This window comes from Podarcis vaucheri (genome assembly GCF_965113315.1).
Source record: "Podarcis vaucheri genome assembly, chromosome: 6".
Lineage (NCBI taxonomy): Eukaryota > Metazoa > Chordata > Lepidosauria > Squamata > Lacertidae > Podarcis > Podarcis vaucheri.
This window is the reverse complement of record NC_138764.1, coordinates 105,034,062-105,158,897: the sequence shown is the minus strand read 5'-3', so window position 1 is coordinate 105,158,897 and position 124,836 is coordinate 105,034,062. Positions and strand designations below refer to the sequence as shown.

The 124,836-nt window shown below is 47.0% G+C and overlaps 3 protein-coding genes across 3 annotated transcripts; 1 reads left to right on the top strand and 2 right to left on the bottom strand.

The window, feature by feature from the left end:
- Positions 1-3,192: 3,192 nt before the first annotated feature.
- On the bottom strand, positions 3,193-14,997 carry MAPRE1 (microtubule associated protein RP/EB family member 1). Its single transcript, XM_082226481.1, has 7 exons — positions 14,864-14,997; positions 12,389-12,512; positions 8,879-9,024; positions 6,409-6,616; positions 5,393-5,511; positions 4,337-4,489; positions 3,193-3,372 (listed from the first exon to the last, which is right to left on the bottom strand). Exons 2-7 carry the CDS (start codon positions 12,507-12,509, stop codon positions 3,316-3,318), a joined length of 804 nt encoding a protein of 267 aa, XP_082082607.1. The 5' UTR covers positions 12,510-12,512; positions 14,864-14,997; the 3' UTR covers positions 3,193-3,315.
- Positions 14,998-20,971: 5,974 nt separating this feature from the next.
- On the bottom strand, positions 20,972-72,368 carry DNMT3B (DNA methyltransferase 3 beta). Its single transcript, XM_082225968.1, has 21 exons — positions 72,199-72,368; positions 51,278-51,422; positions 49,039-49,121; positions 46,440-46,592; positions 44,064-44,210; positions 41,389-41,547; positions 40,618-40,725; positions 39,187-39,328; positions 38,070-38,216; positions 37,166-37,210; positions 35,787-35,866; positions 33,928-34,040; positions 32,731-32,914; positions 31,894-31,978; positions 30,643-30,788; positions 28,966-29,056; positions 28,719-28,867; positions 27,494-27,579; positions 25,525-25,594; positions 24,239-24,357; positions 20,972-22,313 (listed from the first exon to the last, which is right to left on the bottom strand). The coding sequence occupies exons 2-21, from the start codon at positions 51,414-51,416 to the stop codon at positions 22,172-22,174; spliced, it is 2,388 nt and encodes a 795-aa protein (XP_082082094.1). The 5' UTR covers positions 51,417-51,422; positions 72,199-72,368; the 3' UTR covers positions 20,972-22,171.
- An 8,161-nt stretch (positions 72,369-80,529) lies between these two features.
- COMMD7 (COMM domain containing 7) lies at positions 80,530-95,952 on the top strand. The gene is made up of 9 exons (XM_082226484.1): positions 80,530-80,805; positions 86,955-87,008; positions 90,635-90,737; positions 92,397-92,453; positions 92,543-92,580; positions 93,652-93,742; positions 93,879-93,928; positions 94,671-94,719; positions 95,436-95,952. The coding sequence occupies exons 1-9, from the start codon at positions 80,545-80,547 to the stop codon at positions 95,510-95,512; spliced, it is 780 nt and encodes a 259-aa protein (XP_082082610.1). The 5' UTR covers positions 80,530-80,544; the 3' UTR covers positions 95,513-95,952.
- Positions 95,953-124,836: the final 28,884 nt, after the last annotated feature.

Below are 124,836 nucleotides of genomic sequence, written 5' to 3'. Positions count from 1 at the left end.
TCAAGAAAAAAAAGGCTATGCATGTTCCACTGTGGTCTAGGAGGCTTACTCTCAAGAAAGTGTGTTCCAATTCAATAGTACTATGTCCATTTGAAAGCTGGGAAAAGGGAACTGGCTAACCCCGTTAGTTTAGGGAGATTACATTTAATCACTGTGTATCATGGCAGCAAGTGAGTACCTTTTGAGCCAATTCTCAAGTCTCTGGCATTAGGAAGGGCCATGACCTGGCTGTTAGCTTTCTGCCACTGGAAACAGGATGGGCATCTCGTGGCCAAATTCTCTCCATTCCTGGAGTGGAAACATTTACAACCTACTTCAGTGTTGTATAGGCGACGATCTGTAAACTGCTTTGAACACTGCAAGTTTCAAACAAATCTTTACCCAGCCAGAGAAATCACGATTCTGTGAAGACAATATTTTAATTGAAATGCTTGTAGTTTTATTTTAGTCTTGGAACAGTTACAGTAAGAATTGTCATTGCAAGTAAGAAGGTTGACAAGACTGAACAACAAGAGTTAAGAAAAGATATCCTGCAAGCCCACTTGCAAGACCAGACGTACGCTGTGGGGTACAGAGAGGTCCATGTCTTAGTTTTTGGTTGTTCTATTTAGTCTGCCTTCCACATATCTTCAAAAAAGGCCAAGATTAAGGCAGGCTTGCTTGCATTTTTATTTTTCCCCAAATGAAAGGATCCTTTCAGCAGGAGAGGACTTTGCATCAGGTACTGTACCAGAAGAGCAGATTTACTATCATTTTGGGAGGAGAGGTTGTGGCAGTTCTTGGTCCAGATGACACAACGAAGACTTCTTACATATTATACGCAACTCATTAAAATCTCAACACTTCTCTGGCCAAAAAGTGGGAGTTCTACACGTGAAGCTGCTACACGCCAGATTAGGTATCTTATTCTGGTGAAGACACAGCAAACATCAACTGTACGATGCCATAAAGGCGTCATCTCTAGGACAGCAGCTGAGATTGTCACAGTTCACCAGGTAAACTGACCCACCCGCCTCTCTCCCTCCACCCCCCTTCAGCAAAGACAACCCTGTGGCACAAACACAGCCAAAATAATGATGTTGTCCTTGTGATAGGTATGAACTAGGCGGAGCCTCCTACTATCAGAGCATCAATACCTTGCAGACAATACATTTTCCTTCACGTGTGCAGGAAGCCAAACAGCAAAAAGATTTGGTGTGTCATTTTAAAAAACCCCAGCTAACTTCAGTGGATCATTACGTATCATTTGCAAAGAGCTGTTACTCTTATAGTAGTCTTCAGAACCAGAGAAGGTATCTTGGGCAGTTATAAATGAAGAGTTGTCTCGTGGAACAAGCAGCCTCCATTGCCCATCTGTGCAGGCACTCAAAAAGTTTAACATGTGATAAGACATCACAGCAAGCAACGGCCTCTACATGAGGCTGCTTGTCAAAGACACTGGCAACACACAGACAGAACTATCTACATGAGTAATAAGGTAACCCGGTGTTTCGTGGGCAGCAAGCCGCCACAGAGCAAGCACACAGAGTCACAGCAACTTTTGTTGAACAACCCTATTGCTAGCAAGGGATATCGGGAGGAACACGCTGAAGCTCATCCTCAAGACGTTCTTTCACAAAACTGGTACAAATTGTGTCCACAGGGTTGCAGTGTGGTGCCCTTAGTAGCAATCTGATGCTGGGCAACTTCCAAGCAAAGAAACTGGGATCTCTGGGGGCCCAGAACAGAACCAGACCCACAAGAACATGACACTCCAGCAGACAGTTGCATTCTTGAAATAACAGAACTTTATTTAGAAACTGTTTAAAAGTAGAAAAAACCCTGTCAAGAGGAGTCTGGGTGGAATATGGTTTAGGGCACAAAGTATCTAGAAGGCCACAAGAGAAATAGCACCTCTGATGTTTTAAATAATGGCTTGCTTTTTTTGGCATTTGATGAATTTGGGTCTTCCTCTGAATTTCCATAGGGATTCATGCACTACACAACAGTTACCATAAAATGCTTTGCTTTCTACACACATTTAGAACACATAACCACTGGAAGCAAATGAACAAGAGCACACCAAGCCCAGAGGCTCAGTCTTAGCTGTGGCTGTGGGCAAGATCTCAAGAGGGCACTCCCCAAAGAGCAGCAATCGACAGGGGGGTAGGTGGGCGGGATTTGCGCCACATAAGAGGGACAGGGTCAAGCATGAAATACTGTAATCGAGACTCATCTGAGCGCTGTATTTAATGCACACCAATCAGTGTTCTTTGCCAGCCGTCAGGAGCACCGGCAAAGGCTTAAACGTTGGGAGGCTAACTCAAGGAGGGGACACACAAACAGAGAGACAGTCTGGAGATCAAGACTGGCCTCAGTGCAGCACTGCAAAACAAAACTACCCAAATCAATACAGTTTAGTCAGCAGGCTTGGAAGAGGAGGAGGAGGAAGGGGGCGCAGAGAGGAATAGGACCCACAAAATTCAATGGACCAGAGACACAAAAGCAGGTGGTGGGTGAGGGAGGGGGCTGGATGCAGGCTGCGAATTAGGTGAAGAGTTTTAAAAGGGATAGCCTTTTTGGTTTGGAAGACACCACATGCCATTGGCCACAGTACAGCAAAACCGAGAGGCCTTCAAGCACATCCGTATCTTACGCATTCTAGTCTTGCAACAGGCTACATACAGTAAAGTATTTCCCCCTTACGACAGTCAGTGATCAGGAGGGCAGCTCTGAATAGATATTGGGCTGTTCTAATTACCCCTTACAGAGCCCTTACTGACTTGAGGCGCCAAGCAAGTCCTTCCAAAACAAGAAAGCCAGATGCTCAAACCCCAATATAGAACACACAAAATCTCTCATCACATTACTTCAATTTGGCATCTGGAAGCACATTTTAAGCCCCCTTAAGGCATCTCTTTAATTGCAGAACACATTTCATATTTGCTCAACCTTCCTGCGAAAAAGTCAACCCTGAAATTGCTCCACTACATACTCCCCACAGCCCACAAAAAGAAAAGAAAAACAGTACAGCAAACTCTCCACAAATCAGTGCCTTACCAGCAACCAAGCAACTCTGCAAACTCCAAATATTCAACCCCTTGCTTCCAAATTACACCAACTAGATGTTAATACTGCTCTGCTACAAAAGTGAGAAAAGAGCTCTCAAATTAAACCCATTGGAGGGGGGGAAGTATTAAAACTTACGCAAAGTGCACTTCAAGAGGTACTTTTTACTTATGAAAAGAATAAAATGGAGTATTTTAAGCACATGATTGGGGAAAGCTGATTTCTGAATTCTGCTATTGCTGCTCTGCTGGTACAGTCGGTGGACCACTAATACTCCTCTTGCTCCTCTGGTGGCGCTCCTTCATCTGGTATGACAAAACCTTCCTGAAAGGGAAAACAGAGATGCAGAGACCACTGCATTAATCAGCAAGGAACAGGGGGCAAAGGCAGGATGCCACCTTCCCTTAGAACAGGGGTTGCCAACCTTTCTAAACCAGTGGGCACACTGAGATTTTTTAAGTGCACTGTGGGCACCAGTCACAAAATGGCTGCCATGGTGCAACATAAAATTAGAGAGAGTACTGTGCTGGTAGGTCTTTCCTCAAAACTGCATACTCAAAGAGGTTTAACCTACTGAATTTCTGCCTGCCACCCAGTTGCTAATGGCACAAGAGTCCTATTTTCCCCCAGTGCCAACCCTAAAACAGAGCCTAGCCTGGGCAGACGTGTATACCATTGTGCTGCAAACTGACAACACAGTGAATCCTTAATGAGTGGCCGGCTTTTGGTTCTACACAGGAAGAGACTTACATAAGCTTCCCTGCAAAGTCTGCGCATTTTGCATTTGCCACTTTGCCTTTTTTGTAAAGTGGGTGAGAAGGGCACCTTTTCTGTTGTGGCGCCCACTCCATGAAACCATCACCTTTCTGAATTATGCTGTGCGCTCATGTGAATAGTATTTTAGCACCTGCTGAAAGCTCATTTATTTCCAAGTCATTGCTAACAATTAAGAACAGTCTGTCTGTTTGGGTTTTAGTATCTACATGGTTATTGTTTAGGTGTTGGTGTTGTAATTTTTGTACTGTGCTGTATACCACTTTGTGGTTTTTAAAAGGAAAGTGGTATATTATTATTTTAAAATAATAGTTAAATAACCCCCACTGAAACCAGTGAAAGCTGTACAAGAATACTTCTGAGTGGTTGAGGAGCTGAACTTCTCTCAGTGGGGTTTGCACAGGAGGGATCCTCCTAACTAAACTGTGTCCCAAACGCTGCTGTAGGAGCAAACATAGGCATAATCTGAAATGTCTAAGCCAGAAATTGGGGGAAGCATTCACCAGATACTTACATCCGTGGCATAAAGAATCTCCACAATCCTTTGAAGAACAGGGTCACTCTCTCCTTCATTCTCCTGACAGATCAGCTCAATGTTCCTCAGTTTTCCAAAGTAGAAGTCTCTTTCCTTCTCCAAATCTTCCACAGTCATCTTTAATACATTGATCTGCCAAAGAACAATTCACAGTGCTTCTTACAGAGAAAATGCTTGTGCCCAAGAAGGAACAAAGGGGAGGGCTTGCACATTTAAGGCTGCAATCTTAAATCTAATTAAACTCAATAGGGCTTGTTACCAAGTAGATGTGTATAGAATTGCATTGAAATGTTGCTCTACCAATAAAATGCAAGCAATTTTTGTGGGTGGGTAACTGTAAGAGACAACTTTGTATGTTTTGAGGTTTTAAGCAACACTGTACTCCTCTCAAGTTAGATGAACCAATGGTGTGCAATGTAATGGGTGGGCACTTTAAGCAGCAGTTTTCAGCACAACTCTTATGGTAAGAATGGCGTGGAAACAACTTCACCAAGGTCCAGTCCCAAAGCAACATCTGTAAGGCGGCCAGGGCAGTCACCATATCATGTGGTTCTACTTACCAAGACAAATTTGGGCAACATAACCACTGCCAACAACTCTCTTCTGCTACACATTTGGAGTCTGTAGCTCATGAATGTAGATTATGGGTGGAATTCAATGTCACGCTAAGGCATTTTTGCTTGTCAGGTAGAACAACCTTACTTCTCCCCCCATGTGCTATTCTGGGGGGGGGGGTCCTGATCCTCCCAAGAAGATTTGGGGAGCGCATGGGGGTGGAGGCAAAGGGGAGTACTGTTGCACTAGCAGTACTTGTGCTGGCTTCTAGGAGTGCAACCACTTAGCTGAATCTGGCCCGATGTCTAACAATACTGTTCACATCTCCATTACAAAGACGTGATCAGCACAGAAAACTCCAAAGTATCTCTCCCACAATCATGTTACTTTGTGATAATACACTGCAGTGCATTTGAGAGTCAAGACCACCCATGCCGTGAGCCTCTGCTGATCGGTGCAGCCTACTTGCTGGAAGCCCACCTGCTGGATCAGTTCAGCCGACTCTTCTTCCCCAATTCCTCCAGGAGCCTTTTTAACCATCGCAGGTCCAGTTTTATTAGCCACTGTTGTTCTCTGTGCAACCATGGGCCTCGCTGGAGCTGCAACACAGAAGGGTATTAGCTGCAGTTCCAAAATGCCCATTCCACACACCTGTGCTCCACATAACATTAGCCAACTAAAGTGAGACAGCACCCAAAGTGTACCATCCTGTGTGCAGGAAAGCACCTTAACCCTACAGCCTCAAAGAATGCCACCTCCCTGTGAAGTGCTTAGTACCGAACACAGGCTTTACAACCGCTTTCTGTAAGGAAGCAGGGCGCTCTACTCTTGCTGCCTTCAGTTCTTGAGTTCCCACAAAACTGTGATCTACAAAAGGAAAGCATTTCTAGCTGTTATACGCTGAACTGAATCACACAGTATACCACCAGATTAGGAGCACCTGGTCACAGGTAAGACACAAGGCAATCCCCTTCCTGCTGGAGAGGAGCAGGATTAAAGGGCAGTCTCAAGCAGAGGGTGTTTGTTTCCTGTCTGGAGACCGGCACACCCTTGTGAAATATAGGAAGCGACAAGTTTCAACAACAGCCTGGATTTCAACAATGACTCGCAGGCATACATTAAAAGGGCTGTGCAAGCGCCAGAGTGTGAACACATCTTCACACAAGCACAGCCCTGCACCACCTCTCAGTGCTAAGCATATCTCCAGATGTGAACCTGGATGGCACGTGGGCACTCATGCTATGTATTCATACTGGCACAAGAGGCATGAAGAGACAGAGCACACAACAGTGAGTCTCTGCCTCCAACAGAGACTTCCTCTCCAGGCTGCCTCCCAATCCTCAGGTTCCTTGCTAGCAGCCTCTGGGCAAAAGCAGCCACAGAATCTGGATCCCGCAAGCCCCTCACCCAACACACAACGCGAAAGCATCCGATTATGAGAGCCCTGAACCACAAAGCTAGCCTGGTCAGACAGATCTGTCAACAGCTTGCCTTACCTGTGCCAGTAGAGCTAAGATTCTTTTTGGGTTTGTTGAGCAGGGGTACGACAAGAGCAGGGGCTGGTGCTGTCTCCTGGCCTTGCCGAGCTGCCACAGGGTCATAGTCTTTCCCATCGTAGTTTGCATCAAAGAATTTTTTGAACCACTGAACAAATTCAAAATTATCCTGGAATTTTCCTTTCACTAATTTGTCCACAGGAATTATCTGAGGGAAGAGAGGAGTATATTTAGTCCAATGAGAAAAACAAAACACTCAAGATGTTTCTGAGATGAGTGGACAGAACTTGCCAGCTCCAGTTCATGAGATTCCTCCAGAAACTTGAGCCAGGAGAGAATAGGTAGGCCCAAGTTTTTCTGCACAGAGGTCATATTCCAACAAACTCTGGAGTGCATGCAGAACACCAAATAATGTTACAACAAGGAAAGCCTGTTTTTATAATATTCTCTCCCATTCAGAGTTTAAAAATTGTGATGCAACAACTGTGTCTGGTGTTCTTTTGGCCCTGTCAGCCTCTTACCTGCAGTCTTCAATACACACTGTACATGTTTGAATATGCTATTCTGCCATTTTTCTGCTTTAAAGTCAGGTGCAATTGGTAATTTTAAAGTGATAATTTAAAATACAGTGGTACCTCGGGTTACAGACGCTTAAGGTTATGCGTTTTTGGGTTGCGCACCGCGCCGAACCCGGAAGTACCAGAATGGGTTACTTCTGGGTTTTGGTAATCACGCTTTGCGCATGCGCAGAAGCACCAAATCGCGGCCCACACGTGCACAGACGTGGCGCTGCAGGTTGCGAACGTGCCTCCTGCACGGATCACGTTCGCAACCCGAGGTTCCACTGTAATGCAATTTTAAATTATGATTAAACTCAATCTGCTTTGCTCTCCACCACCGTCAGCCAGTCTCTCTGCACTCTCCTCCACCTCTTATTCTTTCCCCACCACAGAGGTCTCTGCACCTCTTCCCTGTCTAGCCCCAAGTGAATCCAACTGCGGCTGAAAGCAGCACAACAGGGTAAAGAACCAAATTCAATCACCATACGACATCACGTAGCGGACAGGTGGGCAAGGCTGGCCCCAAACGGCCTGGTGGGTCTAATTAGGCCTGTGGGCCAGATGTTCCCCATAGCTACTTTTCCGCATGTATACTGGTATAGTTTATGTGTATGTCTGGAAAAACACAGTACAATGTTAACACAGATTTTTACAGAGTGAGGTAGGAACGGGGATTTGGAATTTTCTCCTGAGGCCACAAATCATTTCAAAGTTGGTTGGTGCACAGCCTTCCATGTTCTGCATAACTGATACAAAAGGAAAAGTGCCAGAAACGTTTAGAAAATTGAACCATTTAGCCTTTGGTAGTGGGCTGAGTCAAGGTGGGCTGAGATGGTGCAAACTATCCACAGCCCTCATGGGGAAGCCAGCAGTCTTCCATTGCTATTTTCATCAGTATAAAAGGGGCCTACTTGGCATATCACACATGCCCTAACGAAAGCTCAACAGCTGATTTTTTTCCCCCTAAGGAAAAGCAGCTTAGAGGAAGGTACTTCACCCCCCGACATTTCTCTGCTACAAAGTGCTCTTTCCCCCCACCAATTTCCTCCAGTGGGGCAACAAAATGCATCTGTTCTTACACACAGTTTTGGAAGCCGTGTGTGTGTGCTGGGTTGGTGGAGGGAAGCATATTTTACAACCAAAAAATAGGCAGAAGCCAAAGAGCCTCCTTTCCCTCCACCACCTTCCCCCTCTCTGGCATGAATGTTTGCTTCCTGCAAGTAGCCTCAAAGGCTGGTTCCCACTGGGGGAAAGCAACCGCTTCCAGGCAAGTCACACGGGGATCTTTCGCTTAAATCTACCCCATGACAAGGACACCTTCAAGACAAGAGGAGGCATTTTGCTGTTGCAGGCTGACAAGTGTTTTTGCACTTGTCTGGCAAGTTGCAAAAAGGGAGAGTTTAGATATTCTGCCCTTCTATAGAAGACTATGAATTATTAGTCCATGCACAGTAGTCCAGGGAAATGTAATTCTGCCGCTTCTTGGAATTTTCCATTAATTCGGTGCTCTTATAGTTTTAATTCAACAATAACTATTGTATTTATAGATCTTTTTTGTACAAATCAAGGAAATAGCTTTAAAAGACAAGAACTGCAACTGAGAACAAGATATGGTTAGTTGAAAGCAGATGGGATTCAGCATTATTTGAAGAAATGCACCCAGCTTAGGCTGACCAATACTGTGAGGTGACAGAATCCCTGATTTATCAACTTTTAATGAGAAACTGAGCAAGTGAACACTGCCTGATGAGTGGCAGATGCCAAGAATAAGTAGAAAAGACCCGCAATTTAGGACAAAAGCAACACCAAGACTGTAAAAGAAAAGGAATAATTTAAGCCAGCATCCTGAAAACTGCATTTTTCCATAAAGGTGATTCGAAGCAAGTGCATTCCAAGACAAAAGAGCTTACTTTGTCAACACCCATTCGTTTAAAACCTGCTTGTAGGACCTTGTAGTTTTGGATGTATTCATGTTCCAACTTTGCCTGGAATTTTACTTTCTTCAGTGTTACAGAACCAGGGAACAGCATATCCATAAACTGACAATAAGCAGCACCTGAAAGGATAAATAAAAACAGGCACACTTGTGAAGAATTGAACTCAAGCAAGTGGAATGTGACGAAGACAAGAAGTAATAGAAATGCTAGCATATTCACAACAGTAGCAATCGCCCTCCTGCAACCACATTTCAACAAGCCTGTGGGAGTGCAGTATGACCAGACATCCACTACAGCTGTCTCTGGGATTGCAAACCCTTAGAGCAGTCACTAACAAAGTTTTGCAAGAAAATCCATTCTTCCATCTCCCACCCAATTCAACAAATAAGACAGGGGAGATCATGAGTTCTACCGCCTTTACAGTTCCTGGTTAGCAAAACCAGACCACTGAAAAGTCACTAGTCAACACACTGCATGGCATTATGGACAAACACTTCCAAGCTGTGACAATAAATTTGTCTCTTTGCTTGCTTTAGCAAGAGGCACCTTTCCTCAACCCATGCTACTGCCAGAATGACAACCACCCTTCGTTCAGGGATAGATATACCCTATTACATGGATAGGCAAACTAAGGCCCAGGGGCCGGATCCGGCTCAGTCGCCTTCTAAATCCGGCCTGCAGACGGTCTGAGAATCAGCGTGTTTTTACATGAGTAGAATGTGTGCTTTTATTTAAAATGAATCTCTGGGTTATTTGTGGGGCATAGGAATTTGTTCATTTCCCCAAAAAAATATAGTCCAGCCCCCCACAAGGTCTGAAGGACAGTGGACCGGCCCCTGCTGAAAAAGTTTGCTGGCCCCTGCCCTATTATCATTAGCATTTAGCTGCTCCCCACAAACTGGGACATGTCCATGCAACAGCCCTTATTCAACAAATGCTAAGTAAAGGCGGTGCTATAAGCCTGCAATATTGCTACTGAACAGCTACCTCATTGCTGAGAACCTGTTACTGTGGAATATGCAGGCGCCAACATTTCCACTTCTCCCAACACCTTAACACTTAAATCAAGCCCATGATCAAAGTCAGTCACAGATTCTAAGAGAACAGATATCACAATAGAAAAAGCAGACATCTTCTGCAGGAAGATAGCATGGAACTTTAGGATCCCGGACTGCAACATTCCCTGTACCTAAACACAGTGGGCACATTCCACATAGAATATTACCTACACAAGGAAATTTATTTATAAGCGGCTTGAATGAAAAAGAATTCTCCAAGTTGTGCACAGATAAAATGATAGACAAAGCATAGCTGCCCTTCCACATTCTCATAAGGATGTCAGCCTTCCCAAAAGGAAAATACTTCAGGAGTTGAAAACAAATTCAATGGAATCACAACATGAGGTAATTGTTATGCATGACTGTTATGTTACACTTACTCATGGCTTCTGAAAAAATCACTTCACTTGCTGCATTTTTTGTTGTTGTGTTAACAAAGCTCCACAGGTGGTACAATGAGGAAATTACTGTGACTGACCAGTTTGCTTCAGACAGTACAGGAGAATGGTAGTTAAAGCAGACTGCAAATAACCATTAAGGACAACATCTCTCAAAGTCTAGTTCTCCTCAAGCATAACAAAGGTGTTTCCGATCACCCTGATGAATCTAGAAGATTTTATTGTGATTACTCAATGACTGTTAACCTTCAAGAATGAGAATTCCTCAGTTCCCATTTCCTTACATCTTGATCCTATTGCTTCCTCAATCACTTCTGTTCTGTGGCAGCCATCAAGTTGACTACTCCAAAATTAACACAACACTTTATTTTTCCACTTTGTCAAAGCAGAATTTTTATCTTAGTGCCAATTCTTCTTCACTCTGAGCTCATCATCAGTACCCCCTCAACAGCACACATGTAGCCATGGATGAGGGCAGCACTGCTCCCCACTGCAGGTAATAAATGTTATGTATTAACCCTCTCAGTACATTTGCCCGGCCATGTATTCACTTATCCCATTCTTTACACCCTCCTTTTCCATCAATCAATTTTTCACAATGACCATCACTGCCTGCACAGTGTAGTTCCTAATTCAGATGTGACTTGAAAGCCCTCCCAAATCTTCAACGATTACTGTGTCTGCACTAAGATATGCCTCATTCTCCCTTTGCTTTTCCTACTTGGACTGTACATTACAAGTCCACAAACTCAGTTTAACATTAAAAACAAAAACAAAACAAACAAGCAGCATTACAGCTTTGCAACACAGAAGCTCTGCTACCATCGCTATGGTTTCATCTCCTTTGAGGTTTATCCACAGTACAGAGGTCTTGTGCAAGCATTGCTAACACCGGCCAACCTTCCATAGGGATTAATATAGGATTTGCAAAAACAGAACCTAGTTTTATCCTCTGCAAAACTTAGAAATTCCCTTAAACAGAGGTGGCCCACGTTGAAATTCAGGCGTGGAGCCCAGATGGATTCAGATTGTTCCACTGGCTACATCTCTGCTAGAGATGGATGATATATCAATATTTTGTCTCTTACTGGTATGAACTCCAGAACACGATAAAGGTTTAGAAATTTTTCACCCTGTAATATATAGAGAATGCACTGCCCTGCTGACCCGGCAGGCAGGAAACGGCACTTTACTGCAAAGTAAATGGCCATTTCCTGCCTGCCCACAATATCAAGGCATAAGCCCTTGCCTCCTCTCAGCTGGCATTGCAGAGTAAAGGGCTTTATGCCTGCACAATCTGCAAGGCCATGGCTTTGCTCTTTAGTTATGCAGGTTCAAGGCACACACCTCATGTCTTTAAGGCACACACTTAAAGAGTAGACTCAGCACCAAATCAGGCTAAGCCCAGAAATCAGGCTAAGCAGGATATCAAGGTCTCTACTCTGCCTGGTGTGTGCCTTAAAGCCCCGTAGATCTTGGGCTCCTGCTTCTGTTCAGGAAATGATGCATCACTTTTGCAGTAAAGACTTTACACATTTGGAAACTAAGGTGCAGACAATGCTGAAAGTCAAGGCACGACTGACAGGTATGAGGAACCTTTGGGCTTCCAGATACTACTGAAAGTCCATCTCCCATCATTCCCAGCCACTGACCACGCTTGCTAGGCTTGAAGAGAGTTGTAGTTCAGCAACACCTGGAAGGCTATATAGCATCTACCACAAAAACCCTTCCATGCCACAAGCAAGGGATAAGAAGCTGAATGTACCTGTAGAAATGCATACATATTAAAAGCAGATGGTTCAAACAAGCATGCCACACCCTACACAGAAAGGCACAAAAACATTTGTACTCACTTGGCTGTGGAAATTTATTCTGAACTCAATATGAGAAGCAGTTAAGACAAGGCAAGCAAAGCAAAAACCTATCAAGACAGCCTTCTAGCACCCACCACTGATTTTTCAAAGGGAAATAGTAATGCTTTGGAAACCTCACGCAGCAAGTTCCTCCGCTCTCAGCACTTTTCTTACCTGAGCAAAGCTGCTCTATCTTTGTCAAGTTCAATTGTAAGGACTCATTGATCCAGGCGAGCATGTCATGTCGACTCAAGTTATCGCTTGTCACCGAAGTGGAATACACATTAACGGCCATTTTCTGCAAGGGGAAATAACCAAGAAGGGATTTCGTTTATACACAGGCTAGTGAACCAGCACCTGCACATCTCATGCTCCAAGGAAGCCTTTTCCAGACATCAAGAGCACAGTCACATCTGTTGGATATAGGCCACCTCCTTAGTAAAACGTTTACTGGAGACAGTCTGGTTATTTATCAGAAATCTACTGTCTGAGTAATGTGATGAGACTATATTTATACATAGCTGGATGCAAATGCTGTACTCACACTCAGGCACAGCAAGTAAACTTACTTTATTGTACCAGGAAATATACTGCAATAGGCATAATGATCCACTGCAGGGAAGAGTACTGTAACCCATTCAATTTAACAACTGGCTCAGAAACATTCTCTTTTACCAATAATGCTTATTCTCTTTCCACAAAATAGATAAAAGAGTAGAGATGAGATTTAAGAAGAACTCAGAGATGAATGAATAGGTAAATGAAGAGGCAGAAAGAGATTAGGAAAGGCTGAACGGATGCACTGGGTCTTCAAGGAAGATGAGGTGCTTCATTTTAGGCAAATGCATGTCACAGGAAAGTTTAGTGGTAGATTCTGAAACCTGGAGGAAGAGGAGGAGATGGCAAAATGCAGCACATTGGTGCATTTTTATGCCCAATATGAAGTCTGAAGCAGCTGTTTCAAGAGAGGGCATGAACTGTTTGTTCACATTTCACCCAAAATTAAATGGCAAGGTGTTTTTACACTAATGAAATTTAACTGGTTCAGAAACACATAGCAAAGCAGATATCCTCCTAATACAGTGGAACCTCAGGTTAAGTACCGGTACTTAATTCGTTCCGGAGGTCTGTTCTTAACCTGAAACTGTTCTTAACCTGAAGCACCACTTTAGCTAATGGGGCCTCCCGCTGCCGCCGGAGAATGATTTCTGTTCTCATCCTGAAGCAAAGTTCTTAACCCGAGGTACTATTTCTGGGTTAGCGGAGTCTGTAACCTGAAGCGTATGTAACCCAAGGTACCACTGTACTGGCAATGAACTCTAAGGGCCTAGCCAGTCAGTTTGGTTTAGCAGGCCATATAATGAGGCTGCATTCACTACAATGGCAAGGGATTACAATGGTACCTCTGGTTGCAAACGGCATCCGTTCCGGAGGCCCGTTTGCAACATGAAAAGAGCGCAAGCCACAGCGGCTCATCTGCGCACACGCGGGTTGCGATTCGCCGCTTCTGCGTATGCTTGTGACATCACTTTGTGCGTCTGCGCATGCGCAAGTGGTGAAACCCAGAAGTAACCCTTTCCAGTGCTTCCGGGTCGCCGCGGGACGTAACCTGAAAGAACGTAACAGGAAGCAAACGTAACATGAGGTATGACTGTATATGGAAGCATCAGTCTTGCTATCTTAACACAGATGCGTATCTATTTTATGAACAGGAGAGCAGCCCCAACCTAAGGATCGTGTTCCACACAGGCTTGGGCGAGCTCTGCTTTCCAGATAAAAAATGTGACATTGCTGCTTCAGGAGGCATCCTGGAGGGGAAAGTTTCCCAGAAACACCTCCAGGAGTCTCTGCAGGCGCACCCGTGCTACGGTTCCCTTTTCCTTCTCACAGGGGAAGTGGCCAGACACCCCCGGCCCCTTCCCAGGCATGCGAATTGCCCGTGAAACTCGAGTTCCCCATGAGTGGGAGGGAACAAGCCTTGAACGGGGGCCAAAAATGAGTAGCTATGTGCTCTTCTCAGGAGCAGAGAAGCTTGGAGGAGCAAACTAGGCCAAGGCTGAGCGAGGGACCCTTGCAAGGAGGGGTAGAGAGTGGGGGCTCTGCTGGGAAAGTGCCCCCCGACATTTCCGCAACTGACTCTCAAGTGCGGGGAACCCAGAGGTCCTCTAGATGGGGCAGGACCTACACCTGCCCCATCATCATCATCGTGGCGATGGGAGCCGGCGAGCCCAAGCCCTCCGGGGGGGGGCAACATGCCGGCGGAGCGAGGCCGCCCCCAAGTCAGCCTCCCGCCTGCCCTTGTCCCCGGGGCGGGTCCCATTCTGGGGTTCCCCCCCCCCGCCACCCACCGGGAGGCGGGCGGAGACAGAGACCGAAAAGAAGCGCTGCCCCATTTGCATAAAAACCGCACTCATCTGCATATGCAAATAGCACGCGGAAGGTTCTACTCCCCACCCCACCCCCAGCCAGGCGAGGCCTTTCGGTCGCGGCCGGAGCTAGGAGGGCGGGGCCCGGCCCGCCTCAGACTCGCCTCGCCAGGCCCAGCCGGCCGCCGCCGCCCTCCCTTTCTCCTCAGCCGCCACCAACGGAAGGACGGACGGGCGGACGGACCTCCGTCTCCTTCGCCGCCGCGCCCTCAGAGCCCGTTACCTCAGTCGCTCGCCGTTCAAACCGGCCCCGCCCGCCTCGCCCGGGATATAGCGTCACGCGGCTACGCCGGCGGGCTGACGTCACTTCGGGGGAGAGCGGAGGAAAGAGGAAGGAGAGGCGCGTTCGGCCGCGGGGAGGGGCTTCCAGAGAGGAAGAGGCGGGGTCGGTTTCCGCGCCCGCCCTCCGTTGCTGAGAGACGGCGTTTCTTGCTTGAAAGACAGAGCGGCTGGCCAATTGGCGCGGCGGTGAGGAAAAGCGCGTGACGGCTCCGCCTCCTTTCACAAAGCAACGAGCTTCAGGGTCGTAGGTTCGAGTCCCGCGTTCGGCTTAAAATTCCTGCGTTACAGGGGGTTGGACTAGATGACCCTCGGGTTCCCTTAGATTCTATAAATCTAAGATTTGCTGTTTCCCTCAGAGGGCCACGCCCCCTTTGTACCCAATTCCCTTCAGAGACTTTATCACGGCTGGTCTTTGTAACGCGTATCAGGGAGACGTCAGGCCTGCGCGTGTGAACGCTCCCGGCCTGCGCGTACGGAGAGGCGCTTCAAGAAAGCGCCCGCGGCTTCCTCAGCCGTCGACACTTAACCGCGCCCCCCTCACGCAGCAGGGACTACATATCCCAGCGGGCCCCGAGGGGCGCTCATATATCTCGGTTAGGCGAGTCCGTCTTTCCGGCCGTGCATGCTGGGTAATGTAGTCCATCTGGGGAAAGCGATCCCATGTTGCACGTGTGATGACGCACCGGCGGCCGGAAGTAGTTCCCGAGGGATGCTGGGTAGTGTAGTCCATCACGCCATTCATCTCTATGGAAACCATACATACCACCAGCACGCTTCGGGCAATGGAAATAGGGACGTCCTTTTCCATCATCATCATAAAAAAAAAAAATATTTATATGCCACCAATTAAAGATTAAAAATAAGATGGAAGGCAGGATAGCTGTTGGTCTCCTTGGCTCAGGGGTCAGATAACTCCATTCCCTCCAACATTTCTCCAATGGAAACAGGGGATTCTTAAGGAAAAGCAGGACATTCTGGGATCAATTCAGAAATCAGGCTGGCCTCTGTAAATCCGAGACTATCCATGGGAAATAGGGACACTTGGAGGGTCTGCAGTGGATAATGCTGTGGTTTTTTGATTTAAAAAGAAGATAAAAATGAGAGTGAGTCCTTCGGCGAGCCCTTCCCTCTTCCCTCCAGCTCCCACCCACTGAAGGTGTAATAGTTGGTTGCCTTGCAGGAGGAAGGAGAGAGAGGTTTGTGGCACCCTCAATCTCTATTGGCACAAGCCAGAATTCGCCACATGCTCTTTGCTGGGGCCAGTGTGGTGTAGTGGTTAAGAGCGGTAGTCTCGTAATCTGGGGAACCGGGTTCGCGTCTCCGCTCCTCCACCTGCAGCTGCTGGGTGACCTTGGGCCAGTCACACTTCTCTGAAGTCTCTCAGCCCCACTCACCTCACAGAGGGTTTGTTGTGGGGGAGGAAGGGAAAGGAGAATGTTAGCCGCTTTGAGACTCCTTCGGGTAGTGATAAAGCGGGATATCAAATCCAAACTCTTCTTCTTCTTCTTCTTGTAGTGCCAACATCTGGAGGTTACCAGATGTCATGGTTTGCATTTTTGAGTGCAGAAAGTATTGGTGGGTCCCCAGATGTTGTTAGACTACAACTCCCATCAACCTTGAGCTCTGGTCTTGCTAGCTAGGAGTGATGGGAGTTGTAGTTTCAACATCTGGGGACCCACAGGTTGAGAAAGGCTGGTTTAAGGTGTAGAGATCTTTTCTATACTATTTGATTCAAGAAGGTTCTAGGACTTTCTGTGTGTGACACAAGCTACAAGCTGGAAGTTTCTAGCTGAAAAGCAAGTTTCCATTCTTCCTGTAAACAAGCAGAAGGTTCCTGATGTTTGGGTTATTTCTTTAGAGAGGCTGAACAGCTGGCTTAAACCAGTCCTGTTAATCTCTCTTAAGGTCATGCTCACTCTATATTTTCTTAGTTCTGTATTTCATTCATGTGCGGTAATCTGTACATAGTATGTTTACAACAACAACAAATCCGTTTATTGTGAGGACCATGCCTGTACACAAACATCAACACAACAATAGTTAAAAATATTAAAATTCATTACATAGAATATTTAAGGACTACGTTTTAGTCTTATTGTAAATTTAAATTCAGTTCTTATTGCAACTGGTTTTTCCTTAACATGCTATGCCAATCCTGGAAGAGTTGGATTCGTGAGCTGCTATGCTCATTTTGCCTTCAGTAAATAATTATAGGATGAAGCTAATTGTTTCGGAGTTATTTTTTTTGGAACCCTGCATTGTGTTTACTCTGCTAACTAATGTTGATGTTTGCTTTGGATAGTTATGGAGCAAAACCATGTCACCAGATTGGCTAAGGATGGCACACACTACCATGGGTTGATGCCACGTGCATACAAACTTAAGGAAATTTTAATGCTTCTCCTTACCTGCCAGCTAAGAAGTGAATTTTGTTTAAGTTTTGTTAAATAGTTACATCTTTTCATGCACTGACTTCCCACCCACACATCCAGAGTATTTGTTCAGACCCTTTTCTACTGAGTTATATATCAAGCTCTTATATAGGAGAAAGAATAAGGAAATCGTAAGGCTTCTCCTTATCCACCACCTAATAAGTGAATTTTGAATTCACAGAAGCTTCTGCCAGAACAAATGTGTGTTTAAGTCTTTTAAAGCGCTGCAAATTGCTTTTTAGGAGTGTTGTGGAGATTGCAACTAAATAGGGAACACTAAGCCATTTGTTCACCTGAAAATGTGGTACAGTGGTACCTCGGGATGCAAACAGGATCCGTTCCGGACCCCCGTTCACATCCCAAACGGAATGCAAGACGCGACGACGCGTCTGCGTGCACCATGTTTCCCCGCTTCCTCACATGCACGTGATGTCATTTTGAGCATCTGCGCATGCGCGAGCGGCAAAACCCGGAAGTAACGTGCTCCGTTACTTCCGGGTTGCCGCGGAGCGCAAATTGAATGCGCTCATCCCGAAGCACATTCAACTCGAGGTATGACTGTATTAATATTAAGCGTTATTATATTGTGCCAATCTTTGTTACTAATCACTCAGTCATATTTTTGAAAACGAGCAAGGTGCTTTGCAATCTTACTTTTGACAACTTGCTCTTGGTTTCATTTTACAGATGGGGCAACTGCACATGCGACACAGTCATGGCTGGATTTGAGAGCAATTCAAGAAACTGAATTCGGCTATGGGAAGCCCACCAGCATGACAGAATTCTTCCCACTTCCGATTCCCAGCAACATCCCTCCTTCTTCCTACAGATTTCTCCAGGCAATATGGTCCTTAGCATGAAATAACAGAGACCGGATCTGCAGTCAGTGGCGTAGCGTGGGGGGTGCCAGGGGGGCCGGCCGCACCGGGCGCAACATGGGCGGGGGGCGCGCTCGCACTAACAGCTCTCTGCCCCTACTAAAATCCATGGGTTAGGGAGCCCGCGCTCGCTCGGCTTGGCGAGGAGGTCGCGGAAGGGGGAGAGCGAAGCCTTCTGCCGCGGGCAAAAAAAGGAGAGGAAGCCGGGCGGGCGGGCGGGCTGGCTGGCTGGCTGGCGGGGGTCTGGCTGCGCCTGCTGCTGCCGTTGCCGCTGCTGCCGGGCTTTGACAGCTTGGCGAAGCGGAGGGAGAGGAGCTTTATAGTAATTGCGGCTCTCTCTCCACTGGCCGCCTGGGTAGTGAGCCCAGCCGAGCAGGGAGTCTGGCGAGGGGGGGGGAAAGAGACTTTCCCACCTCGCCTGGTCAAAAAGGAGGGCGGAGTCTCCTCAGGGCGCCCTCAGGCAGGGCAGGGCAAGGCAAGCAGAGCGAGGAGGAGAGAGAGGGGAAGGGGGGGAAGCAGCCAGGAAACGCTGCGGTGTGGAGGAGGAATCAATTAAGGAGAGAAAGCGAAAAGCCTTGGAGAAAGGGGAAAAAGGAAAGAAAAGAGGCAGCTCCAGGAGAGCGCGGGGGAAAGAGAAGCCTCGCTGCTCCTGCTTGGGAGAGTAAATTACTGTACTTGCCTTGCCCCGGGTTAGGGGGCGCAAATTACTTGCCTTGCCCCGGGTGCTGATAACCCATGCTACGCCGCTGTCTGCAGTTCATTTCCCTTCTTTTCAACATTCTCATGGAATGCCAAACTCTTGTGGCTGGACCAACTTTAATCCTATTGCCAACAAAGATGCAAACTTGTGAGCATTCCCAATATCCCCCCCCCAGCCCCCCACTCCTCCAGGGTGAGAAGTAAACCACTCCCAATTAAGACACACCATTAAATAAAGAGAGAACGAACAAGTGGGTGCTCAGTTATAGAACACTGACTTTAATTAAACAATGGAAAATGTTCGAGGTAAACTCTTTAGTAACCAATTGTTTTCATTTCCAGTAAAACAAAACAAAAACAAAACACACAAACACAGAAAAACACAAAAGCACCCAATTTCCCCCTTGCAAAGGCTCAGATGTTCACTTTGGTACTGAGCTTCTACTTCACAAAGCTCATAAAAATGAAAACAATAGAAACAAACAAAAAGAGAAAAACAATGTTTTTTTTAAAAAAACGATAGTATAAAAAAACAGTTTTGGCATCAAAAATTCTAAAAATATAGCACCAACGAGAGATAGGAAAACCTTATAAAACATTGTCACAAGAACATGCCTGAAATGCATCTTTAAAAAGAGGCAAAAATGCAGTAAAATAGTGGATTTTGCCCAGGAACAGACATCATAGTTATTGCTACTTTTTGTGCAAGTTTCACAAGTAGACAGTCGCCTCAGTTTCTTTTTCTACCTTGCTTCCTACAACTTGTCCTCCTCTGACGGAGGGTCTTTCAAGTCTTACTGTTTTTAGCAAAGAAGCCTAACTTGTTGAAATGGCAGATCTGCTATTGTGGTCTGGAAAACAAAATAATAAAATAAAATAAAGGACAAGAAGGCACATATGGTTAACTCCCTTTCTTGAGTTACATACATTTCCATTTCCATTCCAGCTGTTTGGTTTTCATGGACAAAGCTTGGGGTCAGAGGAACCCGTGTACTTTCTGATCAGTGGCTCACTTGCTACCTGTTTATCTTAAGATCCATTCATGTGGCAGGAAAATCAGTGGAATTCCAGCACATGGGAGGGTCATGGTTTCAAGTCCAGGTATTCCAAATAAACCAGACCTGGTACCCCCTCCTGTAATGTGTCTTCTGAGGCATCTCTGCTCAAGATTACTGGCGTTCATTCTCAAGCAGAAAGTAGAGGCTCCAGCTTAGTGTAGGACCAATTCACTACTCCAGTGTTGGCAGTTTCTTCAGCGGTGGCACAGATGAGAGAGATGATACCTGGGTCAAGCAAAAAGGAGAGGAGGAGGAGGAAAGCTTCCTTCTCTGGTTTGAATTGGCTTCCCTGAGCTGTTCCTTCCTGAAGGACCGAGGCAGTGAAAGAGAACTTCCAGCCAACAGCCCAATTTGATGCAATGCCTGCTGGAGATAAATCTGGGCAAAGCTGACATTGCTGCAGCTATGCTGGGAAGCAGAGGAGGGCATCTCTGCCATACTTAGTATGTTCCCCGAGCAACATGTTTTTGGCTGTTGTTCAGTGGGGGAGCTTGGAGCACAGCTTGGACCTGGACCTTAAAATACTGATGGCGTGTGGGGAACAATCGTGAACAATCTGCGACGTGTCCACTAGGAAGGTCTCCTGCTCACAAGCCAATGGAACGAATGCGAGGAGTGTGTGCCCACGGTCGACCCCTTCTGCTTGCTCTCATTCCTATCAGTGGAGCTTTCTTTTCCCCCTGAATGATTCTTGGCCAACCTGCTACCATTCTGCTTGACATCAAGTCAAGTGCTGTGGCAACCTCCATAGCAGTCTTCCCCAACCTAGAAGCCACCAGGTTAGGGAAGACTGCTCGAGGAGTTGTGGGCTAGAAAAGCACGTCCCCACAGCTGCCTGATCCGAAAAAGGTCTCCTTTCTTTGGCAAGTGGCACAGAACCAGGAGGCACGTGAAAGGATCTCTCCAGCGCCATCCTCCATGGGAAAGAACCCATTGAGTTGCATCCATTGTATCCACTGTATCATTGATACAGTGTATGTATTGATGGGTGGAAAGAGAGACGATCTACAAAAACAAGTTGCCCCGGCAGACGGATGTCATTTCCTTTCCATAACAAAGCCAGTGGTACAAGGTAATGCCAACTGAGGGGTGGGGGAACAAAGCTAACATTCATGAGGAAAATAGCAGCATCAATAAGTTTCAGACCTGATGTCCCTCTGTATGAAGTCCTGTTGGGGACATTGCAAACAAAGATCAACGTGTCCTACAGGTTTTGAGTCCACAGCAGCATAGGCATTTGTAGAATCTTTTGGAGGGTAGGGGCCAAATTTGACGCTCTTATTCCCCTTTGCTCAACCCCAAAGGCCAAGAGATCTTCTCTGTCCCCCAGGTGAAACAAGAATTTGTGAGGAAGCTCAGAGAAGCTCTTGCAAGGGGCTCTGGGTCACTTCAATGGGTCTGTGCAAGAAAAATCCAGGTGGACTGTATGTTAACAGCATATTTTTAAAAGATAGATTAGTAGTTTAAAAGTATACCTGGATGCATTTGGCAGAGTTGGTTGTTTGGTTTTCTTTTCCTCTAGCTACTATAATTATCCCACACTTGTGTTTCAGCTAAATTCCTCTTGAGGAATTTCCACCATTCACACATAACGCTGAAAAAAGCAGCAGCCAAGTGTCTCGCTTTTTAAAAAAGTTTTGTTCTATATATTTATATATATTTTAGAAGTTTAAAAAGAAGGATAAAAAGGAGAAGAGTCTCCTCGTCTTATCCTGATTGTTCCAGTGTACAAAAAGCAGCAAGGCAGGATTGTTGCTGCAATTTTGGTTTCTTCGTGATTGTCCCTGGAGAGATTCTGTCGCTCATGCTTTTAAAAATTATTTTTCAAGTTTGTGGGGTTTTCGTACAGCCCGTCAGAAAACTGCCTCTCAGTCGGACAGCGACTGACATTGATCTTAGGGAGGAAATGCTTGGCTAATGCTGCAGTCGTGTCCCTCCATGGACACAACAGTGTTTTGCACGGTGAGTAAACAGAGGTCTTTTGACCTTTTAGAAATGTCAGTATTGATGGAAAGGAACATTCCCATCCTTCCAGTCTCCATGGTGGCGCTTGCAGATGGTGGTGAAGGGGAGATGCTGCGCTGTGGGTCGCACTTGCAGGAGGGTACCGTTCCAAGCTCCTTGCCGCCCTGCTCTCCCAAGGCTGCTTGCTCCAAGGAGACCTGGGCACCCCACCTGCTCCCTAGTCACAGGCAAAATAATCCTTGAGTGGAGCAAACAGGTGGCGGATGACCGGGACACTCCATGCCCTGCCAAGCAGCTTCTGGCGAGTTCCACGCCCCATGTTGGACAAGTCGGTGTAATGGTGGGGGAAGCCAAAGATCCTGTGGTAGCAGCAAAGAGAGTGGTTAGTTTACTTTCTCTGATTTGCCTTAACAAAAGGAAGCCCCAAAGCAACGTACAGTGGTACCTCGGGTTACATATGCTTCAGGTTACATACACTTCAGGTTACAGACTCCACTAACCCAGAAATAGTACCTCGGGTTAAGAACGTTGCTTCAGGATAAGAACAGAAATTGTGCAGCGGCGGCGCGGCAGCAGCGGGAGGCCCCATTAGCTAAAGTGGTGTTTCAGGTTAAGAACAGTTTCAGGTTAAGAACGGACCTCCGGAACAAATTAAGTTCTTAACCTGAGGTACCACTGTACAGTGTAAACCTATAATAAAATTACATAAGCAATATGAAACCTAGCAACAAGACTATCGTATGCCGGGGAAACAAGACCTCTCTGCCTATTGCAGAAATGCCGTTGAGGGTGGTGCCCAGATAGCAGGGCTGGCCCAAGACACTTCGGCACTGCAAAATGGCATCCACCAGCCCCATGAGGGAAGAAGAGGTGTGCAAAGATGTACACCTGGAACAAGACGGGAATAAAGATTTACACTGGGAAGAATGGTGGGAGGAAACTGGTAGAGTCTCCTAATATTCACCAAGATGTCACTTTCCAGGTGCCACGGGTCAGATCCTGCCTCCAAGGATTGTGCCGCAAGTGCTGCTGTGGTGGTAGCAGCATGCAACACAGTCCTTGGAGGCCGGAATTGCTGCCCCATGGATACTGCCGCCCAAGGTGGTTGCCACATCTTGCCTCTTGGGTGGGCTGGCCCTGCAAGAGGGCCTCCCCAAAGAGAGCGCTCCACAGACAGGGAGCAATCGCGGAGAAGGCCCTTTTTCTCCTCAACGCCCTTTGGATGTGACGTGCAGAGAAGGGTCTCTGCGTATGGTGTGGATTCCGGGGTCTGGGCAGGTTCACATGAGGAAATGTATTGTGGTCTCAAGCCATTAAAGCCATTAGAGAGGAAACCAGAGCCTTGAATTGCTGAAAACTTTTCCATTCTGCCAGGCCTATGCAGAATGGCTGGGGCAACCCAGCCAGATGGGCGTGATATTATTATTATTATTATTATTATTATTATTATTATTAGTCAGGCAAGTTTGAATACACCCATACCCCACACCAGTCCACTGATGTTTCTTTTTAATTCTTTTGGTTATAACTTGCTTTTAACATTTATGATTTTACTGTATGGTTTTATGTAATTTTAAACTACTGTGATTATGATGCCAAGGCATAGATAAATATTATTCTCAAATGAATTAAATTGTTTTGCCTCATTTTCCCCCCTGTGGTGTAATGAATTTACATTTGTGTTTCCAAAGGTAAGTCACTTGGAGACCTAGTTAGGTAACATGCAACTGATAAGTCTAATAATGAATAACAACAGGAACAAATCATAACAATTGAAAAGAGTGGTAGAAGTAACAACTCCATGACAAATAATCTTTAACATGCACCCCTTTGCAGGAAAACAAATACAGTGGTGCCTTGCAAGACGAAAAGAATCCGTCTAGTGGTTTTTTCATCTTGCGAAGCAAGCCCATTGACGGATTAGCGCTATTAGAGGCTTTTAGCGGCTTATCTGCTGATCGGATCAGCTGATAAGCGGCTTAGAAAAAGGGGGCGGAAAGGGAAAAAACCCCTCAGGAACTCGCAAGACATTTTCATCTTGCGAAGCAAGCCCATAGGAGATTCGTTTTGCGAAGCACCTCCAAAACGGAAAACTCTTTCGTCTAGCGGGTTTTCCGTCTTGCGAGGCATTCGTCTTGTGGGGCACCACTGTATTTGCTCCTCTTGAAGAGAGGAGCCCCAACTGCTCTGAAGAAAAGCATTTCCTGGGCAGCCCCTGCCTCTTTCCTTTCATCTCTCCCTCCCTCCCCCCCCCTTGCCATGCCTCCCCCCCCTTCTATCCCACCTTTCCAATTCAGTGCACCACAAATTGTCGTCCTTGCCATTCATCCGCACTGGGAAAGTCTGGGCTTTCCCCTGTCTGATGGAATTAGACTTTGTGGTGATGGTCTGGACCTTTTTCAACTGAAAGATAAGAAAAGCAAACATTTTAAAAACACACACACACAAATGACCACCCTAAAGGACCCCTGACCATTAGGTGCAGTCGTGGCCGACTCTGGGGTTGCGGTGCTCATCTCGCTTTACTGGCCGAGGGAGCCAGCATACAGCTTCCGGATCATGTGGCCAGCATGACTAAGCCGCTTCTGGTGAACCAGAGCAGTGCACGGAAATGCCGTTTACCTTCCCGCCGGAGCGTTACCTATTTATCTACTTGCACTTTGGCGTGCTTTCGAACTGCTAGGTTGTCAGGAGCATGGACCGAGCAACGGGAGCTCACCCCGTCGCGGGGATTCGGACTGCCGACCTTCTGATCGGCAAGTCCAAGGCTCAGTGGTTTAACCCACAGCGCCACCCGAATCCCTACAAATGACCACACACACCCCAAAAATACAAGCGCTCAGTGTGAAGGTTTCCAGAAAGTGGTAGTATTAATGCCGTTCAGCAGAGGAAGGGAGCGAGGCTGGCTCTGTCCAGTGATTTTAGGCTTCTCATCCATCAGCCAGAAATGCGCTCAGATGTCACTGGTATGCCTTCAAGTGGCGGGGGGGGGGGAGGTATTTTGCCCAGAAGGCAGCTAAAAATATCCAGATGAAAAGCAGCCGCTGGGAGGTCACTGCCGGGCCCTCAGGAATGCGAAAGAGGGTCTTTGCATCTCTTCCTCAGAGGGGACAATGTCCCCTTAGTGGCGCATCCGCCCCCTCCAACTGAGAGATCCGTTTTGGGCTTCATTTTGTCATGTCTGTGGAATGTCTGGGTTCCTTGCTCACAAGTAGAGAAGGGGAGAGACAGAAGGGAGAGTGTCTCGCCGTTTCGTTCGGCATAAAGAGCCTCACATGGGTGGGTAGTGGGGGGAGGGCAGCAGGAAAGAGGAGCACCCCAGGGTCCACTAGAGATATAATACAGGCAATGTGGGAGGTGATTTGCAGGACGAGAGACCCAGGGGGCATTCCATAGCCCAGCCCTTTGCCAACCTGGACCTTCCAGCTGTTGTTGGCCAACAACATCTGGAGGTCACTGGGTTGGCAAAGGTTGTCGTTACCTTTCTTCCCCCCTGGATCTTTCATAAGAATGGAGGGGGGCGAATAAGAATGGAGGAACTACTTGAAATAGGGAAAGTACCAAAAGTACCTTGGCTGTTCTGCCATACTCCAAGCAGTCCTGAAGTTCAAGTTTATCCGTCGTCGAAGCTACCAGGGGCCTAAGAAAAGACAAAGCGGATTACTCTCTAAGCCACGGCCCCATTGTCCTCCAAGCTCATCATTTTAGAGCAATGTGGGGGAACTTTGGCCCTCTATGTGTTGCTGAGCGCATGTTGTGGTTGTTCTAATGTTTGGAAAGGTTCAGGAGAGGGCTTCCGAAATGATCAAGGGCATGGAGCGAATCAACCACAAAGGTTGCAGCATTTGGGACTTTTTAGTTTACAGAAAAGGCAAGTAAGAGGCAACAGGGCAGAATTTATAAAATGACGCATAGCATACGGGATTTCCCAAACTTGGGTCTTTGACTGTTTTTTGGACTACAGTTCCCATCATCCCTGACCACTGGTCCTGCTAGCTAGGGATGATGGGAGTTGTAGTCCAAAAACAGCTGAAGACCCAGGTTTGGGGAGCCTGGGAGAGGGATGTTTTTCTCCCTCATCACACTGGAGTTTGTGGACATCCGATGAAGCTGAGCGATGGAATATTTGGGACAGAGAAAACGAAGTCCTTCTGCACTGGCTCCCAGTGGAGTTTTGGGTCAGGTTCAAGGTGCTGGTTTTGACCTTTAAAGCTCTTTGTGGCTTAGGGCCCTCGTATTTGCGGGACTGCCTCTCCTGGTCTGCCCCTGCAGAGGACCTTAAGGTCCATAATCATAGTTTAGAGGTCCTGGCCCCTAAGGAAGTCAGACTATCCTCCACCAGGGCCAGGGGCTTCTCAGTGATGGCTCCAACCTGGTGGAATGCTCTGTCCCAGGAGACCAGGGCCCTGCAGGATTTAACCTCCTTCCGCAGGGCCTGTAAAACAGAGCTATTCTGCCAGGCTTTCAATTTGAATTTAGCCTGATCTTTCATTCCCCTTCCTTCCTTCCCTCCCCCTCCCCTTTTTATGAAGATTACCTGCTCTGGGATCCCACATCTAATTCTCGCCTGGTCTCCTCGGTGGCCCAAATAGGACTAATTTAGCCAGCTAGCCCTGGTGATCATCTAATGTTTATTGGATGGATTTCCCCCCTAAATTGATTTTTGAATTCTGAATTTATTGCTATTCACGTTTTATACTTTTACACGTTTCAGTGTATCTGAAGAAGTGTGCATGCACACGAAAGCTCATACCAAGAACTAACTTAGTTGGTCTTTAAGGTGCTACTGGAAGGAATTTTTTTATTTTCACGTTTTATGCTGTATTTTATGCTGTTTTTTGTTGCATCAATTAAGTGTTTTGAATTTGTTGTTAGCCGCCCTGAGCCCGGTTTTTGAACCGGGAAGGGCGGGGTATAAATAAAAAATATTATTATTATTATTATTATTATTATTATTATTATTATTATTATTATTATTATTCAGTGCAAGACTTAAACTATGGAGCTCCCTCCCACAAGGGGCAGTGATCGCCACCAAATTAAATGGCTTTCAAAGGCTCGGCAGAGCCTAAAATGAATATATTCTTGACTTACGGACTGTTTAGATTTTGTGCAACTTAAGTATTGAATTTTGTATATGTTTATTTGTATGTATGTATAATATGTATAATTACTAATAAAAACTTATCTGCAAAAAAAACCAAACAAATTAAATGGCTTTCAATGAGGATTGGACAAATTCAAGGAGGAGGAGAGGGCTATTGGCGGCTACTAGCCAGGCTGGCGATGTTCTGCTCCCACAGTCAGAGGCACTAATGCTTCTGAATCCGTGTTGCTGGAAATGACAGGAGGAAAGAGTTGCTCTTGTGTTCAAATCCTGCTTGTGTGCTTCCCTTGGGGGCAACTGGCTGGCCACTATGAGAACAGAGTCCTGGGCCAGATGGGTCCCCTTTGGCCAAGGATTGCAGCTTGACTTTGCTGCCTCTTTGGAAGGGATTGCAGGTCCACGGCGTGGCCCTTAGAGGTGCTTCTACATTACCTGTTCATCCCAGGAAGATTCCCCCAGAAGTATCGGGCCCGGTGTGCAGCCGAGACTTTGACGGCATCAATCATAACAGGGTTACACTGAAGACAAAAAGGGACAACAGTTAGGGACGAAGCGGCAGAAGGACTAAATTCACAATTCCTTTGACAGCAGGATTAGATGCAGCCTGGGGAAAAGAAGCAACTCCAAAAGTCAGAAAGATGAATTACAGGCTGCCTCATGCGCTGCCATGTTTAGGATAGTAGTAGCAGCGATGACAACAATAGTACTAATTCCAGTACTATGCTGTGAATGGCCTGTGATCTTCGGATGAAGGGCGAGATGAGCGCCGCAACCCCGGAGTCGGCCACGACTGGACCTAATGGTCAGGGTCCCTTTACCTTTATAGACGGAAAAAATACAGTAGATGGGTTCCTAGAATCGGTTGTACGCCAATTGTGAACACTCCGCTGCACGGTCATCAGAGCAAGGCCCCGCAAAGAGGCTGATCAAGGTCCTTAAGTGCAGGGGCACCAATTATGAAAAGGGAAATGGAAAAGAGGTGGACAGTACAACAAAGATCATTTAAAGGGATTTGGATGAAACACGGGCACAGGAAGGCCTTACACAACAGGGCATCCCGCTAATGGGCATTCACTTAACACCCCAAAAGCCTTGTTCTACCTTCTAAGGTAAAGGTAAAGGGACCCCTGACCATTAGGGCCAGTCGTGACCAACTCTGGGGTTGCGGCACTCATCTCGCTTTCCTGGCCGAGGGAGCTGGCACACAGCTTCCAGGTCATGTGGCCAGCATGACTGAGCTGCTTCTGGCGAACCAGAGCAGCGCACGGAAACGCCGTTTCCCTTCCCACTGGAGCAGTACCTATTTATCTACTTGCAACTTTGATGTGCTTTCGAACTGCTAGGTTGGCAGGAGCAGGGACCGAGCAATGGGAGCTCACTCCGTCGCGGGGATTCGAACCGGTGACCTTCTGATCGGCAAGTCCTAGGCTCTGTGGTTTAACCCACAGCGCCACGCGCGTCCCGGTTCTACCTTCTAGTCTGCCCCTATTAGAACCCACCATGCGAAAGCAGGATCCATGCCTTCAATTAAATAATTGCAAGCACATTTTGCAGAGGTCAAGGGCATTCTCAGTCATCCTCTAATTTTTTTCTTTTGATTTTTGTTTTTCACAAGCTTCTTGCCCTTGAGGAAAAAACTGAACCCCCGGGGCTTTACCTCCAAGAAACGAGAGATGTCCCTCTTGTCGTTGATGCGCATGGCCACGACGTTCTCAAACAGCCAAAAGAAGGGGCGCTCCTCCCCGGCTTTGGGGCGCGTGTAATTGAGAAGGTGGTAGAACTCAAAGAAGAGTCGCCCGGTCCCCTCTGCAAGGAGGAAGACGGGTGGGTCAAAGGAATGTAGGACATTAAAAATGAGTTGAGGAGCCAAGCTGAGAGTCCCCATCCTTGCAAGGGCTGCTTACCATAGAGGCCCTTCCTGGCAGGGTTCACGATGGAGAGGTCGTTGCAGGGGCTTCCGCCAATCACCAGGTCAAAAGGGCCCCATTCGTCAATCTGCAACGGGCAAGCAGAGCAATGGGTTTGGCAGGGTCAAGTGCAAAGTCATGTTGCCTGTCCGGTTTGTAAATCCCAGGCTTCTGGGGCTTCACAAAATCAGTGCCGGATTTACGTATAAGCTAAACAATCTATAGCTTAGGGCCCCACTCTCTTGGGGGCCCCCAAAAAAATTAAAGGGGGGGGGGAACTGGGTGTGCATTTCCAAAATATAAGATAGAAAACAAATAAAATAAAACCTACATACAGCAACAGTGTTTTGGGTTGTGTAGGCTCCTATGATGTAAGTAACGGGCCCCCAATCATTTTATGTTCGAGCTTAATAATTATTTCACTTTTAATATACTTCTTCTTAATTGTATTTCAGTTCAACAATTACTTTGATGTACAAATGGCTCTAGATACCTACTAGGTCCATAAATCACCATATAGCATATATTCAACACGAAAAAACAGTGACAATTTGTTGTTGACAAAGGACAGCTGGACATATAAAGGGCCCGATTACCTTCAGGAGCTGAGGGCCTCATCAAACCTAAACCTGGCCCTGCACAAAATGACCACATCGCAGAAGACCCCAGAAGAGTCAGGCAGCTGGATCAGGCCCAAAGGAGCCCAGCATCCTCTTCTCACCGTGGTTATTTATAATAAAATAAACATCTTTTAAACCACAACCAAGCACTATATCAATTCTTTTCAATAAATAAATGTATTATCTGAGGCTTTTCTTTGTGTGTCTCATCCACGTGAGGTCATAGCTGTCAACTTTTCCCTTTTCTTGCGAGGAATCCTATTCGGAATAAGGGAATTTCCCTTAAAAAAGGGAAAACATTGACAGCTGTGCCTGAGGTCCAGATGGTGGCAGTACAGGAACAGACCTTTTCTGAAGGGGCTCTCCATTTGTGAGATGCTCTCCCCAATTAGGTTTGCTTGGCCCCTTGGTAACACATCTTTAGGTGCCAGGCAAAAGCATTCGTCTTCTCCAAAACCTTTGGCTAATTAAAAAAAGATGACCTTTTAAAGTGGAGTCGGGAGGTATTTGTCTTCCCCCCCCCCCTTGTGCTATTATTATACAGTGGTGCCCCGCAAGACGAATGCCTCGCAAGACAGAAAACCCGCTAGACGAAAGGGTTTTCCGTTTTTGAGCTGCTTCGCAAGACGATTTTCCCTATGGGCTTGCTTTGCAAGACGAAAACGTCTTGCGAGTGTTCCGGTTTTTCCCCGCTCCCCCCTTTTTTCTAAGCCGCTAATAGCCTTTTAGCCGCTAATCCGCTAAGCCTTTAATAGTCGCTAAGCCTTTAATAGCCGCTAAACCGCTAATAGCGCTAATCCGCTAATAGGGTTGCTTCGCAAGACGAAAAAAACCGCTAGATGAAGAGACTCGCGGAACGGATTAATTTCGTCTTGCGAGGCACCACTGTATTATGTACTTGATGTTTTATGTTGTAGACCACCATATGGTCTCTTTATGAAAGGCAGTATATAAATTTAATAAATAATAACAAACATTTTGACCCGGCTTCCAATACAACCAGCCAGCCGCCTCAGCCAAGAAGCCTCAACTAGACCACAGGGAATCTCCTTACATTTTTCTTGGTTATGTTCCTGACGTCATGCACGTATTTGATGTTCCCTTCGTGCCGCACAGTTCCCACAGCTATGGACTCCTCGCAGATCTCAGAGGCGACGTACTTCTCCACCTGGATGCCAAGATCCCGCAAGACGAGGTAGCCTAAAGAGTCAAAGCACCACGGGTGAGGAGATGGGAGAGGTGGCCCTTGAGATCTCTCGTGATTCCCTGGCAAACAGCTCCAACTGTGGGAGCCAAGATGCGCAGGGTGTCCACATCCCGACAGAAACAAGAGACTCTCAGGAGCTGCAGTGTTGATGCGCATGCTCTGGCTGCTACTGTGGCATGGAGAATGACAATTTCCCGGTGCACGTTTTGTTCACACACACACACAAGTCATGCATACGCAACATCGTTTGATGAGGAACAACACTGCCAGCAAAAGATCGGTGGTGGGACCAAAACAAATCACGAATGTCATGGGACAGCCTGGAAGATGCAGAACAGGGGAAGGAAGGTGGACAGAGATAGACATGGGGTCAAATGAACCAGACTGGCCTTAAGGAAGGAGGGCACAGGCTTGACCACCACTGTGGGATGAGCTGTCCTTTAGCGGTGATGAAGGCTGTTCTCGTCCATCCTCACTATGACCTAGCAAGGCAGAGCGGCATTTTTTCTCAAGGGTTATCAACGAACATTTTTCACAGTGCCATTACTATGCTACAGCTTGTGCCCAGCGCAGGACCACCAGGGCGTTCTCTGCGCAAGGGGACCAGGGGCGGAGATACACTCGTGGTTTTTAACCTTAAGGAATGGTTTTGATAACTATGGCTGGATCTCCACTGATCTAAAAAAACCGCTAAGAAAAAGGAGTTGTAAAGCTCTCAATGCAATTTTCCATTGACTGATGTACAGCGCCCCAGTGTCACACTTTTATAACGCATTTATAACGTTATAAGGCACCAGTATAGATTAGTCCTGCATGGACACATGACGTCCTACTTTTAACACTCATAATGCGTTATTAAACCAGCAATAGGGAAACAAAATAGTGAGATTGGCAAAGTAAATGATGGATCTGCCCATCAGCTAAACGACCTACTCACTGCCCTAGCAAACCTGTGATTTGAACCCAGCTTCTAGCATATTGGTGTGTGGCCCTTTGGACGTTTTGTTGTGTGGCTGGGGCAACCCAGTCAGATGGGCAGGGGGCAAGAAATAATTCTGTGATTCTCAGACATCAGAGTTTGTTGAGGGGATCTCTCACCTGTTGCAATTCCATCAAAGAGAGACAGCACTCTGATTGGCCTCCTGTTTGCTGCTGGGATGGCAGGGTAGATTTTTGGTGGCTCCTGTGAGAAGAGAAGGGGGGGAGAGAGATTAGAAATGGCACCGCCAGCCGCCAGGTGCCCATCTCTCCCACTGGCTTAAGTTCATTGCAAATATAGGAAGCCTCTTCTAAGGTTGCCACATGCAAGAAGTGTGAATCCTAGCCATTAAGAAAATCAAATGCACAAGTTTCACGTCAACAACTGGACCTAAGAACGTGGCGTAACAATAGCCTGCAGGATCAGGCCCCAGGCCTATCTAGTCCGGCATCCTGTTCTCAGGATAGAATTTTATTATTACGGTCACAGACTAGTTCCGGGTCACTTACAATATCAGGAAAATCATAAAATGCAACAGGAATACACTGAATTGCAAATGGGTATAACGGAGACAATTCAGATATAGCGGCGGTTAAAAATATATATTAAATCTTGATCACTAAAATGTAACCTATAATTATCATTTAAATCTTTAATCGTTTTGGTAGTACAGCTTGTTCCCTAAGTTTTATGGCACTCGCACAGAATTTGGCCACCCTTAGTGTGATGTCTGGATCCTCGTCCTCTACCAGGAGTTTTAGACATTGAAATTCAGACCCATTTGGAGATTTTTGTATAACAGGAGTGCATCCTGTTCTCACAGGCAGCAGCCAGATGTTTCGATGGGAAGCCAAAAAGCAGGATCCAAACATCAGAGCATCTCTCCAATTCCATAATTCTCCTTTAGGGCAGGTGGGCTACGCTGCCCCCCTTTAACCACACCCCTGTTTCCTTACGTATTCAAGCCCCTTCTCGTCTGTGAAGAACTCCTTCAGGCGGGTGTTCCAGTCGCCCCTCCTCTGAAGCATCCCGTGGCGCTCTTGCGGCTGGCACATGTAGCAGCTCCAGGGGTCCTCCTTCCTGGCTGCGTCGGCCGCCCCGCGACCCACTAGCAGGTTCAGGCAGTCCACACAGAAGCACCTGCACGAAACAAGAGAAGAGGAAGGGGGGGCTGTCCGTAAGGCTGGGCAGCTCCTCTGTTCCTCCACGGCCAGGAGGTAGAAATTCTGCAAAATGCATTATCAGTAAAGCTGGTATTATTATGCAAGAGTGCGGCCTGACCACAAAAGTGGAAGGAACCAATTAAAGGAGAACCTAACGGCCGAATGCTACAAAGAAAAACAACTCCAGATAAAGCACAAGGAGGGTTCTGCATGTACAGCAAAAAAGGGGGTATCTGAGGCATTTTCTTCCATATAGTGTGCATTAGTAGTAGTAGTAATAATAATAATAATAATAATTTATTATTTGTACCCCGCCCTTCTGGCTGGGTTTCCCCAGCCACTTTGGGTGGCTTCCAACAAAGATTAAAAATACATTAAAATGTCACACAGTAAAAACTTCCCTGAACAGGGCTGCCTTCAGATGTCTTCTGAATGTAAGATAGTTGTTTATCTCTTTGACATCTGATCGGAGGGTGCCACTACTGAGAAGGACCTCTGCCTGGTTCCCTGTAGCTTTGCTTCTCAGCACTGGACCTCAGCGTCCCGGCAGAACGATGCGGGTGGAGTAAAGGTAAAGAACCCCTGGACAGTTAAGTCCAGTCAAAGGCGACTATGGGATGCAGCACTCATCTCATTTTCAAGCCAAGGGAGCCGGCGTTTGTCCGCAGACAGCTTTTTCCAGGTCATGTGGCCAGCAGGACTAAACCGTATCTGGCACAACAGAACACCATGACAGAAACCAGAGAGCACGGAAACATTGTTTACCTTCCCGCTGGAGCAGTACCTATTTATCTACTTGCACTGGTGTGCTTTCAAACTGCTAGGTTGGCAGGAGCTGGGACCGAGCAATGGGAGCTCACCCCGTCACGGGGATTTGAACCGCCGACCTTCTGATCAGCAATACAATCGCAGCTAGCTCAGGGGTTTGGTTCCAAGGGTTCTGTCATGGATGCTGTAGTTTAGATTCTTGAGACAGGTGAGGTCTCTCACCTGAAGCAGTTGGCATTGTCGCAGAGAAGCAGCTCGTTCCCCGCGCAACAAATGCTGCAGTAAGCCTGGTACCCGTCTTCATCGTACATGTAGAAAAATTCTAGGAACTGAACCTGCAAGTAAAAGAGATCCGTGGCAGATTTGAACAGTTTCCGATTTCCTGGGTGTCCCTAGCCCCAAACTAAGTATCAGAAGCCGCAGAGAAGGCCAGCCACCCCCAGCCTGGCCCCGTCCACATTTTTCGGACTACAGCTGAGGCTGATGGGAACTGTAGTCCGAACCATCTGGAAGGGGCAAGGCTGGGGACATCTGCAGTATTTTTTTATTTAGCAAAATTTACATCCTGCTTGGTTGTACAAAAAAACTCAAAGCGGCTTAACAAAAAGAATAAAAGGATAGTGAAAACAATTAAAACAATGGCAGATTTTTTTTAAAAAAAGTTAATATTTCAATTGGACCAATCACATATTAAAAAATATTTATTCGGCGGTTGGGACATACCAAATTTAAGTAGCTATTGTGAAGCAAGCCAACTCAGCCATCCAGAGAATGCAGTAGTCAACACTGGAGAATACAGTGGTGCCCCGCAAGACGAAATTAATTCGTTCCGCAAGTTTTGTCGTCTAGCGAATTTTTCGTCTTGCGAATCACGAAATTCCATAGGAATGCATTGAAATTCAATTAATGCGTTCCTATGGTCAAAAAAAGTCCAAACAAAGCCAAATTTGGTACAACAACAGTTTATTAACTGCTCTTTAAAGTCACACATACTGTAAAGAGCAGTTCAAAAATTGAAGGGAAAATAAATTAACTTTATAAACAAAACATGTCTTTGTTTTTAGACAAAGGAAACAAAGTCGCGAGACGTTTTCGTCTTGCGAAGCAAGCCCATAGGGAAATTCGTCTTGCGAGGCAAATCGAAAACAGAAAAACCTTTCGTCTAGCGAGTTTTTTGTCTTGCGAGGCATTCGTCTTGCGAGGTACCACTGTATAGAAATTGATGGTGATCCTATAAAGGGTATTAGCTTTAATGAAAAATAAGCTTTGATTATTGAGTTAAGTTTACAAATCCCAATGCAGTGGTACCGTGGTTCTCAAACTTAATCCATTCCTGAAGTCCGTTTGACTCCTGAAACCATTCAAAAACCAAGGCATGCACTCAAGCGGAAACTGCATTGGACGTACGGCTTCTGAAAAGTGTTCACAAACCGGAACACTTACTTCCGGGTGTGTGGCGTTCGGGAACCAATTTGTTCAGAAGCCAAGCCGTTTGACAGCCAAGGTACCACTGTTCACACGCATGATTTAGAATATGGTAAAAAAAAAACGGGCAAAAGTTTTAGCTCCAGGACTGTCACCTATAATTCCAATACAGCATCGTCCCCTATTTCAAAATAAAAACAGATTATATAATGTGAATGTTGCAAGGACACCATTTATATTGAAAGATTGTTACAGGAAAGGACAATAAAAATGAAAATCCATTTAGAGAACAATCACATTTCATGGCTATTAGGGTATCAGTGGAGATCAGCTCTTACAAATACACAAATTAAGAACGAAGCGAGATGGAAACTAACAGAAATCCCCTCGACTGTGGTGGACTCCCCTTCATTGGGAGTTTTTAAGCAGAGGTCAGGCGGCCATCTGTCATGGATGCTGTAGTTGAGATTCCTGCATTTCTCTATGACTTCTTACAGATGTGGAGCAGTGCCAGTTCCGCAAATTGAAGCGGCTTCCGTGGGGTAAGGCGATCTCGCAGGTAAACTGGTCCCGTGTTGTTAAGTAGAGCAATGGCCCTGCATGAAACGGTTTGGAGGAACACTCCCTCCCCCAAAAAAAATCACCTGGACGCTCACCTGGCAAGTCTCACAGAGGCCGCCTTCGAACAGGGGGTGGGTGGTCACCGGATTCTTCTTCCCACATGACAAGCAGCTGTCTGTTCAACGAGAGAAGGACAGGTCAGTAGAGTTTTAATAAGCACTCCTTAGGGTGCATCCGACATAAGACAAAATGGTCTCAGCGTTCAGTCTGGAGAGATTCTACCAATGAGCTAGAGAGGCCAATGGTCTCACGCGGCATTGATTGATTGATTTCTATACTGCTTAATATGTTAAAAATATCTCTCAGTGGAGTGCAGAGAACTGTAGCAACAGCAGTCCTTCTGACTCCATAGTTCTATGATTCTAAATAAAATATTACAAAATACAGTTACGTATAACAACATGGCATTGATACAAAGTTAATAACATATATCAATCAATTATGTCACCCGGCATCCAAACAAACTCCTCTCACCCACAAAAGTCTCACAATGGGAAGATTTCCTGGAACAGGAGGAAATCTCCCTAAGCATCTCAGACTCTAAATTTGTTTTTCATGTAGGGTTGCCATACGCCTGGAATTTCCCTGACATAACCAGAACACGGCTGTGGGTAACAGTGCCCAGACCGAAATCACTAAAAATGCCCGGGAAAAGCCCAAGTTGGAAGTCTAGATGTTGGGCGAATTTGCTTAAAAGTAGCTCGAAATCAAATAGCTCAACAACTTTGTGTCCAGATCTTTGCTTTTTGAAATACAGTAGACACGCAGCTTGCGAGCGTGATCCGTGTGGGATGCACGTTCGCAACCCGCAGTGCTGCATCTGCGCATGTACAGGTTGCCATTTGGAGCTTATGCGCATGTACAAAGCGTGATTTAGTGCTTCTGCACATGTGCAACCGCCGTAACCCAGAAATAACCCATTCCAGTACCTCTGGGTTTCAGCGGGTCCGTGACCTGAAAAAACGCAACCTGAAGTGTCTGTAACCCGAGGTATGACTGTAAGGCAACCCTATTTTCATGAAGATGCTCTTTACCAGGGGTCCCCAAACCAAGCTCTGCGGGCCGGATGAGGCCCGGGGGACTTGTTTATCCAGCCAACAACGCCCAACGCCCGCTCTTACTGGCGCTGCGCTGCGCAGCTGCCCACATCCGGGTCAGAGGAGTACCGGAAATAGCATGCGCGCATGAACAAGTGTTATTTGTGCATGCGCAAGCGTTATTTCTGGTGCACATCTGGGTTGGAGGAGGCCCGTGCACATGTGCACAAGCTATTTCCAGTGCTCCTCTGACCCGAAAACGCGCCGGAAATACCGTGTGCGCATGCGTATGGGCACACGCTCCCCTGCCCGTCACACGATCGGCGCTGGAGACACGGGCCCAAGGCGTGGTAAGTTTGCTGACCCCTGCCGTTTACCTTCCAAGCTCTTCTTGTTGTGCCTGACTTCAGAAGCCATCGACTCTGGAAAGAAAGCGGCAACGACAAGTTAGCGAGTGAAGTGCCTCCCCCCAGAGGGGCCAGGACATAAACCCACAGGCGGCAAACTGTGACTTCTTGGAAAAGTTTCAGAGTTGTACGAAGAACCGGCTTTCTATGTTCTATAGGATTAAATGGCACATACGCACTCCATATCCCTGCCTACTGACATCAGGCAGAAACCTACATGGTACTATTTCAACACCTACTAAAACTTTGTTTAGACACTCTGACCCAGATATGCAGAACACTGACATCTGCTCTAATCTGCTTCCAGCTTATCACTTATTGTAATTATGATCTGAATGCTGTATTTACTCTTGTTTTATTCCTTTCGTAAACCACTATGAGTTCGTTTGTTTCTCTGCAATCAAGTGATATATAAAATTTATTAAATACCGTATTTTTCGCTCTATAAGACGCACCAGACCACAAGACGCACCTAGTTTTTGGAGGAGGAAAACAAGAAAAAAAATATTCTGAATTTCAGAAGCCAGAACAGCAAGAGGGATCGCTGCGCAGTGAAAGCAGGAATCCCTCTTGCTGTTCTGGCTTCTGGGATAGCTGCACAGCCTGCATTCACTCCATAAGACGCACACACGTTTCCCCTTACTTTCTAGGAGGGGAAAAGTGAGTCTTATAGAGCAAAAAATACAGTAATTCTTTTTTATAGAAAAAAAGCTCCCTGCACATAGAACACTAGCCTGTCAGGGATTTTAGCCTTGTATACTTTTATTATGTGCAGTAAGGGTTGTTGTTGTTGTTTCATTAAAATTGTACCTCTGCAGGTGCCTCTCCCCCCCTCCCTCCACACACCCCAACCCCAATCCGGCCCCAATCCTACCTCTGCTCTGGTTCTCCTCCGCCTGCTCCTTGTTGCTCCCATTGCAGACATTGGTCTTGAGCCGCTTGGCTGGGGGGGCAGGTTCAGGGGACGGCAGTTCGGGAGCGGCAGATTCTTCAGAGCTTTTCTGGCTGAGGAGACTGCTGTCTGCAGAGAAAGAACAGCTGGTTTTAGTTGGGACGGACACCTTCTTTGGCAGGCAGAAAGGGGAAAGGGGAATGGTTTGCGGGCAGGTTGGGGGTCCTGGATTGTGGGGTTCGCCATCCCCACAAGGAGCCACAGAGGCCTTCTCCAAAGATTGCATCCTGCACAGGGGAAGCTAGTAGGAATGTCCAGCACAAGCAAACCTATGCTGAAGACAAGACGGTCAGGTTCCCTGTTAAATATTCAAGCTGTGAACCCCATAATTCTGCACTGTGGACAAATCAGGAGAATTTGCGCGTAGGCAGCAGGCCACAATGTGATAAGAATTTTAAGGTCTTAGATATATAATAAATGTACCAACCAAGCATGTACATAGATCAGCACAGGAAGACCGACCTGAAACCATTTTTTATTCCCAAACTGTCCCAAAATGACCAAATGTTTTCTCTGCAAGGTCAAAGGAAAATGGAAAAGCCTCCCTATTGTCTTTCCCTTCACAAATCCTGTCTTAAGGGTATGTCTGTGTTTGAATAGGGTGAACCTGTGACCTGACTCAGGAACTAAGTATTTATCATTACAAAAGACTGGCCAGGCTCCCCAGGCAATCCAATCAAGTGACCATTAAACAGGTAACCTGGCAGACAGGAGGTAAACAAAGCACTCAGGTTTCTGCTGTAGACCACCCTTTCTGTGATGTAGGTATGATGTATCTGGAGGTGGCGAGTGAGGACCCTGTTGCAACAGATCAATAAAGATCAGGCTTACTAGCTTCTTTGCTTCTCAATATTCTCCGGTTGGCCTCTGTTATTTTCTCCTACCAATAGGGAACCCACGTAAGGACTCTATATGGGCTCTTGGACACCCCATAAGGGAAAAGGGGCAGATGTATAACAGCTCTCCGAGGGACCGGGCTCCCACTGCCCTCCTTGCTGGGTTTCCTCGCCCAAGCCCCCCCCCCCGGCCAGCTCCTTACCTGAGGTCTTGGGGGGCTTCAGTCCTTTCCCTCCGGTGGGCTTGAAGCCATTCATGGCCCACTCGACCATGGGCTTCAGCTTGTCTTCGAGAGAATCCCCTGGAGCACTCGAGAACGACTTGCCTGCTCGGCTGCTTGCCACCTGCCAGGAGGAAGAGGAGAAGGCCTTACGAAGGTGTCGCAGAGCAGGTGGGCATCCTGGATTGTGCTGCCTAAATTCCTGCCCCTGGCTGCTTCACGGCAGAGCGGGATGTGCAAGGCTCCTTGCAGCTCCTACCTAATATAGGTTAGGACCTATAAAGTCCCATATGCCCTGGGCCCAGGCTACCCAAAAATGTTGGTCGGCATCCGTCTGTCTCGGGAGACAATGGAGTGTACCTCCGGGAGTGCCAGCAATACTGAAGTGGCCTCTTCAGGGCACAAGCCTGGCCAGTGTGTGTGGAAGTTCTGGGCTGTTCCTGTTAGGATACTGATGTTCCGTTCCACCTAAACAGATGTGTGGAGCTGTGCTATATCACATACAGTGGTACCTCAGGTTAAGTACTTAATTTGTTCCAGAGGTCCATTCTTAACCTGAAACTGTTCCACTTTAGCTAATGGGGCCTCCTGCCGCCGGAGCACAATTTCTGTTCTCATCCAGAAGCAAAGTTCTTAACCTGAAGCACTATTTCTGGGTTAGCGGAGTCTGTAACCTGAAGCGTATGTAACCCGAGGTACCACTGTATCTGTTTACATTCCAGCACAGCTTGCTGGGAACTTCCGTTTGTGTATAGCTTTTGCTTTATGCTTCTTGCCTGGACATGAAAGGGAGAAGACATGTTTTCCCCCCCTTTGTCCTCTTGTATGCTGAATAAACTGGTTGTAAATACGCTGTAAAGGTAAAGGGACCCCTGACCATTAGGTCCAGTTGTGGCCGACTCTGGGGCTGCGGCGCTCATCTCGCTTTATTGGCCGAGGGAGCCGGCGTACAGCTTCCAGGTCATGTGGCCAGCATAACTAAGCCGCTTCTGACGAACCAGAGCAGCGCATGGAAATGCTGTTTACCTTCCCGCCAGAGCGGTACTTATTATTCAAAAAGTGAGCTCCTATTCACGTGGAAGAAGCCTAAAAGGCCATTAACTGTTAATAACTCATTCTCTTATTGCCCCCCTTAAAAATCAAATTGACCCGCTGTGGGGCGCGTGCCCCACGTTGGGAACCACAGTTCTAGTCCCACCCTAGGCAATTCAGGAATCACAGCTACACCACAGACCTTCAGGATGCTTTTACCCTCATCCTTAGAAGACGGACGGGAGGTCCATTGAAGAAAGGTGGAGACCAGCACCCTCCCGCTTTTTCCTTGAGAAGGTGTATTGTAAGGTTATTCCTGCGGCTCCCTCCTCGCGCCAGGCCCCGTTAGCCAGGCTCCCCGTCTCTCTGCCTGCCCCTTACCTCCAAGACGTGAAGGATGGCTTGCCGGTACGAAACCAACTTGTGGAACGTGGTGGAGTTGAAATGCTCCTGGAACGCCAACAGCCCCACCAGCTTGTCTACCGAGACCTGCGGTGGAAACGGCAAAGCTCAGCCACGGGAACAAGAGGGCTTCCCCCGCGATCAGGACAGGGCCACGGGGCTGCTTTGAGGAACATCACCCACCCACCGCCCCCTGCAAAACTCCTCAAGAGGAGGGAGAGGGGATGCTGGGCTGGGAGGCAGTTACAGGGCCTTTTCAGTGGTGGCTCCGACCTGGTGGAATGCTCTGTCCCAGGCGCTGCAGGATTTAACCTCCTTCTGTCAGGCCTGTAAGACAGAGCTATTCCGCCTGGCCTTTAATTTGATCTTTTATTCCCCTTCCTTCCCTCCCCCTCCCCTTTTTATGAAGATCACCCGCTCTGAGACCCCACAGCTAATTCTCCCCTGGCCTCCTCGCTGGCCCAAGTAGGATCAATTTAGCCAGCTAGCCCTGGGGATTATCTAACTGATTTTTGAATTTTATTGTTATTAATGTTTTTATACCGTATTTTATGCTGCTTTTATAAAAGTGTTTTAAATTGGTTGTTAGCTGCCCTGAGCCACGCGTATATATACTGGATGAGTGCAGGTGATTTTCCTGGTGCCCACTGAAAGCAATTCCTTTGTGTATTCTTCATTTTACCTCGGGGACGAGATACCAATGCCCCCCCCCAGCATCCATCGGCAGCCCTCCCCCTCCTTTCCCCTCACCTCCGAAAACTTTCCATCGCCAAACCACTGAACCCAACGTATCCCGGGGGCCGCCTTGCGGTTGAATGTGGCCCTCCATGAGACGACGATAGCGGGCCACCAAGCAAAGCCCCTGATCTTCCCCCAGACGAGCTCACCGATTTGAAAACCCTTGCTGTCCTGGAAAAAAACAAATAAGATTGAAGGTAAGCAAGTGGAAAGAAATGGGGTGCTAACGGGGAGTTTTCAGGAAGCCCCCGTGGCCTGTCAGAGGCTCTTGAATCAGTGGCTCCATGAAGCCCCCAGGGTCACCAACAGTAATAATAATAATAATAATAATAATAATAATAATAATAATAATAATAATAATATAGTTTATTATTTGTACCCTGCCCATCTGGCTGGGCTTCCCCAGCCACTGTGGGGGGCTTCCAATAAAGATTAAAAATACATTAAAATGTCACACGTTCAAAACTTCCCTGAACAGGCTGCCTTCAGATGTCTTCTAAATGTCAGGTAGTTGTTTATCTCTTTGACATCTGGTGGGAGGGTGTTCCACAGGGCGGGTGCCACCACCGAGAAGGCCCTCTGCCTGGTTCCCTGTAACTTGGCTTCTCGCATGGAGGGAACTGCCAGAAGGCCCTCAGAGCTGGACCTCAGTGTCCAGGCTGAGCGATGGTGGTAGAAACGCTCCTTCAGGTCTACTGGGCTGAGGCCATTTAGGGCTTTCAAGGTCAGCACCAACACTTTGAATTGTGCTCAGAAACGTACTGGGAGCCAATGTAGGTCTTTCAGGACTGGTGTTATGTGGTCTCGGCGGCCACTCCCAGTCACCAGTCTGCCATATTCTGGATTACTTGTAGTTTCCGAGTCACCTTCACAGGTAGCCCCACATAGAGCGCATGGCAGTAGTCCAAGTGGGAGATAACTAGAGCATGCACCACTCTGGTGAGACAGTCCGCGGACAGGTAGGGTCTCAGCCTGCGTACCAAACCATATTTGAAACCATTTATCCAACAAAACGCTCTTCTTTTTGAAATCCGGCTGCTGTACATTTAACCTGCTGTCCTATAGTCGTTTTGCTTTGCTGTCGCCGTCTTTTGAATCCGTTACCCACCCCTGAGAGCACTTGGGCAACAGCGGGGGTCTCCAGCGCAGTTTGCACAGCCGCCGTTGTGCCCACCGGCGACTCCACTGGTGGGATTCAATAAATCCACAAGGCTCCATGGACATTTTGCTCTCCCTGCTCAGTTTCTGCTCCCACTTAGTCACCCGCTTCAACAGGCCCAAACGTCTATCTCAGTTTTCAGACATGGCAGCCATTTTGTGCGATGACACATCCCCCATGGCAGCCATTTTATGACTGGCGCCCAATGCGCTCTCTCAAGATCCCAGGTGCGCCCCTTGGCCCCCAAAAGTTTGTAGACACCTGAGCTAGAGACTGGGATCAAAATCCATTTGATAATAAAAGCAAACTAAAAAATATATAGTATAGGGTGGTATATAAATTCAATCGATCAATAAAATTAATTTTTCGCTCTATAACACGCACCCGACCGTAACACGCACGTAGTTTTTAGAGGAGGAAAATTCGTAGGCATGCCACCCGTAGGCATTCCCTCCATAACACGCACAGACATTTCCCCTTACTTTCTAGGAGGAAAAAAGTGAGTGTTATGGTGCAAAAAATACGGTAATTATTTAAAAAATAGTCACATAAGCGAAATCCATCTGCAATGCTTTGCCCCAAAACAAGGGCTGGGAGACCCCCCAAAATAGGTCATGGTGGTTAGAGTTCCAGGCGAGAACCAAGGAGAGACCAGGGTTCGAATCCCCACTCAGCAAACGTGAAGCTCACAGTGTGATTTGGGGGGCCAGTCGCTCCCTCTCAGCCTAGCCACCCCACAGGGTTGTTGTGGGGGTTGAGCGGGAAAGCAACGTAAACCGCTTTCATCTCCATGGAGGAAAAAAGTGGGACATCTCCAATTCTATGATTTTGTTGTTGTTGTTTAGTTGTTTAGTCGTGTCCGACTCTTCGTGACCCCCTGGACCAGAGCACGCCAGGCACTCCTGTCTTCCACTGCCTCCCGCAGTTTGGCCAAACTCATGCTGGTAGCTTCGAGAACACTGTCCCACCATCTCGTCCTCTGTCGTCCCCTTCTCCTTGTGCCCTCCATCTTCCCCAACATAAAGGTCTTTTCCAGGGAGTCTTCTCTTCTCATGAGGTGACCAAAGTATTGGAGCCTCAGCTTCAGGATCTGTCCTTCCAGTGAGCACTCAGGGCTGATTTCCTTCAGAATGGAGAGGTTTGATCTTCTTGCAGTCCATGGAACTCTCAAGAGTCTCCTCCAGCACCAGAATTCAAAAGCATCCATTCTTTGGCGACCAGCCTTCTTTATGGTCCAGCTCTCACTTCCATACATCACTACTGGGAAAACCATAGCTTGAACTATACAGACCTTTGTTGGCAAGGTGATCAATTCTATGATTAATGCAATGCATAAATGAAAATAAGGATGCAGGTGGGGTTTTAGTCATTATGCTGTAATCTCTTCCCCCAAATAATCCATGTGTGCTGCTCCAGAATGCAACCCCTTCTTCTGACCACGCTGGGTTTCAGAGCTGCCCACCCCCTTGCTAAGCTTCAGCCAGGTAGCCACGACAGCCCCCTCCCCACCAGGCAAAAGCGACCCCACCTGGTATTCCTCTGCATCTCTCGGGGTCCCTGTCAAGAGGCAGCCATTTGGTACCCCAGTATTGCTGCCGCCGCCGCTCTGGCCAGACTGCACAAAGTTCTCCTCTGAGTAGTCCACTTGGGCAGATGCAGAGATTCTCCTGGAAAACTGGTAGAGAGGAAGAAAAGAGATGAGCTCCTTGAGAAAAGAGATGGATGAGGCCACGGGATTTCTGCCAGGCTCGTTTGCAATGAGGCACCGGAGACACATGTGCAAAAAGGCCTGCCCCCCCCAAAAAAAAAACTGGTAAGAACCATTTAAGGAGGTACCAGGTGGCTAGATGCTAAGGGGGAAAACAACTCTGGGTGAGGTACAAGGAGGGTTCTAATATGTGAAGTAAAGAAAAAATGGGTTAAGTAAGTGTTCCTAAGGACTGTGGTTTTATGAGAGTGTGGGGTGCTGGGGTGATTGGATAGAGGATGAACCCCCAGATGACGTCTATCTGGCCATATAGTGTGGGTCCTAATGTAAGGTTACCAGCCGTCCCCGTTTCCCAGGGACAGTCCCCAGATTTGTATTATAAATCAGTCCCTGTACAAAATCTATTGAAGTTGAAAAGTGTCCCTGGATTCATTGAAAAAATCTGGTAACCTTATCCTAATGGAAATGCTCTCGCAAACACCTTGGACTCTGTCCAATAATGAGTTATACAGTGGTACCTCAGGTTACATACGCTTCAGGTTACATACGCTTCAGGTTACAGACTCTGCTAACCCAGAAATATTACCTCGGGTTAAGAACTTTGCGGCGCGGCGGCAGCGGGAGGCCCCATTAGCTAAAGTGGTGCTTCAGGTTAAGAACAGTTTTAGGTTAAGAACGGACCTCCGGAACGAATTAAGTACTTAACCTGAGGTACCACTGTATCTGCCCATGCGATGCCCACCTGGTGGAAACTCTAGCTCACATGGCCCTTAAATGTAAAATGTAGGATGATGTCCACCAACAATTTCTAGACCATCTATGTACTCCAACATGGAAACCAGAGACGGAAGTTATGAGCTTCTTATTACAGGGGAGAGTCCAGGAGCTCACCAAGACAGTAGCTAAGTTCCTCTATTTGATTTTTTGTCGCTGAAGCATGCCACAGGATCCTGCCCTTGCTGGAAACCTACAGAGATGAGGCGGATTGCTCGCCTCTTCTGCCCTTTGTCGGGTGACTGTGTCGTTCGGGTGGCGACAACATTGCACTGGCCTATCTATTCTGAATGTATTCTGAATGCTCTTATGTGATGCCAATAAAGGTTACTTGACTTGACTTGAGTAATGAGTTATGAAACAAAGCCTGAGTAATGGGGAATTTTGTGTGAGCCTCTGCCTTGAACCCCCAATTTCCCCTTGCAATGTTCACGAGGTGGGGAGCATCACAAAGAAATGCATCACCTGTGCATATTATGGTCCAGAAAGCATGGCTGAAAGCTACCTGATGTCTCCAACCCACCCTCTTCCTTGCTCATGAGGACTAGTGTAATGAGTTTGTGATAGACACATACCAGCCGGGTTGGAAGAGGATGGGCTGGTCTGACTTCTCCCAATTTGGGATTGTCCGTTAGTTAATGAATTTTGGAAACAGTTATAGAAATATCAGGAATTGTGGGTAGGAAGGTGGGAATATCTAAATTAATGGTTCTTAATGGTTCTGAGTAGCACCGAGTTAAAAACAAAAGAGGAATGTAAAAGGGTAAAATTGATGGTAATTGCAGCCAGACAAGTTATAGCCAGTAATTGGAAAAATGCAGAAGTGCTAAGGGTGAACCAATGGAGGAAAAAACCTGAATATTATAATTTTAGAATATCTAACTGTGAAGATACACAGAATGAAGGGGTTTAAGGTCAGTCAGAAAGAGGAGGATTGGTTTGAGAAGATATTGAATTATTTGGGTGGCTTTGAACAATTTGGGGCAATTAAAATGTTAAAAGTCAAATAAACCTTGTGGACGGAGGAGTATTAGCATATATAAAATTGTACATATGGTTGATTGAATATGTCATTATTGATTATGTATACCCAATGTATCAGTCGCCTGGGGGGTTTCACTGTGTTTTGGTTGTTGGTAAAAAAATAAAAATTTTAAACACAAAAAAAAGACTTCTCCCAATTTGGCGGTTCAAAGGACCTCCAGCCCAGCTTTGATTCCCCCATGTGCTAAATCAGGGGGTGAAATCTGGGGTGCAACAGCAGATGAGGAGGGCTGGCAAAGGGGTCATTTTCCAGATCACAAGTTGACCAACTCGACTACCTACCTGGAAAGGGCCAGTCGACAGGCTACAATATCCTTAGACCACCACAGACAGACAGACAGACAGACAGACAGACAGAAATTGCAACCCAAACCTCACCCTGATTTTGTGTCGCTCCTTGAAGCTCTCCACGCTCTCCACGTCGTCTTTCACATTCTTCTCCTGCACAACGGGTCCGGCCTGGAAGACGATGCGAGGAGGGGGTTTCTGCCGCAAACTGTTCTCCCAGCCAGCGGATCCGCGCCTCCGCACCTGGGAATCGAAAAGGATTGGTGCCGCTCACTGCCTGGCTTTGTCAGGGGCAGGAGGGACAGAGGAAGGTGACAGCCTGCCCTCGTTTCATTGGGGAAGGGGTGACGTGATCCTGCCATCAAAGCTGGCACAGCGATGGAAATTCAGGGGTAGAGCGATGGCCACCAATTGAGACAGCGTGAAAAGAGGATTCGACAGATTCGTGGAAGGCAAAGCTTTCAAGGGCTATTAGCCGCAATGTCTATGTTTAGCCTCCATATCAGCATGCCTTTGAAGCGGCTGGAAATCGAAAGCAGGGAGAGTATTGCTACCCCACTCAGGCCCATGTCAACTTTTCCCTTTCCTTGTGAGGAATCCTATTCAGAATAAGGGAATTTCCCTTTAAAAGGGGGGAAAGTTGACAGCTAAGCTCAGGCCTTGCATTGAGTCACCTGGCTGGTTATGGCTGCCCCCGACAGTTTATACCACTGGTTCCCAAAGGGGACGTGGGGATAAGCTGGGGGGTGCTAAGAGGCAAGGGGGCAGCAGGGGGGCATTGGAGGTGTCCATGACTATCACGCTTTGATAGTCAAGGGGTCAGACTAGATGATCCTCATGGTCCCTTCCAGTTGTAATCTACTCCAACTATCTAGATCTCTTTTACATTCTTTCCAAATTCTGCTGTAATTGTCCTCCACCAAATTTATATTTTTAGTTGAAACCCAAATACCCAAATATTTAACCTTTTTTGATATTTTTATCCCAGATTCCGCCTCAATTTTATTTTTTGATTGTTCGTCTAGGTTCTTTACCAACATTTTTGTTTTTGTTTTATTTAATCTAAACCCCGATAGCTTCCCAAATTCCTCCATTAGTCCCATAATTGTATTTATTGTTTCTAGAGGTTCTTCTATTGATATTACTAGGTCGTCAGCATAAGCTTTGACTTTATATTCTTTTTTGCCTATCTTAATCCCTCTTATTTCTGGTGTTCCTCTAATCTTATTCAATATGACTTCCAGGACCATAATAAATAACAAAGGTGATAATGGGCATCCCTGTCTTGTACCTTTTGTAATCGTGAATGAGTCTGTTAAACTACTATTGATGATAAGTTTCGCCCTTTGGTTTGAATAGATCGCTCTAATGCCTTCTAGGAATGGCCCTCTTATTCCTACCCTTTCCATACATTTAATGAGAAATTGCCAAGATACATTATCGAAGGCCTTTTCGGCATCTATAAAGATTAAGGCGGCAGGGATATCAATTTTAAGGTCCAGATATTCGATTATATTAACTACATGTCTTACATTATCTTTTGTTTGTCTACCGGGCAGGAATCCGGCTTGGTCTTTATGGATCGCTCTGTTAAGATATTTCTTTAATCTATATGCCATTATTCCTGCAAAAATCTTATAATCCATGTTAAGCAAAGAAATTGGTCTGTAGTTTTTTATATTAAGTGTATCTGAATCTGCTTTGGGTATTAATGTGATATACGCCTCTCCCCACGAGTCGGGTATTTCCCCTCCTTGGAGGATGTTGTTAATTACGTCGCAGAGTACCGGAATTAGATGTTCCTCTAAAGTTCTGTAATATTTTTGAGAAAGGCCATCTGGGCCGGGGGCCTTCCCGGGTTTCATCTTCTTAATTGCATCTCTAACCTCATCTATAGTTACCGGCTCATTTAGAACTGTCTTTTCTTCGTCTGATAACTGCGCCCCTTCGTTCCTATCCAAATACCTCCCTATCTCAACTGTATCCTCATCCTCTTTCTTCTTGTACAGGGTTTCGTAATATTGAAGGAACTTTCCCTTGATCTCACTGGGGTCCTCTATTAGTTGGTCTTCGAATTTAATTTTGTTAATCACCTTTTGTGCACTTAATTGTTACTGCATTTAATTTTATTATCATATGTGGTGGGAATGTAGAGAAATTTTAAAAAAAATGGGGAATGATATATAATGAATTGAAGAAAATGTTTAAAAAGACATTTGTAAAAAAAATCCAGAAGCATTTTTGTTAGGGATTGTAGGACAAGACCTGCCAAGGGAAACAAAGAATTTATTTATGTATGCGACAACAGCGGCAAGAATCTTGATAGTAAAAGGATGGAAGAATGAGGAAACCCCGACAAAAGAACAGTGGCTAGAGAAATTGATGAACTATGTAGAGTTGGCTAAATTGACATACAAACTGCATGATAAGGACAACTGTGACTTCAAAGAAGAATGGGAACTTTTTACAAATTACTTAATTTTATGGTGCTACTGTTTTTGTTATACTGGGTTGTGCAATCCGCTGTTCTGAGTTATTACACTTTTTATAAGGGAGGGTGGGGGGAACAGGGGGTGAGTTTATGGAACCAAAAGACAGGTGACCCACAAACGTTTTGAGGGCCGCTGGTTTGTATTGCGAGCAACTGCTAAACGTGATGCAACATTCAGGGTTTGGAAAAAGATCTCACCTCCTCCTGGCCTTCTTTGGGGACCTCCTCATCCTGTTCCTTCCACTTCGCCTTGCGAGGCACTTTCTCTGCGTCATCGACATCTGCACAAGAGGAAACGGGGCCTCAACTCAGCTTCCGCCCATTTGGGCCAAGCCCCTAGGGAACCCCCCACCCCAGAACCTGCTCACCTAATACCGTGGTACCTCGAGTTAAATACTTAATTCGTTCCGGAGGTCCGTTCTTAACCTGAAACTGTTCTTAACCTGAAGCACCACTTTAGCTAATGGGGCCTCCCGATTTCTGTTCTCATCTTGTACTGAAGGGACAAGATACCCAAATCCTGTCTGAAATCACCCCAGGCTTCAATAATCACCCCAGGCCTCAAAGCTGCCCAAAACTCCTTTTGTCTTCTAAAAATCCAAAACAGCTTTTCTCTGCTTGTCTCTGCTTATTCTCACAAGATGCTGTGCATAGGCAAAATGTTACTTTTAAAGGCTCATTGCCAAGAATACTCAGGCCTGAGAAATGAATCTTATCTCATTGGGTTGCAACATCTTGGACCTGCTGAACCACCAGGGCTCCTCGACCCCTCGGCTCTCATTCCCCCTTTCCTGCCAAGAGTCCAATAGTCCCAAGACAGCTTTCTGTTCATGCTCAGAGGAACTCATGGGGCAGGACTACTGAGGGAGGAGAATCACAGAATCATAGAGTTGGAAGAGACCACAAGGGCCATCGAGTCCAACCCCCTGCCAAGCAGGAAACACCACCAGAGCACTCCTGACATATGGTTGTCAAGCCTCTGCTTAAAGACCTCCAAAGTAGGAGACTCCACCACACTCCTTGGCAGCAAATTCCACTGTCCAACAGCTCTTACTGTCAGGAAGTTCTTCCTAATGTTTAGGTGGAATCTTCTTTCTTGTAATTTGGATCCATTGCTCCATGTCCGCTCCTTTGGAGCAGCAGAAAACAACCTTTCTCCCTTCTGTATGTGACATCCTTTTCTATATTTGAACATGGCTATCATATCACCCCTTAACCTCCTCTTCTCCAGGCTAAACATGCCCAGCTCCCTTAGCCGTTCCTCATAAGGCATCGTTTCCAGGCCTTTGACCATTTTGGTTGCCCTCCTCTGGACACGTTCCAGTTTGTCAGTGTCCTTCTTGAACTGTGGTGCCCAGAACTGGACACAGTACTCCAGGTGAGGTCTGACCAGAGCAGAATACAGTGGCACTATTACTTCCCTTGAAAGGGGGAGGGAACTGGAAAGGGGTATATATGTTTGTGCACATGACTGTGAACTTCGTGCATGCTTTTTGTGAACTATCACACTTGCTCCTTCTACCAGTTCATGGATGGTAGAAATAAAAGCCTTTTCTCCGAAACTATTCCTTGAGTGTCTGTTGACTCCCACTTCCCTTTCCCGGGCGCAATATTTTTCCCACCCGAGGGCAAAGCCTCATAAGGCTACAGTACCACAGTACAACTGATAGAATTCTACAGGATGTGGCATGAGTGTGTGAAAACATTCAAGATCCAAGGATCCCAGGTTTGCACCTCCTGGTGCTGATGATGGGCTTAGGCATCACAACACCACCGCTGGCAACCCACTAGACCCCGAAAGCAGCTTCGGTGCCCTCTATTTTAGTGCCCTTCTGAGACGCAGGAGCTTCAGCCAAGACCCAACTGCTGCCCATCAGCTGGCACCAAGCCTGGCTCCACAGTCCCCTTGGGATATATACTGGGGTGGTCAGAGCTCCTCATAATAATAATATGATTTATACCTCACCCTCCCAAGACTGGGCTCAGGGCGGCTAACACCAAATATAAAAACAATTGATTGAAATACTGCTTAAAAAACAAGATTAAAATACAGTGGTGCCTCGCAAGACGAAAATAATTCGTTCCGCGAGTCTTTTCGTCTTGCGATGTTTTTCGTCTTGCGAAGCACGGTCCGTCGCAACTGCGCCTCTTCAAGCGGCTTTAAGAAAAAAGGGCAAGACGTTTTCGTCTTGCGAAGCAAGCCCATAGGGAGATTCGTCTAGTGAAGCAACGCAAAACCGAAAAACCCTTTCGTCTAGCGAGTTTTTCGTCTTGCGAGGCATTCGTCTTGTGGGGCACCACTGTACAAGATTAAAACATGAAAATGCAGCCTCATTTCAGGGGAAACTCGATCAGAAACTTTTTTGCACCTCCTCAGGCAAAGAGGTGCCAAACCACCAGCCTCGTGAGGGAACAGGAGGCAGATTTCCAAGGATACCTGAATTCTTCTGCTTCCTTTTGACTTTCAATGTAGTCTCAGCCTTGTCCTTGGCTGGGTCACCGCAGCTTCCATTGACCAAGACCAGGTTCTCCTCCTCGCTGTCCATCGTCCACTGGACCACCTTCTCCTTCTTCATGTTAACCTGCAGGATGGGAGGCACAGGTGCTTTAGTTGAGATACCTGCACTGCAGGGGGTTGGACTAGATGACCTGCGGGGGTCCCACACAACTCTGTGGCCACAGGAGCCTCAGACGGGGCTGCCAAACGCCTGGATTTGCCTGGAGATTACCAGCATTTCAAAGGCAGGGGGGATTTCCGAAATGTGGTGCTTTGCCCCTGGCAAAATAAACTAAGAGGTTATGTAGAATTGGTGAGACTATCACCAAGGCTATGAGGCGTTACAGAGGAAAAAATTGCCAGAGAGTGGAATATATACAGAGTCTATGTAAAAGAACATTGTCAGAATATCAGTCCGTTGGTAGGTCTTGATTAAGCTTCTGTCTGTAAGTAGAACAACTTGAAAAATCTTTAAGTACCGGTAAGTTAAATAATAGGTTGAAAACAAAGTTAAGTGCATATTTCAGGAATTTGACTCTGAACACAATGAGAAGATTGAGGTCATGTTAAACTGAATTTCAGAATGATATAAAAAAACAAGTATCAACCAAGGATTGAATGAATGTTTATTTTTATTTTGATAGCAACCTTTATGGATCATTTCTGTTGTACATTTTTCAAAGCCAACAAAACAGAAAAAATAAAATCTTGTTTCTTTGGCGATTTGGTAAAACACAAAACAAAACACACCACAATTGTTCAGTTTTCATTTTTATTTAGTTCCGGGCTAACCAACTCTTCCAAATGTGAGTCACCCAAACAATTGGGGGGTGGGTGAGGGAGACTGCAGACCCCTAGAGAAGAGGCACAGTCAATTTCCAGGGAAAGATAGTCCATTGGTTGCATTTAAATGCCGCAGGGTTAAGAACAAGCAACTGTGGAATAGCATTGCCTTGTGGAAAGATTCCCCAGTTTTAAAAAAATCACTTCAATTAAATTTGCATCCAGTTCTAAATATTTCAGCATCTGGGCATGAGGAGAGTAGAATCCCTTTCTAGACAAAGGAATAAGGAATAAGAAAACACAGACTGGCTTTTCTCAATCTTCCTCTACTGAGGCTTCTCTGCTTAATCCTTTGATGTGCATCTTCCTCTGTATCCACCGAACCCCTTTATAACTGCTTTGTTTGCTTTTCATTACCTACCAGGCATTCACCTCCCATCTGCTCAACACGGGACATTGCATTGCATTGTATCGTCATTATAGAAATGAAACCGTGTGCACAGTTTATTTTAGTCGTCCCTATAGCTTGTTTGTACAAAACAGGCTGGCATTCACAGTTCGTTTTTCTGAATAAATGAAAATCACCTAACCCCAAAATTAAATTGAGGCTTTTCTAGGGTAAACTTGTAATCATAGGCAAAAAAGGGTTTTTTTTTGCCAACGGCTCATTCTCAATGTAAAATCACATGTAAAAAAAAAAGTCATTAGTGTTCAAAAACAACTATTTTTCCTACACAACCTGACTATGCCTCTTCCCTTGGTTTTAATGTATCTACGTGGTGCTTATAGTCTGTTTGTTTGTTTGTTTGTTTGTTTGTTTGTTTGTTTGTTTGTTTGTTTGAAGGTTGCTTTGGGATAAAGCGACTGACAAATTTAGCAAATAAATAAACCCAGTGGCTCTGGACCTCGGTTTCTCCCCAGTGTGACACTCTATAACCACTACCCCACACTGTCCTCCCACAGCCCCCACCCAACATTACTGAATAAGAACCACCCAAATATTTAGGTGGCCTAAAGGAGCAGCTGGGGGCTGATGCAGCTACTGCCTACACACCCCCATCTCCATTCTGCCAGATGTTGCACCATCCAGATGTTTCTGGACCTCACGGTTAACTGCATTTTATTTATGTTTTATCATCTCATTTTTATACCGCTCCTTTTGCAAGATATATAAACTACGAAATAAGCAGAACCAAAGCAAAACAGACTGAAACCAACAGCAGCAGGAAAATACTTCTTGCAGACCGTTCCCTAAATAAAGTAGTGCGCTGCCTCACAAAGACCCAAGTCTCTGACCACTTGGCATGCTGGCTGGGACCGAGGGAAGCAGGCCTCCAACAACCTCACGTCAGCCACTCTTGTTTTCGAGTAATATATTTAAAAGGTTATGAAGTAATTCAGCTGGGTCTTCCGTCATTCATTTTCACAAATTCCTCATTCTTTCTCCAAATGTGACACACACACATACCATATTGGCATATTTTCTGAACCTAATGCTTTTTATTGTTATTATTATTTAAAAGGTGGTCCTCAGTCGAACTGGTGCACATCCACACAAGCCTTTTTGCTCCAGACAAGAGCGAAGTGAGAAAAGTCAATGAAGGTTTGCAGCTGGAATAATGACAAATGATATCCTCTTCCTCTCCGAGCTAAGCCAACGGCTTAATTTATCAAAGTCCAAGGCGACTTGGCCTCCCAAAGCAATTGTTTTACGTGGGGAGAACGATGTAAGGAGGCACTTTGGAAGGGGTGATAAAATAAATTTTCATTTACAAGGCCAGGGTTAAGTGCGATTCAGGGGCAGGAGGCCTCCTCCGACTACAGAACCTGCAACGGTCTTGCTAAAAAAGACAAAGGCTGAATTTATGTGTCCATTTATTCCATTTACATGACGTCCCCCTAACTGTTAAATCCCACATTATATCTGAGCTTCCACACAATGCAAAAACCACTTCCAGGCACTGAGCGCCATGGGGCACCCACACAGTTTATTTCTGCATTATACGTGGGCTTTTGAGCATCATAAAATCCACTTCCAAAAACAAGAGTGGAACAGAGCCATTTCAGCACTTATTTCCAGGTTACTTGCTTCCGGGGAAAAATCAGTTTGCAAGTTGAGATCCCTACACTGCAAGGGGTTGGACTAGATGCCTCTGGGAACCCTTCAACCCTACAATTTGATGCTTCTGTGGACACCTGAAGGGCCACAGCTTCCACACTCCTGCTATACAGTCTCTTGATTAGTCACAAAAAGAAATCGCCACCACACCAGTATGTGCACAGCATGAGTTTGGTGTGGCTGCATCAGGTTTAAGGTGCTGGTTTTAACCTTTAAAGCCCTATACGACCTAGGACCCTTGAACCTACGGGACCACCTCTCCTGGTATGTCCCATGGAGGACCTTACGGTCTTCAAACAAAAACATCTTGGAGGTCCCAGGCCACAGAGAGGTTAGGCTGGCCTCAACCAGAGCCAGGGCCTTTTCAGTACTGGCCCCAACTTGGTGGAAAGCTGTCACAAGAGACTAGGGCCCTGCGGGACTTGACATCTTTCTGCAGGGCCTGCAAGACGGAGCTGTTCCACCAGGCCTTTGGCCAAGGCACAGCCTGACCCCCTCCTTTGGTAATCCTCACAGAACTCTAGCCCAATGGTTGCCATGAATTTGACTCTGAATTGATTTTAAAATGAATTGATTTTAGAATGTATTTCAATTAATTGATTGTGATTTTATGTAAACGGTGTTATTTTTACTGTTGTTAGCCGCTCTGAGCCCGGCTTTGGCTGGGGAGGGCGGGATAGAAATAAAAATTTTATTTTTATTTTGAGTTTGGTGTGGCTGCATCTAGCACAACTTACGGCAGACTTGCTGGGGGCGTGGGGGGGGGTGGAATTGGCCAACATCACCAGGGCTGATCTCTAGACAAAGGTCTTGTGTTGGAAGAAGACTCCGAAAGCCAGCAATGCACTGTTTGGGAACAGGTGCTTGGCTCTAACCTGAGTCTGGGATGGGCCATGAAAAACACTGTGATTCTTCTATTTAATGAATGCCCTGTGAAGCACAGATGACAACAAGCAGAGACAAGGGGCCTTTTTGGAGTGGCAGTTTGTGATTGTAGCATTGAGCACATAGGAACATTAAGTCGAGCTGGCTGGGTCAGGCCAGAGAAGCCTACAAACAGAATCTGAATGCAAGAGCCCTCTCCCTTTCTGCCCTCTCCGTTTCTGTGGGTTCCAGCAACTGGGATTCAAAGCATTGCTGCTTCCAGCTGTGGGAACAGAGCAGAGCCACTGTGGCTGTAAGCATCATAGTCCTCTCCTCCCCCGCTCTTTTGTCCAGTCCTCATTTATAGCCATCTAAGGTGGCACTGGGGGTAAAACCTCAGTGCCTAGGACATCACCTTGCCAGCAAAGGTCCGTATAGTTAAAGCTATGGTTTTCCCAGTAGTGATGTATGGAAGTGAAAGCTGGACCATAAAGAAGGCTGATTGCCGAAGAATGGATGCTTTTGAATTCTGGTGCTGGAGGAGACTCTTGAGAGTCCCATGGACTGCAAGAAGATCCAACGTCTCCATTCTGAAGGAAATCAGCCCTCAGTGCTCACTGGAAGGACAAATCCTGAAGCTGAGGCTCCAAGACTTTGGCCGCCTCCTGAGAAGAGAAGACTCTCTGGAAAAGACCCTGATGCTGGGAAAGATGGAGGGCGCAAGGAGAAGGGGATGACAGAGGACGAGATGGTGGGACAGTGTTCTCGAAGCTACGAACCTGAGTTTGACCAAACTGCGGGAGGCAGTGGAAGACAGGAGGGTCTGGCGTGCTCTGGTCCAGGGGGTCACGAAGAGTCGGACACGACTAAACAACATTGGATGCCTCCCATTTCTGCGTGTTGTGTGCATCCTTGCAAATGCCAGAATTTCCCCACAAATGCCTGTTCGGCTCTGACCTTCATCTCCGGAGCTCTGCACTCTCTGCAACAAAGGGGAGGCAGGAAGCAGGCAGTTGTGTCCTGGGTAGAGTAAACCTGCCAGCCAGCTGCTTACTGAAATCTCATTGATCCTGCACATCTGCTCCCAGACCCAGGACACAATGGGGGAGGAAGCTGCCTGGGCATGTGGGACCCCACCCTGCTACACACAGCCCCGCCTGTAAATCAGGCAGACGACCAGAAACCTTCTCAAAGGGGCTTTCCTCCAGAGAGAGACGCCTGGTCTGGAATGCAAGGACCAGGACGCAATTCGGTTTTCAGTTCCAGGGCTCAGCCAAATCACCTGTGAAGTGCTGGTTGAGGAAGAGACTACCCCTGACCATGTGCAAAGCGCTGTTCCCCCAAGGGAGAAAACACAAAGCCCTGGATTGTGTGTCCCATTAAAAATGTAAAGAATTAAAGAAAGGCTACTATGTTTAGAAAAGGAGCTGCCCTCTGTATCTCTGCATGAGTTGCTGCTCAGATTTTATTCCTCCCGTCAGCCTCCCTTGCAGAGCAGATAATTCTGCTGCAATCTCTGCCTTTTGCTCCTGAGGCAAGCAGTGCAATTGAAGCACATGGATTCAGAGGAGGCTGCAGGTAGGGACTCTGTGGTTCAGTTCAGACCACGATGATTATTAATTTCATTTCTATACCGCTTTATCTGCTTAAGAACAACACCTCAAAGTGGTGTACAACCTACATTAAAATATCAAATAAAGCTATTCAGAATAAAACACTGCAGAAGAAAGTAAAAAATAAAGCATACGTTCAAAGCAACATAATTAACAGGAAACCAAAATATTATCTTAAAGATTCCAAAATGAAACAGTTGCCTTAGCCCATGGGTAGGCAAACTAAGGCCCAGGGGCCGGATGCGGCCCAATCGACTTCTAAATCTGGCCCGTGGACGGTCCAGGAATCAGTGTGTTTTTACATGAGCAGAATGTGCCCTTTTATTTAAAATTCATCTCTGGGTTATTTGTGGGGCCTGCCTGGTGTTTTTACATGAGTAGAAGGTGTGCTTTTATTTAAAATGCATCTCTGGGTTAGTTGTGGGTCATAGGAATTCGTTCATTATTATTTTTTTTCAAAATATAGTCCGGCCCCCCACAAGGTCTGAGGGACAGAGGACTGGCCCCCTGCTGAAAAAGTTTGCTGACCCCTGCCTTAGCCCAATAGTTGAGGTATAGATGACAGGCACAAGGCAGCAGGTAGAGGGGTGGTCTGGCCTGCCCAACACCCAAATTGCCCAATTCACACATGCACGCACATCCCTCAAGTTCTTCGCTCAGCAGCTGCTAGGCAAACATGTGGACTGACTCCCCGGGAAAACACGGCTGTGCCTGGGATGCTTGATTTGTGCAGGCACCCACCTGAGAGCGATAACACCTGTGTGCACCAACCTTTTGACTGGAAGGGGTGTATAGCATTGTCCTCATTTTATCTTTTCATGGAAATCTATTGTATCCTGCTCCACCCCATCCCCAAACCCTGGAACAGGTGCAGGCTCAGAGAGCAGTCCTGAAACTTGGCTGGCTCCATCAATGAATCACACGGGAAGAGGGACAAACAGATGTGGGGTGCTCTGGGGAGAAAGAATACAGACAGCTGCCTTCGGGATCAGGTCATCCAACTCCCGAGATGGGATCGATCTTTAAAGGTAAAGGGTAAAGGGACCCCTGGCCATTAGGTCCAGTCGTGGCCGACTCTGGGGTTGTGGCGCTCATCTCACTTTACTGGTCGAGGGAGCCGGCATACAGCTTCCGGGTCATGTGGCCAGCATGACTAAGCCACTTCTGGCAAACCAGAGCAGCACACAGAAACGCCGTTTACCTTCCTGCTGGAGTGGTACCTATTTATCTACTTGCACTTTGACGTGCTTTCGAACTGCTAAGTTGGCAGGAGCTGGGGCCGAACAACGGGAGCTCACCCCGTTGCAGGGATTCGAACCGCCAACCTTCTGATCAGCAAGCCCTAGGCTCTGTGGTTTAACCCATGTCCCTTATAACTATCTTTTTTAAAAAAAAATTAAGTGACAGGGGCCGGGAGCGGTGTAGGGAGGCACACATGGAAGGACTACAGCTCAGATTCTGGCTTGATAGTGATTTGATCAAAAAACGACGGATCCTGAAAGCTGGCTGTTATGGAGCTCGCTTCGACTGGGGGCAGTGAGGGCCACCAACTTTAAAATAATAATAAATAATAATAAATTTTTATTTATATCCCGCCCTTCCCGGTTCAAAAACCGGGCTCAGGGCGGCTAACAACAAATTTAAAACACTTAATTGTAAAAGCAGCATAAAACACAGTATAAAAACATGAATAACAATAAAATTCAAAGTTCAGAAATCAATTTAGGGGAAATCCATCTAATAAGCATTAGATAATCCCCAGGGCTAGCTGGCTGAATTGGTCCTACTTGGGCCAGGGGAGAATTAGCTGTGGGATCCCAAAGCAGGTAATCTTCATATAAGCGGAGGGGGAGGGAAGAGAAGGGAAATAAAAGGCTGAATTCAAATTAAAGGCCAGGCGGAATAGCTCTGTCTTACAGGCCCAACGGAAGGAGGTTAAATCCTGCAGGGCCCTGGTCTCCTGGGACAGAGCATCCCACCAGGTTGGAGCCATCACTGAGAAGGCCGTGGCCCTGGTGGAGGATAATCTGACTTCTTTAGGGCCTGGGACCTCTAAACTATGGTTATTCATGGACCTTAAGGTCCTCTGCGGGGCAGACCAGGAGAGGCGGTCCCGTAGATACGAGGATTGGACAAATTGGACAAATTCACGGAAGAGAGGCAGAGAGGTTTATTGATTTCTCCTCGCCAGCATATTTCTGCTCTGGTTCCACCATGAGAGGCAGGAATGCTTGTGAATCTCAGTTGCTGGAAACCACAGGAGGCGGAAAGTCTCTGTTGAGCTCATAATAAAAATAATAAAATAATAAAATTTTATTTATATCCCGCCCTCCCCAGCCAAAACTTGCTTGTGGGTTTCCCATTGGGAGCATCCAGTCAACTAGTGTGAGAACAGGATGCTGGCCAAATGGACCACTGGCCTGATTCAGAGGGCTGTTCTTATGGTCTTAGGTTTTGGGGGGAGGGAGCAGCTGCCCCCACCAGCAACCTGGACTGCTGCCTCTTTCTTAACCCGCCTCCTTTCTGCAGAGTTAATCCCAGGCTTTTGTCCTTGCAGAGCTGCCCCCTCTGGATCCTTTCAAAGGGATGCAGAAATAATTGGTTGCCATTTAGCAAGTTCTGGCTGAATTTGTTTAATTGGGGCCCCAACGGAGGAACAAGGGAGGTGCCAGTCGAAGGGAGAGGGTGCAGGTGTTGGAGGAGGAAGAGGGTTGCCCAAGCCTTGCCCACCCACCTCCCACCCACCTCTCTGCATAGCAGGCATAAGTGCCGGGGACCAGATCTTCCAACCAGATCTTCCAACCAGTGTTTTCTGGTGCCGGGGACACCAGAAAACTTCCAACCAGTGTTAAGTAAGAGACTGAGATATGAAAACCAGGAGCTAAAGGGCACCTTTAGAATTGATGCTTTTGAATTCTGGTGGTGGAGGAGACTCTTGAGAGTCCCATGGACTGCAAGAAGATCAAACCTCTCCATTCTGAAGGAAATCAGCCCTGAGTGCTCACTGGAAGGACAGATCCTGAAGCCGATGCTCCAAGACTTTGGCCACCTCATGAGAAGAGAAGACTCCCTGGAAAAGACCCTGATGTTGGGAAAGATGGATGGCACAAGGAGAAAGGGGATGACAGAGGATGAGATGGTTGGACAGTGTTCTCGAAGCTACGAAGATGAATCTGACCAAACTGCGGGAGGCAGTGGAAGACAGGAGTGCCTGGCGTGCTCTGGTCCAGGGGGTCACAGAGAGTCGGACACAACTAAACGACTAAACAACAACAAAGGGCACCTTAAACCGAGGTTATGGGCACAACAACAGAATGTCTAGGTGCACTTTTTTATAGCAAGAATACAAAGCTGGAAATGAATGAACTGCAGCTAAAATATTATGTTCCTTTTTCACATGGTCTAGTCCTTTCCCTGCCCACCCCCCTAATATTCCAAAGAGGCTCCAGTCTTCAGAGAGTAGGTGGAAGTGGGGAGGCAAAAAAAGCCATTTCTCAAGACAAGAGGCTGGGGAGGAATCCACCCCACGCGCCTCCAGATCATTTTTTGCCCATGCAGCAATTCTGCATTTGTTTGGTTGTGGAGCTTGCAGAGGCTAGGCTCAAGGTCTGTCTGAGGAAGAAAGGCCTCACCGCAGGAAGGGGCCAGCAACCCACATTCCTCTCCAAATATCTACCTTTTGGTAGAGCTGGAGAGCACTGCCCGCTCCTGGGATGTAGCGGCGCATGGCGCATTGGGCTCAACAGTACCGACAGCTGGAACCACAGTCCAGCAGGAAAATGGGTGCACGGATCACTTCTAGAAGTAGTTCGCTATTTTAAATGCCTGTAACATACCGTATTTTTTGCTCTATAAGACTCACATTTTCCCTCCTAAAAAGTAAGGGGAAATGTGTGTGCGTCTTGTGGAGCGAATGCAGGCTGCGCAGCTATCACAGAAGCCAGAACAGCAGGAGGGATTGCTGCTTTCACTGCACAGTTCACCCTCTTGCTGTTCTGGCTTCTGAGATTCAGAATATTTTTTTTCTTGTTTTCCTCCTCCAAAAACTAAGTGTGTCTTGTGGTCTGGTGCGTCTTACAGAGCGAAAAATACAGTATTTAGAAAATCCACTAGCATTCTCCATGTGGGTTATAAAATTATGTCGGTGGTTCCCTAAAATGAACCACTTTCTGCTACTGAATGGCGTTTTCTGCAAACCCTCAGTTTGCTACCACTTTCAGAATAATTGAAAATGTTAAAATGGTGGGGATTTTTGGTGCACAAACAAAATCTGGTTGAGCTTTTGCTTGAAAAATCGATAATACATCTACATGTTTGTTTGTTTTTTCAAAAAATGAAAGTAACTTGATTTATTAGAAACTGGCATTCCAAGTAAAAAGTGGCCAGTTTCACGCATACTAACAGTGCTTATGGAAAGACAAAGGATGTGGCTCTGTGGTTAGAACTCTTTCCTTGCAGGCAACAAGATCCCAGGTCCGATCCCTGGCTTCTCAAGGTAGAGCTAGGAGAGATTTCCATATGATCTCCCAGGTTAAAGTGCAGCTAATCTGCGCAGACCAGGAACAGGCAAGGCTTGTGGGATCTACTTTGATTTTTACTAGGATCCACCAACCAGAGCCTGTTGCAAAAGACATACATTTAGAATTAAAGAAAATTCTAAAATCCAGGAATTTACTTTGAGCACCAGATCTGAATGGAGTTCACAGTGCTCCCACCCAAAAATATATTCCTAATATGTCCCCCCACCCACCCCTAAAAACAGCCAGCAGAAGAAAACGATCTGTCAAGGGGACAGAAATCAGCACAATCCCAGCTTAATGGCCTTAATGTATGAATTAATTTGGTGGGTTTCACTTCATCCCCAAACATCACACACACAATATCCATCACCATCAGCAGTTGAACCCACGCCAACCTCTCCTCCCTTGCCATGGATTATAGGCAGAGACCTTCTCTGGAAACAAGGCCAGGCACTTAAAAAAAAAAAAAACCTCAGCAGCTACAGTCTCATTAAATTGTGCAAATCAGCAACAATTATGCACCTCTTAATTTGCATGCTTTGTTCTGGAACCAAATTAACTAGGCTTTGCAACAGAATTTAGACTCTTTTGACAAGGAGGTGGGGAGGAGGGCAAGCGAGAGTTGGTAGAGGAAAAGAGTCAGGCCAGAGACTGTGCACAAAGGAGTGACATGGAGGTTGTGGAAAGAAAAAGGGGAGAGAAACTCAGGAACGCAAGTCCTGCTCAGCTGGCCATGGCTGCAAAGGAGGTCCTCCTTGATTAGGGGTCAGCAAGGTTTACCGGCCATGGGCAGGATCACTCCCACAGAGATTGTCCATGGGCCGTACTGGTGCAGCGTGATGCCAGAAATCGCTTCTGTGCATGCCCAGACGACAAAAATCACATCTGCGCATGTCTGCGGTGCCGGAAATTGCTTCTGTGCATGCCCAGACGCCAAAAATCCTGCAGGCGCACGTCCACAGTGCCAGAAATTGCTTCTGACGATGCTCAGACGCCAAAAATCGCATCTGCGCATGTCTGCAGTGGCGGAAATCGCTTCTGCGCATGCCCAGACGCCAAAAATCATGCCTACGCAGAAGCATTTTTCAGCGTCTGGACATGCGCAGACGCAATTTCCAGTATCTGCGCGTGTGCAGACACAATTTCCTGCACTGCTCGGAGAGTCCCCGTGCTGCGCTGCGCTGGGGGACTCACCGAGTGGGCGGCTTGGTTTGGGAGTGGCTCGTGGCCAGTAAAACAGTTTTCGTAGGCTGCATCCGGCCCATAGGCCGCACGTTGCCGACCCGTCCTTGATGCTGAGAGCATTTATGTAGGCAGGCCACAAGTCTTTGCCCTCATTTCAGAGGATCTCCACTCTGCAACCGCTGCTCCTCCTAGAATACGTCTGTTTATTTGTTTATAAAAGCATTCCTCTACCGCCAGCTCGTTTATTGCTACTGCCATAAAACATAAAACTACTGGTTTAAACAGCTGTATAAGCCCAGTGGCATATAAAGATCTTTCAAGAGACCTTTGGAAGGCAAAGGTGAAGAGGACTCTGCCAAATCTCTGCCAGAAGAGTGTTCCTGGTTGCCCACGGGGCATTTGGTCGGCCACTGTGAGAAGAGGATGCAGACATGAAATACCTGACTCAGGTATCTCAGAGCTGGGCATCTCTAAGGCATCCTGGTCCCAAGTTGGTTGGGGCTTTGTAGATTAACACAGGTGCCTTAAGATGAAAAGAGGATCCTGCTGGTTCAGGCAATGTCTCATCTTGTCCATCATCCTGTTCTCACAGTGGCCAACCAGATCAGCCTTTGGGCCTGATCCACACACGGTTCTTATGTTATAATAATAATAATAATAATAATAATAATAATAATAATAATAATAATAATTTATTATTTATACCCCGCCCATCTGGCTGAGTTTCCCCAGCCACTCTGGGCGGCTCCCAATCAGTGTTTTCCACAGGGCGGGCGCCTCTACCGAGAAGGCCCTCTGTCTGGTTCCCTGTAGCCTCACTTCTCGCAATAAGGGAACCGCCAGAAGGCCCTCGGCGCTGGATCTCAGTGTCCGGGCTGAATGATGGGGATGGAGACGCTCCTTCAGGTATACAGGACCGAGGCCGTTTAGGGCTTTAAAGGTCAGCACCAACACTTTGAATTGTGCTCGGAAACGTACTGGGAGCCAATGCAGGTCTTTCAGGACCGGTGTTATGTGGTCCTGGCGGCCGCTCCCAGTCACCAGTCTAGCTGCCGCATTCTGGATTAATTGCAGTTTCCGGGTCACCTTCAAAGGTAGCCCCACGTAGAGCGCGTTGCAGTAGTCCAAGCATGAGATAACCAGAGCATGCACCACTCTGGCGAGACAGTTCGCGGGCAGGTAGGGTCTCAGCCTGCGTACCAGGTGGAGCTGGTAGACAGCTGCCCTGGACCCAGAGTTAACCTGCGCCTCCATGGACAGCCGTGAGTCCAAAATGACTCCCAGGCTGCGCACCTGGTCCTTCAGGGGCACAGTTACCCCATTGAAGACCAGGGAATCCCCCACACCAACCCGCTCCCTGTCCCCCAAAAACAGTACTTCTGTCTTGTCAGGATTCAACCTCAATCTGTTAGCCGCCATCCATCCTCCAACCGTTATCATTCTGTTTCCACAGGGGTCAATGAGATGCTGAAATGATGCTCATTGCAACAGAGGAGCAGAAGTCCATTTGTGGAATGCTCTCCCCAGGGAAGTTTGCCTGGCACCATTCCTTATACATTTTTAGGTGCCAGACAAAAATGTTCCTCTTGAACCCGGCCTTTGGCTGATTAATATTCTAAAGCCTTCTAATATGTGCCTGTGGGAAGCGGGGTATTCTTGTTTTGCCAGTTTTGTTTTAGTTACTTCCTCGTGTTTTTATCGTGTATTTTATTCTATGAATCGCCCTCAGATCTTATGATGAAGGTCCAAAATGTACAACTTATTATCTGAATGGGAAAGGAAAGATGAACTGGTAAAATCAGCGATGATTCACTGGGCAAGCGATATGGGTCATAATGTAAGAGTTGTCTGCATGGGAGAAATTATGGGGAAAGGATTTGAAATTTACAGCATGTTACACACTAAGGTAGAATTACATGGAAATGATTTATAGGTGGTATAAGTAAATTAGCAAAAATCTACAAATCCAAAGCAGATATCTGTCGGAAATGTAAATAAAAAGAAGGTACATTTCATCATATGTGGTGGACATGCAAAAAGGTTAAGCCTCACTGGGAGATGATATATAATGAACTGGAAAAAAATGTTTTAAAAATCATTTGTTAAATGCCCAGAATCCTTTCTTCTAGGTCTAACAGATGGAAGTGTATTGAAAGAACAGAAATCCCTCTTTATGTATGCAACTACAACAGCTCGAATGGAATATTCCCAGGTGGAAAGAGGGTATAATATCAACAAAGGAAGAATGGCAGACAAAACTGATAGAATATGTAGAAATGGCAAGAATGACAAATAGAATAAGAGATCAAGATGGAAAACTATTTAAAGAAGATAGAAAATGTTTTGTAGATTATTTGGAAAATTAAAGGTAAATGGACCCCTGACCATTAGGTCCAGTCATGGCCGACTCTGGGGTTGCGGCGCTCATCTCGCTTTACTGGCCGAGGGAGCCGGATTACAGCTTCTGGGTCATGTGGCCAGTATGACTAAGCTGCTTCTGGCAAACCAGAGCAGCGCATGAAAACGCCATTTACATTCCCGCCAGAGTGGTACCTATTTATCTACTTGCACTTTGACGTGCTTTCGAACTGCTAGGTTGGCAGGAGCAGGGACCGAGCAACGGGAGCTCACCCCGTCACGGGGATTCGAACTGCCGACCTTCTGATCAGCAAGCCCTAGGCTCTGTGGTTTAGACCACAGCACCACCCCCGTCCCTTCTGGAAAATTACTGTAAGCATATTAAAAAGTTAACCATGACAGAGTAAATTCAGCAGTAATAACTAGGGAGGTATAGAAAATGAGAAAATGAAAAGATAGGGATTAATTAGATAATGTAGTAGAAAAGAAAATAATGAAGTGAACCGTGGAAAGGGCAGGGGGGAGTTGAAATTAAATGTGTATTTGGATCATTATTCATTGTCCTTATTGTAAAATGAAAATGACAGATGACTATTAAAAAAGAGATCTTATGATGAAGAAGAAGAAGAATTGTATCCCACTCTTAGATCAAACGATGTCTTGAAACTTAGCCATCCCCACTGAAAAGCATTGTGCTTTGAGGTGTCTTCCAGAGACTTAAACATTCCAACTGTGGCAAAGCAGGACAGTTCAATCAAGAATTTGGGTCATCACAGTGGCCAAACAACCTGTGGAACTCACTGCTGGAAGAAGCAGCAATGGTGTCAAACTCCAATATCAGCATCCTCAAAATATCTTTGCAAAAGGTTTGGAATAATTCATAAAAGATCTTGGGTGAATTCGGTGGATATCAGCTACCTATTTGTGTCCACCTTGGTGCAGCCCCCAGGGAAGCCAAGCTTCTCCCCCCCCCCCATCAGTGGAAAGAGTTATACTGTTCATATTAAGTGACCTGGGGATAACTAGGAGTGGAATTATGTATGGAAGGAAATTGAGCACTATTACAAAATTCCTGAAACAAAAATTCCTGAGCTTAGGATCTTTTGCATCAGTCTCTGGGTGGCAGATCTTGGGATTCTACCAGATCCAGAAACCTGATTCTTCTTACACATTTAATTCACATGTTGATCTTTTTTATATACACAGATTATTCAGGTCCCCAGTCACAGCTAAGGATGAGCATATATTACACTGTGCTTTCCTGCAAGATGCATTTGATGGTGGGAAATAAACTTATGAGCAGTGTCTACCGTATTTTTCGTCCTATAGGACGCACCTAGTTTTTTGGGGGGGAAATAAAGGAAACATTTTTTTCCTTTATTTCCCCCCCAAAAGCAGGTCGGGGAAACCCAACCAGGTCGAGGAACAGCGGGATGGCGGCGCTGTGCCTCCCTGCTGTCCCCCGAGCTTGTGGGGCTGGCCGATGTCTGCCCGGCGTGCGGGGCGCTCTGCTTCAGGGCGCCCCTCGCGCCAGGCGGCAGGCTGCTATCCCCAGCATGGGGAGCCCTGCGGGACCTCCCGCAGGATTGCCTAGGCTGCGGATGTCTTCCTGAAGCCTGGAGAGCAAGAGGGGTCGGTGCGCACCGACCCCTCTCGCTCTCCAAGCTTCAGCGAAAGCCTGCATTCGCCCCATAGGACGCACCCAGATTTCCCCTTCATTTTTGGAGGGGGAAAAGTGCGTCCTATAGGGCGAAAAATACGGTAATTTGTTTTTACAAGGAAATGGCGGACAAAAGCATACTTGTCGCAGATACTTAACCATCACAAAAATAATTTTGGTGTGAGCTCTCCTGCGGTCAGTCACTTTTAATTGCATTCCAGGTTTGTTTGTTCCACTGTATAATTTTGTCTAATTGGTTTTATTGCTGTGGTTCTTAGCTCCCTTCAGGATTTGAAGGGACAGCATTCATATTTCAAACAATGTGTGCTGTCTGGAGTATTCAAAGCATAGCACATGCATTATCCATAATCAATTATCTTCACAACAGCCCTGCAGTATTTTTTGCATCTTCAGATTGCAGTGGGAGTGGCTGGGACATGATATAATGCACAACCCTCCTAATCCAAGCAGAGACCCTTAGCCATTGTGATTTGGCAGCACTGACACCCAGCTTGGCTGAGACTCCCACCGTAGTGATGAAGGAACTCCCCACATGCTCAGAAGCACTGTTGTTTGAATCACCGCCAGAGACTTGGCGCTTGAACCAGGCTTTGGGGCCGAGCTCTACATTACGTGACCATTCCCACAGTGCAGAAATGCAAAGTGAAAATTAGTCCTTTTTCTAAACTCCCTGCTGCAATCTTGCCTAGCCCTCCAGCCCGCAAGGCTAAGCAAAGTTGCCTCTCCTAGACCTCTCCCCCTATCTCTGTCCCTCTCTCTTTCTCTGACACGCAACTTCCCAGAGCCTCACCTCTCGCCACTCTAACAGAGGATGTGGCTCCATTCCTATCCACCTTCCCTCCTTCACCCTCTTTCTTTAATTACATCATTACCGGAAGGCCTCAAGCGCCAGGAAACTTCTGTTTTATAACTGAGCGTTTGGAGAACTCCGGTCTCCTCTTCCTTCCCCTAACTCAGGAATGGCTCGCTGCCTCTAACCACCAGCTAATATCTGCTCAAGACACACATTCTGCTCCCAAAGAATGGGAGATGCTATCTAAGTCAAGCAGCTTAGACTCAGGTTGGCATAACCAGTCCTTTTATAAAAGGTACGCGTGGCGCTGTGGTCTAAACCACAGAGCCTAGGACTTGCCGATCAGGTCGGTGGTTCGAATCCCCGCGACAAGGTGAGCTCCCGTTGCTCGGTCCCTGCTCCTGCCAACCTAGCACTTCGAAAGCACGTCAAAGTGCAAGTACAGTGGTACCTTGGGTTAAGAACTTAATTCGTTCTGGAGGTCGATTCTTAACCTGAAACTGTTGTTAACCTGAGGTACCACTTTAGCTAATGGGGCCTCCTGCTGCCGCCGCACAATTTCTGTTCCCATCCTGAAGCAAAGTTCTTGACCTGAGGTACTATTTCTGGGTTAAAGTAACGGTAAAGTGACCCTTGACCATTAGGTCCAGTTGTGGCCGGCTCTGGGGTTGCGGCGCTCATATCGCTTTATTGGCCGAGGGAGCTGGCGTACAGCTTCCGGGTCATGTGGCCAGCATGACTAAGCCGCTTCTGGCGAACCAGAGCAGTGCACGGAAATGCCGTTTACCTTCCCGCCAGCGCAGTACCTATTTATCTACTTGCACTTTGACGTGCTTTCGAACTGCTAGGTTGGCAGGAGCTGGGACTGAGCAACGGGAGCTCACCCCGTCACGGGGATTCGAACCACAGACCTTCTGATCGGCAAGTCTTAGGCTCTGTGGTTTAACCCACAGCGCCACCCGTGAGGAGTCTATAACCTGAAGCATCTGTAACCTGAGGTAGATAAATAGGTACCGCTCCGGCAGGAAGGTAAACGGTGTTTCCGTGCTCTGCTCTGGTTTGCCAGAAGCGGCTTAGTCCTGCTGGCCACATGACCTGGAAGCTGTACGCCGGCTCCCTCGGCCAATAAAGCGAGATGAGCACCGCAACCCCAGAGTCGTTCGCAACTGGACTTAACTGTCAGGGGTCCCTTTACCTTTAAGAGCAGCCTGCTGGATCAGGCTATTAGCCCATCTAGTCCAGCAACCTTTTCTCACAGTGGCTAACTATGCCTGGGGGAGCCACAGGCAGGATTCGAACACAAGAGTGGCCTTCTCCCCTGCAGTGGCTTCCAGCAACTGGTATTCAGAAGTATTGCTACTTCCGGCTGTTGATGCACAGAAAACATACACAGAACAACCACCCAGAGCCAGATTTTCAGGCAAAATGGGTGTTGAAAGCTTGCAGGCCCATTTGAAGGGCTATCTAGCCTCAAGACCAATCCCGCCTGGCCCTTTGTAAGGAGAGGGCAATTGTCTTGGGCCTCCCGCATGGACAAGGCCACATCGGCCTGGACAAACAGTGCAACCTGGCTGAGAAGATAAGGAAGGGGGAGGTCTCAAATGCACACACGGCACCCAGACTTCTCTGAGCGTTAGAAAGGTCCTGGTGGGCTTATAACCCAATTCAGACATGCATTTCCAGGGGGGATTGCAACCCTGGAGTCACAACATGGCGCATGCATTGCACATCTCTTTGTCCAAAGCGACACCCCCAGGTGGAGCTAGCCCTTGCAAGTGCCAACACACTCCTTTTTTTCCAGATTTTGCAGCTATGGAGTTTAAAACACCACAACCCAGCGAGGAATCACTGCGGCACAAGCAGGCTGCTTCACAGCACCGAAAGCGGCATGCATGAATGCGCCGCTGGCGGGCAAGGCTTTCATGAGTTCTCACATCACGTCAGGCGCCACCATTTCCCAGGTGCGGCTGTCAATCTCCCAGCATATAGAGGAGAGAAACCCAGGGACATTCGCAGTAGCCTTAACCACCTGGCCTGCAAAGGTAAAGCCCAGCCGCAGTGGAAAGCTCTCTTAAGCAAGATGGTAGCTGCTTGGACCAGCCGCTGCAGCCTTGCCATGTCTGAGTCAGTGCCCCCCCCCCCCGTTTTTCCGCAACTGTTTGTCCTCTGGTCACAGAATAGCAGCAATGGAAAAGTCTCAGATGGATGGAGAGTTGTGTAAATAATGCCCAAAAGATAGGCAGAATATGTGGGTTGTAATATCCAGCTAAGTCAGTGGTTCCCAAGGCAGGCAGTCGTAAAATGGGGGCTGTGAGATTATCTGTGGGGGGGGTGCTAAAAGGCAAGAGGTAGGCACTGAAGGGGGGTAAGTGCTGGAGGTATCGATCACTCTCAGACTTTTAAAAGCTGGTATCTCTGGATCAAGGCGATCAGTTTTGTTGAGTTAAATTAAACAGACTAGTTCTAATTGGAGTTGGAATAAATGTGCAATTAATGGTTTTGAATTTTATTGGGTTGCTATATTTCTTAGGTGGTGCAAATCACTATTTTGAATAATGCTTTTGGGGGGCAGGGGTCCCTGAGGATGAGCTTCTGCAACTAAGGGGGAGGTGGCCTGAGAAGGCTTGGGAGCCACTGAGCTAATTAGAGTAGACCCAGCGGGTGGTATCTAGTCAAATAGTTCCACAAGCCACCTTAAAATTTTCTCCAAAGAGTTGCAGGGAAACCCATATTTAGGGGCATGGGGGTAAAGTAGATGACTAAAAGGTTCCCTAGTGGAATTGTTTAGCTGGATGCCATCCATTGAAATCAATGGGCTTGAGTCGCTCACAACCATTAGCGTCAATAGGTCTACTCTGAGAAAGACTAGTATTGTACAGCAGCTTTACCAATATGTGGGTGTAGGACGTAGCCACCCCGCTTCTGTGAATAAGAATGTGGTCAAAGGTTTCAAGAGTTAACAAATCCACATTTCGGTATTGTTGAGAATATCAGCCAAAGAGTGATTATAGTCTAACTCTCATCAATGTGTCCATTGCAGAAAAGTAGAAAAGTTAGTAAACAACCAATGCAAGTATGATCTTCTGAGTTACACACACACACACACACACACACACACACACACACCTTCATTCTGAAATCTTCAGACACTTTCTGCACAGAAAATTTCCATAGACCTCAGTAAGATTCATCAGGAAATGGATGATTTAAAGAACTCTCAAAGAATCAGCCATTCTCAAAGGCGTGCATTCCACCTAGGTGTCTTCAAGGGGAGATGGACCACATCGCAGCCATCTCAAATTGCAAACATGGGTTGTGCACGTGGGCGCTTCTAACCGTTCTGTGAACTTTCCCCTTGCAGAGGATTGCCAGTGGCATGGCTTAAAAGCCGCCTTCGCCAAGCTAGCGCCCTCCAGCTGAACCACAAATCCCATCAGCTCCACAACCAACATGGTCACTTTATAGGGTTGTATCTTGCTAACTCATTTTGAGACCCTTTTTTCTGTGTGATGGAACCTGACAAATATAAATAAATAAAAAATGTACATAAATAGGTAAACAACATCTGGAGGGTGCCAACTTGGGGGAGGCTGGCATAAAATGTAAAAGCTGGGCACTCTGTAAATGTGCGACCCCATCATTTCACATGCTATATGAAGACACACAAACACCCTTTTACCTAGAACAAAGAGGCTTATTATGTCTCCTTAAAGATGTGCATCCGCCTTTGCCAACCTGGTGCCCCCAGATGTTCTGGACTACAACGTGGAGGGCACCACGTTGGGGGAGGCTGATGTACTGATTTGTTGCCTGTGACAGAAGGGCCCTTTTACCGGCTTCTGCCACAATGAGTCAGTTCCTCTTCAAACTTCCACTGGGTATCAAACATGTTTAACTTCTGGAAAGGGTAAAAAGTCAGATAAATGGTTTCTGGAGAGCTCACTTGGTCCTCAACTGGGGCAGAACACCAACCCAGCCCTACTTGGGGGCTTCTCAATGGAGAGGGGAAGAAAAGATATGGGGCGGGGGGGGGAGCTGCTTTTTGCAAAGCTCTTTGATGTTGTTTCGAACCAGCCACTTCCCACCTAGAAGCCCCGCAGGGGAATCCGCTTCGGGGGACAAAGGAAAGGGGCGGGAGGCTGAGCAGCCCAGCCCAGAGGGCAAAAACGCCAGGCCGGGGGGGGGGCGCACGGTTCCCCCATTGAGTGGAGAAGGGGGTCAGTGCAGGCAATGCGTGGCCCACCCCAAAAGGACAGAAAGAGGGTCCTGCAGTGCGACCCTACAAAAAATGCATAAATTCCATGGGACTAAGTTGGAAAGGGGCGCAGCCTCGACGTCACGGCCGGGCTTTGGGCTACTCAAACCTCCGTCCCCCTTCGGCAAAAGGAGAAAAGAGGGGACCCACCTCACTGGGCTGTTGTGAGAATGGGCTGTACCCCTGCGAGGGGATGGCATTCCCCCCACACACACACTCGACGAGGCTACCGCCCTGCGCGCTTTTACTCTGGAGGGAGCTCCGGCGTGGAACGGCGCGCACCGCTGCGCGGCGTGGAACAGCTGCGCATCCCACCTTCCCCGGCGCGCGCGCTTCTTCCTCGTCCCGGGGGCTGCGCCGCCGTCGAGGCAGCGGAGCGTCGGCTGGGAAACTCCACGGGGAGCGAGGAAGGGAGGAGGGGGCGACCCACCGCGCTCCGGTGCCTCTCCAAAGCCACACACGCCCTCCTCACCAACCCCCGGGCGAGCTCCCCAAGTGAATCGCGGTCGTCGGTGCGCCTCCCAGTGCCCGGCTTCCTCTTCCCTCCCCACGAGGACAAAGCCCCCGGGAGCTCTTCTCCCAGGGCCCCGATCCCAGGGTGCGCGATCCCCGGGGACCCGCCCCCCCCGCTCGGGCTCCCCACCAGCCCCCCCCCGCCTGCCCGCCAGCATTGCGCCCGAGGGCGCTCACCTCGGCGCCCGCCTCCTCTTCCTTTCCGTCGGGGTCTCCGCGGTTCCTGCTGCCGCCGAGGCTGCTGTGCCCGCCCGCTGCCAGGCGTGCCTTTTCCCCCTTTTTTTCCCGGGTCTCGAATCGGAAACTGACAAGCCCCAGACGACGTTTACATGGGCGGGTTAACCCTCCCCGCGCTGCGCTGCGCTCCGCGGCTCGCTGGCTCCCTTGCTGTCCCGTCGGGCGCCCCTCCTCCCTTCTTGGTTGTAGGGGGGGGGGTTATCGGGGGAGGGGATGGGCGCCGAGCACGCCCCCTCCCCCCTCCCAACCCCCAGCCCAAAATCTCCCTAATCCTCTCCGCGCCAGTTGAAAGCGCAGGAGGCGGGTCTCCAGGTGAATGATTTTGCCAGGCCTGGGGGGGGAGGGGGAGGGGAGGGAGGAGGAGGAGGCACCGGGCGCCTTCCCCACCCCCAGGCCAGATCCTCCTCCCAGAGGCCCCCCCATCCCCCACCGCATGCTTCTCTCCGGATCCCTCGGCCTCCGGCAGGGCCCGGTTGGCCAAAAGCAAAAGTTTCCAGGGGGTGGGATGGGGGAGGGAGGCGGAGAAAATAGGTGAGGCTGGCGACGCGAAGGAAGGAGGGGAGCGAGGTGGCCTGGCCTGGCCTGAGCAGGGGGTGGGGTGGGGGTGGGAAGGAGGTGGGGGCCTCGTCGAGGAAGCAACCCAGAGTCCGCACACAGCAGAACCAGGAAATGGACGGGGGTGCTGCTTCCTGGGGTGATTATTTTCCTGGGCAGGCTGGCTCTCTGGTAACCCCATTGCCTTGCAAAGGAGAAGGCACGTCTCCCCGCTGCTTCATTAGCAGCGCGTTTCAGTGATCCCAGAACATCTATGCAAGAGCATTTTGATTTTCAGTGCACAGCGACATTACCCCTATTTTTATTGGTTTCTAGGAAGCATGCGCCACTCTGAGTGCACCCAGCCCCAAGGTCCCTGCCCCTAGGAGCTGACAATCTGACATTCAGTATCTTAAGAAGTGTGCATGCACACGGAAGCTCATACCAATGACAAACTTAGTTGGTCCCGAAGGTGCCGCTGGAAGGAATTTTTAAATTTTGTTTCGACCACAGCAGACCAACACGGCTACCTACCTGTAATCTGACATTCGACAGGGGAGCTACACAAGGGTCCCAAAACGAGGCCAGACCAAACGGTGCCAGAGGGATTATGAACACCCAGCACATAGTTAACCTATGGAACACCCTCCCACAGGAGGCAGTTATGGCCACCAACCTAGGTGGCTTTAATTCAGAATTGGAGCAAATTCATGGAGGAAAAGACGCCTGTTGATGGCTACTAGTTAGGATGGTTCTGCCTCCACAGCAGCACTTCTGAATCCCAGTTGCTGGAAACTCCAGGAGTGTGTGGGGCTCTCGCACTCGGGTCCCTGCATGCAACAGTGAGAGCAGGATGCTGGACTAAATGGGCTCCCCTTTGGCCTAATCCACAGGCTCATCCTACGTTCTTGACAGGGAGGAGGCAAGTTCCAGGCTTTTAAAAGGCCCCTGTTGAACCCGTGGCCTGGAGGAAGGAGGGCAGGGGTGATGGACAGGGCGGGCTCCATTGCAAGCAACTCAAGAGGCAAAATCCAGGGCACCTCAGCATCTCCTACTGCAACATAGCAAGGGGCTGTCTCATGGCACAAGATCCATTTTGCAACTACCTTTCCCCAAGCCGGAAGCGAATATTCTCCAAAACATCTGGATGGCACGGCGTTGTGGAAGGCGGCAGATGTTCTGTGTTCCTTCTCAAATCCTGCTTGGCGGAAAGTATCCCTTGAGAATGTGAGAAGAGCCTGGGGCTGGATCAGACCAAAGGCCCCTCGAGTCCAGCATCCTATTGTCCCCAGATGCCCACGAGAAGCCCAGGGCCAAATTGCCAGAGCACTGCCCAGGCCCACTTGCGATCCCAAAAACTAGTACAGTGGTACCTATGGTTGCAAACGGGATCCGTTCCGGAGGCCCGTTCGCAACATGAAAAGAACGCAACCCGCGTCTGTGCGAGTTGCGATTCGCCACTTCTGCACATGCGCATGACGTCATTTTGCGCGTCTGCGCATGCGCAAGCGGCGAAACCCAGAAGCAAGCCTTTCCGGTACTTCCAGGTCACCGCGGGACGTATCCTGAAAGAACATAACATGAAGCAGACGTAACATGAGGTATGACTGTATACAGAGGCATGTTGCCTCTGGTTTGGAGGTAGCGCATAGCCATTGTGACTAGGAGCCACTGCAAGCCTTATCCTCATCCATTAACAACCAGTGTGCCGTGAAGGATGGTCAGGGTTGCCACAGGCAACCCTGGCCTCTGTCCCTCTTTCTTTCTTTCTTTCTTTCTTTCTTTCTTTCTTTCTCTAATGCCCTCTCATGTCTCTGCCTCCCAAAGGCTTCCACAGCTGTTCCTTGCACCAGCCCTGGCTACAAGCTCTGCAGGCGAATGTGCCTCTGGGGCTGGCCAAGGCGTGCTTCCTAGGCCCCTGTGGGGAAGTGTGAGGATGCACCTCTCTTTGGGGCAGGGGGAGCAGCGCAGAGACCAGGGGCAGCAGCAGCAGCTGCCCAGAGGCCTCCCAAGGAGAGGGGAGAGGAGGCTGAGGGAACACTCCACAAGAGAGGGTGTTTGAAAAGGGGCGAGGGGTGACATAACTGGGCTCCTGAGCCCCACAGGGGTGCCGCAGAAAGCACGTAGCTGGTCAAGGTAGCCGTGGACCCAAAAAGGTTGAAAACCTCTGCATTAAAAAGGAAGACTGGAGGATGAAGTTGATGGACTATGCAGAATTAAATAATTATTATTATTATTATTATTATTATTATTATTATTACCCCACCCATCTGCCTGGGTTTCCCCAGCCACTCGTGAGTGGCTTCCAACAGAACACAAAAATACAGTAAGCTATTAAACATTAAAAGCTTCCCGAAACAGGGCTGCCTTCAGATTTCTTCTAAAAGTTTGGTAGCTCTTCTTCTTTGACATCTGGTGGGAAGGCGTTCCACAGGGCAGGTGCCACCACCGAGAAGGCCCTCTGCCTGGTTCCCTGTAACTTGGCTTCTCTCAGTGAGGGAACCGCCAGAAGGCCCTCGGCGGTGGACTTCAGTGTCTGGGCAGAATGATGGAGGTGGAGACAGAAAGGATTTGAAACCTGCGGGATAAGATTCCTAGAAGACTGGAGTAAATATATGAACTATCTGAAAAGTAATTGTGATGAACAGATTACGCTAGTAGGTTTTGTAAAGTGGATTATTTGAAATACTCCAAGAAGGACTATGAGGAGAATTATTAGCTAAGGATAATTAAATGTAATATAGAAATTAAGAAATGCAGAATAAGTGATAAAGAATGGGAAATCATCAGAGGTGTTGACGGAAGTCTAAAATAATGTATAAGATGAGAAGATATGTTGTATGACTGTTGGAACTGAAATGTTAAAAAATCAATAAATGTATTAAACAAAACCTCTGCCTTAACGTGTGTAATCCTCTTTCAGAGTCGCCCAAGATGGGTGCCAGTGGTTCTCGAAGGCTGTGGGATGCCACACTATTGTGGCAGGAGAGGGTGGCAAATGTGGCAGGGGCAATCAAGGACAAGCAAAGAAGCATTTCCGTGCAGTATGGAGGTCCAGCCAGAAACAGGATCCACGTTCATAACTATGTTGTTGTTTAGTCGTTTAGTCGTGTCCTCCTCTTCGTGACCCCCTGGACCAGAGCACGCCAGGCACTCCTGTCTTCCACTGCCTCCCGCAGTTTGGTCAGACTCATGCTGGTAGCTTCGAGAACACTGTCCCACCATCTCATCCTCTGTCGTCCCCTTCTCCTTGTGCCCTCCATCTTTCCCAACATCAGGGTCTTTTCCAAGGAGTCTTCTCTTCTCATGAGGTGGCCAAAGTCTTGGAGCCTCAGCTTCAGGATCTGTCCTTCCAGTGAGCACTCAGGGCTGATTTCCTTAAGAATGGATAGGTTTGATCTTCTTGCAGTCCATGGGACTCTCAAGAGTCTCCTCCAGCACCAGAATTCAAAAGCATCAATTCTTTGGCGATCAGCCTTCTTGATGGTCCAGCTCTCACTTCCATACATCACTACTGGGAAAACCATACCTTTAACTAGACGGCCCTTAGTTGGCAAGGTGATGTCTCTGCTTTTTAAGATGCTGTCTAGGTTTGTCATTGCTTTTCTCCCAAGAAGCAGGCGTCTTTTAATTTCGTGGCTGCTGTCACCATCTGCAGTGATCATGGAGCCCAAGAAAGTAAAATCTCTCACTCATAACTACATTTTGGGAATTATTTGTGTTCTTAAGTAGCTGCATTGTTTCATACTTTCTGGGTGGCCCATGATCATGTAATAAAGTAGCTACGTTCTATGTTAACCAGTCAGGCAGTGCTAGAACTTCCTTTTTTGTTTTCCAGTGCATTTCTTATCAATAAAAAATCTGGTGAAAGTTGTAGCCCAGGAAAAAAAGGGTTTGAGAACCTCTGGCTCAGACAGTATGTAGTTGGCAGGTTTCCATGGAGCCTTGCCTCCATTCTTTTCAAAGGCATCAAGGTCACCACAATCAATGGCGATTTCTGGGCCATGCATAGGATAGGTGGAATAGCTCAGTGGGTAGAGTATGAAACTCTCAATTTCGGGGTCTTGGGTTTGAGCCGCACTTTGGATAAGAGATTCCTGCATCGCAGGGGTTTGGACTTTTGATGACTCTTGTGGTCCGGATAATCTTATCTGCCACATGGCTTTGGTTCCTGCGCTGCAACATGCAAACTTCTAAATAATAATAATAAACCTTTATTGTCATGACATCCTTTGCCTCACCTTTGCGCTCACAATGGGATACAGTTCCTAGAAAAATGAGCTGGCTGGAAGGTTACCGCTTTTGTTTTCGTTTCCCCCTTTGCTTAAACAAAAAGCACTGCGATTTCTATAAGGCCAATTCTTGCAAAAGACTTTTGGGGAGCCTTCCCTCCCCTCTTCATGGCAAAATGGGCAGAGCCATCTTCATGACAAAAAGTCTTTTCAGGCAGTCGTTTGCAAGATCAACCAGCAACAAAGGGAGATTTGAATATGCAGAGATTACTGGACCTTCTGCATTTCAATGTGCAACTTCCAGGCCATTGGTCAAATCCCATCCCCCTCCTTCCAGCCCATGTGGATGGGAGCATGGGCTTCTTAGAGAATCAGTTGGCAGGGGTCCCTGAGGGTCATCTAGCCCAACCCCTGCAATCCAGGAGGTCAAGACTAAAGTATCCATGACATATAGTCACCCAAACTGCTTAAAAACCTCCAAGGAAGAAGAGTCCACGGCCACCCGAGGGCATCTCTGTTCGACTGTCAAACAACAATCAGAAAGTTTTTCCTAACGTTCAGTTGGGCTCTCCTTTCTTGCCATTTGGATCCCTTGGTTCGGCTCCTACCTTCTGGACCCGAACAAAGCCTGTTCCGTCTTCCACGTGGCAGCCCTTCAGATATTTGCAGGTGAAAGAAAAAAGGAAATATATATATAACTAAGATCACAGTAAATCATTCATTCTTTTTTCTTCTCTTTCTTTTTCCTTTTCTTGTTCCTTTCTTTATGAAGAGTTACCTGTATTTGGATATGTATTAGATGTGCATCTCTATTTTTTAATTTTTGATTCTTTCTATTTATGTGATTTGTATGGCGATTGTAAGTTTTCTTCTAATCGTCTGTATTTGCAGCATAACTCATAAAAATAAGAACAACAAGGTATTTGCAGGTGGCTCTCATGTCCCCACTCAGACTTCCAGGCTTTGAGATTGCTCCTCCCAGACTCCCACCTGTTCTGCAACTTCTCTTGCCTCAGATCCTCTACTCTAAACGCCAAGCAACACCTTCAGTTAATTTCTTTGCAGGCCGGACTCCCTTGCACAAACCGCCTTGCAACACTTGGGACTTAGCCAGGCTGCCAGCCATTCATTCCCCTTGACTTATATTCTTCCCCTTCTTTATGGACTCCCGATGTCAATGGAAAGCTAACTCCCCACAAAAGACTTAGCGGCGCAGTAGTCTTGGCATTGTTTTGTGTTATTGTGGTTGCTTCTGGTGCTGAAGGTACACACCATGGTCATTTGTGGCTGGTAGCAACTGATAGCTTTATCCTGCACGAATCCTCTTTCAAAGCCATCCCAGCTGGTCACAATCACAACATCCTACGGGAGCAAAACCCATAGTTTTAACTTCGCACTGCATGAAGGTGTTCTTCCTTTAGTTTCTCCTGAATCGTCCAAAGTTTGGCTTCAGTGTATGGCTGTTTTTTGTTTTGTTTTAATGCACACTTTTAATTCTTCAGCATATTTCCCTGCATGATTTCCCGTTTCTACAGCTACTTTTCAATGGGTTTTCAGTGTGATTTCACTACATTGTTTTTACATAAAGTGCTCCCAAGGATTTATGGCAATAAAATGGTTTGCATCACTTCAAGGAGCAACATGGCTTTGGAGCTGGATTCAGATAGGGAACATGTGGCCTTCTACAAATCCCATCATTCATGGCCATTGGCTTTGCTGGCTGCTGGGACTGCTGGGAACTGAAGTCCAAAAGCCACTAGTGGACTGCAGCTTCCCCATCTCTAAACTACAGGAAGAGAAAACTAGGATCAGATAAGAAGATACATTTGCAGGGATCACTTTACGGCAAGCTTACCACCTGAGAAATGACCCAGCAGTATGATTATTGCTTATTTATTAACTTCTGTTCTGCCCCTTAGCCAAAAAGCAGTTTACAAAACAACAGCAGTAGGACAGTAAAGGTAAAGGGACCCCTGTCCGTTAGGTCCTGTCGTGACCGACTCTAGGGTTGCGGCGCTCATCTCGCTTTACTGGCTGAGGGAGCCGGCGTTTGTCCGCAGAAACACCGTTTACCTTCCCGCTGGAGCGGTACCTATTTATCTACTTGCACTTTGTGCTTTTGAACTGCTAGGTTGGCAGGAGTAGGACAGTGCTTACCCTCAAACTTACAATCTAAAAGGCATGACACAAGTGGAAAGAAGGAAGTTCAGGTATGTGCATATGAAGCTGCTGGGGGAGGTGAATAGCAGGATTGTTAACAGGGACTGGGAGTATGGTCATATGGTGTCAAATTTTTGCATGGCCGTCTCCACTGGCTACCAGTCCATAAAAATGCTGCCATTGACCCTTTTAAAGCCCTGAATGACTCTTAAGATTCCAGGTTGCCTTAAAGTGTGATTTTCTGGGGCACCTCTCCGGTTCTCCCATGTGGTATAGGCAACAGCTACCAGAGAAGGGCTTTTCAGTGGTGCTGGAACCCTCTGGCAACAGGGGTCTGGCATTGTGGTCCCTTCCCTGCTAATTAAGACCTTCTAAAAAACTATCCCCAGGCTTTTCAATCTTAAAACTTTGTAATGGTTTTTAATCTTCCAGGGACCCTTGAGGACATTTTGATGCTGCTGTGAGTTTTGTTGTGCCAACTGAATTTTCTGCTGAATTATAATTTCTGCTGTTCTATCAGTTTTTATAGGGTGATTCTGTAGTGCATGGGTAGGCAAACTAAGGCCCAGGGGCCGGATGCGGCCCAATTGCCTTCTAAATCCAGCCCGCAGATGGCCCAAGAATCCTTGTGTGTGTTTTTTTGTGTTTTTTTTTATTAAGGGTTTTCTTGTTTTACAGAAGTGTAATGCCTTGCGTGTTTTTTTACATGAGTAAAATGTGTCCTTTTATTTTAAATGCTTCTCTGGGTTATTTGTGGGGCCTGCCTGGTGTTTTTACATGAGTAGAATGTGTGTTTTCATTTAAAATGCATCTCTGGGTTATTTGTGGGGCATAGGAAATCGTTCATCCCCCCCCCCCGAAAAATATAGTCTGGCCCCCCACAAGGTCTGAGGGACAGTGGCCCGGCCCCCTATTGAAAATGTCTGCTGAACCCTGTTGTCTTTACTTGTTTTAACTCAATTACTTGGTTTCGATTACTTAAATTGCAAGCCATGTTATTCCAGGGGTGATGCTGGTGCTGTGACTGGAGTTTAAAACGCCTGTGCTCAGAGTCATGCAGGGGGTTGGACTAGATGACCCTCAGGGACCCTTCTAGCTGCACAATTTTGCGATCCTATGAAAATTGTTTGTTTTTATTTTTTGGTGCTGCTGTTGCTCTGATAACAAGCAACCCCTTCCTCTTAACTAGACGTGGGGCTTTCTCCCCACGATCCCTCCAAGTGACCCTTACCTCGGAAGTAAGCGACCGGAAGAAAAAACCACGGGGCTTGTTTCCGAGTAGACCCGATCCGACGGCGGGGCAGGAGCGCGAGGCCTGACACCCGCCGCCATCCACCCCCACCCCCGAACCCGCCAACTCATGCGCGCTTTTCCTCGGCGAAAGATCTCCCGGCAGGGCTTACTCGCGAGTAATAGCGTCCCCGGGGAGCCAAACCGAAAGCGGCTGCGCCGGCAGGGGCGGAGCGCGGCGGGGAGGAGCCGGGCGGCGGCGGTAGCGGCAGCCGAGGAAGGCGAGCGCGTCGGATCCGGGCGCGCAATGGGGCTGCTGAGCTTTGCGCGCGAGCCGGTGCCGGAGACGCTGAGCGCAGACCTGCAGCAGCTCAACCAGCTGAGCGCCCAGGTGCAGCTGCCGGCGGAGCGGGGGGCTTGGGAGCGGGGGGGGACACACCTCTTTTCCGAATATTGGGGCGCTGGTTGCCGAAGACTCCCCCCCCAAAAAAAAAAACTGGCGCTGGGAGGAGGAACCCTCCGGCCAGTGGGGCTGGCGCGTCGCCACGGGGAAGGAAGCAGGGCGCACGAGCGCGCGCGCTACACTCCTGCGCTTCGTTGCGCGTCATCCTAAAGGGCGACCCCCCCCCTCCTCCCCCGGAGGAGATCCTCTGGACCGGAGTCCCGGCGCGCCCGGAGGCTCCGCCAAGCTGCGTGAGCAGGATCGGGGCCTCCGGCTTGCTTTTAAAAGCCTCGCTGGTCTTGGAGAGGGTTGGAAGGGACCCCCAAGGCTACGAACTCGTAGCTCTTTTAAAATGCGTTTTTAAAGATTCACTCAGGGAAGGAACCAAAAAGCAAAACAGTTGCGATCAGCGTTTTAAAAAATAAATAAAACCCAGACTAGTTATTGGCATCCAGTCTTCCGAAGAAAAGCACATAATTATGGTTAGTTTGATATTCTGCCTTCGGAAACGGCACCTCGCGTTTTATCCGTGTTATTTTAGTTGCCCGGGTAAAGGTGGGGTGTAGTACAGTATTTGCAAGATTATAAATGATCGGTGGAAACTGGATTAGAAGGAATAAACTTTAATTTAGCCGTGTGGTACTGAATCTTAGTCAGATACCCCGTAGCTTCCTTTCGCTGTCGGCCTCGCCACAACCTCCACCTTACGACCATGTCTAAATCACTTGATTCCCCATGAATATTTCATCTCCCTGTTTTTTTGAAAAACAAAAACCTCTATCTCTTTGGTCTTCTTATCACCCTGTCTCTTTACCTAGTCTCAGATAATTCAGAGTCCAAAATCTTTGGCTGCAACTCTTGCCCTCTCCGGGGTGTTGTTGGCGGGGTTTTGTTGTGGTTTTTATTTTTATTTTTATTTTATTTTTTGCTGCTGTTGGCGTTACCTTTTTTTGTATCTTTATTTTGGATCTTGCAGTGATTGTTGTGTATTTTTAAAACTGTTTTGTTTATGGCTACTTGAACGTTGTAGCTACGTATTTCTTTTCCTGTTGTCAACCACCTTGAACACAGTTTGAACTGTGGAAAGGCGGCGTACAAATAAAATTAGGGATGCATGTGTATGTCTTGAGACTCTTGACTGATTCGGTTCAGGAGGGGAGTTTTGCTCTTGCGCTTGAATCCTGTTTGCAGGTTCCCCATCTGGTTGGCTTTGAAAGAATAGGATGCTGGGATAAATATAGATCTAATAACTTTTGTGTTCTTACAGGTATACCCCTGATCGAGCTGCAATACTGCCTTCTTTTAATTTTGTCTCCTGACACCATATATTCATTATTTCCAAGATTATAAATGATGCACAGGGACTGGATTCAAAGGAATAATTTTTATTTAGCAGTGTGCTGCTGCAAAACTATAGACGACAAACTGCAGCATTCAGCTTCCGTTCCCTGCTGGTCTCACCAGAACTCCTTCCCGTACACAACCATTTCTAAATCACTTTAGTTCCTGCTCACGATACATCAGGCTCGCGTTATCCCTCCCTCATTGCACAGCAAGCATATCTGACCGAAGGCACCCAGCGAATTTTATGTGTGCTGCCTCAATAGCTGATGCTCTTAAACGGTTCCTGCTTCTCCTTGGTTCCTGCAAGTCCACTCTGCTGGGGCCACTTTTTATATACCCCCCCAAATAATTCTTTATTACTGTTATTATTTTTAAAAAGGTTCTACAAAATTCTGCAAAGTACCGTGTTATAAAATCAGGATCTGATGGCAACATACGTTGCCCATATACTGTTGAACAAATATAGACATGAAATGAAGCCAGAATAAATAAACCACAGGCGTGCTGCGATAGCTCACTTCATGGAGCATGAGACTCTTCATCTCTGGGTCCTGGGTTCGAAGGCTCAAGTCGGGCGAAAGATTCCTACCTGTCAGGGGTAGATGATTCTTGTGGTTCCTTCCAACTCTGCAGTTTTATGCGGATGCATGTAAGGCAGCGACATAACGATTAGACAAGACCAGGTTAATTAAACAACGGCCATGTTTTATTGCATTAACCATATTTGTTTGTAGACCAAGCGGGGGTCCTCCTTCCTTACAAATGAAATAAAGTCAAACCAAAGAGGTATGAAATCATCCTTTTTTTTTCCCTTTAGTGCCTAGGGACTTACTAGTCAGTTTTTCCAGCAGGGTGATATTCCTGTGGCTACTACAGAGGTACCATATCCTTCCCCCCCCCCAATTTTTTTTAATTAGTTTTCACAATATTATAAACAAACAAACAAGCAAACACACAAACAAACACACAAGACAAACAAACAAAACAAACATAAATCATAGCCTTATTAAAAATTACAGTTATTAACTTTGTTAAGTGACTTCCTCGCTTCCCCTTGGTTGAATTTCATTGCATGTCCTTTTAACGGTTTTCCAAATCCCAATTTTCATGAAATTTAACTTAAACATTAACATCCTTAAATCTTCACCTTATAGAATTAAACATATTGATTCATCACTTAACATAAATAAAATCCTAAGCCTACTAAGTATTTGCAAGCTATTTCCAGTTACTGTAACTTAACAAATTTAACTAAATAATCATTAAATTTATTCCATTCTTCCTGATATTCCTCCTCCTTCTGGTCACGGACTCTTCCGGTCAGGTCGGCTAGCTCCGAAAAATCCACCATCTTCATCTGCCATTCTTCTATTGTTGGTAATTCTTGGGTTTTCCACTTTTTAGCCAACAAAATACGAGCAGCAGCTGTAGCATACAAAAATAATTTAACATCTTTCTTGGGCAATTCCAAACCTGTTATTCCAAGAAGAAAGGCCTCTGGTTTCTTTACAAATGTATATTTCAACATTTTTTTCAATTCATTATAAATCTTTTCCCAAAAGTCTTTCATCTTGGGACAGGTCCACCACATATGATAAAAGGTTCCTTCCTTTTCTTTACATTTCCAACATATATTGTCACAATTATGATATATCTTTGCTAATTTTACAGGAGTCAAATACCATCTATACATCATTTTCATTATATTTTCCTTTAGCAAAGTACATGCGGTGAACTTGACCACTTTCTTCCACAATCTTTCCCAATCCTCAAACATTATATTACGTCCTACATCTCTTGCCCAATCTATCATCACAGATTTAACTTGTTCATCTTTTGCATGCCACTCCAACAATAGCTTTAGCTGGCTGCTAAAATGCTGAGCTAGGCTCCTGGAGAACTCGTGAGCTTTCTGTCTCCACTCCAACGTGGTAGCACAATAAAAAGCGCAGCTGTTAGTCATGCCTTTTTCGCATTCCAGGTATCTCCCTCAAGGTCATGCTTCTGTTTTTGGGGTTATCACCTCATCCAAGAATGCGACCTCTCTGCTCTCCTCCATGCCCTGCCTTCTGCTCCCTATGGCTGAACTGTTTCGTGATTTGTTTATTTATTTGGGGGGGGGGAGCGCTTGTAGGATTTTATTTTGATTATTTAGTTTGTAAAATGTACCTGCCGCTTGCAAAAAAGAAAAGAAAACCCTCAGAGCAGTTTTCAAAAAAAGGCAAAACAATTAACATCATCAATAAGAAAAAATGCTAACTTAGGATTTTTGGTAAGATGAAATAACACGAAACTAAAAACAGATTAAGACCCTCGTCAACTTTCTAAACATCTGGGTTGGCTTGTCTAAACAAGAATGCTTTAAGCAGGCGCTGAAAAGAGTACAGCGAAGGTGCCTGTCTGATAGTTTCCTGCTTGGCAGGGGGTTGGACTCGATGGCCCTTGTGGTCTCTTCCAACTCTATAATTCTATGATTCTATGATATCAAGTGGCAGGGAGTTCCAAGGGCCCTGTCACACTAAACAGGCGAGTTCCTACAAATGAAGAACGGGCTTTATGTAGCACCTGTAACAGCACCTGTTCTAAGTAGCCGAGTGGTCGTACATGCGGAAAGACGATCGTGTAGGTAAACTGTTTGCATTCAGTGCTAGGCCTCCCCAGAGTAGACCGACTGAAATTAATGAACATTGCTAGCGTAGAATCATAGAACTGAAGCATTGGAAGGGACCCTGGGGTCATCTAGTCCAACTCCTTGCGATGCAGGAATCTCAACTTAAGCATCCATGACAGGTGGCCATCCGTCTGTCCATTAATTGTAGCAGGTCTACTCTGAGTAGTCGTTAGTTGGCTGCAACCCATATTATTATTTTTAAAAATATATTGTTTCTTAATCCTTAACACTCTGCCAGAGCTCTGTAGGCTCCCTGGTGTGCAAACAGGGCTGCTGCCTCTCTCTGGGGGATTTGAAGAATGCCCAGCGCATGCAAACAGAGGATTCGATTGCTCCTGTGTAGAGGTCGATACCTTTTAATTGGGCCAGCTCTCCTTATTTGCAAACTTGCAAAATAAAGATAAATTGGACTCCTGGGTGTCACATTTTCCAGAGAGCTAGTTTGCTCCTAAGGCTGTAACATTTAAGTCAATTAATTGAATTGATGCATTAAACACTTTTCAGCTTAAAGGTCCAAACTGGGCAGCTGTTTTTAAAATGGTGAATTGTGCTTCATGTGTTGGTGTTGACCTTTAAAGCCCTAAATGGCCTCGGTCCAGTATACCTGAAGGAGCGTCTCCACCCCAATCGTTCAGCCTGGACGCTGAGGTCCAGCGCCGAGGGCCTTCTGGCGGTTCCCTGATTGCGAGAAGCAAAGCTACAGGGAATCAGGCACAGGGCCTTCTCGGTAGTGGCACCTGCCCTGTGGAACGCCCTCCCACCAGATGACAAAGAGATAAACAACTACCTGGCATTTAGAAGACATCTGAAGGCAGCCCTGTTCAGGGTAGTTTTTAATGTGTGACATTTTGATGTATTTTTAATCTTTGTTGGAAGCCGCCCAGAGTGGCTGGGGAAACCAGATGGGCGGAGTACAAATAATAAATTATTATTATTATGACTTGCAAATCCACGGGTGATTCTGGCAGTGGTTGCAGAAGAAGCCCACCATTCAGGAACGAGACCCCCTTCTAAGATGGTACCCCCAACTTGGCTCCCTCCAAATGTTTCGGTCTACAACTCCCATCATCCACATCTGGAGAGACTAAGTTGGAGAAACCTGGCTATAGACACACACACACACACACACACACACACACACACACACACAGAAGCCTGGCCAAACATAAACATACAGTCGTACCCTGGAACTCGGACATTTTGGCTCCTGAATGCCGCAACCCCGGAAGTGATTGTTCCAGTTTGCGAACGTTCTTTTGGAACCTGAACGTCCCGACGGGGCTTCCGATTGGCTGCAGGAGCTTCCTGCAGCCAATCAGAAGCTGTAATTTGGTTTTCAGACATTTTGGAAGTCGAACCGACTTCCAGAACGGATTCCATTCGACTTCCAAGTTACGACTGTATACATGTTCCTTGCAAAGGGAGGGAGGCAGCTGGCTACAACTTGCCCTGGACTTTGGAGGTTTAAGCCAGCTGGAAGGGGCTTGCCCGTAGCTGTCAACTTTTCCCTTTTCTTGCGAGTAATCCTATTCGGAATAAGGGAATTTCCCTTCCCTTAAAAAAGGGAAATGTTGACAGCTATGGGCTCGCCACCCTGGGCCTCAGATAAGCTGTGCACCGGCCTCTGTTGATATGCAAATATATGCAGAATTAATTAAGCAATTAAAACTCATAACTGTTATTCAAGGTGGGTAAGATTTATTTAATGAGGCCACTATTCACTTTCACAAGGAGGCTGGTATTAGAGCAATCTTACGTTGAATTGGATTACTGCGTAATTGAGTTCCAAGTCTTAAAGGGAAGAGTTCTGTGGCAAGGGAATCGGGACCTTCGTGTTGTGGGGCAAGATGTGTCCCTGTTCCCAGGTCCATCTAACTTGATGGCTCCAAACCACTGCCTTCACACACCCAAGCGGACGCACCAAGTGCCTTTTAAAAACTATATATACAGAGAGAAGTTTTGAGGATTGTTGCTCTTTTTTAAAAAGCAGTAATCTACATTAGACACGGGAAAGAGCAGGAGAGGTGGGCCCAATCCCTGGCAGGTCTTGCGCTGCTGACACCTTCCTTTTGTCTCTCTCCAGCAATTCTCCACTCTCGCGGAAGTGGTTTTCCGATTTCTGCAGGAACCCAAAGAGGTAAGCCGTCCACAGCGATGTCGGCAAGATAGCATCCGAGGGGGTTAGCTGAGGCTATTTTTGCTGTAGTTTTACTCAAGGTGAGCATCTTAGGAGAAGGAGCAGCAACTTTTAATGCTAATCACAGTAGCATCTTTGCATGAGATAAAACGAAAGGCCAGGCACCCTGCCACAAGTCTGCAAGTTCTTTGCAAAATGTAGATTGTTCTCATTTTTTAATAATAATAATAATAATAACAACAACAATAGTGTCATGAAAGTGATTATTATCTCAATCTGAAGGACACGATGGGGTGTATATTCTGTAAGGGCGCATTCCAAGCAATAGCAGAGCGTGACATATTGGCAGAGAAGCATGTGTATGTTTAAACATGAGATCCTGTATCATATTATTATTATTATTATTATTATTATTATTTATATTTATACCCTGCCCATCTGGCTGGGTTTTCCCATCCACTCTGGGCAGCTCCCAAAAGAATATTAAAAACACGATAAAACATCAAACATTAACAACTTCCCGATTTTTTAGGGCTGCCTTCAGATGTCTTCTAAAAGTCAGATAGCTGTTTATTTCCTTGACATCTGATGGGAGGGCGTTCCACAAGGTGGGCGCCACTACCGAGAAGGTCCTATCTCTAAACAAATGCTGTCAGCCACAATGATGATGATGATGATAATAATAATAATAATAATAATAATAATAATAATAATAATAATAATAATAAATACTGCCCTTCATCTAAGGATCACAGGGCAGACTTGCCCCCTTTGCTGACCTCTAGCAATCACACTTTTCTATCGCCAACCCATTCTCATCCCTGCCTTTGGGGCCCTGGGGTTTGGAACAATTTTATTGGACTGTTTGAAAAGAAAGAAAGAAACACTGTGAGTCTTGACTGTTTCCTCCTCACCAGATCTTCTCCAAAGTTAGCCATACCGAACTCTGTGGGGCTTTCTTCCAGGTGAGGGAGAAACAGGTTCTAAAGTCAAGACTATTAAAACGAGGCCTTCCTTAATTTACGACTTGCGCCAGGATCTCGCCCCTTCTTTGTGCCTCTTCCTTTAATGACTGCTCAGCTTTCCCTACCGAAACAAGTCATAAATTCTGCCCGAACTTGGGCAGACAACTTGGAAACCACCAGATGTTTAGCTCAAATTATGCCCTGCTTTCTCAAACCAATTGCTATAAAATGAGGGGGGCTCCTGTCTCTAAACAGGACGGAGATATCGGCTAAAATAAAAATAACAAAGGTATTGTATTATTATATTATATTATTATTATATTATAATTATGTTATCTTAAGGCAATTGTCAGACAGCAGAGGACTATGTCATTCAACACAACTCAGACTCCCCAGTTTGTTTCTTAAGGCCACTCCCCCCCCCCCCGCTGTTTACAAGTTGGGAACTTTTCCTTGAACATCTGATTCTCAGTTCCGTCAGAGACTAAGGTAACTTCTAAGCTCTGAACAGGAAATATTCAAAATCAAAAGCTAGCCAAAGGTACACATGAATAAAAGTAATAAGGTATTGCGTTCCCAATTAAACAAGAATTCTCTCCCCCTCCCCCATTTTATTTATTTATTAACATTCTTATATTACATCGGTAAACGTTGTCATATTACATTACAGGACTTAGTGTAATATAATTTCCAACATGTATACAAAAATTATATACAAATTTTATATACCTAGAAAGAAAATGAAACAAAGAAAGAACAAAGAAAAAAAACAAGAAAAATTCCCCCCCCAAAAAATCATATACATACCAACACACCAGACTTCCTGTCTTTCCCATTGTATATTCCTTTTTTACAAATGAATGTACTCTTATTATTGTATATTTCTTTACATATTATCTAATACATTCCTTTATCAATATGTGCTCTTAGTCTTATTTCTCAACTCAGTCTCACTCCAACGTCAATCAAATGCTAGCATAGATAGCGAACCTTTACTGTATTTTTGAACATATGTTTTATATCTATCCCACTTTCCCATAATTTTTTGTTTTGAATTGCCTCTCAGGGTATTTGTTAACTGCGCCATTTCAGTAAATTCTTGTTGCTTGTAATGCCGGTCCATTATTGTCGGGGCTCCTTGTTCCTTCCACCCCTTTGCCACCAAAGTCCGAGCTGCAAGAATTCTTTGCCGCGCCAGCACAGGCTCAAATGGGTCACAGAGACCATTCTTCCTTTTTCTTGGTTTTCATGATGCACGGATCTGCTCCTTCTGCACAGCGTCCCAGAACTCAGAAATCAAGCCCAAAAGGGACCTTGATTAACAGTGTGGGTGCGGTTCTGTTTTTCAGCCTTAGGATACAACCCGGGGCAAAGTTCCCTCCTGGCCTAGCTCAGTCGGTAGAGCATGAGATTCTTAATTTTAGGATTGTGGGTTCGAGTTCCATGGTGGGCAAAAAGATTCCTGCATTTCAGGGGGTTGGACTACTAAATGACCCTTCGTGGCATAGCTGTCAACTGTCCCTTATTTGGTGGGAAACTCCCTTATCCCAGCACTGTGTCCCACTGCTGTCCCTTATTGATGATGTCCCTTGAATTTCCCGGGGTTCATGCTCGCCTGGCTTGGGGGGGAAGCAGCGGCTCGGGGTCCTCTGCCTCGAGAGAGCGCGCGCACGAGCTGCCGCGTCTCCGTCACTCCCTTTCCCCCCTCAGGTGCAGCGTGAGGAGACGGGTGGCGGCGGGCGGGCAGGCAGCCCCTCTCTTGCGAGACTTCCACCGCACTGCCAGGGGAAGCCGGAGGCGGCAGCGGCGGCTGAGGAGGTGGCCTGAGTGAGGAGGAAGAGGAGGGGATGGGGAGGGACGCAGAAGGGCGGTGCTTCAGTGGCCGTGGCGGCACCGCAACCGCCTCATGCCGGGCTCGCAGGCGGCATGGGCAAGAGTCTCCCTCCCTCCCTCTCTCTTGGGCAGGGAAGGGTCAATGGAACTCCTTGCTCCAGGACGACGGCAGCCCCGACGTGCTGCTTAGCATCACCTCCAACCAGTGCAGCATCTTAATGTAGTGATTTCCCCCTCTTCACCCCTTTCATAACTCTATTTTTAGAAACCATTTGTCCATCCATAGTTCAAATTTTTACTACAAGTTTTCTGTCAATCCTACCAATGTATGTAGCTCTTTACAATAGCTTTTCAAATAAATTATAAACTCTCCCTATTCTTCATTGAAAAGAGGTCCTCTTCCTGCTTTCTAATTCTGCCTGTAAGCTTTGCCATCTTGACGTCGTTCATCAGTTTTGTCTGCCCCTCTTCTTTGGTGGGAGTTGTAGACCCTTAGGATCATCCAGTCCAACCCCCTGCAAAACACAGTCAGTGGCAGCAAAAGCAGCAAGGATCCATCAGTGCCGGATTTCTGTATAAGCCAAGCAAAATCCCTTCTTTTGGCTGCTGATCCCTTATTTTTGAGGCTGCTGGTCCCTTATTTTCAAATCTGCAAGTTGACAGCTATGCTCCGTGGTCCCTTTGAACTCTACAGTTTTATGATTCAAAGTCCCCGTGAACTCAGTGGAACTGACTTTGGAGTCAGGCAGGCATAGGATTGCACCAGAAACTCGCATCCGTGTGCCGCTTTGAGGTGAGATCACGCTGTCTTCTCTTCTCCTCTTACAGGTCGAAAGGTTCCTAGCTCAGCTCTCTGAATTTGCCACCAGCAATAAACTCAGCCCGGGCCCTTTGAAGAACATTGTTAAAAGCCTCCTGTTGGTGCCGAATGGTGAGTGGCGACTTGGGGGTCCCTGGCAGTGTGTGGGCACCTGCCATAGACCAGGGGAATCGAGAGGGGTGCTTCTCCCCTCTTTCGTGATGGGACCCCTCACAAGGGGGGCAGCTGCTCAGTGAAGTACAGTGGTACCTCGGGTTAAAGACGCTTCAGGTTACAGACTCCATTAATCCAGAAATAGTACCTCGGGTTCAGAACTTTGCTTCAAGATGAGAACAGAAATCGCATGGCAGCAGTGGGAGGCCCCATTAGCTAAAGTGGTGCTTCAGGTTAAGAATGGACTTCTGGACCAAATTAAGTACTTAACCCGAGGTAAGGTAAACGTAAAAGGACCCCTGATCATTAGGTCCAGTCATGACCGACTCTGAGGTTGCGGCGCTTATCTTGCTTTATTGGCCGAGGGAGCCTGCGTGCAGCTTCCAGGTCATGTGGCCAGCATGATTAAGCCGCTTCTGGCAAACCAGAGCAGCGCACGGAAACGCCGTTTACCTTCCCGCCGGAGCGGTACCTATTTATCTACTTGTACTTTGACGTGCTTTCGAACTGCTAGGTTGGCAGGAGCTGGGACCGAGCAACGGGAGCTCACCCCATCGCAGGGATTTGAACCGCCGACCTTCTGATCGGCAAGTCCTAGGCTCTGTGGTTTAACCCACAGCGCCACCCATGTCGTACCACTGTAGTAATAGTAATAGTAATAATAATAATAATAATTTTTTATTATTTATACCCTGCCCTCCCCAGCCAGAGCCGGGCTCAGGGCAGCCAACACCAATAAAATTACAATTTAAAAAACACAAAAAACCAATTTAAAATACAGGTTAAAATGCAATTTAAAATGCAGCCTCATTTTAAAAGTAGCCCATAGATCAAGACCATAAAGGGAGGGAAACATAAGGGTCAGACTGATTCCAAACCAAAGGCCAGGCGGAACAGCTCTGTCTTGCAGGCCCTGTGGAAAGATGTCAAGTCCCGCAGGGCCCTGGTCTCTTGTGACAGAGCGTTCCACCATGTCGGGGCCAGTACTGAAAAGGCCCTGGCCCTAGTTGAGACCAGTCTAACCACCTTGCGACTTGGGACCTCCAAAGTGTTGTCATTTGTGGACCTTAAGGTCCTCTGCAGGGCACACCAGGAGAGGTGGTCCCGTAGGTACGTAGGAACATAAGGAGAGCCAGGTGCAGGATCAGGCCAAAGGCCCACGGAGTCCTGCGTTCTGTTCTCATGGTTGCCAGCCAGATACTCACAGGAAGACCCCAACCTAAGCAGAATAGCAGCGCTTTTGGTTCACAGCTAGGACAAGATGCATCAGGACCAAGTAGCCACTTGTCCCCACGGATTTGTCAAAACTCCTTTTAAAGCCATCCACGCTGGTGAACATCTTGTGGCAGTGAGTTCCAAAGTTAAAACCGTGTGAAAAAGTATCTCCTTATGTCCAGCCGGAATCTTCCAGCGTTCCGTTCTGGCGACTGTAACCCTGGTTTTAAGGAGCCATTTGGCACGTAGCTCATATACCTGAGTTTCTAACGCTGCTTGGGTTTCTTATTCCCGCGCTTAACTCCATACAGTAGCGATGTTGTCTAACCAGACTTCTCTCTCTTTCTCTCTCTCCCCCCTTTCCCCCCTCCGTCTCTCTGTTTTATGCCTTGTTTATCTCAGGTGCCCTAAAGAGAGGTCTGTTGGCAGAGCAGGTTAGAGCAGATCTTATCACGCTGGGTAGGTCTCTTTGAAATGCCTCCGGCGATTCTGGAAGGTGGACGGTGGCTGCCGGCCTCCCATTTAACCGTGTTGAATTTCTCCCGCAGGGCTGAGCGAGGAGAAGGCCAGCTATTTCGAAGAGCAGGTACTATGAGCATTCCTTTCGCTACTGAAATTTTAATTCTCTGGGGCGGAAAAGGTGCTTTTCTTCTGGGCTTCCTGTTCTCTGAACTAATTGCATGAATCAATTGAGATCCCATGAAAATCCCTGAAACGAGAAGTAATCAACTAGATATATTATCTTATGGAAATAAACTAAAGAATAAGAAAAATCAAAAAGCTTAAAGAAAAGATTAGAAAAATTCTAATTTCTTCCTCATGTTTAGTGGAAATCTCCTTTCTTATACCCAGAAGCCATGGGTTCAAGTGCTACTCTCCAGAGCTTGCTTCCTTAAAATATTTAGATCTTGTTCCCTAGCACAACAACTGTCATTCTTGGATTATGTATTGCCAGTTCCAGATTTACATATAAATCTATAGCTTAGGGCCCCACTCTCATGGGGGCCCCAAAAAAATTTAAAGGGGGGAAAAACTGGATGTACATTTCCAAAATTTAAGATAAAAAACAAATAAAACAAAACCTACATACATCAACAGTGTTTTGTGTTGTGTAGGCTCCTATGATGTAAGTCATGAGCCCTGCCTGCTAGCCTGCTCCCTAAAATATCACTGGTTTGCTTATTCCTATTTACAGTGGTACCTTAGCTCTCAAACTTAATCCATTCTGGAAGTCTGTTCCAAAACCAAAACATTCCAAAACCAAGGCACGCTTTCCCATAGAAAGTATTGCAAAATGGAATAAATCCATTCTAGACTTTTAAAAGCAACACCTAAAACAGCAATTTAATTTCACTGTTAATATCCTTCTTAATTGTATTTCAGTTTGACACTTACATTGATAAGATACGTATTTTGTCATGTGCAAATGGTTTTCGATACCTATTAGGGCCATAAATTACCATATAGCATATATTCAACACAAAAAACAGCGACAGTTTGTTTTTGACAAAGGACAGCTGCACATAGAAAGGGCCCCATTACCTTCAGGAGCTGAGGGCCTCATCAAACCTAAATCCGGCCCTGCGTCTTGTGTGTGAAACGCTGGAAGCCACACATGCCGGTTTTTGTTTCATTTTGCTTTCTGCAATCTTTCCAGTGGAAGGAGAAATCGCCCACCCTCTCCCGCCTGGCTGTGGGCCAGACCCTGATGGTGAACCAGCTCATAGACATGGAGTGGAAATTTGGAGGTGAGCGGAGTTGGAAGGGACCCCAAGAGTCGTCTAGTCCAACCCCCTATGGCCCCAGGTGCCTCCACCCCACGGAAGCTCCGCCTTCCAGCTTCCCCTGGGCACCCACATTGGTTTTCTTTGTTCTCTCCGGCAGTTACAGCAGGAAGCAGCGAACTGGAGAAAGCCGGAAGCATCTTCCTGCAGGTGGGTATCGTGTCATGCAAGCAGCGATGCTGTTTTTGAAAGATCCCATCAGGTAGAGCCAGGGGCAAAAAATAGGGTGTTGGCACAGGCGCTGGGAAAAGACCACCCTGTATCCCACAGATGCTCATGCCTGAAGAATTCAGCGTCCCAGGAAACTCTGCTTTTATTTTGGTTTCCAAAAAACAAGTTTTGTAGTCCTTATGGCAGCAGAGAGAGGCTTGAAAGTGTTTGGGCAGTGTGGTCTGGGGAGGTAGGCAGAGGGCTGAGAGGGCGTCCCAGTGGTACGGGACTTCAGCATCTTTGGTCCTCCCCCTGGCTAGCAGAAGCAGCAAAACAGTGAGTTGGTGCAACAGATTTGCCTTGGAGGTGTGCCTTATACAGGTGGGAAAACTGTAGCCCTCCAGCTATTTTGGACTACAGTTCCCATCAGCCCCAGTCAACGTGGGATTCAGTGCTCATTTTGGGTAGGGTGATAGGTGCAGATTTCTGCCCCTTCAGAAATCTCCATCCTTTCCTGTGGGTCACAGCCTGGAGTGGCTTGTCTCTGCCCCCCTGTCCAGAAGCATCCGTGAACACACCCCAATTCCTGACTCCTCAGCCGCTGCATCTACCGCCCTGCAAAAACGTTAACGGTGGAAGAATCTCAGGGTTTTCTCTTTGCAGGAAAAAAGCACAGCGGTTTAACGTTGGATGCAGCTTCCTTTCTTCCTTAAAAACAAACAAACCTGATTTTTATTTCCAGCTGAAATTGGTGGTTAGGAAAGGAAACAAAGTGGAGCCTCTGTACATGGGTGAGTGAGCCATTATATTGTCCTGGGGGGCGTTCTGCAAAGAGAGGGAGGCGGTTGAAGCCCCAGGAAGGCTGAAATTGCATCTCCTGAAAAAGACATTGCAAGGGCATGTATTTTGGGATGGGAGGGGGCCGGAGGGAGCTGCTTCTTTCCACTAACTCTAAGGAGTTTTCTCCCTCAACTTGAGTGCATTCAGTGGTATCCAATTTTTATTATTATTATTTTGATTTTGATTTATATCCCTCCTTTCCCCCAGACTGGGACTCAGAGCAGCTTGCACAAATTAAAACAACACAGATAAAATGCAAAAAGCTTAAAAAGGTAGCAATGATAATCGTTTAAAAAGCATTATTATTATTATATTTAAATTTAAATTTTGGAAGCTGCAGCTGTAAAATAAAACTGCTCAGCTAGTCAAGCTCCAGTGGACAGACTGGAGATGGACAGACACTTATATCATTTTGCCTCTTACTCGCCTTTTCTCTGAACTTACTAAAAGTCCCAAATGCTGCAGCCCAGCCAGATGGGCGGGGTATAAATAATAAAATCACCCTTGTTATTACTAATCTTTCTTCTGTCCCCTTGATAATTTTGGTTGCCCTTTTCCGAGCAACAGTTAACTTGCCGCAGGGAAAGGAAAAGTGCTTTTCTTGTTTTGTGAGTCCCGAATCATTTCTGTTTTTCTTTATTCTCTGCCTGCCTGCCCGCGGAACCAGAGCTGACGCTGCCTCAGTTTTACAGCTTCCTTCACGAGATGGAGAGGATGAAAACCAGCCTGGAATGCCTCAGCTGAGTTTCCTGTGGCGCATCGAGAGTGAAAGCTGAACGTCCACCAACCGATGCCCCTGGACCAGATCCTCCAAGCTCCATTTTCCCCATTGAGAAGTTTGGGGTCAAAGAAGCACCCCGCTTTTAAAGTCTGGCTCACCTGGGCCTCTAAGAGCCATTAAGGGACAGAAGGGGTGGGAAATGTTTTGTAAAACCTGCAAAAGTCTGATGTTTTTTCTCTCTCTGGCTGTGTAAAAGGCTTGTTTGGGGAGCAGATAATGCTCAATGAAAGAGGCTCAAGGAAGCAAAAATAAAATGGGGGGGCAATAACTTTTTGCTCTCCTTGAAAGGAAGAGGTGGCAGCTATAAAATCTCCTTTAAAATCTATAAAAAAGGTGTAATTTAGAACATCGGTTTGCATAACCCACTGAGGAAGAGAGTAACACAATAAAATTCAAAACAGTAGCAGTTCATTGCACAGTTATCCAAAAACCATCCTTGGAGGTTTTTAAGCCGAAGTTGGGTGGCCTGGATGCTTTAGCTGAGATTCCTACATTGTGGGGGGTGGACTAGATGACTCTAAGGGTCCCTTCCAACTCTTGATGATTCTAGAACCCAGTTTGGTTTAATTAACTTGGCAAAACTGATGAACCGGGTTTCGAAGTCTGATAGTCATTTACACCTCCAGCACACACACACTCACACCCGCCACCTCCTTGCCTCTTCGTGCCCCCCTGGGCAATCCACCCCCCCCCCCAGAGGTGCCAACGCCTATTTCAGAACCACTTTCCCTGAATGGAAGTACAAATTTGCCATAGCCTTGCCCAATGGGATGCGGGTAGCGCTGTGGTCTAAACCACTGAGCCTCTTGGGCTTGCCGATTGGAAGGTTGGTGGTTCGAATCCCCGCGACGGGGTGAGCTCCCGTTGCTCTGTCCCAGTTCCTGCCAACCTAGCAGTTCAAAAGCACACCAGTGCAAGTAAATAAATAAGTACAGCTGCAACAGGAAGGTAAACGGCATTTCCATGCGCTCTGGTTTCCAACATGATGTCCCATTGCGCCAGAAGCAGTTGAGTCCTGCTGGCCACATGACCCGGAAAGCTGTCTGTGGACAAATGCCGGCTCCCTTGGCCTGAAGAGTGCCACGACCCTATAGTCGCCTTTGCCTGGGCTTAACTGTTCAGGGGTCCTTTACCTTTTACCTTTATAGCTTTGCCCAGATCCTTGCACTTTTTATCAGCAGCCCCCTTCATTTGCAAATGGAACTTCCAGCGTTGCCGAATACATTTGTGGGATCAGGGATCTCTGAAACCTGCCTCTTTCCATTCCGTGGGGTTTTTCTAGCCCTGTTCCAGAGAAGCTCCAATGCATCCCTGGATTCTTCCTTTTTTCCCCTCACTGGAGGGGGGAAAGGGAAGAAAGTTGTGCAAGTTTGCCCAAAAAGGCCACTCAAAAGAGGAAGGCATTCACGAAAGGCCAGACATGCCATACTTGGGTGAAGATTCCAAGATGATGGGGGCCACTATTTTATTTTATTTTTAATCCTTCCTAGAGCAGCTGTTTCTCTCTAGATACTTTGGACTACAGTAATCATAATAATTTTATTATTATCTGACAGGGTTGCCCAGCCACTGGGTGGCTCCCAACAAAATATTTTGAAACAGAATGCAACATCACATATTAAAAGCATCCCTATACAGAGCTGCCTTCAGATATCTGTGGAAAGTCATGTACAGTGGTACCTTGGTTCTTGAACTTAATCTGTTCTGGGAGTCTGTCCGACTTCCAAAACCGTTCTAAATGCAAGGTGTGGTCTCAATTGGAAGCTGTGTTGGTGTTCAGCTTCCGAAAAACGTTCGCAAACCAGAACACTTCGAGGTTTGCGGCGTTCGGGAGCCAAGCCACTCAACTACCAAAGTACCACTGTAGTTGTTTGTCTCCCTGACATTTGACGGGAGGGCGTTCCACAGGGCAGGCGCCACCACCAAGAAGGCCCTTCACCTGGTTCCCTGTAACTTCGCAGTGAGGGAACCGCCAGAAGGCCCCCAGAGGTGGACCCCAGTGCAAGGGCTGAACGATGGGGGTGGAGACGCTCCTTCAGGTATACAACTCCTTTTGTGGGAATTGTCGTCTGAAACTTCTGGAGAGCACCAGTGTATTGATGGTCGTTCAGTTAGGCAAGTGTCCCTTTCTCAGCTATACGGGAATAGAATGCTCTTTGGCAAAAACTCAAAATCTTGTGCACCTGCAAGTTGAAAGTGGCAGCAGGTGGGCTTCCTTCTTGCCGGTGATCCAGAATGATGATCTCTTGTGGGGGTGCAATCCGTCTTTGAGGTGTGCCCTGCTCACACACCTATGCGCATACCTGCACACCTCTCCTATGGCCGTGAGACCAAACTAGCCTTCCTTGTGTGTCCTTTCGTCCAACCACACTCTGCACCCCAACAATTTGCATTTTTTTATATACAGCAGGAAAATGCAAAGCGCCCGAAATGGATTTTCCAGCGTGTTCCATTCTGCAGTAGTTTGCTTTTCCTGTGACAACCCTATGCCCTGGTATAATTCTTTGTAGGCTGTCAGTCAAACAAACAATTGAAATCAGGCGTTTTTTTAATTGACTGTATTACATTAAATTCATACCCCACTACAGTGGTGCCTCGCAAGACGAAATTAATCCGTTCCGCGAGTCTCTTCGTCTTGTGGTTTTTTCGTCTTGCGAAGCACGGCTATTAGCGGCTTAGCGGCTATTAACAGCTTAGCGGCTTTAAGAAAAAGGAAAAGAACTCGCAAGACATTTCGTCTTGCAAAGCAAGCCCATAGGGAAATTCGTCTTGCGAAGCGACTCAAAAAACGCAAAACCCTTTCGTCTAGCGAGTTTTTCGTCTTGCGAGGCATTCGTCTTGCGGGGCACCACTGTAGATCTTAAAAAACATTGGTTTTCAGAAAAGGTAAATCAGTAAGAAAAATAAACAACAATCACTTGAAAAACTTTCAAAAAGTTAGCTGCGGGTGGCACTGTGGGTTAAACCACAGAGCCTAGGGCTTGCAGATCAGAAGGTTGGCAGTTCGAATCCCCGCTACGGGGTGAGCTCCCATTGCTCAGTCCCTCCTCCTGCCCACCTAGCAGTTTGAAAGCACATCAAAGTGCAAGTAGATAAATAGGTACCGCTCCGGTGGGAAGGTAAATGGCGTTTCCGACCGCTGCTCTGGTTTGCCAGAAGCGGCTTAGTCATGCTGGCCACATGACCCGGAAGCTGTACTCAGCCAATAAAGTGAGATGAGCACCGCAACCCCAGAGTTGTCCGTGACTGGACCTAGTGGTCAGGCGTCCCTTTACCTTTAAAATACAGATTAGAACTTGCATCAGAATTCTAAATATCTGGGCAGGCTTGTCTAAATGAGTGCTTTTAGTGGGCACTGAAAAGCACACAGTATCTGATGTCAAGAGGCAGGGAGGTCCAAAGTGTACTGTAGGTGCTGCCACACTAAAATACCAAGTTCTTACAAATGCGGAACAGGGATTGTGTGGCACACTGGGGGTGTATATTGGGTAAGGCAATCTTCCAGGTAAACTGGTCCCAAGTTGCTTTTTTTCTTAACATTGCTATTGGCTTTGTATACTAATTGAATTTGGCTTGGCAGGCAGTGCAGACATGTTGAGCACAGGTGTTGCATGCGACAAGGCCTCTTGTCAGCAACCGTGCTGCAGCATGCTGCGCTAACTGCAGCTTCCGGACCAGGAATTTTGTCTTCAAAGGGTCCCTGCTTTTTTTACAATCTGGGCCCCTGTGCTATCTTTCTGGCCAGAGCGGGGGAAAAGGACTTTTTGTTTCCTGATCACACTTCCTGAAGGGCACCTTTGCGGCTGCAGACAAGAACTTCCTCGTTCCTTTGGGGGATTCTCTGCACACAAAGGCTGGAGGCTTTTTCAGACAAAATGGGGAGCATCCCAAGTAGTAGAAACTTCAATTTGTGAAAGAACTACATTAGCGCCAGCCCTAATGAAGTACTAGGTGGAGTTTGGTTTCCTAAGCGCAGTATCATTTGTTTGCTTTGCAGAGGGGTGTTTCTTTAGTTTGTTTTGTTTTTAAAAAGGCATCTTTTGATTAACGTTTATTTCATTTCATGGGATTTATATGCCTCTTGACTGCAGAAAACAACAACTCAATAGCAGAAGAAGAAGAGTTTGGATTTGATATCCCGCCTTTCACTCCCTTTTAAGGAGTCTCAAAGCGGCTAACATTCTCCTTTTTCCCTTCCTCCCCCACAACAAACACTCTGTGGGGTGAGTGGGGCTGAGAGACTTCAGAGAAGTGTGACTGGCCCAAGGTCACCCAGCAGCTGCAGGTGGAGGAGCGGAGACGCGAACCCGGTTCACCAGATTACGAGTCTTCCGCTCTTTTTTTATAATAATATTTATTGAATTTTCACAAATTATATAAACATACTACAAACAGACAAACACAAAAACAAACAAGTATAATTTCAAAACCCTATTTTCTTAAACCTTACTTCACCGACCTCCTCATACCTCCCCTTTCTGCATTCCCATTTCAAATTTAATTCAGCAAATCCTCACGCTTAATTTTATCTAGTTATATTCTTTTCTTTTCTTTTAACTTAATCTTTACAGCTGTAATCCACTTACTTTCTAAAATCACAACATTTTAACACTCATTAATTTTACAATATCTCTTAAGATAAATTTTAAATTTCTTCCAATCTTCTTCCGCCGTCTCTTTCCTCTGGTCCCGGATTCTGCCAGTCATTTCAGCCAGTCCCATGTAGTCTATCACCTTCATCTGCCATTCTTCCAGTGTGGGTAGATCTTGTGTCTTCCAATACTTTGCTATAAGTATTCTTGCTGCTGTTGTGGCATACATAAAAAATGTTCTATCTTTCTTTGACACCAATTGGCCGACAATGCCCAAGAGAAAGGCCTCTGGTTTCTTAGTAAAGGTACATTTAAGTACTTTTTTCATTTCATTATATATCATTTCCCAGAAGTCCTTAATCTTTGGGCACGTCCATCAAAGGTGAAAGAAAGTTCCTTCCATTTCTTTACATTTCCAACATTTATTATCAGTCAAGTGGTATATTTTTGCAAGCTTAACTGGGGTCATGTACCACCTATAAATCATTTTCACAATATTTTCCTTTAAGGCATTACATGCCGTGAATTTCATACCGGTGGACGAGTCTTCCGCTCTTAACCACTACACCACACTGGCTCTCTAGCAGTTTATTAAACGACCACTAAGAAATTTGCAGCCATAATTTAAAACATACAGAAAGTTAAAACCACAATAGAATAGACTGAAACAATTAAAATTCCTGGGTAGCCTTGTCTAAATAAGAATGTTCTCAGCAGGCGCCTAAAATAATACAATTGCAGCGCCAGCCTGATCTATGGAGCGCCATTGGACCAGGACGTGTGCATTTTAAGAAAAGCGAGACCTTGGTGTTTTTCTGTTGCAAGCCATCCTGAGATCTGCGGATGAAGGGAGGTTTACAAATTTAAAAAATAAACATACAAATTTAAAAAATAATAATAATTCTCGTGTGGGGTGCAAAACCTTGCTGAGGCAGCATGCATATCACCCCACAAACACCATTGAGATGTGGGGCTAGCTTGCTTGTTCAGGATCCCACCCAGCAACATAGTTGTCAACTTTTCCCTTTTCTTGCAAGGAATCCTATTCAGAATAAGGGAATTTCCCTTAAAAAAGGGAATCGTTGGCAGCTATGCCCAGCATAGGGGAGCCCAAGACTCTTCCATAAGCATCTTCTGGTTCTGCCTTCCTCCCTCCTATTTAAAGAAGTGATGTAGTTTGGGGGGTGTAACATGGGGATTAGCGACTAATAAAAGTTTGGGTTCTCTTTTGTTCAGGGCTTCCATCTTGTTCCACCTTATGGCAGGTGGGAGTCATAGAATCATAGAGTTGGAAGAGACCACAAGGGCCATCGAGTCCAACCCCCTGCCAAGCAGGAAACACCATCAGAGCACTCCTGACATATGGTTGTCAAGCCTCTGCTTAAAGACCTCCAAAGTAGGAGACTCCACCACACTCCTTGGCAGCAAATTCCACTGTCAAACAGCTCTTACTGTCAGGAAGTTCTTCCTAATGTTTAGGTGGAATCTTCTTTCTTGTAGTTTGGATCCATTGCTCCGTGTCCACTTCTTTGGAGCAGCAGAAAACAACCTTTCTCCCTCCTCTATGTGACATCCTTTTATATATTGGAACATGGCTATCATATCACCCCTTAACCTCCTCTTCTCCAGGCTAAACATGCCCAGCTCCCTTAGCCGTTCCTCATAAGGCATCGTTTCCAGGCCTTTGACCATTTTGGTTGCCCTCCTCTGGACACGTTCCAGTTTGTCAGTGTCCTTCTTGAACTGTGGTGCCCAGAACTGGACACAGTACTCCAGGTGAGGTCTGACCAGAGCAGAATACAGTGGCACTATTACTTCCCTTGATCTAGATGCTATACTCCTATTGATGCAGCCCAGAATTGCATTGCACAGGAGTCCTGTGGCAACAGTCTTCAATAAAGACCAACCCTACTGGCTGCTGTTTTGCTCTGGTATCCCTTGTTTTTTGTCCAAGGGAGCCCTCAGATTACTAAACTCAGTAAACTTGCTTTCTTTTTCTCTAAACTGGAAAGTCCTGAATGCTGCAGCCTTTTCTCAAAGAAGATGAGTCTCTCCATCCCCTTGATTGTTTTGGGGGCTCTTTTCTGAACCCTTTTTTCCAACTCTACAATATCCTTTCCGAGGAATGCGATCCTCCAAATGCGGTTTGCACCAGTGATGTGAACAAAGGCTCTGAGATCTCCTTCCCTGCCCAGGCCAGGAAGAGAGAGGGAAAGCGATGATAAGCAGGAAAGGGAGAAGCTCCAAGTGGAAGAAGCAGCATCTTCTACGAGCAGCAGGGAGCAGGATTCGAGAAATGCAGAAGGAGCAATTAGGAGGATGCAGTTGTGAGTTTTTCAAAGCACAGTTACTTAACTCCAGTTTCGAAAGGTTTGGTTGCTTCCATACCATGTCAAAGAAGCTTATATATGAATTTAGCAGTCAGTAGGGATGCGGGTGGCGCTGTGCGATGGGGTGAGCTCCCGTTGCTCGGTCCCTCCTCCTGCCCACCTAGCAGTTCGAAAGCACGTCAAAGTGCAAGTAGATAAATAGGTACCGCTCTGGTGAGAGGGTAAACGGCGCTTCCATCCATGCGCTGCTCTGATTCGCCAGAAGCGGCTTAGTCATGCTGGCCACATGACCTGGAAGCTGTACACCGGCTCCCTCAGCCAATAAAGTGAGATGAGCGCCGCAACCCCATGACTGGACCTAATGGTCAGGGGTTCCTTTACCATTAGCAGTCAGCAGAGGACTAGGTAGAGCCAAGCTGGATATAGTTTTTGAAGGGGATTGCATACCCCTCCCCAAATTTAGCCGATGAAAATAGGAAAGTCCTATTCTATTCTTCTTATTAGTATTGTTACTATACCCCACTCATGCAACTGGGTTGTCGTAGCCACTCTGGGCAGCTTCTAACATATATAAAAACATAACAGAACATTAAATATAAAAAACCTTCCCTATATAGGGCTGCCTTTGGGTATCTTCTAAAGCTTGTACAGTTAGTTATCTCTTTGGCTTAGCGGGGGGGTTGCATAACTCCATTTCCTCCAACATTTACAGACACAATGGGCTGAGTAAAATCTATTGTTAAATTTGCTGAAAATCTTGCTTTCACTCAACCACCCTGCCGTTCAACATTACTTGGGGCACACTGTGTGACAATGCGAGAGCCCCTTGCACATTCGCAACACCAATTTCTTCCCGTGAACGGGACAAGCTTGTGCATGTTTGCTCACAAATTAAGCCTCGCTGCCTCCTTTGCACGAGGCTTTTTCCTTGGTAAACTGTGGCTCAGGGTGTCTGCTTGACAGGCAAACCTCCAGGCCTTGCTCTGCTCGCTTCTGCCCGCCTCCCCACCCACCCACGAAACAACACACACCCCAAGGACACACTGCAGAAGGCTCTGGCCTCCTGCTGTGCCAGATTGCATTCATTTACTGTGGAACAGCCTTGCGCTGGCTGCTGAAAGCAGAGGGCAGAAGTAATCTCGCCATTAGAAAGGAAAATCAGGGTAATGAGATTAAGCAAATAGGTCACATCCATACCATAAATCTAAGGCACATTGGAAACATATGGCTTCCTTTCTCTCTCCCCCCCCCCACAAGACTACTGGGAACTGTAGTTGTGTCCCTCCCACAGCATCCTTAATGAACTACAGTTCCCAAGATTCCTTGTGGCGGAAGCCACACATTTTAAATGTGCATTTTCAACGTGAGGTGTCCAGCTGCTGCCCATGCTTCAAAATAGCTGCAACTCAAACCCATTCAACAACTATTTCCATCCGAAATCGCTGCTGTGGCACACAAATGAGAGTTTAGGATTCCCCACCATGTGTGAGTTTGTGTTCCTGTAACTTTCTGCTGCTGCTGGAAGTGGCAACATCTTCTGCCATCAGGAAGCGGTTAGTCTTGAAGGTGACACAAGGCGCTTGGGTGTTTTCAGTTAGTTTAGGCTCCCTATCAGGTGCTCTGCGGGTTCCAGGCTGCACCTAGGACTGCTGGGACAATTCTATGTGAAGCTTGAAATAAAAAATAATAAGGTCTTACAAATATATAATAAATGTTCATAAATGTACCAAGCAAACACGTACATAAATATATAAAGGCTGATTGCCGAAGAATTGATGCTTTTGAGTTATGGTGCTGGAGGAGACTCTTGAGGGTCCCATGGACTGCAAGAAGATCAAACCTCTCCATTCTGAAGGAAATCAGCCCTGAGTGCTCACTGGAAGGACAGATCCTGAAGCTGAGGCTCCAAGACTTTGGCCACCTCATGAGAAGAGAAGACTCCCTGGGAAAGACCCTGATGTTGGGAAAGATGGAGGGCACAAGGAGAAGGGGACGACGGAGGACGAGATGGCTGGACAGTGTTCTCGAAGCTACCAGCATGAGTCTGACCAAACTGCGGGAGGCAGTGGAAGACAGGAGGGCCTGGCGTGCTCTGGTCCAGGGGGTCACAAAGACATAGCTGTCAACTTTTCCCTTTTCTTGTGAGGAATCCAAAGGTTTGAGCAGTCACAGCTGGCCAAATAGGCAAGACGTTGCCTCCATATCTGGCAGAAGAAGCAACTGGCAGCTATGAATATTCCGTGGTTATTAATATGCCAGAATAACTGATGGATACAGGGTCTCCGCCCCAAGGTGCTTACAATGCACAATTCAAAGATGTGGGGATAAAGTGAAGAGAGGAAGAAGATAGAGAGCTGGGTAAAGGTGTGAAGAATAACTGCCCAGTTTATGTTCTCTGGCATCATTTCAGTAAAGGATTAGGAGTCTGGAGGTGTGCCAGATTCACTCATACATTGTGTTAAGCTGAAAAATCAGCCACCTCCATTTCTTGCAGAAACAAGCCTTCCTCAGAGCTCTGCCCTTCCAAGCTGAGATCCTTCTGTGACAGAAACTGCATAGGACGGAGGAAAAGAATATTATCTCACCAGTCGCCGCCCAACGGAGCGTCAGATCACCCACTTCTTGCGATGGGGAAACGAGAAAATGAAAAGCCCTGATTACCAAACCACACAGCCCAGCTGTCTCTCAGGGCTGGCCTGACCTGGTTTCTAGGTGTGCACGGATTCAGCAGAGGCACAGCGATGTGGAGACCCTGCCACCTGCGACAGTGGCTGTGAGCTCTGATTCTGCCAGTTGCAATCGAGTCACTATGGAAACTTATAGCCATCTCTGAGAGCATATTATGCGCGCGTACACACACACACACACACACACACACACACACACAGCTTGCATGCACCTATACCAGCCAAGAAGGTGGCACTGTCAAAGATGATTTCAGTTTTCTCCCTTGCAAGTGAGGTGTTAAAACAGTGTAATGAAAGTGTTGTGGGTTCAAGGGGTGAGTCTGGATGGTGTCCTGTGTCCCTTCCAGTTCTTGGGATCCCGTATCTGTGGGGGTAGAAGGTACAAGAGCAAGCTTGCCAAGCCAGTCCCTTTGCCTAGCTAATGGTTTTGACAAGACAGAAGTACTGTTTTTGGGGGACAGGAGGCGGGCAGGTGTGGAGGATTCCCTGGTCCTGAATGGGGTAACTGTGCCCATGAAGGACCAGGTGCGCAGCCTGGGAGTCATTCTGGACTCACAGCTGTCCATGGAGGCACAGGTTAATTCTGTGTCCAGGGAGGCTGTTTATCAGCTCCACCTGTTACGCAGGCTGAGATCTTACCTGCCCTCAGACTGTTTGGCCAGAGTGGTGCATGCTCTGATTATCTCTTGCTTGGACTATTGCAATGAGCTCTACGTGGGGCTACCTTTGAAGGTGACCTGGAAACTGCAATTAATCCAGAATGCGGCAGCTAGACTGGTGACTGGGAGCAGCCGCCCGGACCACATAACGCCGGTCCTGAGAGATCTGCATTGGCTCCCAGTACGTTTCCGAGGGCAGGGAACCAGACAGAGGGCCTTCTTGGTGGTGGCGCCCGCCCTGTGGAACGCCCTACCGTCAGATGTGAAGGAAATAAGCAGCTATCTTATCTTTAAAAGACATCTGAAGGCAGCCCTGTTGAGGGAAGTTTTTGATATTCAATGCTGTATCGTTTTTAACACTTGATTGGAAGCCGTCCAGAGTGGCTGGAGACACTCAGCCAGATGGGCAGGGTATAAATTATTATTATTATTATTATTATTATTATTATTATTATTGCTGATAGGTTAAGTACCATGATTTACATAACCAACAAAGTTGCTCTGTGCCACAGAATGAATGGGTGGCAATACTTTTTTCCTCCTTGTAGATTTTAAATTCAGACTTGGAGGGTCAGCTTTCATTCCTTCGTAACCAGGGCTGGCTTGAGTCAGGGTGATGCCTTATGCACGTGAGCTGCGCAGCTTAAAAGTTGCAGCCCAGAATCCTTTGCAAAGAGGCATAGAACGCTGAGACACAACCCTAAGATCGTGTGATAATTTTGACTGCAAGTGCTGGGGGATAAATCCAGGGCCATTGGTGATATGGGTGTTTAGATTGCTCCTCCTGGTGCACACGTGGTCCTTGCAACATCTACACGGTGCCACTGGCACAAATAGCAGCCTATATCCTCAAAGAGCACCCATGCGCACACATTAAATTGAGATGTAATATTTCCAGGGGGAAATGGTGATTTTGTTTTAAGTGTTGCCACTTACCTGTTTGCAACATCGTACTAACTCGTTTGCAATTTTAAACTCCCATCCCGAAATGCACTTTCTGTGTTCTGCTACTGAGCCAGCCTTTTTCAAACTTTTGCTCTCTCAATGCTCTGGTCTACAAGCCCCATCAGTCCCAGCCAGCAGTCAATAATAATAATAATAATAATAATAATAATAATAATAATAATAATAATTTATTTATATCTGGCTGGGGTTGCCCAGCCACTCTGGGCAGCTTCCAACAAAATATTAAAATACAGTAATGCTTCAAACATTAAGAGCTTCCCTATACAGGGCTGCCTTCAGAAAATATTTGGAGGGCAGCAGGTTGGGGGAGGGCGGGGGGGGCTGCGCAGAGCTACAGGATTCTCCTGCTCCAAAGCTTTTTAAAGTTTATAGAATCATAGAATCTTAGAGATGGAAGGCATCCTGAGGGTCACTTAGTTCAACCCCCTGCAGATGCAAAAATCTCAACTAGATTATACATGAATTAATGGCACCCAACCTCTGCTTACGAGACGCGGGTGGCGCTGTGGGTTAAACCACAGAGCCTAGGACTTGCCGATCAGAAGGTCGGCGGTTCGAATCCCCGCGACGGGGTGAGCTCCCGTTGCTCAGTCCCAGCTCCTGCCAACCTAGCAGTTCGAAAGCACGTCAAAGTGCAAGTAGATAAATAGGTACCGCTCTGGCGGGAAGGTAAACGGCATTTCCGTGCGCTGCTCTGGTTCACCAGAAGTGGCTTAGTCCTGCTGGCCACATGACCCGGAAGCTGTACGCCGGCTCCCTCGGCCAATAAAGCGAGATGAGCACCGCAACACCAGAGTTGGTCACGACTGGACCTAATGGTCAGGGGTCCCTTTACCTTTACCTTTTAACCTCTGCTTAAAGACCTCCAAAGAAGGCGAGTCCACCACCTCTTGTGGGAGTCTCTTCTCTAAACTAAAAAGCTTGCAGCAACCTTGCCTCCTGCGGGATTTGCGCCATCCCCTTGATTGTTTTGGGCGCCCATTTCCAAACCCTTCCCAACTCTGCAATATCTTCCAGAGACAGCCACAAAATATACAAGAGGTCTCATTCCGAACACAGATCTTAAAGGTGTTTCTGGTAAACATAAGGCAACTGCCATGCTAAATGCCAATTTGGGCATGAACAACGGGGAGAGAGGGCACGACCCCTTTCATCTGGTCCAAGAAGTGGCTTCCAATCAGGGCCGGATTTAGGTTTGATGAGGCCCTAAGCTATATAATGAATAATAATAATAATAATATACTATGGTCAGGGGTCCCTTACCTTTAAACCATCTGCTGATCACAGAATCCTAGAACCGTAGAGTTGGAAGGGACCCCAAAGGCCATCTAGTCCAACCCCATGCAGTGATATTCTCTACCTGATTGTACCCCCTTATGTACTGCGACAATTTGGCACCCGTCTGGAGGGTATCAATTGCTCAGTTTGTGGGGCGATGCGGGTTTTTTGCTGCAAAATGCTGCCAAAAAAAATCTGCAAAACTTTGGCACGGGTTTGGAGAGGCCCCCAAATTTGGGGGTTTGCAGTTAATTTTGCTACTGTGACGTTTACACAGAGAGAAAGAGAGGGGGCACACCCACAAGGCCTCTCTCTTTTTGAAACTTTGCACCCAAGTGCTTCTTAGACATGCAGTGTGACCAGGCAGACTGCAGAAGGCGTCCAAGGACCACTTTTTTTGCAACAGATCTCCACCAGGAGAAGTAATGTAGCTGCAGTTCAGGCAGTCCATTAACGAGGAAAGTGGGTGGCAGCAATGATTAGCAGGCCCACAAACGCAGGACCACGTGAAACCATTCTGGGCAGATCTCATCACGCTGCACGCGAGCGACCAACTGGACCAGTTGCCAGTAAAGTCTCTTTATACGTAACGGGGCCACCTTTCATCCGATGGCTCCCTTCCTGTCATTTTTCACGAGTCCTCTGTGGTTCCTAGAATTACAGTGTTTACTGGAGGCTGAGATGCAATTCCGGGGAAGCAGCAGGGCAGGACAGCAGCTGGGGCAGCAGCGAATGACGGAATTATTTGCAATGCACAACAAGACGACGAGCTCCTAAGAGAGAGAGAGAAAGAACGTTTATTTGGAAATCGGAAATGAAATCCGACCCAACAGACCATCTTGATGCCAAGTGGAATTCTGATTCTAGAGAGAAAATAAAAGAAATATCTGATATTTGAGGAAGGTTTGATTGCACCTTGATTGCGTAGCATTTTTGCAACCTGAATCTGCAAAACAGCAGTGTGTTTGCTAGGCAATAGAGACATCCCTGGTGCTGGATTCTGGCTGTCATTAATGGTGAGGAAGTAAAAGACAGATGAGGAAGAATGCAAAAGAGCACATGGACAAGCCTCCCTCAGCCTAGAATCATAGAATGATATGATACGATACGATACGATACGATACGATACGATACGATACGATACAATACAATACAATACAATACAATACAATACAATATCTTTATTGTCATTGTCCCATACAGAACAATGAAATTGAAAATCTACATAAGACATTCAAAAACCCCTAAAAACACTGAAACCCCATTTTAAAATACAATATACTATAGAGACTCCTCTATAGACTCCCTGGAAAAGACCCTGATGTTGGCAAAGATGGAGGGCACAAGGAGAAGGGGACGACAGAGGACGAGATGGTGGGACAGTGTTCTCGAAGCTACCAGCATGAGTTTGACCAAACTGTGGGAGGCAGTGGAAGACAGGAGGGCCTGGCGTACTCTGGTCCAGGGGGTCACGAAGAGTCGGACACGACTAAACGACTAAACAACAACAATAGAGACTCCTTATGCTGCGTTTAGAACCAGAATTGCATTTGCATAGAAACTGTTTCTCAGGCGGCTAGTCCTGGACTTTATAACCCTGGACCTTCTTCCAGAAGGCAGAAGCTGAAAGAGATCATTTCCGGGGTGCGCACTATCCTGCGCTATCTTTGCAGCTTTCTTATGGCACCTGGAACCATAGATTTGATCCAAGGTGGGAAGAGTGCGTCCAATTATACTCTCCGCAGTCTTTACAACCCTGGACAGCATTGTTTTTTCCCTGGCAGTGCAAGGAACTGTAGAGTGAGAAGGGACACCCAGGGTCATCTAGTCCAACCCCCAAGGACGCAGGAATCACAGCTAAAGAATCATTGACACGTGGCCATCCAACCTCTGCTTAAAAACTTCCAAGGAAGGAGCGTCCACCAGCTTCCAAAGTGGTCTCTTGCCATCAGAAAGTTCTTCCTGACGTTGAGTTGGAATCTCATTTCTTGTAAATTCTTGTCAATCTCATTTCTTGTAAATTTCTTGTAAATTGGATCCATTGGTTCTAGTCCAGGAGAGAACAAGCTAGCTCCTTCTTCCATGTGACAACCCTTAAGACACAGGTGTCAAACACAAGGCCCGCGGGCCGAATCCGGCCCGCCAGACCTCGTCATGTGGCCCGTGTAGCCGCCGCCGGCCGCCAGCCTTCACCTTTTATTCTCGCTTTTTTTTTTTGACACAAGAAAGCCGCCTCTTCAGCGCATGCGCGGCAGCCTACAAGCCAGAGAATGTCTGCCCTCTAGCAGCGCCGGCCGTTCTACACAGGAAACCTCCACTTTACATGCATTCAGGAAACCTCCACTTCATGCCATCCTGTGATGTGACAGATCTACTTGCCATTATTCTGACTATGTTTCTGCTTTCAGAGCTAGTTATTACTTACATTATTACAAAAAAACAGTAATAATTGAATGCAGTGACAATAATTTATGATAACAAAGAGTGGACACAGTCCTATAGATACGACCGGCCCTTTGAGGGTGACCAAACTGCTGATGCGGCCCCCGATGAATTTGAGTTTGACACCCCTGCCTTAAGATATCTGAAGATGGCTATCATGCCAGTCTCCTCTCACCCTCCTCTTTTCCAGGCTAAACATACCCAGCTCCTTCAACCACTCCTCATCAGGCTTGGTTTCCAGACTCTTGATCACTTTGGACACCTTCCTCTGCACACCTTCCATATGGTGGACCAGAGGTGGATTTCATGGAGAGAGACCGGTTCAGCCACGCTGGACGCGGAGCCTTGGGGGTATTGCAGGGGACGCTGCAACTACAATTCAGAGCAGAGAGTGAGAAGCAGGGGGTGCCCAATTTTGGCATCACACAAGGTTGCTGTTGTTTAGTCATTTAGTCGTGTCCGACTCTTTGTGACCCCCTGGACCAGAGCATGCCAGGCACTCCTGTCTTCCACTGCCTCCCACAGTTTGGTCAAACTCATGCTGGTAGCTTCAAGAACACTGTCCCACATCTCATCCATCATCCCCTTCTCCTTGTGCCCTCCATCTTTCCCAACATCGGGGTCTTTTCCAGGGAGTCTACTCTTCTCATGAGGTGGCCAAAGTCTTGGAGCCTCAGCTTCAGGATCTGTCCTTCCAGTGAGCACTCAGGGCTGATTTCCTTCAGAATGGAGAGGTTTGATCTTCTTGCAGTCCATGGGACTCTCAGCTGTCTCCTCCAGCACCAGAATTCAAAAGTATCAATTCTTCGGCCATCAGCCTTCTTTATGGTCCAGCTCTCACTTCCATACATCACTACAGTGGTACCTCTGGTTACGTACTTAATTCATTCTGGAGGTCCGTTCTTAACCTGAAACTGTTCTTAACCTGAAGCACCACTTTAGCTAATGGGGCCTACCGCTGCTGCCGCGCTGCCGGAGCACGATTTCTGTTCTCATCCTGTAGCAAAGTTCTTAACCCGAGGTACTATTTCTGGGTTAGCGGAGTCTGTAACCTGAAGCATATGTAACCTGAAGCGTATGTAACTCAAGGTACCACTGTACTGGGAAAACCATAGCTTGAACTATAGGGATCTTTGTTGGCAAGGTGATATCTCTGCTTTTTAAGATGCTGTCTAAGATTGCTTTTTTCCCAAGAAGCAGGTGTCTTTTAATTTCTTGAAAGCTGTCACCATCTGCAGTGATCCTGGAGCCCAAGAAAGTAAAATCTCCCACTGCCTCCATTTCTTCCCCTTCTATTTGCCAGGAGGTGATGGGACCAGTGGCCATGATCTTAGCTTTTTTGATGTTGAGCTTCAGACCATATTTTGCGCTCTCCTCTTTCACCCTCATTAAGAGGTTCTTTAATTCCTCCTCACTTTCTGACATCAAGGTTGTGTCATCTGCATATCTGAGGTTGTTCTGGCAATCTTAATTCCGGTTTGGGATTCATCCAGCCCAGCCTTTCGCATGATGAATTCTGCATATAGGTTAAATAAACAGGGAGACAATATACAGCCTTGTCGTATCCGCTGAAATTGGAGACCCCAAAGTCCACCACTGGGTGGACTGCCCTTCCTTGGAGGTTTTTAAGCAGAGGCCGAATGGGCATCTGTCAGGGATGCTTTAGCTGATTCCTGAATTGCCGCAGGTTGGACTAGATGAACCTAGGTTCCCCTTCTAACCCTACAGTTCTATGTGTCTATAACTGAGGAGGCTTTAAGGTTGGATCTGTTAGGTGTGGCCTCTTTCCTAAGCTTTGGTGGCTGTTATTTTGGTTTCTGCCTGGTCCCTGTTCAAAGGAAGGGCAGCTGAATGGGACACCTTGAGGCAGATTACTGGGGTGCAGAGATATCAACCAGGTTGGTTCGGGGGGCGCACGATACCTCGCAGGGCTGGAACGTTTTATATCAAGGCACACTGCTCCCTTCTGCCTTGGCCCCCTTCTGCGCATGAAGCGCCTTCTGATCTCAGCATGGCCTTGCTCCATAGCAACTGCATTCCATTTGGCACAGAGACTTCCCTTTGTGTGGGGCTCTGGGTGATATCCTGCAGCTGCCAGAGTGAGTCAGATCAAGGGAGGCCACCGCTTACAGCAGTCGGGATCAGGTGCGTCCAAGGTGGGGAGACGTTAGGGAGCCCAATACACACACTGCCGGGAGGAGCTTCAAGGGAAGCAAGGAGAGGCAGTGCGGCACAGTGGTTAGAGTACAGGACTGGGACTCGCTTGGTCACGAAGCTCACTGAGTGACCCTCGTCCAGTAAAAATAAAAAAATTCCTTCCAGTAGCACCTTAAAGACCAACTAAGTTAGTTCTTGGTATGAGCTTTCGTGTGCATGCACACTTCTTCAGAAAACAGAGAAACCAGTAGGAGAACACTTCAATCTCCCAGGACATTCTATACAAGACCTCAAAGTAGCTGTTTTACTACAAAGGAATTTCAGAAATAGACTGGAAAGAGAAGCTGCTGAATTGCAACTCATTACCAAACTCAAAACCATGGAGAGACCTGGTCTGAACAAAGACATTGGATTCTTATCTCATTATACATGACTAAGCCATTTCTCACCTTCTCACCCCTTGCCTTTTCCTGTAAGACCTATTACAGTCGTTAGTCAACAGGCTCATCTCAGCTATCTGCCAATCTCCCATTCCCACCACCCTTCTGAGTAATACCCCTCCCCACCTTCTCACTATATAGAAGGATCTGGCAACTTCTGTTTCAGTGTATCTGAAGAAGTGTGCATGCACACGAAAGCTCATACCAAGAACTAACTTAGTTGGTCTTTAAGGTGCTACTGGAAGGAATTTTTTTATTTTGACTATGGCAGACCAACACGGCTACCTATCTGTAAACTCGTCCAGTAAGTCACTCTCAACCTAACCTACCTCACAGCATAGCTGTCAATTTTTCCCTTTTTTTAAGGGGAATTCCCTTATTCCAAATAGGATTCCTCAGAAGAAAAGAGGAAAGTTGACAGCTATGACCTCACAGGGGATTAAATGAGGAGGAAGGAAGAATCATATACTTCAGGGGGTTGGACTAGAGTCCAAGGGGTCAGCAAACTTTTTCAGCAGAGGGCTGGTCCACTGTCCCTCGGACCCTGTGGGGGGTCGGACTATATTTTCGGGGGGAAATATATGAACGGATTCCTATGCCCCACAAATAACCCAGAGGTGCATTTTAAATAAAAGGACACATTCTACTCATGTAAAAACATGCTGATTCCCGGACTGTCTGCGGGCTGGACTGAGAAGGCGATTGGGCCGGATCCAGCCCCTGGACCATAGTTTGCCTACCCATAGACTAGCCAGCAGTTCTCAGCCTGTGGGTCCCCAGATGTTGTTGGACTACAACTCCCATCATCCCTGATCTCTGGCCTTGCTAGCTAGGGGTGATGGGAGTTGTAGTTCAACAACATCTGGGGACCCACAGGTTGAGAAAGGCTGGACTAGACAATCATCCGCATGACCACTTCCAACTCTAAAATTCTATGTACGCGGCCTTGAACCCCTCGGAGGAAAAAGAGGAACTTAGACGCAATAAAATAAATGAGTGAAATAAGGAGAGGGCCCCATCTGCTGATCAGCGAAGGAGTAGCTGCACCGGCCTTGCTTTCCTCTTCCCTCCTCGTTCTTTTTCCTCTTCTGTGTCATGTCTATCAGGTGGCGAGCCTGCAGGCAAGGGATGGGCTTATATTTCAATAGGCGCAGAGTGCTTGGAAAAGTGTCGGCAACTTATGCAAGCTGAATTACAACAGTATGCACACTGACACACAAACACACACACACAGAGTTCTTGGTATCAGATGATCCCAGAGAGCTATACATAGCTCCGTTCTCTGGCCTAGTTCTCAGTGAGGTGGTAGACCTGTATGTAGGTGATGCCATTTCAGAACGGCAGGCAGAAAGGCGGCAGGAGGCAGGGAGGATTAAACGCTCACTAGCAGCAACAACAACAACAAATTGCCCCCCAAAATGAGTGTGCCAGGGAGAAGCAAGGAGAGGGTTATTCTACTCTACCCTTCTTCCTGATATGCTAGTTTTCTGTGTGCAGGGATTTTTTTTTTTGTCTAGACAAGTGTTCAGGCATGTCAGACTTCCCCCTGCAGCCTGTGGTACAGCCCAGACACAGGCTGCCCACCCCTATGAGGACTAGGCGCATGACAAGTCTCAGTAAGGACAAAGTAAGAGCTGTTTGGCCGGCTCTGTGGGAAGATGAACTGTCCTTCACGGAAGGTTTTTAAGCAGAGGCCGGATGGGATTCCTTAGCTGTGATTCGCGCATTGCAGAGGGTTGGACTAGATGACCCCACGGGGTCCCAACTCTAACCATTCTATAATTCTGTAACTCTATGGAAGGTCGACTTTATCATCCAGGAACCTGGCTTTTATTTGCAAAACTCTGGAGTCGCTTTTTTCCTTGCCAGTTTACAGGCATAAAAAAAACCATAAAGTTAAAAAGTCAAAAACAGCTACCAGAAAAAGAGAAATCGCCCAGTGCATGAAACGCACGCAAACACAAAACCAGCCAGCACAACCCCGGTCTCCAAAAGACCCAGGAGAGTCTCCCGTGTCATTTTGAAAGTGAGCATCAGGACAGCTTGGCTGGAAATATATTGCAGAGCCAAGAACCAGGCAAAAGGATGAAAGGGGACTCAGATTTGCATAAAATTTGCTTGTGCTAATCCATATGTATAGAAGCAAATTTAGAATCAGTTTCTAAACAGAAGTGCAATACATTTCACTCATCCTTTAGTTAGCTGAGGGCTGCCTGTTGATTGCCTAAAGTCCCTGCAAGTCTCCCTTCTCGCTGTTCTTTACAGAAGCAAAGAACTGTAGAGTTGGAAGGGACCCCAGGAGTCATCCAAACCAACCCGCTGCAACCTCCTCAGCTCTGCCTGTTGAGACACTGCCCCCAGCAGCTATTCTCCTCTGTTTCCAGTCTGCACAGGACATAGCAAAGACGGCCTGAGCTCTGCATATCTTAGAGACGGTGTCTCCCCATATAAGCCCCCCCTCCATTGAGATTGTCCAGAAATGCTCTGGTCAGAATCCCTCCCTCTCATAGCGGAAATGGGGATTTAAGGGGTTGGGAGCAGGGCCTTTCCAAAGTGGCACCCTCTTCCTAGAACACCTCATTTTTTAATTTATATATATATATATATTTATTAGTTTTTTAACATATCATTTTCAACAGTAATTAAACATACTTTTACATCTTATTCAAATTTTTTACTTCCATCAATCCTCTCTGAAAATTTTCCAATCTAATCTCCCAGTATGCATTTCTTATCTTCCCTATTACATTTCAAACTCATAGCCAATATCTCTATCTTTTCCTACTTTGTAACACTTCGTATATTTCTCCTTACAAAACTTCTTGTAGTCCTACTAGCGTAATTTGTTGATTACAGTTGCTCTTCAAATAATTCATATACTTCTTCCAATCTTCTGTAAATCTCTGGTCCCGCAGGTTTCGAATCCTTCCTGTCCTTTTGTCCAATTCTGCATAGTTCATTGATTTCATCTGCCATTCTTCTTTCGTGGGAATTTCTTCTTGCTTCCATTTCTGGGCTAAGAATACTCTTGCCGCAGTTGTTGCCTATAAAAACAATTTAGCATATTGCCTATTAATGTCCTGACCTAAAATACCCAGTAAAAATGCTTCTGGTTTTTTAAAAAATGTATATTTCAACATCTTTTTCATCTCATTATATATCATTTCCCAGAAGTTCTTTACTTTTTTACATTCCCACCACATATGATAAAATGTTCCTTCTTTTTCTTTCCTGGAACACCCCGTTGAGGGAGCTGGCTGAGCTCATTTCCTCCTCGCCATCAGAAGTCTAGCAAATGGAACTTGCCGAACTGACCAGGAGACTCCAATACCAGAGAGAAGAGACGGTAGAAGAAGACTGGAAGAAGTTTAAAGAATATCTGGAAAAAAATGTTAATATTTAAATCTTAGAATAGCTTTGGAAATGGATATAGGCTGTAGGGTTAGAAGTAGAAGACAGCGTATTTTAAAAGTGTATTATTTGTAAGTGATAAAATGTGAAGATTTTTATGGTAAAAGTCAGTGTGGTAAAAAAGATGGTTAAAAATTATGATATATGAAACTGCTAAAGATGAGGTATAATGATAGGGGGGACTTGGGGAAGCCCACCTAACAATGTTTAGAAAAAATAAGGATAAGACAAGAATTTGTTTGTATTTCTGTTTGTGTTGTTTATTTGTGTTATAAAATGAATAATTTTTTTTTTTTTGGGGGGGGGAGAAGTCTAGCAAAGGCCTTCTTACTAGGAGGAGATTCGGGCTGCAAAACCGAGTCCCAGTTCTTCTGAGTTTTAAGTCATGGCATGGATGTTTCCTGGTTTTATTTCTCCTCTCCTTTCTCCAGAGAGGCTCAAGGAGCTTCCTCCCCAATTCTTTTTTTTTATTATTTCCAAAACCGAAAAAAGAAAAATTACAAACATCAAATTCAAAATCCATATTCGTTTTCTAACATAAGCTTAACATAGTTAACTAAATTAAAATATACCTAATTGCTCTAGGCTTCTCTTTGCTGTATAAACATACAACACAATTAGAAATTTAATATTAAAATTTTTACATTATAAATAATGTAATATTTTAAATTCCCCTATACCACCCACTCCCCTTCACCCATGTGTGACCTCAATTAAATTTTTTTAACTTCTTCCGTCTTGTTGTGTTGTTTTCATCCCCAAGTCTATAGTCACAACAACCTGCAAAGTAGAGTTTGGACTGAGAGATAGCAACTGGCCCAAGGTCACCCAGAGAATTTCCTGGCCGGATTTAATCCTAGTTTTCAGTGAATACTCTTGCTAGCTCATTCTTATGTTAGATGGTTTCACTATACCATAAACCGCTTCAAGAGTTCATTCTGTGCCAGTTAACGTGGAATTTGTTTATTTTTTTTAGAAACGAAAAGGTTCCATATCTTTCAGATACAGAAATAGGTGTCCATGTGGACTCACAAATCACATATTTTTAAAACAACAGTGACATTTACATTTATGAAACCACATTTTGCAGGGACCACAGCAGCCAGCGCTTCGGCCACTTTTAATTTATTTTTCATTTATTCTTTGCATTTATACCCCACCTTTTCCTCTAAAGATTCGAACCCTGGTCTCTCAGGTCCTAGTCCGATGCTCTGAGCACAACGCCACCTTGGGGAAACATTCAGAAGGTGTTCCTTTGTATCATCTTCCCTACATTTCCCTGCTAACTCCCCTTCCTCAAACAGCTCTAGCCCCTTGGGGGAGACCCACCTTGCTTTGGGAAACACACAGAGCAATAATTGCTGTAATTTACAGTAAGTAGGAATGCCGCACATCACTTCATTGTGGGGAAAACTGTGACCAGGTCACTGGTCTCCTAGCTATTGATGGCCAGCTGCAAAGCCCCCCCACCTGCCCCCCCACTCTTGCTCCTAACCCCCCCTCACTCCCCCTTATGGTCCTTGATCAACTTAAGCACTTGGAGAGAGGGAAAAAGTGGAATAAAATTGGAATAAAATGTAAGGATAAATAAAATCCCAGCTCTACCTCTCTTTCAAATCAGAACCAGTGAAGGCGGTGAAGGTCCTGTGTGAGTGTCTGGAGGCGGCTGGAGGATGGATGGTGGCTAACAGATTGAGGTTGAATCCTGACAAGACAGAAGTTCTGTTTTTGGGGGACAGGAGGCGGGCAGGTGTGGAGGATTCCCTGGTCCTGAATGGGGTAACTGTGCCCCGGAAGGACCAGGTGCGCAGCCTGGGAGTCATTTTGGACTCACAGCTGTCCATGGAGGTGAAGGGCAATTCTGTGTCCAGGGCAGCTGTCTACCAGTTCCATCTGGTACGCAGGTTGAGACACGATCTGCCCTCGGACTGTCTCACCAGAGTGGTGCATGCTCTGGTTATCTCCCGCTTGGACTACTGCAATGCGCTCTACGTGGGGCTGCCTTTGAAGGTGACCCAGAAACTACAACTAATCCAGAATGCGGCAGCTAGACTGGTGACTGGGAGCAGCGGCCAAGACCACATAACACCAGTCTTGAAAGACCAACATTGGCTCCCAGTACGTTTCCGAGCACAATTCAAAGTGTTGGTGCTGACCTTTAAAGCCCTAAACAGCCTCGGTCCAGTATACCTGAAGGAGCGTCTCCACCCCCCATCGTTCAGCCCGGACACTGAGGTCCAGCTCCGAGGGCCTTCTGGTGGTTTCTTCCCTGCGAGAAGCCAAGTTACAGGGAACCAGGCAGAGGGCCTTCTTGGTATTGGCACGTGCCCTGTGGAACTACCTCCCACCAGATGTCAAAGAGAAGAACACCTACAATGGTACCATGGGTTAAGAACTTAATTTGTTCTGGAGGTCTGTTCTTAACCTGAAACTGTTCTTAACCTGAAGCACCACTTTAGCTAATGGGGCCTCCTGCTGCTGCCGCGCCGCCGGAGCACGATTTCGGTTCTCATCCTGAAGCAAAGTTCTTAACCCGAGGTACTATTTCTGGGTTAGCAGAGTCTGTAACCTGAAGCGTATGTAACCCGAGGTACCACTGTACCAGACTTTTAGAAGACTTTTAGAAGGCAGCCCTGTTTAGGGAAGCTTTTCATGTTTAACAGACCACTGTATTTTAATACTTTGTTGGAAGCCGCCCAGAGTGGCTGGGGAAACCCAGCCAGATGGGAGGGGTATTAATAATAATAATAATAATAATAATAATAATAATAATAATAATAATGCCTTGTGAGGAGCCCAGAGGCAAAGCATGACAACAACAGCTCTCCCCAGCCCCCAACTGGCACTCTGAGGTACACTGCTCTTGGCCATGGAGGTTCAATTAGCCAGCTGAATCCTTCAGGAATTTGGCTAGTCCTGGAGGTGGACAAGAGAGCCCCTGGAGCGACTTATTGGCGAGGAAAGCAAACGGCCAGAGCCAGTGGCGTAGCGTGGGGGGTGCAGGGGGGGCCGGCCGCACCGGGCGCAACATCTGGGGGTTAGGGTTAGGGGGCGCAAATCCACGGGTTAGGGGGCGCAAAATACTTGCCTTGCCCCGGGTGCTGACAACCCACGCTACGCCACTGGCCAGAGCCCAAGTCTGGTTAGTTAATACAGTAGAAGCAGATTTCGAGAGCATGGAGTCTCGGGTTCCGGGGAAGCAGAATCCCTTGTTACAAATGCACTTGGGGAAGGACGAGTGAGGCATAATAATTTACAATAAACAAATAAGTGGGTGCTAAAGAAAGGGAAAGAAAATACCCAGAGGATGGGATTAAAAGCTAAGCGGCACCGAAACAGAAATAGCAACATGCAATTTTGTTTTTACGCCAAGGTTATCTACCAGTGCATGCTGCCCACAGAACGGGGGTGGGGGTGGGGGTGGGATTTCCCAGTCAGGCTTACCCCTCCCTCTCCCAGAGACAGCTCTGCAGCTGCAAAAGCAACAACAACAACAACAAACAAACAAACAACAAAAGTCTATTTCCATGTTGTGAACCGCCCAATGATCTTTGAATGAAGGGCGACCTACAAATTTAATAAATGAAGTAAATAAAGAACAGGCTGAAAACACAACAGGGGAAGCTTTTCCGGCAGGGAGGAAGTTTTACCTGTTGAGTTTCTGCCTGCGGTGGCTAAATTATTATTATTATTATTATTATTATTATTATTATTATTATTATTATTTGTATCCCACCCATCTGGCTGGATTTCCCCAGCCACTCTGGGCGGCTTCCGCAGAAACCAAAAATGCACTAAAATATCACACATTAAAAACTTCCCTGAACAGGGCTGCCTTAAGATGTCTTCTGAATGTCAGGAAGTTGTTTATCGCTTTGACATCTGGTGGGAGGGTGTTCCACAGGGAAGGCGCCACTACCGAAAAGGCCCTCTGCCTGGTTCCCTGTAACCTCACTTCTCGCAGTGAGGGAACCGCCAGAAGGCCCTCGGCGCTGGACCTCAGCATCCGGGCAGAACAATGGGGGTGGAGACGCTCCTTCAGATATACTGGACTGAGGCCGTTTAGGGCTTTAAAGGTCAGCACCAACACTTTGAATTGTGCTCAGAAACGTACTGGGAGCCAATGTAGATCTTTCAAGACCGGTGTTATGTGGTCCCAGCAGCCACTCCCAGTCACTAGTCTAGCTGCCGCATTCTGGATTAGTTGTAGTTTCCGGGTCACCTTCAAAGGTAGCCCCACGTGGAGCGCATTGCAGTAGTCCAGGCAGGAGATAACTAGAGCATGCACCACTGGCGAGACAGTCCGCGGGCAGGTAGGGTCTCATCCTGCATACCAGATGGAGCTGGTAGACACCCATAGAGAGCCTCGCCCTCCCCACCAAAGGAAGCAGGGACAGGACTGTGGCTTGTGGTCTGCCCATAGGCATTGAAATGGCCCAGGCGATGAAAGCCGGTTGGATCCTTACATAGATGAGTCCCCTTTGGACGGATCCAGATGCAGATGCTCGGCTGATGGTCCCATCTAGCTGCAGTGACTGCACTGCAGGCGGTTGGACTCGATGGCCTTGTGTGTCCCTTTCAACTATACAAATCATAAAATCTCAGAATTGCAGCGTGGGAAGGGGTCATCAGGTCATCTAGTCCAGCCTGCCCCCCCCCGGCAACACAGGAATCTCAGCTAAAGGACCCCTGACAGATGCCCATCCAAGCTCTGCTTTAAAATCGCCCCGTGAGAGTCCGCCACCGCCCAAGGGAATCTGTTCCGCCGTCAAACAGCTCTTACAGTCAGAAAGCTCTTCCGAATTTATTTATTTATTAAAGTTCTCCGTCACTTGTCACTCGAAGGTCTCCAAGCGACATAAAAGCAAAGAAATACATAATACTATGGGGGGGGGGATCATATACCGTATTTTTCGCTCTATAAGATGCACCAGACCACAAGATGCACCTAGTTTTTGGAGGAGGAAAACAAGAAAAAAAATATTCTGAATCTCAGAAGCCAGAACAGCAAGAGCTATCGCTGCGCAGTGAAAGCAGAAATCCCTCTTGCTATTCTGGCTTCTGGGATAGCTGTGCAGCCTGCAGTCGCTCCATAAGACACACACACATTTCCCTTTACTTTTTAGGAGGGAAAAAGTGAGTCTTATAGAGCAAAAAATACGGTAATACATTAATATTTCCTATAACATAACATTCTTGGGGGGGGGTATATACCAGCTGTATAGCTAGCGAACAACATTAACAATACTCAAATAATAAACAAAGCAATCCTCTAACCCGCTAATTGAAGCAACAATTTCCCCCATTTAACCTCCCCATTGGGACGCGGGTGGCGCTGGGGTTAAACCACAGAGCCTAGGACTTGCCGATCAGAAGGTCGGTGGTTTGAATCCCCGCAACGGGGTGAGCTTCTGTTGCTCAGTCCCAGCTCCTGCCAACCTAGCAGTCTGAAAGCACATCAAAGTGCAAGTAGATAAATAGGTACCGCTTCGGCAGGAAGGTAAACGGCGTTTCCGTGCGCTGCTCTGGTTCGCCAGAAGCGGCTTAGTCCTGCTGGCCACATGACCCGGAAGCTGTACACCGGCTCCTTCAACCAAGAAAGCGAGATGAGCACCGCAACCCCAGAGTCGGCCACGACTGGACCTAATGGTCAGGGGTCCCTTTACCTTTTAACCTCCCCATTCCACCCAGAAGCCTGGTGGCAAGGCCAGCTGTGAGAAATCAGTGATGGGGGGGGTCCCTTGTCCCCCAACATCTATCCTCTCCTCTCCTGTCAGGAGAGAACAAAGCAGGAAGTTGCTGTCATCCTAGGATGCTATGACTCCCATCGGTTGCGCAGCCCAGTTCTGGGCTTGGCGTCTATCATGCTTTTAGCATCCTTAAGTCTTCCTTCTGCTCCTTTCCTCATTCATTCTCACGACGCCTTTGTGAAACCTCTGGAGGACTGGGCAGACTCGCCGGGCAGCACCCAGAAATTGAGGCCGGAGGGCCTTGCCATTTGCAGTTGCTGGCTTTCCTCGAGATTACATGCCTCCTAGTGCCCCCATTTTGCAGGGACAGTCCTGGATTTACAAAAGCCATCCTGGATTCTGATTCTTTCTGGAATGTCCCTATTTCCCTCCCGCCAGTGCTGCTGCTGCTGAGCCCAGGGAGGAGGATAATAATAAATAATATATATTTTTAAAATTTATACCCCGCCCTTCCCGGTTCAGAAAACCGGGAGCAGGGCGGCTAGCAACAAATTTAAAACACTTAATCGATGCAACAAAGAACAGCATAAAATACAATATAAAATGTGAATAACAATAAATTCAGAATTCAAAAACCAATTTAGGGGGGAAATCCATCCAATAAACATTAGATGATCACCAGGGCTAGCTGGCTAAATTAGTCCTGTTTGGGCCAGCGAGGAGACCAGGGGAGAGTTAGCTGTGGGATCCCTGAGCGGGTGATCTTCATAAAAGGGGAGGGGGAGGGAAGAGAAAGGGAATAAAAGATCAGGCTGAATTCAAATTAAAAGCCAGGCGGAATAGTTCTGTCTTACAGAGAAGGAAGGAAGTTAAATCCTGCAGGGCCCTGGTCTCATGGGACAGAGCATCCCACCAGGTTGGAGCCATCACTGAGAAGGCCCTGGCCCTGGTGGAGGATAATCTGACTTCCTTAGGGCCCGGGACCTCTAAACTATGGTTATTCATGGACCTTAAGGTCCTCTGCAGGGCTGCTTTTCCCAAGCAGTGGCTGCAGCTGCAAGAAAACACCCTGTGAACTCTCCATCGCCTCTCCATGCCCGCCACTGCCAGCCTTGGGCAGCTCGTAGCAGCTGCTGGAGAGTGGAAAGGAGGTGGAGAGGCTGCCATCCCCAAGGCCCAGTTCCATGTGAGGTGCCAACCTTTAGGGGCAGGGCAGAGGGCACATCTGCCCTGAGTGGGAAGAAAGGGGGAGCGGAACAGAGCACAAGGTGTCTTGATTTATTAATTTTTTAAAAAATTCTTTGTGCATCTGTGTCTCGTCTTGGTGAAGTGGTCGTGGCACTCACCATTCTTCTGATAGGAAATGTTCTGGGCGGGGGACACAGAAATGGGGGTTCAACAAGGGTTAATTGTGGGGGAGGGAGAAATGTCCCTATTTTCATCTGATGAATCTAGCCCACTGACCCCCAAGGTCCACGCCTTAAGGCCTTGCCCCTCCCAAAAAAATTCTAACTTCGAGGAGCAGAATTATATATTGTTGTTGTTTAGTCGTTTAGTCGTATCCGCCTCTTCGTGACCCCCTGGACCAGAGCATGCCAGGCACTCCTGTCTTCCACTGCCTCCCACAGTTTGGTCAAACTCATGCTGGTAGCTTTGAGAACACTGTCCCACCATCTCGTCCTCTGTCGTCCCCTTCTCCTTGTGCCCTCCATCTTTCCCCACATCAGGGTCTTTTCCAGGGAGTCTTCTCTTCTCATGAGGTGGCCAAAGTCTTGCAGCCTCAGCTTCAGGATCTGTCCTTCCAGTGAGCACTCAGGGCTGATTTCCTGCAGAATGGAGAGGTTTGATCTTCTTGCAGTCCATGGGACTCTCAAGAGTCTCCTCCAGCACCAGAATTCAAAAGCATCCATTCTTCGGCGATCAGCCTTCTTTATGGTCCAGAATTATATATAGCATGCAAAATAAGTACAGTGGTACCTCTGGTTATGTACTTAATTCGTTCTGGAGGTCCGTTCTTAACCTGAAACTGTTCTTAACCTGAAGCACCACTGGGGCCTCCCGTTGCCACCGCACCACCGGAGCACGATTTTTGCTCTCATCCTGAAGCAAAGTTCTTAACCTGAGGTACTATTTCTGGGTTACGGGAGTCTGTAACCTGAAGCGTCTGTAACCTGAAGCGTATGTAACGCGAGGTACCACTGTAGTGGTTTGCATATTATGTCCACAATTTATTTTTTGTTTCAGAACCAGTGCTCTGAACTGGCACAGAACTGGGTGTGTGGCTTTGTCTGCTCGAATAGTGTGCAGAATCCTGATGACACTGACATCTTACGGACCCGAGGGAGGTGGAAGGAATGGCGTCCAGCTCTGCCAGCCCTGCTGAGAAGCCATAGGGGATGGCAGCAGAGCCCCTTCTCTCTCTCTGAGTCAGCCCCCAACTGTGGGCACTGCTGCAGCTGGCTGGCAGGAATGAGGGCCGGCCTGCCTGCCTGCTTGCCTGCCAGCCAGCCGTAAGATCAGCTGCTCTGCAGAGCCCGGAATCAGCTGGACTCTGGGCTTTGAGTGAGTCCCTCCTGTGCCCCAGTCCCAGTGGGAAAAGTCTGGGTGGCCCTGACCTCCCATCTTAAACCCAGCA

What these genes read in the sequence shown, in the direction of transcription:
- COMMD7 (XM_082226484.1), top strand. Translation starts at nt 80,545, where the DNA reads ATGCGCGCTTTTCCTCGGCGAAAGATCTCCCGGCAGGGCTTACTCGCG. An exon ending in TTCTGCAGGAACCCAAAGAG is followed by an intron (nt 87,009 to 90,634) that starts GTAAGCCGTCCA and finishes CTCCTCTTACAG; the next exon opens with GTCGAAAGGTTCCTAGCTCA. An exon ending in CCTCCTGTTGGTGCCGAATG is followed by an intron (nt 90,738 to 92,396) that starts GTGAGTGGCGAC and finishes TGTTTATCTCAG; the next exon opens with GTGCCCTAAAGAGAGGTCTG.
- DNMT3B (XM_082225968.1), bottom strand. Translation starts at nt 51,416, where the DNA reads ATGAAGAAGGAGAAGGTGGTCCAGTGGACGATGGACAGCGAGGAGGAG. An exon ending in GCGATGGAAAGTTTTCGGAG is followed by an intron (nt 40,726 to 41,388) that starts GTGAGGGGAAAG and finishes TTTCCACCGCAG; the next exon opens with GTCTCGGTAGACAAGCTGGT. An exon ending in ACATCTCTCGTTTCTTGGAG is followed by an intron (nt 27,580 to 28,718) that starts GTAAAGCCCCGG and finishes TTTTGTCTTCAG; the next exon opens with TGTAACCCTGTTATGATTGA.
- MAPRE1 (XM_082226481.1), bottom strand. Translation starts at nt 12,509, where the DNA reads ATGGCCGTTAATGTGTATTCCACTTCGGTGACAAGCGATAACTTGAGT. An exon ending in GATAGAGCAGCTTTGCTCAG is followed by an intron (nt 9,025 to 12,388) that starts GTAAGAAAAGTG and finishes TTATCCTTTCAG; the next exon opens with GTGCTGCTTATTGTCAGTTT. An exon ending in CGGCTGAACTGATCCAGCAG is followed by an intron (nt 4,490 to 5,392) that starts GTGGGCTTCCAG and finishes GTTCTTTGGCAG; the next exon opens with ATCAATGTATTAAAGATGAC.